The sequence below is a fragment of the Idiotropiscis lumnitzeri genome, chromosome 4, assembly GCF_059441095.1.
Source record: "Idiotropiscis lumnitzeri isolate Australia: NSW breed Sydney's pygmy pipehorse chromosome 4, RoL_Ilum_1.0, whole genome shotgun sequence".
NCBI lineage: Eukaryota > Metazoa > Chordata > Actinopteri > Syngnathiformes > Syngnathidae > Idiotropiscis > Idiotropiscis lumnitzeri.
Window position 1 is genome coordinate 1,755,169 of NC_142394.1, and position 106,698 is coordinate 1,861,866.

Sequence of the window (106,698 nt, forward strand, 5' to 3'; positions counted from 1 at the left end):
TCCATGTCCCGGCGGAGCACGTCTTGCGTCCATCCCAAGTCCCCTTTCCAGCGGATCACGTCTTGCGCCCGTCTCAAGTCCACGTTCAGGCGGAGCAAGTCCCGCGTCCGTCCCAAGTCCACGTTCCGGCGGAGCAAGTCCTGCGTCCGTCCCCAGTCCACGTTCAGGCGGAGCACATCCTGCGTCCGTCCAAAGCTCACGTTCAGGCGGAGCCCGTCCGGCGTCCGTCCCAAGTTCTCGTTCAGGCGGAGCACGTTGTGCGTCCGTCCCAAGTGCACGTTCAGGCGGAGCACGTCCTGCGTCCGTCCCCAGTTCACGTTCAGGCGGAGCACGTCGTGTGTCCGTCCCCAGCCCACGTTCAGACGGAGCACGCCTTGCTCCCGACCCAAGCTCACGTTTCGGCAGAACCCGGCCCGCAGCCGTCTCTCCCGGTTCCTGCTCCCGAGGTGGACGACGATCCGCCGCCGCCCCCGGTTCCGGCTACGGAGGTGGTCAATGACATGCCGCCGCCTCTCGCCGATGCCCTGGGGGTGTCAGAGGAGCCACCGCCATGTCTCGCCCCGGTCTCGGCGACATCCGACGACCCGTCGCCACTGCTCGTCTTGGCCCCGGCAGCGCTCGACGACCCACGGCCGCTCCTCGCTCCTGCTTCGGCGGTGGACGACGGCCCGTCGCCGCTCCAGGGTCCTGCCTCGGCTGCGCCCGGCGATCCACCGTGTCTCGTCTCCGTCTCGGCAGGGTTCGTCGACCAGCCGCCGCTCCACGTTCCTGTCTCGGCGGGGTTCGTCGACCAGCCGCCGCTCCACGTCCCTGTCTCGGCGGGGTTCGTCGACCAGCCGCAGCTCCACGTCCCTGTCTCGGCGACGCTCGACGACCAGCCGCCGCTCCACGTCCCTGTCTCGGCGACGCTCGACGACTCGTCGCCGCTCCAAGTTCATGCCTCGGCTGCACCCGCCTCGCCACTGCTCCAAGTTCCTGTCTCGGCGGGGTTCGACGACCGGCCGCCGCTCCACATTCCTGTGTCGGCGACGCTCGACAACTCGTTGCCGCTCCAAGTTCATGCCTCGGCTGCACCTGCTTCGCCACTGCTCCAAGTTCCTGTCTCGACGGGGTTCGACGACCAGCCGCCTCTTCAGGTTCCTGTCTCGGGTGTGCCCGGACGTCCGCCCGAATGGCCACGACGGGACTCGCTGGTCTGGCCTCCCGGACACCCGCCAGATCGGCCTCGAACGCGGGTCAGGGTCCCACCTCCCGACCCCTTCCGTCCACCCTCGTTCTTGGACTGTATATTTGTGTTTTTTGGGACGTCTGGAATCCGTCCCTTGAGGGGGGGGTACTGTCATGACCCGTGTCGGTCACGTCAGGGTTTTTATTGTTTTCGTCACCTTCCTGCCATGTGCTCTTTGTTTATTTTTGTCAGCTGAGTAGGGCGTTTCCCCTCAGCACTCATTCCCCACCAGCCATGCACCTGTTCCCCGTTTACCGTCACACACCTGATTCCCATCTGCTCCCCCTAATTACCGGACTATTTATCCACCCCTTGCCGACAGCTCAGCGTCGGAACATTGCTCCTGCTACGCCCGCGATACGCGATTGCCCCACTCACGGACATTACCACCCTCTCCTTGCTGCTCCGTTACGGACTGACACGACCGCTCTTTGATCTTGTTCTCGTTCTCGCTCATGTTCTCGCTCTTGCTCCCGTTCCCGCTCCCGCTCTTGTCCCTAGTTTTTTGTCACTGTCTTTGTTCCTCGGTTTTTAGTTCTGTTAGTCACGTTTTGGTTGCCCTTGTTACTTTGCACCCTGCCACGTTGTTTGTCCTTGTTAGATTCATTTAATAAATTCCCGTTAAGTTACCCTTATCCCTGCTTCCTCGCATTTTGGGTCCACCCCCCTCCTCGCCGTACAGCGATCACGGCTCCACCTCCTCTTCGCCGTACGGCGATCCTGACACTACTTCCACTCTCTGTTTTTCAGATTTTTGCCGAGTTTAATCACATGGATGCTAACAACTATTGTGTTTTTTTTCCATATTTTGTGTAATTCAAATTCCAGCATAATTGGTGTTATGGTCTAATATAGTGAGTCAGGAAAGACAGAAAGCATTATTTTAAATTCTCAAATTCTACAGTTGTTGACTTGTGTTGGTTCTCTTTCTAATTTCAGTCACCTGATGTGACAGCACTTGGGACAGTTATATTGAAAGGCCTGCGACTTCTCCTCACTTACCTCGTAAGTAAAAGAAACATTGATATCAATTTATTGAGAAATACTGTTTATCTATTTTATAGCATTGTAAAATATTTAAATTATCACTATTTTCCCGAACAGAGTTAAAAAATCCCCTTGGATAAACTAAAAAAGTCATGAACCAACAGTATAAAAAATATTTAAAATAAGCTCTCCTTTAAAACCTTAAGTAATTTCCCTCTCTTCCTGCTCCAAAAGACTACATTCAATAACTAGTCCTGCGTTGTTGTTTTTTTGTTTGTTTTTTGCAGGACACAGTGAAAGAAGCACTCGCCTCGGTCACAGTTGAGGTGCAGAACGTGATTCCAGATGTTCAGCAGTAGGGTCCAAATGCAGTGCATCTCCGCTACTATCACACTTGAGGGAGGCACCATTATAGACAATATCACTGACTTTCCCCAGGCAGTCTGCCTTCATGTTTGCCCTTCACTTGGACTAGCCCAAGTCCATGGAAAACACATTGAAATTCATTCAGGCAGTCATGCTTGGCTGGGAAACCAACCCACCCTCCAAAACTGATCACACTGCAGAACAGGAATAAAAATAAAAAACAAGGTTACTGTTCCAAGTAAAGGTGCAATATTCAAGCGTAACTTGACTATTACCGTTTTTGTTTTATGATGAGTGATATATTGATTGACATTTGATAGTGTTGTCTGACACAGTGATGTATCTCATGTTAATTCCATCACTGCTGTGCATTTACCAACATAAAAAAATGCACTGATTTGCATTTAAAAATAAATATTAATGGCACCAAGCTAATACGCTAAGTGTTCTTCATTCATTTTTGGGGGGGCTCATTGCAGTTGTAACAATATTTTTTTTCCTTTAATTAAATCAGCTTGTTGTAATTTCTATTGTAGAATTCATGTAGGTAAAAAGAAAAATGTTAAAATTACCTGTATATCCATCAATTTTAAGTTAGTTACTAAAATAAATGAATAGATAAATGAAATGTTGATTTGAGTCGAGCAAAGAATATGTTGATATCTAATTTACTTGAGTACTGCACACTCAAAATATATAAGTTCATTAATATCATTCATGTAAGTTCTGCACACTCACAATGAATACGTTTGTGAAATCTAATTTATCCAAATTCAAAATAATTACTTTTTCTGAGGCAACGCCTGCATATTTTTTTGAGTAAAGTCAAGTATTATATTTTACAGCGTACCAGACTTCACTATTCACCTCTAGTGTCTGTTCTGGTCATGAAGGTGACTAAATATGGCACGCAGATTCATGAAAAAGTTAGAATAATATTTGGAGGTTATTATACATTTGCCATGACGCAACTTTATTTCAATACATGGTGCACATATCATGTTGCAAATTAGTGGAGTGGACTATGCTTGAGTGTTTACAGTCAGAGTGGAGGTGCAGGAGGACATCTCTACTGCAGAGAGGTGCCTGCAATTGGCAGGGCGGTGGCACTTCTTCAGAAGTGAGGATGAAGTAAACAACGTCGTGATGAGTCCTGATAAAGAAGTTGGCCTCAAAGTCTGAAGCAAGCAACATCGTGCTAGGTCCTGATAAGAGATGCTGACGTCAAAGTCAGCTGCGACCCATGGCGGCACGCCAATGATAAACCGGACTAAACCAGCTTTTGAGAAGACGAACTGTACCACCCTTGAATGTAATCTGATTTCTTGAAGTGTAATCTGATTCCTCGATGTTATAAAAGGGAATGTATGAAAAACATCGAGGAACAGAAGGGAGATGAAGTTGCCAAATAAACTTTGTTAACCTTTCTGTCTCCACTTGGGCTGCGTGTCTCTCCTTTCAGCTATGAACCCTATATGTCAAATTGGCGAACCTGACAGTCAGCATGTGCAGTGTGTGATAAAACATGTTTATTGGTGATAGAAAGGCAGCAAAGTGTCTAGCGTGAACGCACAATTGGACTCCCTGGTTTGGCAGCCCTTTGTGTAATCCCAAGGCCCGTGGGGAGCCGACTCGACTCCCCCGTACTCTGGATCAGTGGGCTGTCAGCTGTGGGCAAGGTGCAAGGAAGCCGCGTCATTCCCACAGCCCGTGTCGCGGCGAGCCGCCACTCACCGCTGTTAAAATGTTTTAGTCTGTGTGCAAGCTCTCCCTCTGACCCGCTAGCCAAACTGCGGGAAAAGTGTGTGTATTCTTATCTGGTGTTGAAGGTGGCTTTGGCTGGATGGAACTGCTTCTCTTTTGCATTGCGAAAGAAACGTCGCACCGTCACGCTATGGCTGTGCCAGGAGACATATGATACTTGAATGTTCACTTCATGTGGCAGTTCTGGTCGTAGGGTGACTAAATGGTAATGATGGGAAAATGAAGCTTCAAATTTGCTTCATGAACCAGTTGTTGTATTTTTGAGTCCTGTAGATGGCATTGTTGGATTAAATAAAGGGTTTGAAAAATGGCAAGTCAGTGTGCTTTCAGCCCAGAGTGTGCCATCTACTGGAGTCCAAAACAACTACAACTGGTTCATGAAGCTGATTTGAAGCTTCATTTACGCATCACTATTAAATGGCACGCACGGTCCACAAAAATCCACAAACTATTGAACGTCAGCATGTACAGAATAAGCCATGTGTCTGCAGGGAATGCTCCCAGTCAGTCAAGGGGCGCGCTCAAGAAAGTCACAACGTTTAAAGCACAAACAAGGTGCCCCATCCACTTTGAAGAAAAGACTTTTAAGTGTGCCTTAAGGTTGTGAAAATACAGTAGTCTATAGCTTGCTACAACATGTCTTTTGCCTGTAAACATTAAAAACATTCAACTTTGGTGTCGTTTATTGCCGTAGGGCCAACAGGACTCCAAATAAAGCCATCCAGTAGGTCCACTGGGTTGTGGGCACATGCAAACTATCAGAACTGTTCAGGAGATTCTGAACACGAGACCAGGAACCATTATTTGGCAAAGGTTCCACTTGCAGTGTCCGACATAATATGTTATAGACGTCCACAGCTTGGATAGGAGCAGCGCGGAAATTCTGCTTGAAGTCTACAAGAACAAACGAAGACAATATTATATTTTAAGAGCATTAAATCATTTTTACACTTGTATGACAAAGAATGTTAAATTGTTACTTTTAAGACTCTCTGTAAAGTTAAGGCTGTCTAGTACATTTACTGTCTTTTTTAAGCAGTCTGGAACAGATAAGGAGCCTACTTTTGAGCCATTATGAGCCTTCTTCAGTCATCAATTCACATTTCTGTTTCTTAAAACATTGCCTGCCCATACAAGTTTTCTTGAAACAGATCAATTAAATTATAATTATTTCCTGTGCTGTCTATTTTTATTTTTGTTACAACTAATTGAAGGCACAGTGTCCCAGAAGGGATTATGTTCCAATTTAGAGGTTCAATTTAAAATGGAAATGTCAAGTCACTACTTTTGTCACGTCGTACTATGCTGGAGAAATATGAAGCAAAACGAGGCTTCAACAGTTTAAATACAACTTATTGTTAGTACCAGGTCCTGCTGCCAAGAAAAAGCCGCCCATGTCTCGGAAATCGTTGTCGTAACCATGCCAGCCATTTTGCCATGCTGAGGGTTGTCCACTGGAGTCATTTTTCCAATATGGAAGATTAGCCTTATTCTGGACAGACACATCCACAAGAATATACAAACGTAAAACAGTATGAGAAAGAAACAGACAAACAATAAGATGAAATTGTCAACGATACAGTATACAGTAGATAATATTTTAGCGGATTTATGTTTATCTAGTTTGAGTACAATAAAACAAGACTTCATGATGATGTACCTGGGCAATGAACCAGCCAGGCTCAGCCACCAGTGTCAGAGGGGCAACAAACTTTCCTCCTTTATATTGGAAGCGTTCGGGGATCTCCGCTCTGGCATAAGCATGCATGTTTGCGACCTTGGACAAAGCTGCATGAACCTGCAAAAAAACATGTGGAGTAAACAATGGCACACATCTACATGTATCAAATTCTGGTCTCACCTGTTGGAACTTCGCTTCTTTGACCCACAAACTGACGACCGGTCCTCTGTCCATCATCTTGATGACATCTGACATGTTGATATACTTGTCCAGTTCAATCACCTTGTCCATCCATTCAATTTTTGTCATGCCATGGTCAGAAAAAAACACAATGTTGACCTGATTCAACATGTTCTTCTCCTGCAAAAAATTCAGTGACAGATGATGCAAATGACAACTAATTATAGGAAAAAGAAAGGTAAACCTACATTTGTAACAATATCTACCGCGTACTAACTTTAATTTTGTAGTTCAGCATCTGCATTGCAGTGTCCAGTTGATGAACTGCAGTTTTGAGCTGAGGGGAGTCTGGACCAAAGTGGTGTCCCTCTACGTCTATTTTCTCATAATATATTGCTGCCATGTTTGCATCGCCTGACCTACACATTCACGCAGACACCACACACACAAGGGAAAAAAATGCTGCGTCAGTGGCAACGATACATTGAATGAATCAATGCCATCAGCCACACAAACCGAGGCTTCATTTGTGTTAAGGGGAAACGATACGTTGAATGTACCAATTAAATCTTTCACACAAACCGAGGCCTTGTCATCGGTCACATGATTTTTTTTTTTTTGCTCTGAATCGGAGCCTTATTTGGCATGCCAACTTTTGCTCAAGACATGATCGGAAGCCCCGCTTCATTTTGCCCATCACTAAGAAACCAGCCCCCGAGCAATCAACTCAAAAGGACAGCCGGTAAGCCTGAGCCAAAAAAAAAAAAGTAAGCCTGAGCCAATTAGCTTATGCTTATCATCATTTGATTATGTGAACTATCTGCCAATTGTTTGCTAATGTCAAATCCAAAGGGTTCAAATTCATTCCTGTTTGTTGAAATAGGTTTGTATCAGAAGACTAAAACGTTCAAGATTTATAGAGTATAAAGTTAATTGGTAATAGTTAATTGTTATCTGAATGCTTTATATAAAATGTAAAACAAAACTGATTTATTTAAACACAGAAATGCTTCAACCTTTTAATTTCCATATTTAATTTTAAAATTTTATCAACAAAGATTTTTAGTAAAACCCAATTACGACCATTCATCAGTAACAGATGGTCATTGGCGTGAAATCCAGTTCAACTTTTAAGAGGGTCATCATTTCAAGTGGGATTCTGCGCACTTACACTTGGGCACCTTGGCGTGGGGAAGTACTTGGCAATGTCGTTCTTACCTGAGTATGTTGAGAGAATGTTCAATTGAATCGGTTAGGTTTACGAATGATGGATTGTAGATGTACTCTTCACAGAAGGTTGGGCGAACTCCCAGAATCTCCACCTCACAGCCTACAGACACACATGGGCAAATGTGAAATTGATGTTGACTTTCTGCATTTATTGTTAGACATGGCAAATGTTGCTGCCCTGAGCCACACTATGAATTTGTATCTGAATCTGATTTTAAGGTGGAAAAAATATTGAAGATTTAAAAAAAAAAACAGCATTGCACAGGGTGGCTTTAACAATGATAGTCTCACCCGCTTGTCTATTCAACAGATTAAGACATTGTCGTAATCCCACATTGTTGTGTCAAAAGGCATTGATGTTATCCACTCACTAGTCCTGATAATTTCAGATAATTTACAGCACATACAGGTTGACAAACAACTGTTCATATTCACACCTATGGACAAATATGAATCTTTAATTACGGTACATGGATGTTTATGGAATGTGGCAGAAAGATGGAGTATGCAGAAAAAATCCACACAGCACTGTTGGTTTAAATAAAGGGTTTAAAAAATGTCAAGTCGGTATGCTTTCAGCCCAATGTTGAACAGAGAGTGCCATCTGCTGGAGTCCAAAACAACTACAACTGGTTCATGAAGCTTTAATGACCCATCACTAGCAAACATGCCTTTTACTACCCAATGTATCCGTGAATAAATTACTTCTCTCTTATTTTAATTTAAAATGCGCAGAACATGAGTACATTATTACGAATGAAATTGTGTGTAACCACCTGGCCAGTAGTACATGAAAACCTTTTTTCCAAGCTTCTGCAAAGTGATCCATAATGGCTCTGATCCATTCCACCAAAGAGGTAATCTGCTGTCGGGATTGATCCCAATCAGAAACTCCTTTCCAGAGGATTCCTCCCACATGTAGTTTCCAGTCATCTGATGGACATCACAGTGACGACCTGAAAAACAAAATAGTATTCATTATCCAACATCAGCCATTTTCTATAACATGTGTCCTCTTTAGGGTTGCAGAAGAGCTAGAGCCTATCCTAGCTGACCATCCGAGACGATGGGTAGATCGACTGCAACTCAATTGTAGGACAAGTATACTCAACTCAACTTTATTGATTGAGCACTTTAAAATAACAATTGCTGCATACAAAGTGCTGAACATGGTAACAACAAATAACAATAACATAATCGAAGTTAAAAAGATGACAGAAAAAAATAGTTAGCACCATGAAACAAAAACGAGTCAAATGCTGAATCAAAAGTAAAGTAAAAATGTGTTTGAAGACTAGTTTTAATGGACAGCGTGAGGGCTTGCCTAACATTTAACTGGAGTTTCCATCATTGGAAAAGCAATTTATCAATAGTCAATTAATAATTAAATTATCAAAATTCCTTATTGTCTCCATTGTGTGTATAAAAAATGTTAAGAATTTACTCTTTTACACTTTTTTTTTACTGCCGCAAATAGTATACGTAGTTGAAATATCCCCTTAAATTTTTAGTAAGCCAAAAGTCACTAAGAGCAACTGCTCTATATGTGCCGGTGTGTGAATTCTTTCAGTTGGTTGTTTGAACAGAAAAAAAACACATACATCAGCAGATCAACAATGGAAAAGGCTTCACAGCTTGTATGCTTTTGGCCTGGACAGATTGTTGTTTTAGAGCTCACTAATGTGGGGAACTGCTACACGCACACTTTTTCCACTGGGGGACGGCTGCAGCATTTTGACCAGCGGAAGCATGCCACCTCCTAGTTTACAAAAAACATCCAATCTTCTATTTTCTATATCGCTTCTCCTAACAAGGGCTGCGGGTGAGCTAATGACTGCCTCATCAGCATTCTGCATGATGGCTTACAAGGAGGAGCGTTATCCAACAAATAATGTCATTTCTTGTCAGAGTCTAACGGGAACAAATACAAGCTGCTTTTCATACAGCAGCAGGTCTCACAGTTGGTATTGATCAGAAACAACTTGGAATTCATTTCAAATTTTCCAATTGTATCCCGTGTTAAATTTGGATACATGTCCTTTAAGAAGGCCAACAAATACCTTAACAACGAATCCCATTTGGGCCGTATAATCTTAACTGGACAAATTTTCAATAACATTGAGATTATTGAGATATTTCATCTTAAACATAAAATATGTGATTTTTCGTGTCATAGCTAATGTAGGCAGGTTGTGGCATTTAAACAAAGGCAAACTGAAATTGTAGCTGACAAATCAGTCAAACCATTCTGCTCTACCCTGAAGAAGATATTTTCCCCCCTCATTGATTATTCTCTCTTTTCCCGACCATTCTGGGTAAATATTTGTGCACGTTAATGTGTAAAATGCAATTAGTCCAGCAGTTCTTGAAATACTGTTGGTGCCAAATTACCTGATTCAAAGTCACCATGTGATATTCTTTTGAACAACGTCTACTTGCATAAATGCTGCTGCAACTTTGTGTTTGGCATTTGAATTGGTGTAACTAATTAAGTTAGCTGTAGGTATTCTACTTTATTTTTTTTTGGAGATTCCAACAAAATTTACTTTGATTTCTCACAGTGTCCGTGGTGCAAGGAGCTGATGAGCACCAGAGATGAAGATGCTAAAAATTCCCAATGATTTACACAATCTGTTTCAACAGAAGTTCTGACCAAGTTGTGATTCCTGGAGTAGGTTAAATGACTATATTGATGTAATAAACAATTTTGATTTGAATAGCTACAATAGCTCATACTGTACATTTAAAGGGCCTCATTTTTCCATGAATCAAACCTGTCTCATAAATGCCATCACAAGTGATACTGGTCCTTGGACATGGAACAACAATCTTCTTCTGTTTTACAATTGCAAGGGAGAAGAGGTCAAACTTCAAATGAGTATATGGTACTTGCCTTTTTAATGATCAATAGACGTTTTTTTCCCGACAGATCTTCAAAGGACTAAGTGAGGATTTTTTTATGTGAAATGTTAATTTGATGGGCTATGCGATCCATGAAGGTCACATGGGTATTTTATTTTATTTTTTTTACTTAATGCATGATGGATGCAGCCCCACATTCATACCTACTGTTTGTATTATCATTCTGGGCAATCAAGAAGTCTGGCTCAATGAGGATAAAGAGCAATCGTAAAATGTCTATAAATGTTAACTGTAAATCATTATGTACGTCAATCATTATACTCCTGCACGACATATAACAATCAAAACTGTCATCTACAATAGAACTTTATTTATATAGCGCATTTCAGAACAGCTAAAGCTGTAACAAAGCGCTTGCCATATGTTGTAATTATATTGGTCAACACATTTTTAGAATATTTTAAGATGAGTGATGTGATTAAACTATATATATATATATATATATATATATATATATATATATATATATATATATATATATATATATATATATATATATATTAGGGCTGGGCGATAAACCGAAAATTTACCTGTTACCGAAATTTATTACTATGACCGAAATCATTTTGCCCATGTCGGAAAATTCTGTGTTTTAAAAAAAAGAAAAGCCTTTTCTGTCTGTCTCATATATAAAAGGTATTACAATCCAATAAAATATTGAATTACATACACATATACATATACATAATATACAAAAGAATGGGAGGGATTTGTTTTACAATGAATAAAATGTGCGATTAACTCTGAGTTAACTATGAAAAAATGTGATTAATCATGATTAAATATTGTAATCGCTTGACAGCACTAATATATATATAATATATATATATATATATATATATATATATATATATATATATATATCAGAATCAGAAATCCCTTTATTGTCATTGTACTCAAGTGTGCAACGAGATTAGAGAGCTCCCCTCTCCAATGCAATACAACAATAATTCAGATAAATATATAAATTAGATAAATAAGAGAATAGTTCGTGCAATGGAAAATAATACTGAATAGGATATATAAAAACACATCACGTTGCTGTTCTGCAAGGTAAGGGTGGTCGTGTGTGTGTGTGTGAGAGTTTAGAATGGAGATGGCTCTTGGAAAGAAACTGTTTCTCAGTCTATTGGTCCTTGATTTGATGCACCTGTAGCGCCTGCCAGAGGGCATCAGGTCGAACATATATATATATATATATATATATATATATATATATATATATACATATATATATATATACATACACACACACGCACACACATATGAACTGTTGGCATTGAGAAATAACATTGTTTTAGTAATTAACATGACAAACTAACATATGGAGAAAGCAAATTACAATGCTGTATAACACTGATCCCTGACCTGGTCGCTGATAACGGATCTACAGGGTTGCCGAGGGAAAATATCTGATTAGACTGAATTTGTACGAAAAGTATTTCGTAATGACAAACATATCATTGTTCGCCTATTTATGCAAGGGACATACAGTGGTGGGCAGAACAATTAAATGCTTTTGGATTATATGGAATAAGGTACAATGAACGTCGGGATCCAACCGTTGCCATTCATGCAACAGAACAAGCCTTGTGCGAGTATATCAGGATTGTCTTTAATTAATTTAATTTGAATTAGATAACTTTCTGTGATGTTTTTGTTTCGTGGTGTGCCGGGAGCTTTTTGGCTCAGCAAAGGTTGAAACACTTGCCCTCTCAATTTTCAGAAATAGGAAAATGCTACTTAGCGTTCTGTTTGATTTTATTGATGTAATAGTAATAATATGGCCAAAGTTAACTACCCAAAAATGAGTTTCTAACTTACAGCCTCTCTGATCGTTTTCCTGCTTGGCATTGAGCAAGACATGTCAATAAATAAGAGTGAGGTCATAAAAATCCAAGAGATGGCAACAAGGAGGGTGCACCTGCTCCTTTCAATCTGTTTCTAAATAGAGTACTGGAGTTGTGATTTGTAGAATATGTCGGTTGCAAGGGTGGCACGGTGGCCGACTGGTTAGCACAATGGCCTCACAGTGCAGAAGTGCAGGGTTCAGTTCCAACCTTCCTGTGTGGAGTTTGCGTGTTCTCCCCGTGCCTGCCTGGATTTCCTCCGGGTACTCCGGTTTCCTCCCACAGTCCAAAAACATGCATTATTGGTTATTTGAACACTCTGAATTGCCCATAGGTGTGTTTGTGAGCGCGGATGGTTGTTCGTCTTTGTGTGCCCTGTGATTGGCTGGCAACCAGTTCAGGGTGTACCTCACCTACTGCCCGAAGACAGATTGGATCGGATCCAGCACCCCCCGCGACCCTCGTGAGGAGAAGCGGATAGCGGTTGCTTATACAATACAATACAATACAACTTGATTTATATAGAGCATTTCACAACAGCTGGCGCTGTAACAAAGCGATGTCCATATGGTGTAATTACATTGGTCAACACATTATCACAATATTTTAAGGTGAGTGATGTGATTAAACTTTTCTAGATTCATTTTTTTACATTTATTCAGCAATGTGGTCTTGTTTTTTTCCCTAGAACATCATGTTTTCATAATAACAATGATATAATACAGTAATATTTATTAATTAAGGGGTAAGTTAAGCGACAGGATTTTGTTCTCGAATGTCATAGACATGCAGAGTAAAATCTGTTTTACACAATCTTTCAAACTCAAAATAAAACACATGAAACTATGTCAAAAAGCAAAAGTAAGAAGCAATCTATAAAATTTTCTATTTACCACTGATTAATATTTATATTTATTTTACATTTTGACTTGTGTTTATTCAATTTAATCATTTGTCTTACTCCATTTGATTGGACTGTGTTGATTGTGTAAACCCAAAACAAACACAATGTAAATGTATTTTACATTTCCCCCAAAATTTTGAAAAATAATTTTGGGGTAAATGTATCCTATATTTTCCCCAAAATGTTCACATTTGGTGCCATTTCTTATTTGAGCATCTACCCCAAAACAACAAAGTTTCATGTGACCTCTCATTCGCAACACATTCACTCGGAAATTGAGACGATTTACCCGTCATTAATGAGTAGTAGTTCGGGTAGGACAAACTCGGGAAGTCCGGCGTCATGTAGTCCACTTTCACCCCTCTGGACACAAGCTCCTTAAAGCCAGGTAGTGCGTTCAGGTCGTCCATGTAGTCATAGCGGAAACCATCGATCAGGAATACGAGTAAAGGATGGACGGCGAAGCACAGCTGCCCCGCTGCCACCAGCAGCAGCAGAGACACCAAAGCGAAGGCGGAGGAGGAGGAGGCCATTTCATTTATGTTTCGTCTCGGAGCTCTTCTTCCGCTACAACACGCGCAGCGAGTGAGTGAGTTACTGAGTGGCAATACACCACTCCGCACTCGAGTGTGCAGCCAATTGACGGTGGGACACATCCCACAGCTGCGTGCGCGGGGAGATGGCCCGGAAGTTAGGTTACTCCAAAATAAAACTTGGAAAGAGCTTTGATTGATACCCCGTGGCATTATGAGGGAATAAAAACCTCGAACTGAAATCGTGCAGTGCAGTCAATAAAACCGTAAAATTACAAATGAACCTTATTTACTGACTTGATTTTCGAACATATTTGGTATAATGTAGGCCAAATGTCAAAGTGATCAAATATATACAAAGCTGCCATTTTTTGGGCAATGTAAAGGACAATGGGGGCATCAGTAGCCCATGTTTGCTTCGTACGCAGTCCACTAAAGTAACATGGAAGTTTAAAATACAACTTGGCATTCCCTTGCAGTTGATTGCCAGTCGATGTACGATCTGTTCATTAAAAATGGAAGTATGATTTCTCTTGCATAAATGAATAGGCATTTCTTGTAACTCTTGCAGGCTGACATGACATTTAAAACATTGTGGAAGGGTTAGAATGGAAGCCACTTGCAACAACATTTTCGTTGGTGGTTTCTATTCTTTTTCTCATTCGCACGGGAACAGCAATAATTTCAACGAGGCAGTACGCTTCACTGAAACTAAAAGTTGGTGAATAAATGATCCTATATAATGTTTTTCGTCTGGAATGTATCATATGGTGTTTGCATATTAGAGGTGCAGCGCAACATCAACAGTGCAAGGTCTGGGACTTCTGGAGTGAATGCGTTTCCTGAGGAGCCCCCACATCTCCCGATCCCGGGGGAGGTCGATCCTTAAAGCTACGGTGTCAAGAATTGTTATGCCATCTAGTGGTGAACTAATAGAACGTCCTAAATTTGAAGCGCGTTCATTTTGAAGCACGCGCACTACGCTAACTCAGAGAGAGCACACATCGCAAGCCTAACACAACCTATGTTTCATAAGCAGAGGTGCAAGCGAAATGTCATCACTAACGACTTTAGTATTCCTTCAACTCACAAAGTGAGACACATCCTGTAGTCATTGACTATGTTTACATTTAGTCAGTCATATAAGCGCGCACAATATTCGGGTTTCAAACCCGAATTTAGATCATTTCTAAAAAGCACAATGACTCAATGGTTTGTTCCCGTTTGTATTATAAGGGTATGTGCAAGGTTGGTATCTGTGTGCTTTTTATTGCATGACACAATGAAAAATAAACATAAGTCATGATAAACAATGACTTCTAATATTGTTTGCTATGGTGTGAAATGTTCACTTAAGATATGTTAGAATTTGCATTCAGATCAATTGTGTAATTATCCTTTAAATAGAAAGCTAATATAAAATAACTTGTGGCAGACTATCAATGGGTCTAAGAATACTACATCCACGAGAAAATGGCAGAAAAATCACACATATTACAATGTTCCCCTGTGATGGAGTCATTGCGACCCCTGGCCACCACTTAGCTCTGCCCCAGAATAGAGATGGCGACCGGCATTCGGTGGGTGTCCTAAACACTGTAAAACATTCTGACCACAGGTGACTTGTACTGCCTCAGTAATGTAGTGACTTTGTATTTTTTTTTCCAACTGCTGTCTCACCCTTAAATCCTCAGGATTAAAACACCAGTCCAGTGTAACCAAACATTATTTTATTATCTTAAAAAGTAACACAATCCCCATAGGGTATCACATACACTACAACAATGGTAACACCAGTACTAACATCAAAGGGACTTCCAGATATTATAGACATTTTTTTAAAAAAAATCCCTCTTTTTTATTGTTTAAATTAGTTGACTAGGCATGACAGATAAACATCATTTACAGTTATGTCACCATTTGAAGCAATGTTATTGTTTTCGAACCCACTGCTGATGTTAAGGGAAGACATTTCATGGACTGTCAGTGTAGAAAAGGGATGGACGGTTACATATGACCTGTGGCTGGTTGATGGGCAATCGAGTAGATGGAGGGCCAGTCAGTGCTGGGGAGAATTGGGGCGTGGCCAGTGCAAATATCAAACATGAGGTACAGAACCTCTTCAGCGCCACCATACAAGAGACTACAACCCTATTTGACAGGTGGAACTAAACGTTAGACCTCCTGAACTACGTTTATGGATATAGATCAAATGTCTCGTTGCAGTCTTGAACTCAGTGGTTAATCCAAGATTAGTGGTACAATAGTGGCTGACTGTAATTTTACGGAACAGTTGGGTCCACTAAATTGTAATAGTAGAATAGAAACTGGACCATGACTATGTCTAATTGAAAGAACGGGGAACCAAGCAATAGTAGGTACTGATGATACACATTCCCTCAGGAGAGGTCGACACTGGCACTAGAGTCCAATTATGTAGGAAGGGCTGAAGGCCGAGTGGACGGGGCTGTAGAGGAGACCGCTTTAGGGGATTTCAGATCGAATAACTACTGTACATTATATTCTTGGAATATTAAAGACACTGGTTTAGAACGATATTGTATTCAGTGCTCCTATGAGTGGAAATGACAAATTTCAATAAACGAGTCTTAAGACTACATTTTAACCAAGCAGCACATCTCAGTTTACAGATCAATAACCCTGATAAAGCTTGAGTTTGTGTGTAGGTTTGATGTTCCAAACTGACACGGACGGTTTGGTGGAGGATTCATTACTAGCTTGTAAAGCAGAATTGAAACCTCTTTCGGAGGAGTATCTAATCGAAAGCAAAGGAGATTAGTAGAACACAAACGTCAGTACTCTGGTACAGAGAAGATAATAAAGCTGTAGTACACCATTAGGTCATTTAAGATATACATTGTTGTTTGGCATTTAAGAGAGTTGTTACAATGTGCATATCCCCAATCTGAGATGAGATTTTTTTTCCCCGTGCGTCTTTGCACTTGGCTCACTCGCTTATTAGCAGCTATGCTATGACAGTTGGCGACCAAAGGGGAAATCTAAGAAAAAAAAAAAAAAAGGAGGGCCAGGGAGTCCAGCACTTGGATGTGTAGTGTGTTCTGTATGTATGTGCAGACATTCACAGGCCAGAGGCTGATGACAGTGTGATCATGGAAAGAACGGGCTGTGTTTTTGCTGTTGTGGAGGTAGTTGAAGAGGAGCTTGTAGGACGACAACAACAGGATGGCTGACAAACTTCCTGAGCCTGCAGAAGGATGGATTTCAGATGAGGACCACGACTGGACCAATCGTACGACAGGATTCCCCATGGTTGATCAGTCCAACTCGTTTCAGCTCAGGCTTAAAAACCTATCGAGCACACTACATGAGTCACTGTGTCCGCCTGCTCGGCCTTGTGTGAAACCAATACAATTCATCAATGGGATATATTGTATAACCATTTCCATTAGTATGTAGGTGAAATTATCACGAGTAAGCAGCCATTTAATACTATATTCCAACTATATCATCACTCCTTATTATTGGTTACCATTGTGATCATCACTGAGCATAATGCATTTTTAGCACCATGAGTGAGCATGGCTCGGGAATTTCAAATTTTAAAACTCAGTCAACATGAACTAGATATTTATGAATGTTTCATTCTGTATTAATAAATTCGGAAAGAAAAAAAGTGAACTCACAACCTTGCTCTCTGTGAGCAACACTTAAATGGATTCACGTTCATTTTCAAAACCATACGATCCCATAATCCTAATGGACATTCAAATACCAGTACAGCTGCTCATTTGCCATTCAAACTTCAAGTTCTGAATGTGTTCATACTCTCATTGCAAGTAATCAACTTGATGTAGTAACTTTTAGCAGGTTACATGTTAACTTTGAAACAGAATTATTCTTGTCCACTGAATGCTTCTGCAACCATTTTAAGTCTGTTTTCAACCATCATATTTATTCACGCCATAATACAATATATGCAACACAACAACCATTCATTAGATGTGTTCTATCAACTTTGAATTAAAATGAAACTATTCAGAGTCTGCGATATGATAGCAAAGGTTTTTTTACTTAACAGCTTCAATTTCCATATTTGTGATTTATACTATGTTCAATGTTCTCGAGAGTAGTTACAATCCATGGTTAGTATTAAGAAATTTTCATTCATTATTTTTTTTCAATATATAATATAAACTTCTAAAATTTACTCTGTTAAATATTGGTGTATTTTCTAAATTGTGCAAGGGTGACACCTGCAGGACATAAGACAAATAGCTTGGAGTTTGAGGAAAATCACCTAATTCAAAATCAAGTCTGAATAGTCTTGCCAACTATTAGTAATTGAGAGAGAGAGCGAGAGAGAGCGAGAGCGAGCGAGAGAGTGAGAGAGAGAGAAGTGAGAGAGAGAGAGAGAGCAGTATCATCCAGTGGACCTAATTAATAACAGAGAAGGACGGTCTATGGTTTGAATCCATAAATGAAGTAAAAGTGTTACACCTGACTAAGAGATTGCAATGAACAAAAAAAATAGAAGCGAGAAATCGTTGATGCATTTGTTGCGGGTTGGCTCCGCAACTCCTAGCGTATTGCAACCACATTGTTATTCAATTTGTAGTTCTGAATTTTTTTAGAAGTGCCCTTGCATTGGCCATTCGGGAATCTACTGTAACTGACTGTGAAAGTCTTCCGCGATAAGAACATACCATAGACTTGTGCGTGTGTGACTAGCACGGCTCAGTTCTATCTTTGAACTCTGGCGTCATGGTTGATCAAGCTGAAAACATTTGAAACTGTGCACCTCAACTAAAATGAATATGTTGGTTACATCATACCATCTGTATGGCTCACATTTCTGAGAACAGATGAGAATATTCAAGCAAACTGAGGAGACAAAGTGCACTAAAACTGGATCAGTGGCTGTGTGTAGCGTCAGTAACAATAGTTAGCAGAGCCTCAGACCTCATCGGACGACGATGCACTGATATGGAGCAGCTGGAATGGGACTGGAATTATATGACCTGAGATTCCAGATTACTGGTACACAACCATAGCCCACACGTCACGCACCCACCAACTCGCACACACACGCACGCGCACACACGCAAAATAAAACCCACAAAAGTGAAAGAACACAACAGCGGTGTGTAAACACAAATCTATGAAATGACATGGTTAGTCTGCCCAGTGGCATGGTGTGTATGTGTGTGTATTTATGAGAGAAGAGAAGCAGTCTCACGGTGGTCTAAATTCCTTTGTAAGAATGTGTTGATGTGTGTATTAACAGCTATAGTTCCACAGTGGTCTTGTGGCAGCTCCACTGATTCAGTCAATGTGACAGTCTGCATGTTTAACAGTCCTTGGGGCAGGACTTCCTCTTGTCCTTGGTCACGGCCTCTAGACGCTGGTGATTGATGCAAGGCAGGCGTTGGGCTTTTGGAGTTTTTCCGGTTGGCTGCCAGCTGGTTCAGGGATGGCGCGGAATGAGAAAGGGGGGCCGTTGCTGTTTGTAATACCGAGGTGGCCGGGACTCAGAGCCAAATTCTGCCGACGATTACTCTCCACTATGGACGAGGTGTTTGAAGCAAGACTCTCCCTCGTTCTGCAACAGAAACAATGCGAGAATGTAAGCAAGCATAAGAGTTAAGTTGAAAAAGCTTGGACATAAACAGCAAACAGGCAAAAATGTAAACAAAACACATCCTTGCGCTGTGGATCAGACAACTCAAAAGATTTGCTTAAATACGGGAGTAACAATAATTACAATTGGAAACAATAAGGCTAACGTCGAATGAACCCAGATGTGATCACGCATACGCAGAAACACAGTGGAACGTCAAGTTACAAACTTAATTGGTTCAGTGAGACTGTTTGTAACTTGAAACACTCATAAATTGAGGTCATGTTTCCCACTGAAATGAATGGAATTGCAACTAATCCAGTCCAGCCCCAAGATTAAGTTATACTGTATGATATACTATAGTGGTTAAGAATAAACAAAAAGCAATACAGAAGTGAAAATTCAATTCTGAAAAAATAAAACGCTTTAAAAAAACTATTTATTACTCATTAACTTGCGCACACACACACACACGCACACACCCATATAAATATACACAAAAAAAAATTTTAATCTATATGTGTATATATATATATGTGTATATATGTGTATATATATATATATATATATATATATATATATACACACACACACATATATGTTTATGTGTGTGCGCGTGTAAAATTATTTTTGGATGTCTATTAGTGAACCACCTCAATCATTTGTGTTGGATGATCAAGGATGCGAAAGCGAAACTTCCGTCTACATATGCAACATATTTCTGCCTCAAACCATGTACGGACAAAACTTTTCAGTTTGAATTTTGCACGTTGCCAATGATGTTTGTGCAGCGCGAGAAGAAGCACAACATAGATCCATTTGCTCATCCAAGCTATGACGTTTGTATATCAAAAATAGCATGTAAATTAAAATATGGTCATTTTTTTCAAGAATTTTATTTTTGCACAACTCAAATTTTTCATTAACAGGGACGGTCATAACCCGAGGTTCTATTGTATCAATTTGTTGCTTCCAATAAAATATTCTAATAACAAAATAATGTGTATTGGAACATGTGCCAACATTTACCTTGGCGAGTTGAATCCACTGTCAACAGTTACTGAGCTTGAGTCCATACTGTCCAGTCTAGCAGAGTGCGCTGACTGCCGATTCTGACTGGATTCTGGAAGGTTCTCTTTAGCACCAGGGAAAGTGAGGGTTCTTTCAAACCTTCTCTGTAGGTCCCTCTCCTTCTCTCTCTCTAACAGCCACTGCATGGTGCCAGCTCCCCCACCTCCCATTCCAACAACACCTCCTCCAGTTTTACCGTCCTCTCCTCTACTTTTAGTTCCGCCCTCCTCAATGTCGTCATCATCTGAAACATTGTAATAGTCAAAGGAGGCCTCTGCAGCACTGGTTGGGGGTTCACTCCCCTGTATGGGAGCAGACGGAGTCGCAACCAGAGGTTTGGGAGCATCAAAGGCCTCCTGAGAATCAAGTGCATTGCAGGATGAAGACAGAGTGGAGGAGGCAAGGACAGGCGTTTTCCTCAAGGAGCTGTATCCTGGTAAAGGAAGGCTAGGAGGTGGTTTGAAGAGTGTATCTTTACTAAAAATCTCCTTACGTTTTTCTTGTCCACAGGAGGCACTGTGGGGAGGTCGCACATTTGAAACAGGGGTATCTGGCATTGAGAGAGGTATTGGAGGCAGGCTGCCTCCTTTAGGTCCCACTTTTGAAAAGTCTTCCTTCATTTCTGGAGGATGTGGTGTTTGTCTTTCTGTTTGCCTGTCAGTGAAGCCCAATTTCAAGCCATCTTGGCTACTTTTGCCAAGAGTTCCCAGTGGGCTGGGGGCTGTGAGTACAGCCTCAGACGAACCGGAGCACTGGAAGTAGCCATCAGGAGGGACAGAGTTGTGCTGTGGTTTAGGAGAGTACGCTGGGAGACTGTCCCGACTCTTACATTTTTCTAAACTCCTGCCACCATCTAACACTAGTGATTCCCCAGGCATCTTAGCCAAGGGGGGAGTGGCATGAGGGTAGTGGCAAGAGCTCTGGTTGGCCCGTAAGGTTCCGTCATCAGTATAGTAGCGGCTTCGATCATCGTAGTAACCAGGTGGTCCAATTAAGCCAGCTCCAAGAGGTCCTTTTGAATTTTCCATGGATCTGGAGCGTTCCTTGGCTTTATCGCTGCGTTCATTCCTTGACTTCCTCTCCTGCGTGTGTGAGTGTGAGCGGTGGACTTTCGAGTGGTGCGCTGATGGGCCGTGGCTCGGCTCAGGGAAAGGCATTTCTGTCCGCCGTTTAGCAAGCTCTCCAGACACGTCCCATTCGGGCGTGACAGGTAGGTGGGAGGAGTCGAGGATGTTGGGGTTGCTATGGGCTAGATGTAGACGCGTCCGCTGCCGCTCCATGGCTAGCGCATGTTCCCTTGGTGACCGAGCCAGTGATGATGAGTAAGCTCTATAGTCCCTGTCCGTTAGTTCCAAATGGGAAGTCTCGCTCTGCTCTCCCCGAGACACCCTTGTCTTACTATGCGAGCGGCTAAGTTTGGTCTGAGACTGCTTCCTATGTCTTCCCCCACTTCTTCTGCTCCTTGAACTGTGATTGGCTGACGATGCTTTGCTCCGCTGTGCACGCTCCTCTTCAAGGCGCTTCATGACTGCCGTGTGCCGGGCAAGGTTCTCCACGGTGAGATCAGGGTTAATTCTGCGGATAATCTCCATCTCTATGTGACGCGGGAGCTGACTGGGAGCCTCTTCATCACGGAGGGGCCACTCCTCAGGGGGGAACTGTGCAGAGAAGGTGGCCAGCTGCTTGGTCTTGTCCTTTTTAAAGCTGAGACGGAAGAGCTTCAAACCAAATTTACGACTCGCTGTACCACTTCCTGTCTGCTTCTCGAGCTCACCAGTTCCTCCTCCACCTCCGCCTCCTCCTCCACGATGCTTAGTGAGCGTGTCCGTCTTGAAGGGGAACCCGAGGGTGCTGCGGCTCTTTTCTGTGTTGCCTCCTGGTGGTTGAGGAGGCGACTGTGGAGAGTGTGGAGACGAATATGCCTCTCGGTGGTCTTTGGGGGATCTGAGCTGCAGAGTGGTGTGGTGACTAGGCGGGTCGTCTCCACGATAGGTATTATTAAAAAAGGAATCCACGACTCCACCACCCCCACTGTGGTTTTGGTTGGATTTTGGGTGACTTCGATCTCGCACACCGCCAGAAGTGGATGGGGTGATGGTGCCAGAGAGAGGGGAGGTGCACTGAGTCTGCTGATTCTGCTGCTGATTCTGATGTTGCTGCTGTTGGTGCCGGTCAGCAGATCGCTCATCTAAGTGGTACCACTTGGAGCTGGTTCGGATTAGGCTTGGAGTGATGAAGTAAGTTTGAGGAGTTACAATAAAATATCCATCAGGTGTTGGGTAGATCTTGCGTTCACGAACCAACATGTTAAGTGTGTGGTGCAGGACCTCCTCCGTTGGTGTGGGAACACCTGAGAAAAGATGGAAACAAGAATTAGTCACACAAACCCAATTAATATAGTCTTTTTATCGTATTCAATCTATTTCCTATAAAGCTTGCACAATTTCGCACTGTTCTCACTCACACTTGCGCATGACAAAAAAAATGTAAACCTCAGCTGTATGCATTCTCATATTAGCTGATTTAGCACATATGGTTGCCGAAGCAGGAAATAAAAATGAATAAAAAAAGAAAGAAAGTTAACATGTGGGAGCTTTTCAGACAGGCACCAGAGTCGTGTAATCATTGTCTCACAGACCTTGCTTTACCTTACTATTATAACCCTTGCAGAGGGCTTGGCCTCTCTAACTTATATGACTAGTGTCCAGTTGTGGCCTGTTTATTTCCATGGTGACTGTTACACCAGGAACACTCAGGATTTAGTAAAAAAAACAATGTCTGAGATTGCACTTCCAAAACTACCATAAGCAGTTGCAATGTGCTTGACAACACATAAATTGGAGACCACTCATCATCTCACCAGAGATCTGCACTTTACTCTATTTTGCCGGTCCGACCGCGACCTGGGCACCCTTCCGTCATTGTCCCTCCATGCTTATTCCTAAAATAATTGTCCTACGTCCAAGTCTTGTCTTCATCCTTTTAAAGCACTTCCGTCCTTACTTTTCACATGTGCGTTGTAAATCTAAGTTTACTATTCTGTAAAGGCATAAACTCAAGAGCAGATTACAACAATAATGTAAACAAATCAGTAACTTTGCCACTTCCTATATATAACTTTGTTTCATGAAACATGATCGTGGACTGCACTTCTCATTCACTCAATTTATATAGACGGATAAACAACAATCCCGTGGCTCTACCACTCCCTACATGTCACTTCATGAACTTTCATGAAACAAGATAGGCCTTTGTAAATGTGAACTGCATCATTCACTCAACTTACCGTACAGATGACTAAATGAATAAAACATAAATTTAATACAATTAAAGCTTACCTCCACTTACTAACCTTACACACTGGTAGGAATAGTAAGATAATGCCTACTTGTGATGTAATATTAAGCGCCAGCGGGTGTTACCACCTGGCAGCATCTCATTATTCTTTTTTGTTCGAAACAGACAGTCATCCTCTTAATATTTGACCGTTTGACAACTTTGGACAAACACATTTTTATTTGCCGTGGCCGTCGCACACTATTGTTTGTGTGTGTGCTCAAATTTAGAAGATACATAAATCGAAGTTAACGCAGCGGTACACATCTGACAGCCATGACTGACATTTCCTCACACACATAAGATGGCAGCCAAAACACAAGATACACAAAACACATACATAGTGAGTTTTTTTTCCCACACGCAGGAAGCTTTAACCATGTGAAGAGAAAAAGATCAAGCATATTAGTAGGCTGAAAGCTAGCACAGATGAAAGCTAGCACAGATGAAAGTTAGCGCCGCAGCGTTAGCTTAGCATTCTGTTAATCCCCGCTGTCTACAAAGCAATGACCATTTAAGCAGCCTTTACGATTACAAAATTATGTTCTCTCAAATCGCTGTTATATTGCAAATGCAATTTATCATTCACCCCTATTATGAACAGAGTTGGGAATTGTCAGTCCATCACTAAGTTCCTGTCAGTATTTCAGGCCGACCCACGTGGGCCCAGTCCGTCCCTCGTCAGCGACACAGCCAAGCGGCGTTGAGAACATAATTTCCGCATCACACGCAGGCGACACACAAGCAGAAACGCATCCAAATAAATAAAAAAAAATCCTAATATAAAGAGCAGACACACGCACACACACGCACCCACCCCCGCACGCACGCACGCGCACCCACACACACACGCATGCACCCCCACACACAGTGTGGTGATGGGTGAAATAAAAACAATAAATGACACGTCAATGAGGTCTGTGGGACTGATAGGTAGCCAACACTATATTATTTTAAATGTTACTTTTTTTGCTTGTGTGTCAGGTGCGCAACACCGGCGTGTAATGTGGTACTGGTAAGTCAAATTTTGGCGTCGTTTGGCCGACTCGGACCAAAAGGGAGGGCCTGAAATACTGACAAGCGTTCACAGACGGACTAAAGCACTGACAAATGCCCACCTCAGCTTATGGACAGTTCCAAATACAAGTCATGGTTACCAGAGGTTAGAGTGACAGAAGGTCATTCTTGCTGTCAATAGACGATAGATGGGAAGTTAAACACCTAATAAAAAAAAATAAATAAATACAAAAAAAACCTGTTGGAAGTGGGTTTTCATTCATCATTGTAATCGTCACTAACTGGATCGAGTACCAAAAGACCTCTCAGTCCGTCACTGAAGGATGCCCATTTTGCTGACGACTAACAGACTCACGCTTGTCTTGTGTGCTTCTTAGAAAAGGACTGCATTAATTAAATGAGTGTGAGAGTGACTGCTGTTTTCGATAGGATTGCAATTGGCTAAGGAGACGGAACCAGAAGACATTCCATCACTTTGCTGTGAGGACACAAACTGCAATGTTTTTTTTCCAACAGGGGGTGCTAACATGCACTGTGAAGTGCCCTGAGTTGGTCAGGCATGTTGCTCATGAAAGTCACACGCACAGATCTATAGATCTCGGTCTGTACACAAGGTGCTCCGCATTATAGGGCGCCCTGTCAATTTTGGAGAAGATTTGGGACTTAAGGTGCGCCTTTTGGTTGTTAAAATATGGTAAGGCGTTTTTAGGAGTTAAAACCGCTGCAGGCAGCCACCTGTTCAATAGATGTGTGAAACGAGCAACTGATAGACTAACTGACAAACTACCTGATGGACGGACTGACCTACTGACGATTACAGATCGGTTTGGCTTGAAAAAAAATGACAGACGGCCAACCGGCAAAATTTAGTAAAATGCCCACCTCTGCTAAAGTCACATATCAAATCTTCTATTTTGGGGGAAAAAAAAAAAATCACCATAAGGGCTGTGATTCACAGTTTTATGACGCAAATCAATCTTTCTGTCTGGATTTTGACCAAAACACATCACTGAGACTGCACTGATTAAAGTCTTGAATGTCAGAAACACCATCTTGGTATTGCTACATCTCAGTGGTGCCTTTGATCATAATATACTGCTTGGCAGACTAGAACAGTGGGTGGGACTTACTGAAGTATGTTAAATTGGTTCAAATCTTATTTGCAACAACTACTTAACAGCCATTATTAAATCTGCCCATTACAACCGTAAACCCAATTTGAATTTAGGGCTTTCGGGCTCCACCCGACACAGAAAAACTTGTTCATGCTTTAATTTTCAGGAGGCTCGATTTTTGTGATGTTGTCTTTTCAAGTCTTAAAAATAATCAATGAGGCAGCTGCAACTGATCCAAAAGCCGCAAGAGTCTTGACAAACACCAGGAAACGGGACCATAATACACTTGGCCTCAAATCACTACATTTGCTTCCAGTGAGTCAAAGAATAGATTTTATATTCTTGCTGCTCGTCTGTAAATCTCTAGGACCAAAATACATGCACGATGTACTAATACCCTACAATGCATCTAGACCCCTCAGGTTGTCTGGGGAAGGCCTGCTGTGTGTTCCCAGAACCAGACCAAACCAAGCATTCAGTTACTATGCTCCTGTCTTGAATTTAATCAGATTTGAAAACATTATGTTTTACTGCAATATTTGCATTGAATCTATCCCTTATTTTCTTTGTATAATTCCCATTCGCACATTATCTTTTAATTGATCTAGACTAATTTTAGTTATTATAGTTTATTTTGTGATTTTGTCTTAATATTTAGTGTCTCTTTCTGTAATGCTTTTAAAGTTTTATATAAAGCATTTTGAAAAGTCTTATACATCTATGCCTTGCCTTGCAACTGATGTCCTTGTAAGCGTTTGAGGAAAAATCTTAAAATACCATACAATCATGTGCTTGTCAGAACATATGGCATTATTATTTGTAGGCCATACTGCTCCTACGCCAAAAGGTCAAGCCCAAATACGTTCCTCCCCTCCCTCTAACTCCTATCTCTCTCAGTATCTCCGCTCTCTCTCCCTTTATCAGGTCTGACTCTAGCGGTATTACTGACACTTACATCACTGCAGCCTCTTGGCCCAGGCAGTATGATGCAACTTGATGCACACAGACAAGCTGCTGCTACTTCAGTACGTATGCATGCATGGAACTAGGCACACACACACACACACACACCCACACACGCACACACCCCCCCCCCCCACACACACGCACACGCACCCCAGCACACCCGCGCACACACGCATACACCCCCCCCCACACACACACACACACCCGCACCCGCAACTACTGGTGCTTTTCAATATATTGTACCTAAAGACTTAACTATAAACTGTTAAAGTGACACTTGATTGAGCTGAACATTGGCACTTATATAATACGTATCCATGTAAAAATTACATCAGTACTAAAATTCACCCCACTAAAAGACTCTGTAGTGATTTAAGAGCTTTTTTTTGTGATGAGATTTATGACAAATCGGCACATCTACCTTTAGAGTTCTTGTTATTTTTTTTCCGGTCTTCGCCGTCAACGTCACAGCAGGGAGGCAAGCATTGGAATATTGTTTGGGTTGTTAGTAGTGATAGGTAAATAAAGCTTCAAATCTGCTTCATGAGTTGTATTTTTGGACTCCAGTAGATGGCACTCTCTGTTCAATATTGGGCTGAAAGCACACTGACTTGCCATTTTTTAAACTCTTTATTTAAAACAACAGTGCCATCTACCGGACTAAAAAATACAACAAATAGTTCATGAAGCAAATTTGAAGCTCCATTTTCCCATCACGAGTTGATGGTTCTGTTGTCTAAAACGCCGACCAATTGCCACCAAAATTCAAATCCAAATTACTATTCTTGTCCACTTTAACCTGTGTAAGTCTAAGAGCGTTCTGTACAATATATTGGCATCAAACGTGATCTCATATGATCATAACCCTATAAAATAAAAAATATCGTGTCAATCGATTCTCCACTTACACTGGCTGACGTGGACAAGAGCAAGAATGTGCACACGATCATCGCCTGGTTATATTTCGGACATTTAGCTAAGCTAAAGTTTTGTTAAGTCTCTGGAGGCAACCAGTGGCCGGCAGCTGCTGGCAGGCAGGCATGGGTGTTTTCTCCAACACGGCTAACGAGTAGCAACGTTAACAACACTGCTCAAGGCACCAATTAGCTTTTGGTCGCTAAACAGACGAGGTTTGGAGAACAGTTGGGAGCGGCGTGGCTCAGTGGGAGAGTGGTTGTGGGTTCGATCCCTGGCCATTGTGGCCATGTTGAAGTATCCTTGAGCAAGATACTGAACCCCAAGTTGGTTTATACCTACGGTACTCAAAGCGCAAAGTGACAGTCCATTTACCATTTAAGAACTTCTTACAATCCAGACATGTGGCTTTGTACTATACAGTACGTTTGTGTCCATCAACGCTTGATGTTGTCAGTGTTGCGGTGTGAGTGGGCAAGTGAGGCCATTTCGGATAGGCACCTCATTGACAAACCCTGGAGTTGGTCTTTTTGAACATTCCGCGAGGTGCTTTTAGCAGGGGCTGCTTCAGGAGCGTCGATGTCGAATAACGAGCTTCACGTCAACACCAGAGCCTTGGTGAAAAGTTGGACTTTGAAAACATCCAGCAAGCACGCACACGGCCGTAGTGAGACTATGCAGACAGAAAATGGATGGCTGGACGGACAGACTGAAATATTCAGAGCACATACTTTCCAATAAGAAGGCCGACTCCACAGCTGACTGTGGCCGCACTGGATGTGTCATTTTCGGATGAGTGATGTAGGCGTAGCCTCGAGGGGCCTTGGTGAAAAAAAAATTCAAGCTAAGACTTAAGAATGAAATTGTAATACGTAACGACCAATGAACAATTAACTTTCCGAAAACCTAATTGGAACGCATTGCGTTTGCGCATCTTGGTGATTTATGAAAGAAAACAGATAAGACATGTCAGAAACTGCATGTGAGCTTTTCATTTCCTGATTCTCTTTTAAGTTAGCCATGGGAAGGACAATTGTTCTGTGATGAGGTTGAAGTGACCAGAAAGGCCTCGCCACACAAATAATAATAATAATAATAATATTCCCTTTATTAGTCCCACAATGGGGAAATTCGAGATTCGAACCCAGGTCTCCTGGGGAGACTGGGTCCTGAACACGGCGCCTTAGACCACTCGGCCATCCTGGCATCCAACATCCACCGTTGTGGCCAACGGTCGAGTCGGCCTTAAAGTTGGCACGTCGTACTGGAAAATGACGGAAGCACACACCACAAAAGCCGACAGAGACGTCAACTACTTTGACGTACTTCGACCTTCTGCGCATGCATAAGAAGTAGTACCTCACCTTGCCATCTACGGCAATAGTCAATGCGTAGTCAATAACGGCGGTCTTTTGTGAATGAGAGCGATTAGTTCGCCTCCTCGCTCTTCTGTGGAGCCAGCCATTATGTCCAGAGTCAGAGAGGAGATGCGGAAATGAGCAGTCTATTTAGCGCTTGATACACAGCTTCAATTTTCACCGTTTTGTCACTTTCCGTTGTTGTCCAGCGCACAGATTCACTAGCGAACAGCCAATCACAGTGTTCATGCAACCCGGTAGCCCCACCCGATTGCACATGTTGAATCGGCCCAACACCCCCCACCAGATGCCCCAACAACGGCTCCGACATCAAACAAACCGACTTTGCGACAGCTGGCATGGAATTGGTGTGTTGAGGCCTTAAGTAAAGATGTCCACATGAAATTTGGGGCTGGTTGGTCCCGTTATTTTGACATTATCAACATATTTACTATGACTATACAAGACATGGAGGGAGGAGAGGGGGCGTGGCCATATCACTTATTTTTAGGGTGCTTTTACATAAATTGAGCTTGTTATTGAAAAATGGATCATCCTGGATGGCTGACCCTTTTAGCTTCCTACATAAAAATGTCTTCGGACACAATCAAACATTCCCTCATTGTAATTAGCACGATCACAACATAATTGTGAAATCAGTCTGAGGAACAGCGCTTATCTCACTAATGCCAATGTGTGTGTGCGTGTGTTTAGCTTTTTTACGTTGCCTTTCATTACATCATGCAAATGCAGTTGCTGTAGTAACATGATGCAAATTCAGTAAAGAGGGAAACTCAGCACTGACTGACACACATGTGAACAGACGCAGATTGTGTGTGAGGTGTGCGTATATAAAAAAACAAAAATAAGAATCTTGTGTCATACTGTACATGTTAAAGATTTCTGTATAACTTGAAATACTCTAATTAATTAGATATAGCTGGGGCATTTTTTATGACATTTACGAAACTTACATGAGTTTTTTAAGGTCATTGAACTGAAACATAAATGGAAGGAGGGCTGCTCATATCGTGCTGCCTAGTATATTTATGTTGAACGAGCTAATAGGCGAACATACTCAACACCTGTGGACCTCGGAGGTGGCTGATGTAAAATACACAAAGTTCAGCACCAAACAATGCCTGTACAAAACGCAGCAAAAAAAGGTCATTTACATTACATATCGTTGCTGTCGGGCTAGAACCCCCAATATCCCCATCCATCCATTATCTGTAGCGCTTCTTCTCACAAGAGTTGTGGGGGGTGCTAGAGCCTATCCCAAATGTCAACGGGGAGTAGGCGGGGGACACCCTGAACTGGTTGCCAGCCAATTGCAGGGCACACATTGACGAACCACCATCCGCGCTCACACTCATTCCTAGGGGCAATTTAGAGTGTCCAATCAACCTGGCATGCATGTTTTTGGAATGTGGGCGGAAACCGGAGTACCCAAAAGAAACCCACACAGGCACGGGGAGAACATGCAAACTCCATACAGGAAGGCCGGAGCCGGAATCAAACCCACGACCTCTGCCCCCCAATATCACAATTTGCGAAATGAAATTTTTTTTTTTCACAAATCCATACTACTGGTCCGATTTCTCCACATATGAGGGTGTCAGAAGATTGTTGTACGCATATATCTTTTTTGTTTAGTTTTTTAAATTTGCGTTTGTATTTTACCGTTTCGCCCTCATGGCTATGAACAAGTCAGCGTAAATGATAAACATTTCTCAAATGTTTTACCTTCTTAAATAAACAATAATAATAATAATAATAATAATAATAATAATAATAATAATAATACCAGGACTTTGAAAACTTGTCACACCTTGACAAGAATAGACAATCAAAGATTGGTTTGGCACAAGAGGTAACATGTAAAAACATGTGTCATTCATTCATTGTCAAGCACGCACCCGCACACTCATATCACACAGCATAGCTTGAGCCTTGTGCTTATAATTGTCCTGCAAAAAGAAGTCCAAAAGAAAATTGCACAGACTGCCCACATTGCATTAACAGTTTAGCCGCTATACTAACAGGCCGTGTAATTGCAATCATTTGTGTAGTTTTATTATTTTGTGCATTTGCAAGTAGCAATGATGCTCGCACCACTAGTTGGATCATGGGACTTAAAAACTACAATGTTTATATTTTGAATCATATTCATTATTCCTGTGGGATCATTTTTAGTAATTAAATTTGTGTTGTTTTATGTTATGTATTTGTTGTAATGCTGAGTAAAAAATGTTAATACATTTAGCTGTTCATCACCTTTTTTATTTAGTTTTTAAAAAAAACTTAATACATTAATAAAATGTTGAAATACTCTTTAAAGAAGTTTAAAGTCTAAAAATAAATAAATAAAAACAAACACATCCCCACTTCCATTATAGGCGAACGGTTGCCTAAAATTTTCCCAACAATGGGAGTGAAATGAAATGGGGCAACACGATGGCCTCACAGTGCAGAGGTCAAATGAAAGCCAGATCAGATTTAGCATTCCTAACCATATTGAAACAACCCATTCTGAACAGTGCCATTTGGTGGAATTCTGTCTTTAGTACAGTAAATACTCTCTAGTACGGAATCATATTTACATTGTCCAATCTTTCCGTATCACAGAATTTCCTTATGTGGGAAACGACTAGGCTACCATTATGACGTGTGCTGCCACTGCACTCTTCCTCACGCATGCGCACACACACAAGCTTGTCACAATGCTCGCAACTCCTGAATGAACGTGCATGTTAACAAAATACAGCTTTTTTTAAGCTTTTTCTTCTACTCACTCACTTTCTATGCCCATTGATCTAGCCTTCTCTCTAATTAGCGGTCCAGTTAGCGGGAAGTTTTTAGCACAACAGTTAAATTATTTCAGGACATGTTCATTTATGCCGCTGTGCTTCATCCGTCAAGCTGCAAGCAATTTCCTCTGAGCAGGTAAATTGCCGAATCAGAATTTACTTTGTATCCCACTTTGCTTAATCGGATGCATTTCACTCTCCTCCACAGTTGTTACCGTTCTTCTTCGTTTCGATGCCATGAGGTACAGACGTAAATGTTAATGAATAGATTTTAAATCTTTCGCAACCTCATTCCAAAGAAGTCATACATGTCGCCGTTTTGGATCTGATCATGGGGGAGCTGTCAAAGTTTTTCTGTTGTATGGAGCGGGAACTGCTTGAGTTTGCGTTACTGCGGGCTTCGATATGGCTTCCGGGTACCGGATATCGGGATTTCCGCTGTAAGGAATCGATCGTCAATGTAATATAGTAGTAGAAGATTTAATGCATACGTTTTTTTCCCGGGTGAGGGAATTTCCGTTTGACAGAGGTCCGTTGGTGGGAATACTTACTGTATACAGTATGCAGGCAATAAATGGTAATGGTAAACGAGCTGTCACTTGTATAGCGCTTTTCTACCTACGGTATTCAAAGCACTTCACAGTACTACATTGCATTACTAACGTAAAGTTTTGATGTCAGTGGGAATAACTTGGGTTTTACCTTAAGTAAAATGTTGTTACCTGGAAAACATGTCTGCAGGTGCTCCGTTAGGGCCTCCTGGGTGACAGGCTTATGCGCAGAGTTCATAGCCGAGATCGCCAGTACCAGTACTTCTCCCAGAGGGATGAACTGGGATTGGCTGATAGGGGACATACTGATGGGTGACACATCACCTGTGAAGAGACAAGTCATAATAATTATCAGCTTTTACATCACCATTTATGCTTACTGCACTGTGAATACAAATTATTGAGGAATTATTGCATTTCTTCAACCCTTATTTAGAAATGGATACGGGGAAGACTTGTTGTACCAGAGGTTTCAATCCAAATGAACAATTTATGTGACTTATTCAGTGTATATGAATACCCAACTTAATTTACCGAACCATGAGGCGCACTTGTATACGAGCCGCAGCAACTCATTTTGGGGGGGAAAAACAAACAAACAAAAACGATACACAAGCCGCACCAGGCTATAAGCCGCAGTTTTCTATGTTGAAAAAAATGTGTTATTTACTGCATGTACAGAACGATTTTGTGCTGTGAATGCACATAAAGATACATAAACAGATTTTTAATACGGTGCCTTTTAACACGGCAACTACTTTGCTGATTAGAACAAAACAGACTCAATAGAAGAAAAAAAAACACCTCGAGATTTATTTAGCATATTTTCTGAACTATAGAGCGCCCCTACTGGTGAAAGAAAGATCCACACAAAAGCCGCACCCTTGTTGGTTCAAAATCTAGGAAAAAGGTGGCGGCTTACAGTCCGCCTTCCTGTGAGGAGTTTGCATGTTCTCCCTGTACCACATTCCAAATACATGCATGGTAGGTTGGTTAAACACGCTAAATTGTTTGTGTGCCCAGCAATTGGCTGCCAAAATTGCCCCTAGGTATGAGTGTGAGCGCGGATGGTTGTTCATCTCTGTGTGCCCTGCAATTGGCTGGCAACCAGTTCAGGGTTTACCCCACCTACTTCCCGAAGATCGCTGGGATAGGCTCCAGCACGCCCTGCAACCCTTGTGAGGTGAAGCGGTACAGATAATGGATGGGTGGATGGATGGATGGATGGAGTAAAACATATGGAAATACCATAATTAGATATAATGTAAAGAACATTTGTTCTGCAACATTCTTTGAGTTAATTCACTCGACATTGTGGTATACCTTCTGCCCACTAGGAACACTGTGTTACATGCATATAACATATGTTGATGTGAAGAAGACCATTGCAACCAAGCCGCAGTAATCTTACTGTTCTTTGCATGTCGTTAAAAAATATATACTGGTACTGGTGAGAAAGGCTTGGAAACAATGTCAGATAAGTCGACTACAAAAATATGTGGACAAAAAAGTTTTGCCTCAAGGCTTCGCTAGCATAATTTTCCAGCATCCAGACTAATCAAACTACTCATGACCATTCCACAGCCTATTAACATTCTCTTTTGGTGCAACGACTGCAGGCAAGCAATGAGTTTCTCCCTGTTGGGGTGTGCCCTAAACTTGCTCAAAGCCTGCTGGGATAGGCATTGGCCAACCTTCAAACCTAGACGGTAGTTAGTTGGGAATTGGCATATAGCATAAAGGGTCCTGCCCTAGGACGACCCACTTGGATGTTACTGTGATTTAATCATTGGTTCTCTGTCCCAAAGGCAGCAGTTCTTATCCATACATCACATCGCTGGGCCACATTTTATAGTACTGTTACCCTAACATGGTTAGTTGGACTGTACTGTATGGTGTAAGTAGATAAGTTTTAAATGGAAACTAATTTATGTTAAAATGCATTTAAGTTAAGATTACCCACAAACAAAGGGATAAATAAACATGTTATGAACACATTGCTAAACAAAGATTAAGTGTGAGCGTAAGTGACGGACGGGATTATTGTGGTAAAATGTCTACAAAAATAAATAAATAAATAAATAGTAGGCAAGGTGCAACACAAATTCCTGGTTCCTGCGAGCCGTCGGATTACTCAATGCCGCCCAGTAGGGCTGAACGATGTATCGTTATGGGACCGAAATCGCAATCTCAGACAACGCGATTTCGAGATGGTCAAAGATGTTTTTTGTTTTTTTTTAATTACTCTGTCGTGCGTAGTCCTGGTAGTAATTTATTTAACCACTACTTTAATTCTCATCGCCAAGCCATCTTGCGCTGCAGCAGTACAGACTTTATTTGTACTATATGCAAGTCCGTGCACAGCAGCAGCAACGAGCTACGTGATGCGGATCATCTCCTCCTTGGTGACAAATAAACTAACCCACTAACAAGTAGTGTTTAAATCGAGGAGTTGCTAAGCGTGCTAATCGCTAAAGTGAAATACCGAGTCCGTAAAGACCAAAATATGTACTTGGGTGTAGAATCGACTTAACAGAAGTCTGGTTTGAACTGCGTTAGGGCGTAGAGCCAAAAGTATGAACAGAAATGTTGTATTGCAATCAATACGCATTTAGACATAAAATAAGATGACAGCTACATTAGCAATTTAGCAGACGCTCTCAGACTGAAACACGTAAAAGGGCTGACGTCATCATGACCAATAGGTTCGATGTCAAACGTATAGTAATTATTTATAATGTCATCAGTATTTGCCCCTTTTTTGCACCACAGACCACAGAGTAGTGAGTTTTGAGATGTACGCAATAACAGATCTCAAAATGATATAGTTCAATCAATTCAGCTTTGTGAGGGACAATGATTTTATTGACATATAATCTGATTGTAAATTAGTACAAAATATAAAACATTTTGGGATCTTAAAAAAATGCATTTTCAAATACACATTTCATATGCACATTGATACAAAATTATACTTGACAGCAAGTAGTTTTTGAAAATTTGAGAAAGAAACCACACAACCTCTTTAGTGTCCTTGCATTATTACAGTAATAGCTTTTGTTTATAATGGTTTAATGACATTTTCTGTCATGTTTGCAAAATGTTACTGTACACGGACAAGAAAATCGCAAATCAAATCGAAATTGCAACATCGGTCAGAAAAATTTCAATACTAGTTTTTGCTAAAATCGTTCAGCCGCCGGAGACGCGCCTCTTAATGGGCAGGCCAGCGGTCAATATGCCCACGTTCCACCAGGAGGCCATCGGGGTCGACCAACATCTCATGGTGGGCCGCTGACATCTCATGCTTGTCTACATCTCATATTGGTTTGGCATCGCTGACATGCTGGTCCACCAGTAACACCAGCATCAGACCAGTACAAAGAGGCATAAATCAGGTTATAGCAGCAAAGACTCCAAAGTGGTTGATGGTGGGTTTCTTTAGCAGGTTGCGATCAGGCGGAATGCAAGTCGAGCTATTCTCATAACGAGACTGCATTTGAAGTCTTTTGAGATAAGTGCGACACTTTGTCAGATGGCACGATTGACGCATTTGAGCTACTGCAAGCTCACACACAGCTCCCAATATTGGGCAGGACTGAGCAAAAAAGGCGCAGACTTGGAGAATAGCAAGCAAGAAAGTTGGCTTATATGGTGAGTGTATTACTTGTTTACTGCTGTTTGGATAGGGAAGAACCCCACTTCTTCCCTGATGTGGCGTGGTGTGAATAAAGCAGCATCCTGCAATCAAACTCATGCGAGGCACGCAGTGCAAAGCAACATTTCGTCTACGGTCTGTACTGTACGTGTTCTAGGGCAAGTCTGAGTCCTTTGGACGAAAATGTGTCACATTTGAGTCACCTCTAATTATTAGTATTTGGATTTATACCCGTTGAACTTCTTCAGTTTGTCACCTTACAATCACAAACAGAAAAGTTATTTATTGAGAATTTGAGAATCCATATGATGGACCAACACAACCTAGCTACCTATCCTATTCATGCCCCCTGGCACATAAGGACTCCTCACTACTTTTCCACTTGATACTTTCTTTGGCACAAATCCTTGCTTGAGTCAATTTTCCCCATCCATGCACCATCCCTTCTTTGTAACTCAAAAAACTTGTGGCAAGTTGAGCACTTAAGTGGGGGTGAAACAAGTCCTTGAGTAATTCGAATACCTTGGGGTCCCCAAAAATTCGAGGCAATTTTTCTGCCTCAAGTACCAACTTATTTACGTGTACACTGTCAGGAAGAAGTCAAGCTCACCACAGCAACAATTGTTGAAGCAGTGCATGACCGTAACACACCGGCTTGGCAGTAAATATCTGAACATCAATGCCTTGGTACGCTTTTATTTAGATTTTTTTTCCCGGCAGCGTGTTGTGGCATAATGTCTGACTTGACTTGACTTGGCCGTTTATTACTAAGTGGAAATTTCTTTATTTGTCTTTTGTATCTTTAACCGAGCAAAGAAAAAAAATATTGGAATTTTGTATTGCATTTATGATAGCTGCAGCCCTACACTTAGGCACCCTAATAATCTGCAAAGGACAGAATGGCTTGGCAATACAGAGTTTTGGGGGAAGAGATTTTCATATGGTATGCCCATAAGAATCAAATAAGCTGAAGAAAGCGTGACATTATAATTATGTAGTACTTGAACAGATCTAATTCATTTGTCCCCAAATATCTTTAACGTTTAGAAAAGGCTTATTATATTATGATAATTTCATGTTTGGGATATAATACAGTATAGAAATGTTGATTCTTTTTTTCCTTTCACATATATTGAAGCCGCAAAGAACTGCTTCCAAAACATTTGGCCACAGCAGTAGATTTAAAGAGTATACTGTAAGTAGCGGGATTTAGGCTATGTGATGCATGCATCTGATTTTAAGACAGCTGCAGAGGGTCTGCCACTGAACACCACCTCGCAGCTGTCATATCGTGACAGCTGCCATGGGCCAACATAAAATGTCCCATTAGTAGAATGAATCATTACCTACATACTGTACTTAAATTGTGCATATTGCCTCCCTTTTCTTAAAAAAAATGCAGAGCAAATGGTAATGCTGTTTCTTTATATACAATCATTTTTGGGTGGTCTTATTTATTAATCTAATTGGATACTGAGATATTTTCCCTCCAGTGTAGAAGGGTAACTATGAGCTGATATTTGTGCCACTAGAAACTGTTTCTGAATATTTTTTTATTTGAATGTGAATTGCTTACCTTGAGTATTTGAATTGAAAACTGAATTATTGAATTGAAAAACTGAATTTCAGCTGACATCCTCAGATATGTTACTTTGATTTTGCTTCTGCAGGACTGAAAGAAACCTCTGGAGGGCGCCAAGCGTCGGACATTAGCAAGGCTGGTCTTATATTTTATATATATCTTATATTCCATGCAATGGCAGCTGGCAATACTAATGATGCGGTTTACGGCCTTCAAAACAAAGGTGCTGTTTGGCCGAAGAGGAGATCTATGTACCTGGAATCGAATGCTCATCCTAGTGGCAGCCTAAAGTTCCCGTATGTCTGTCACTGAGGTTTGAATTTTTACTCAGCGAACGGAATGCGAGCATATGCAGTTTTGAATTTTTAATGAGGTGCACTTTTTTTTGGAGGAATTAAAAACGCATTTTACTGTCTTACATTCATTTTCCTTCCGAAATGAAAAAAGATAAAGATAAAAAGATTCTGATTCAAATGAAACAAATATTCAATTTATGTAATTCAAATTCAGTTTTTCAATTCAAAAGTTCAGTTTTCAATTAGTCAAGTTAAGAAATTTACATTCAAATCAACAATATTAAGATTGAGTTAGTGGCACAAATATCAGCCCATAGGAAAACCAAGACGCAAACGCATCAAGTGTCTTGGGTAAAATATTCACAACAGCAAAGAGCAAGTATCTAATGAACTTTCCAGTTTTCACTTCACAGCAGATCGTTATCCTTATATTTGCGGCTCGTAATGAAGAAAAATAATTAATTTCCAGCACATTTCACTTGCAGAAGGCAGAAAAGCAAATAAAATATCCATTGGTCGATGTTTCAGCGAAAACAATTCTCCCAGAAAATATACAGTCAGACATATCTGGAGATCAAACTAAATACAACTTCAGATAAACACCAATCAGTGGAAATTATGTGAATGAAATTATGGCCCCAATCCATTGTATATTTAATAATAATTAAGATGATGTCTGGGTGGAAAATTTATAATACATGCTATACATTTGTCAGTTTTAATGTATCCATTAAATTAAAATTAATTAAAAGCTAAGTAAGCAATCTACTGTTGGTCAAATGAACTCGAGTCACTTTCTAAAAGTACAAGTCTGACATTTAACAAATCTTCAATGTATGACAAAGAAGGACTTGCTCTGATCACTTAATATCAAGTATTTATTTTCTTTTTCATGTGCAGTGGGTAATAAGATTATCCTTTGACTGTAAATTTCAGGCAGACATGATGCTCTCATGACATTAAGTCCTCCACGTGTTCGCACTCTTATTTACAATGAAGTATTTCAAAATGTTGTGATAGCTCACTTCTGGGGAAAAAAAGGCCTTCATTTGACCAGTTGAATTTTGAAAGTTTATCCAAGGAGTAATCTTTCCCTCCAACCAACTTCACTTTTTTGACATACACTTGAAACCAACTAATAGGGACCTTTTTCATGAACCAATAACCGATAATCCTAACAAATGGACAGGGCGCTATATAAATCAAGTTGCATTGTATTATTGTATTGTATAAGGCTTCTCATCGTGTCCGTTTGTGACGCAAGGGGAAACTTAAGTTACGTGCAGCCGACGAGTAACAAGTTCCGCGGCATGATTCAGACAGCTCGCATTGTTCTTTATAACTGTTATTTGCGATAAATCGGTCCTTCAATATCTACATTCTAAGCAGTGAATAGCAGTTACCATTTCTTAATTTCCCTGTCCCCCCCCCCCCCCCAAACTGGTCATGCGTGTGTGAGCAGGACACGGCATAGTTTACACCGGTCTCAGTAAGACCTTGCAAGTGGAGTTAATGCGGCCAAGTGAGCTGGACACGTGACAATTTAACCACTCTTTAAACCACTTAAACAAAACAGATTACGGCCTTTTTGCATTAAAATTGTAATTCTGCTGGTTTGGTTCAACTGTTTTAGTTCAGTTTGCATGTGTCCTGTCGTTTCAAAGGCACGCGCAACCCTTTTCTCATTTATTAATGAGGTGCAGATGTGTGCAGTAGCACTAATGGTAGCCAAGTAGCTCAAACTCACAGCCCGCACAACGGCTGACAGCTATCCTCTTCATTGCTCTTTTTGTACTATTCCATTGTTTGTTTAGGTATCAGTTCTGTGAACATTCGCTATGACCTCGAGGTGACCGCCACCAGACGGTTGATTTGACAGCCCGCATGGGCAGCGAGACTAAGGTCCTGAGTTTATACCTCCCACACTGAAGATCTCTGGTGCATAGAGATCTTGTGATGGAGGATTACAGCTTGCTTGAAATTGCTACACGTTCACACAAAGATGTCAGTCAATGTGCAGTTGATAATACCTATTTAATAACTTGAGCTTTTATATATTAGAGTGAATATTACAACCTTTGTTGAGCAAAGGTACAAACAAAAATATAAAACTTATGAATACTGAAATAATGCTCTTGTCTCAACTAAGTCACGAATGTACTTAATGTGAAATCTTGGCTTTATTTAATTGATCTAGGGCTACCAAGATTAGTCTTGTCGACTAATCACGTTGACGTCAATGATCATAATTGTTGATAATTAATTTAAATAGTCACCAAGTCATTTATTTCAGCCTAATCTCACGCTTTTCCCTGCTGGCTGTTTGCCAGTCTAGGGTACGCATGCAAAGTAGGGTTAATCCAGGTCATCCGCAATCTAAACGGAAGCATTGTGGGTAAGCAGTGTCATGGGTACTTGATGCTAGCAACAGAGCCCTTAAGTTACAGTACATTTCAACCACAAATACTTAAGATGCAAACCTCCCTTTAATGGCAGCACGACGGGGATTCTTGATAATCGAGAAAGGAAGCAAGTTGTGGTTAATGCCCGATTTATTTTGTGACACAGGGACAGTCGCTAGGTGGAGTTAACAAACACTGGTTACGGTGTTTGATGTAACTTTGTAACACTAACACAAAGTCCTTTTTGGTACACTAACATATTGTAGCATTAGTGCACTCACGTTTATTAACAACCAAAACAATGTGTTTGACAACGATGCAGAAAGATCTCACACTCTCTCTATCACGAACTGAGTGATGCGTACATGAACTGGGAAACACCAGCACTCAAAGCAAGAGAATATGACATATTTGCCACAAGAAACCATTGGTAAAACATAATAAAACACATAATTAAGTTTGGTGAAGTATACAACATTATAGTGCTAACAAAAAATGCCAAAATATGTTACCCCTAATACTTAAAGATGTTTTTTTTTTCCTGTTGCATTTATTGTGTTGACCAATTTACTACTATTAAATGATCCTTACTAGTAAGGAAACAAAATCTTTTGGATGGAGGTTAGATAAAAATAAATAAATAAAAACCAATATGAGTGTTTATTTTACTTTTTGTCGGCATTTTCCTAATTTACTCATTTGATTTCACTACACTAATTTTAAAAAGTGCTTGGTGCCCAAGAAGAGGTAAATTTGAAAAGTATTTATTTTCATATTTCCTCTTTTTGTATATTATATTGACTTCGGGCCATTCGGGCTGCGGTTGCATACGTACTGGGACCAAATATGAAAGTGGCCCAAGTCAGATTTGGGAAAAAAAAATGAATTGAGCCATTCAGACTGTTATAAAAACAAATAAATAAAGACATAAAAGAAATCAGATACAGGTCGAGAACCGCAGAAAAATACGATTTGGGTCATATTTGCTGCATTTTGAACCTAAAATGTTGGGACGCAAGGCCATTGTAAAGTCAAAAAGTCGAAGGTCGAGCATGTCGTACCTCAAAGACTTCCTGTATTAGTGTAACTCTGCATAGTGTAGAATTTTGGTTCCATTTTAAAATGCAGTTGTGTCCAGGCGATAGCTTATAACATAGTCATAGACTTCTTATGATTTACAAGCCTTCACTTTAGCTTTGGTGTAAACACTTGGTTTATCTATTAGGTAGGTGTAAATGTCCAGCCATTTCATGGTGGGCAGTCCTGCGTCCATCCGGTGAGTGAGGGCGTAAGAATCAGTAAATATCGTACCATCAGTCAGAGTCAAATTTTTAAAGTAACATTTACGGTCGTGGACAGTGAGTTTACTTGCACACTGACTCAAATAACCGTTTTTTGCATCCATTCCTACGTCAACAATGGTGTTGAAATATCATAACCGGCATAAGCATGCAAGTTCCTTTTGCCTCCAGCTAAGCTGTCATTGTTTAAAAACTGTGACAGGGTCTTATACAGGATGAGAGATAGCGCACACAGCTTCACTAAGACTCTGAGGCAGCACCGGGCGAGTTGGACCACAACTTGTGAATGGATTGTGGATTCTTGGGCAAATGTGTCTGCTTGCACTGTTGTTTGAGCTTTGGCAAAAGCCGGCATCATTTCTGACAATGTCAAGAGGGAACCAGACATGTTAAATACTTCAGTACTTCAATAGAGTACAGCCAAAGTCAGCTTTGCTCCCATTGCCTTTTTAAAAAACATTCTAGCGTATGTTTAAGCATGCATGCATCCTTCTATGAGTTTTTAACTAGCGTATGTATTACCATGCCGGCGCCCAATAATGCGTTGCGCCGCATGAATGTGTTAAATACAGAAATAGCACCAGCAACTCAGACTGCGCCTTTAATAGGGCGCGCCTTATGGTCATGAAACTACAGTAAATCAAGATAAAGCTTGTGAATAAAATTATAATCTATAATGCCCAACAAACAATTAATCTTACGAAAAGCATCTTGGTGGTATATTAAAGAAAACAGTCAAGAAGTGAAAGGGGCTATAATGAAATTAATTGATATAGTTAATTAAATTATTTTTTATATTGCACTCGAGAGGGGAGCGCTCCAATCTTGTTGCACACTAAATACAATGACAATAAAGGGCATTCTGATTCCTATTCAGATTCTGAGCTGCATGTAAGCAGCTCATTCCCTCATTCGCTTTTACGTCAGTCATGGGAAAGGCTAATCGTTTTGTGTTGTTTTCAGAGTGGAAGTGAAGAAGTGGGCCTAAGTAGAGATGACCACAATCATTTTGGGCGTGGTTGGTCCCGTTATTTTGACATTATTATTATTATTATTATTATTGTTGTTATTATTATTATTGTTATTATTATTATTATTATGTACTTACTATAACATTGAATGGACAAATTGTGATCGGCATATACTGTATATCATATTGCTCGTTACCAGGTGGCGTTTGTAAATGTCTTAGTTTGTATGGATTTCTCTCAAAATTAATTTTAAAAAATTAGCTTATTGAATAATGATTGGATGATCTTTTTAATGTTTTATTTTCCGTCCTCCAATACACTTCCAAATTATCAGGATAGCGAATAGGCTCTTGCAGAGCTTGCTGATGAGCTGATCATTTGAAACAGGTGTGTTGGAGGAGGGAAACATCTAAAACATGCCCGCTCTAAATGTAATGCACAAGGAGTCAAGAGAATATAATTGTTACATTACTAGATTAGAAGGTGCTGAGGTTCCAGGCAACGCAAATGTGGTTGAGAATAAGCAGACAGACAGTGTAGTGACAGAGGATGGGAATATTTTGGCAGGTGGAGGACAGATCAGTGAGATCACGGTAACTAGGAAGGAAGAAATGGACTGGTGTCACAGACCATTCACGTCACTTTTAAGATCCTCCAACTCATAGACAAGAACATCCCATGAGTCCATATGAATATTACAAACAGTATATCCTGTACAACGTAACGATATCTTCAATTTGATAGGTGACAAGACAAAGCGAGCCACACTTTACTAATTGGTCTTCACCTAGCCATGGGAGTGACGAAGATGCCAAGAGTGCCCATGTACTCTGATGGACATTGGTGATTTTAGAACTACCACGCTCTGTGACATATCTTTCGAGTTCAGGTCAAATTTGCATTCGGTTAACAATTTGGAGAAGCCCGATGAGATCAACGACAATCGAGCTATCACGACTGCTTCCAGGCTTCTCAATATATAGGGAAATAAAATTAACGAGAAGCTGACTTTTTCCTCCCACTCTGGTTCCATTAAACATTTAATAATCATGTGAGCATTCTATAGAAAAAAAATATGGTTACGTGTTGGAAGTGCCATAATTTATTGAAGACAACAAAAATCTCCAGCAATCATGTGCATGTTCAGATTGTATCTTCTAATTTTCCATTTTCTTTTTGCAGGTTCTGTGTTTTCCCGGTGATAATCACTGCTGTTCCCTACCCTTGTTGTGATCACATGCCAGGTTTTACTCCAGCAAGTTCATTTACATGATGTTCATGTTAATAATATTAAATACAAGATGGGCAAGTTTATAAGACGTGACAGCCGTATTAACACAGCACCACTGGTATGCACATGAAAAATAACATAAAAAAAAACATGACATTGCCCCAATGTTTCCCCATTTTTTCCTTATGTGGGAGTGGAGTCAAAAAGAAAAAAGTTCAAATGTTTTTGTACAGCAGAAAAAATGTGGGTCTGAAGGGGTTACTTTGTGAAATAAATCCTTCATGGCCAAGGCAGCTGTGAACAAGTGGTTAAGATTGCTGCCTGACACCGTGGGGAGCCTGGTCCAAGACCATCTACCACCAATAACTCCCAGACAAACATCTGTGGTGCTCTTGAGCAAGACACCGATACCCTGAATTGCTCGTTTTACATTTTGTTTAATGTCCATGTTCTTTGTACGTTGTCTGATTGTCAATAAAATCATTGTCCCTTGGCAAAGTAAATTCATTAAAAAATATAATTTTGAGATCTCAAAACTCAGTACTCTGTGGTGCAAATATTATTGAAGAGATGAGAAATATTTCATATACTTTGACATCAAACCTCTTGGTCATGATGACGTCAGCCGTTTATGTGTTCTGGTCTGAGAGCATCTGCTAAATTGCTAATGTAGCTGTCATCTTATTTTAAGTCTAGATACGTATTGATTGAAATACAATATTTATGTTCATAGCTGTTGGCTCTCCACCCAAACGTGGTTCTAACCAGACATCTGTGAAAAGTTGACTGTAGACTTCACCATTTATTTTGGGTCCTTCACAACCCTGTAATGCACTTTAGCGATTAGCACGCTTAGCAAGCCCTCATTCGCCTCCTCGTTTAAAACGCTACTTGTTAGTGGGGTCGTTTATTTGCCATCACGCAGCTCATTGCGGCAGCTGTGCACGGCCTTGCATATAGTTCAAATAAAGTTGGCACTGCTGCGATGCAAGATAGCTTGTTGCCTAGCACTCCAGCAGCGGCGAAATAAATTACTACCAGGATCACGCACGACAGCGTAACTTTTTTTTTTTTTTTTTTTAATCAGTACGCTGCAAGTTTGTGTGACCTGCTTCGTGAACATGGGGCACAAACTGCCGCTTTGAAGATCTTGAAATCGCATTGTCTGAGATCGCAATTTCGGTCCCAAAACGATACATCGTTCAGCCCTCGTGTACGATACAATTCCTGGATTTCTTCTACATGTAATACTGTACGTCAAGCAATAGTAACTGGCCGGCCCCGGACTCATGCGACCACCACCCTCATTTAGGGCAGCCCACAAGCTCGATCCCATGTATGGTCCACCACCAAGTGTGAGGGTTAAAAATAAGGACAAGCTTTAGCATCCACCATCCATAGTGGAAATAAAAGAACAGGAGCAGGAGTGTGATTACCCAAAGCACATGCAGAACTTGATCTGCCAACAAGCTGGATACGTTTTGCGTGACCACAGGGAGTCGTCTACTTTGTCGGCATGAATGTGATGGCTAAGCCAGCCATTTTTATGAATCTCCACAACTACAGTGCCCGTCACATTCATTTGCAAAATATCTTAATAGACTGGGGGGCTTTGCAATGAAGGTCCACTGCACTGTTGCCTTATGATTGGAGACATATTTTGGGTTTGGTATGTCTGGTATCAAAATTACCAAGCATTTTTTTATTTGAATTATTTGAGTTACTGTAGTACAATGCAAAAAGACAACTTTGTCTAATACCCAAGAGCTGACAAAGACTTTAATAAAACTATGAAACAGTATTGTGTATGATTAAGGGAAACTGGTCTCACATTTTAGATTAAAAACGTATTTGCTCATTAATCAACTGAAACATTATTGATTGATGTAAGCATGCTAATATAAGACTGCAATTCACAGATGATGAATGTAATTTAGGACAGTTTTATTCAATACCTATAAAATGAGTGATAAGTGATCTTTCTTACAGCAGTATAGGTGCATGTTTACAGTCTAGCCCAGAGGTATTCAATTAAAAGTCACAGAGGTCCACGACTAAAATTTATTCCAATTAAAAGGTCAGAACCAAAGTCCAACTTCCCTTAATGTCTAGCCTATGTTCATATTTTTATATAGTGTCAATATTTAGTCATTTTCAACAGAGCGCACTTATATACTAAATACTTAGCAATGTTCACAAACACCTTTGCCAGTCAAACAAATATAAGGCATTTATTTCACGTTCAAGAAAATGTGGCTCCAGGAACTTAAGGGTGCCACTTCCTGAAAAAAAAACAGTAAAATATCTCCTGCAGAAATATATCAAGTGCTAAGCATTGAGTTAACATCTTTTACCTTTTTTTTCTTAAATCAAAGAGTTATCAGCCTAAAAAAAACTGAAAACCTAATTATCCAAGTAAAACAGGTCAACATGTTCAGTACACAATCAATAAAAATGGCTGTCCTCATGAAAAACTAATTCAAAATGAGCTTTGACACCACCTTTTCTTTTGAATATTTTTTTCAACTTCTCTTAATGAGAAATATTAGTTTGTGACTGCCCTGCCAGTGACTTAAATCTGGGTTGGAACGGAGTCAGGGGCATTGGGATTTGGTGGATTATTTCACACATCTGGCCTTTGTGTTTTCCTTTAAATGTTTGTGCAACCGCATTTAAGCACTCCTTCACAACTTCCCCATCACGGAATGTTTTTTTATGTTTCCCCAAAATCCATGATACTTTTGGTGAACATTCTTTGCATGCCACTGGGCTGTAAACAAAAATGTAAAAATCTGTCATACTGCACTCAAAGTTCGATCTTTTTGCGTGCGCTCACCTCAAACTTCAGCGGATAACTTTGCACAAAAGGGCGGCACTTTGTTTCGTAGTGGCGCTTCGCAATGTTGCGACGGTTTCGGAGCATATGATGCACACTGGTTTTGAATCGGCTGCAGCCAGAACGAAACTAAATTTCTCCGTCCATTCATTTAAAACAACACGCATCGACCTTGCTAACTTTTTAGCAAGGCATACAGTCAGCAGCACTCTCTTCCGGACTGCTGCGCATTTGGCAGTGGATCGTAAACAAAGGATTTGATTGGCTCAAATCAGTGACGCCTTTTCTGTATTAACTAGAATTGCAGCGCCAACGTTTGCGAATGCGCCCTGAAAAAAAATCATCATAGATTGGACATGGGTCCGGTCCGAACCATCGCGCGGTCCGGATCCGGACCGTGGTCCGCCATTTGGTGATGCCTGGTCCAGCCCATGAGGGGTATGATAAAACATTTTTGTTTCCCTCAACATCATCAATGCTGCCCAACAATGCTGTATCTGGCAATGGAATTAACTTCCCATGAAAAGCTTCTTCAACTGATACCTGGTTTTCCATTGCTGCAGTTTCCCATCACATCTTTGCAGCGCTCTTTGCAGATGTCCCATTAAAATGGACAAACCATTTTATGGCGGGCAGAGTGCGCACATGATCACAAAATGCTACCAAACATCGCAACTGCAGTCAACCAACTGTTGTTTAACAAGTGTGCATATTTGTATTTCCTGGTGTTCACTGTCTCATCCCGTCATGTCATTAAAAGCACCGAGCTGCAGATAAAGAAGAGCCATTTTGGCGTAGTAGCTGTTAGCTTGCAGCCCTGCGTTCTCCAGTTTTACTACGGTTACCACCCCCCCTCCTAAAAATAATATAAAATAAAAAACAGTTCCGAGAACGAGGCGAGAGAAGGGGTGTCGGAAAATGAGGAATACGATATAAAATAACATGCGGAGCCCAGGTCAGAAGAGGAAAACTGAACAGTGAAAACGAGGGCAATTCGGTGAGACAAAGCAGCGAGAATAAAGAACGATAAAAGCAGGATGGGGGAGCATTGATCGTCCATGTCTCTCTCACTGCAGTGGTAGTAAACAATCAGCCGGCCTCCTTTGTCCACACCACTAAACCACACCCCCCCCTTTTGTCATGCTGTTCCTCCCTCCCTCCACCTCTCTCCCCATTCATTTACATCATTACCCATCTTGCAACCCCCCCCTCCTTCCTCAACATGTAATACATATACGTGTGCACATGATCTATCCTTCTGTCACTCATATTCTTTCTCCATCACACTCGCTCTGCACAGCTCTGATGCTACGCGCTGCTCACAATGCTAAGTAGCAGCTGATGCTAACATGCTAACTGATAACGAAGACCAGCACATCCAGACAAGCGCAGCAGGCAGATTCATACCTTGGTTAATCGTGTTCCGCTCTACGTCAAAAATAAATTCCAATATAAAAGCCGTAGCTTCTTCTGATGGTAGCACAGCTCTCTCTCTCTCTCTCACACACAATCACACATCGTGCCTCTCTCTGTCACACACGCACATACACACTCAGCTCCTCCCCCGCCCCTAGCAAACACACCCACACACACACACACCCCAGCTTTTTACGTCCGCCACAGTTCTCACAAGCGCACACACACTCGCTCTCTTGGTCCCCTCCCCTCTTTTCCCACACACACACACGAGCATTCAGTCTAGGGCTACCCACAATCCTCTGCGCCGCACAAAGACAAGGGGGTGTGACCAATCACATACTACCTCATTCTGCATCTGCGTCGCCCTCCCCTGCGCCCCCCCCCTCACTGTGTAATGCTCACTGACATACAAGCTTGTGGGCGGGCTGCTGAGAAGGTTGCCATGACAATGCATCCCAAGTTGCTCCTCTTTCTTGCCATCACTCATATGTTCACACATGCAGTCACACACGCACATTCAGGATTTTCCCTTTTTAGAACTCTGAAGCATGTGCTCTGATGTAGTGTGAGAAAAAAAAGCTCCGTAGGAGCTGGCGTTGCGGTACTGCAGCTGGGTTCTGGTGTGACCCAGTTTGAGCAGTATGACGACTGGATGTAGGACACGCACACAAAGACACACATTTTGGATGGGGCTTTGAAACAGTTGCATAATAAATTGTTCATTTATAAATATTAACAACTTTACTCTTCTCTGTGGAGGCTAGTCCATTAAGTGGCATAAATGGTGCAAAAAGACACCTAAAAAACAAAATCCACTTGCAAATCTGATCTTCTGTTTGCTAACTCCTGGTACAAAAGGTACACTTTCAAACTTAAGGTTGTTCAAATGCTAAATTGTATTCTGACACATTAGACTGAAAGGTTCCATATCAGCCTGGGCAATGAGGGGGGGAAAAAAAGAAGAATCGCCATATTTACAATTCATATTGAAATCAGGATTAATAAAAACGATTATTCATCATTATCTGAGCTGCTTCTCACAAAGATCATGGACAGCAGGAGCCTATCGTAGCTGTCTTCGGGCAGTAGGCGGGGTCCACCTTGAACTGGTCACCAGCCAATCGCAGGGCGCGCAAAGAATAACAACCATTCACACTCACAAATACACTTAGGCACAATACAGAGTGTTAAGCTAACCTACCAAGCATGTCTTTGGAACGTGGGGGAAACCGGAGCACCCAGAGAAAACCTACGCAGGCACGGGTAGAACATGCAAACTCCACACAGGAAGGCCGGAGCCCGTATTCAAACCCTTGACCACTGTACGGTGAGGCGAAGGTGCTAACCAGTCATCCATTGTACCGCCACAATTATTCATTGATTTCAATTTTTTTTATTAATTTAAGTACCAAAAAGAAACCAAATATAGGTTGTTACAGCTTCATCCTTTTCACTATTTTTTTCACATATTAGTAAGAGTATATACATTTGTGTATTCTTATATTACCTGTCTTACGACAGAATCTGAATGTGAATATTTGTAATTTTCTATTAGCATGTATATGGGATTCTACATTGACATCTAGCGTTAGTGCGAGGGATGTTTCGAAAAAACAAAGTAGGTCTTGTATTTAAATAAATGTTTGTAATTCTTTTTGTTGTTTGTTTGGTTTTAAGGTAAACTCCAACTGGGGTGTCATAAACAGCTTAAAGCATGCTCAGGAAAGGAAGAGTAACACATCACACGCTTGCTGTACAAGCAACACAGTAAATCGCAATCAGGGTGCTTTCACAACATGGAAACAACATTGTTCTATTATGTTTTTATGGTTGTGAGAAGCTAAAATTTGGGTAGTCGTTTGTATCAAAATCGTGAATAAATTTTGATTAATTGACCAGCCCTAGTTTGACAGTACCAACTTAAGATGATTTACACTGTTTTTCAATACAATTGCATACAGGCCATGATATACACAGAACACCCCCCTCCTGACCCTTCTCCAACCGTCTCCTCTCCTGCGCCTCACGGTGTACAGCCCGCCATTGTGTTTGCTTTTGCCCACCAGCACAGTTTACATATTTGTCCTATATATTTGGTAGTGCATTTTGTTTTATGCAGAACTTTATTTTTTTCACTTTTTTGGGGGGGTGAAATAGACTTTACATTTATTACAACAAGACTCTGTTACTGCTTAATGATTGGCCCCATCGCAAACCTTAAAAGAATGATCTGGCCGAAGAAATGGACGCCACGGAAGTTGAGTGGTTCGCACAAGCTGTCACTCAGAATTATAAACTGCACTTTGGAGCCTCTCATCTACTATAGCGTGGACACATGTGGTAGTGGACTTTTTTGTTCCTGGCCACAATCGCACTATCTCCGATTCCCAATCTGCTCCAGTGGCGTAAATTCCATTGCGCTTTCCAACCCCTCAGCAGCAGCCGCTTCCCGACCCTTTCCTGGCAGTGCATGTCCTGCAACTGCCTTCCAACCCTTCATTGGCGTCGCAACTCCTGCAGCTGCCTTCCGAGCATGCGTTGGCAACACATGTCTTGCAGCCGCCTTCTGATGTGTGCTTTCAGTGCTTCTGTCGGGTCTCCAAGAACTTTTGCCGTCGTACCCGCCTCCAGTCAAACTTGTGCCTATCCTGTTTTGGATCATTTTAGTATTATTGTCATGCTCTGACTGACTGTTTTCTTTTGTTTTATTAGCTCTTTCTTGTGTATTTTACTTGTTTCCTTCGGGTGGCATGATGAGCTAGCTGGAGTGAACAAGGAGGCTCTGCTCCCACACCATGAAAACGCCAGAATAATCATTTTGTTTTCCTTTGTGTGAGCCGATCGCAATTTGCATTCAGTCACACTTTTGGTTAAAATTTACTCCTTATTGGACATTTTTTTTCCATTCTTCTCTTTTTTGCGTGAGGTTTCAGCCAATCTTTCTGGCAACCTTTTTACTCCTGGTTTCCATCTTTATAAGGCACACGCTATCCTTGTCTTTTGTTACGATGCATTTGATGTTGTTTTTTTCTTTTTAGATAGCACATTTTGTTCCCCTGTTTTTGCACTTTTGTATTTAACTGTTTTCATTTGTAATATTTGAATATAGACTTTTGATTCATTCCAAAAGAAACGCTCTGCAATTGCTTTGAGGGCAGACCTGTTCCAAATCATAACAGAATGCAGAATACAAAACATAGTAAATCCGAACAAATCTAACAATCAATGAATTAAAGGTAAGGAAAGTAAGCGCAACAATGTAAATTTCAAACTAGGGATGGGTGAGTGACGATACCTGCTATCGGTATTGGAACGATATGTGGCCTTATTTCAAGGTATCGGTAGTTACAACAGTGGTAGATCAGGCAGTGTCAGCTGACATTTTACGATCAGGAACTGAACAGGTATTTTATTTTCCAAACTTCCAAAAAAACAAACATCTATCTTCCACTTTGGGCATATTACTTTTCAAGTCGGTTCAATGCGCGCATCACAAAAACATAAATTAGCCATACCTTCAATGGCGATACGAAAAATCAGTGAAATGCAACAAAACAGAAAATTATACGGGCTGAAAAACCGATGTGGACTCCTTAAAATGACTGAGTGTGTTTCAAACTGCGTAACCTGCTGAAAAAACTTGACTGATCATTATTAACGAGAAGAGCAACGTGGGTGGTGGAATAGGCCATGTACTTTAGTCATTTTTTTTCCACAAATAATTTTTAGAAAATTCCATCAAGATGGCGGCCACATGTCATGTTGCTGCTATTAGCAATGTTATTTTTTATGTGTATCACTGATAGTGGAGTGGAAAATTGACCGTATTTTTACGGCTGCATCAAAGCTGCAGTTGAGGGTGCTATTTAATGCATATACGAGGCGCGCCGCCCGACAAGGCGCTAGCTCCACTAGCTCGCTCTAGCTCGGCTGGCTCGCGCTAGCTCGGCTGCTCGCGCTAGCCCGGGAGCTCGCGCTAGCCCGGCTCGCGCTAGCGGAAGGCAGCTCACCAGGACTCAATCCCCTCAGGGCTCATTGCCAGCGGTATCACCCCGTTTCAATGACAGATATCATGAAACTATTCGGAATCACTGCCAATAACAATGACTCTAACCAATTGGAAGTGTCTTGGCAATAGCCTACTAGCCAATGTCAGGGGAGGCACTTCACTGGTCAACACACTCCTTAGAGTCACGGTTTCAAATCAAAACCCAAAGAAAACTCAGCATACAAGCAAACAATGAAACAAAGAAATGAGATTAACACAAAACATGCATCTCTCATGCCATCTATATACCCAAAAGAAATAAAAATAACAAAAAGATTATAGCAATGGTTTCTTGGGAGCCACTCAGCCTTAGCCAATTACAGCAATGGCTTCTTGGGAGCCACTCAGCCTTAGCCAATTACAGCAATGGCTTCTTGGGAGCCACTCAGACTCAGCCAATCACATGGCTGTTTAGAGAGATGTGCATGGCTGTTTAGAGAGATGTGCACGGCTGTTTAGAGAGATGTGCTGTTGTGCTTTGGGCTTTTTGCAGTCTGTTGTCTAAACCTGGGACGTTTCTTGCTTGCAATAACATAAATGATAAGACAGACTACAACATTGTGGACAGCTGCCCTTTTGTCCAGCTTTCTCCCACACCATCACCCAAACACCATAGTCACATAATGTATAAGTCACGGTCAATTAGAAGCATAGATTACTCAAACTTTGACCAGCAGGGTGTGCTAACATGCACTCTGAACAGCCCAATGAGTAAAAGGGTTGATGGTCATGAGTGATGCTTAGTCCATTTAATGGGCACGTCGCTTTACAAGGCGCTTTGTTTGTTTTGGGCAAGATTAGGGACTTTAAAGAGCGCCCTATAGCCCGGAAAATACGGTATATAAATTTACAATAAAAAATAACTTTATTCACAATGTTGCACAAAACTAAACAAGAAAGCTGCAGGTGATTGAAGGAAAAAAACACGCCCAATAAAAAGTGATGAGTGTTGAAAAGGATAATTAAGGAGATAAACGTTGATTTCTTAATCTCATCAAAGAGATTATGCATCTGTGTGCGTCTACGTGTGTACAGCCCAATTTGTTGCCATCCTTGAGCTGGCTGTTCTAAACCAGGCCAGGGCTCAGACATGTGTGTACGTGTGGATGTTCGTTTACGTGTATGCGCGTGCACGTGCATCTGTTATTGAGAGAGAAATTCAGGCAGGGTGAACAGGAGTCATGTGTGCCACTCTGAAGAGTGGATTTCCATTACTGTTATATAAAGTCTATCTGATATTCATCACCCTGCCAATGACCGCATTTCTCGTAAGTCTATTGTGAAAAATCACCAATCCAAAAATGTAGAAGACATGCCAGGCCAGTGGCTGATGATTCTTTGTAGAATACGAATACAGCAACAAAAGCAACCTGTTGTTTTCCTGTTAACATCTAAATCTGTGTGTATGTATGTGCAACAATATTTGTGCTCATATTTGTCTTGTAAAACATGTTTACTGAGCTACAGGAAAACAATAGTCATACTGCGTGCATTTGAGCATTTTTTTTGGAGATGAAGCACTGAGTTATGTTAGCTTCTCACGCCAAACGCTAGCTTGCGAGTCATCAACTGCCGGCCATATGCTTGTCGCTTATGATCAAGAGGGAGTAGTCTTATTTTCATATTATTTGAAAAGAGCTCCAGACTAACATTTTTTAGTAGGAGCTCGGTAGCTGCCAACCTCAAATTCTTGGGGCACTGGGAGAAACTTTCGGGTCTCCTTTGGCATACTGTGTTGATTGGGGAGAAAGTAAATGATCCTTTTGGTTATTGTTCTGATTGTTTTTTTTTTTTTTTATTAGTATTCTTAAAGTTATTCTTTGCGCTACCTGAACAGTAGGTGGCTGTATGTCTTTTCAATGTCATAATTTCATGTAGATTATTAAAGATGACGTCACGTCATTTATGTGCGTCACAAATGCACAATCTGTGTGTCAGATTTATTACTTTTACCGCAAATGTCCACTTCATGCTTATGTTTCAGGTGGGATTAAATTATAGACAAATATTCACACTATTACACATCACAACAAAATGCAAATATGAGTGTTTGGTCTGAACGTATCAAAAGCAAGGGAATATAGTAAATACATTCTAATGTGGTGGAAGTAAGGGGGATGTGCTGCTGTCATCATGAAATTGGGGGGGGGGGACGTGTGCCGGTTGATTGGACACTCTAAATTGCACCTAGGTATGAGTGTGAGCGTTGATGGTTGTTCGTCTCTGTGGGTTAATACTCTCTAACAACTGTGTCTCAACATCTTTTGCTATCCACCTTAAGGCCTCTTTATACTAGCGCGGTCATAAATCCGCACAGATGTCACTGAGGTAATGCCGTAAACTAAAAGCGGAAATGATACCTAAAACAAAGCAAATCCTAAATTACTGGAAGTTTTATTTTGGTTGATAATATTGCTGTTTTGAATGAAAAGGACATTTTGATTTTAACTTTATAGGATTATTGTATGTAGCCTGACTAAATAAGTGCACCTTTGACCTTTCAGACACACTCTCAAATCATAGTTCTGGAATGATTTTTCTCCAAACATCAACAACAAAGCATAAATAAACGTGACCACATTTTTTTTCATCAAACTATATATTATTCTGGATAGAACACGCATATATTGTGGTTGGACATAAGCAATGTTGTGCAACAATGATGTGACCTCAGTTCCAACAAAGCTTCAATGTTGGATATTTGTGAACAGAATAGACTTGTTTTTGGATTTTGGACATTTGTGTGTAGAAGCTGGGGAAAAGTCAGAGCACAGTATAGAGCTTATCTGCCTCCGTACAATACACGCTATTGTTACACCCTTAAGACCATGCCATACATGCACAAGTCAGCTGTTTAATACTCATGATCCAGAAAATACCTCAACAGCCTATGATAAAACTACAACACGCTGCCCGTCAATTAAGTTGGTTATAATTAAGTCAATATTTAGTTGCCATTTATGAGGAACAGACAAGCACATGTAAACGTACTGACAGCAAAAGTAAATTTTAGATTGTTAATATCAAGCAGTGACCAAATGTTCAAATATAAGTTTACAATGAAAAGCCAAAGAATGAACAAGCTATTGTCAAGTCATAAAATAGGACATGTCACAGGACGCGCAACGCATATCCAGCACAGTTGGGCACTGTACAAATATCAGATAAGATCCTATGAAAGTGAGTAAGTTTGGAGGAATAAGCGCCAACAGCGTCAGGATGCATAGAGTTTCCCCTTCAGCGGGCTGTTGGTCATCACAGTTCATCATAAAACAGCCATTCAGCTGTTATTATGAGACCAGTGGAAGCTCTGTGAGCATGCTGATGTGTTCATCAAAATATTAAAAGGGATATAGTACATTCACAAATCAGGACTCATTTGCCTGACCAAAATAAATAAATGGTTTAATAAATATTCTTCCATATTTATAAGACATCCATCCATTCATTATCTAAGCTGCTTATCTTGACAAGGGTTGCGGGCATGCTAGAGCCTATCCCAGCTGTCTTCGGGCAGTTTGGGGCGGACACCATGGACTGGTTGCCATTCAATCACATGAAGATGAACAATCATCCACGCCCACAAACACACCTAGGGGTAATTCAGGGTGTCCAATTAACCTACCATGCAAGTCTTTGGAATGTGGGAGGAAACCGGAGTACTGGGAAAATATGCAAACTCCACAGAGGAAGGCTGGAGCCAGAATTGAACCCGGCCCCTCTGCACAGTGAGGCCACCACGCATCCTGCCAAACTAATCAAATTAAGATAAATATCTTCCCTTGTTTTCATTATGGCAAAATAATTAAATGACTGATGTGCTTGAGCACATCACAGTTGTGGTGTCACAACTAGGGCTGCTAAGATTAGTTGACTAATCACTACGATATCTACGATCAAAATCATCGACAATTGATTTTAATAGTCGGTGCGTTGTTTATTTAGATATTTATCTATTTGGCGCTGTGTTTTTCTCTTTCAAATGCCTCGGCTTCCTCTTCTCACGTTGGCTGTATGCCTGTCCGTAACTCACATGCGGAGTAGTGGTAATCCGGGTCGTCCGTGATGTAAAACAGAATCATTGTGGGTACCGTAATTGAGTTAGGCCCATGTTAGCATTAGCAACAGTTGGAAAGTTCGGGCTTATTTCACAAAATGACTCAAGACGATGAAAACCACCCTTTTGCGGCGCCTGATTTCATTTCTGACACAGGAACAGTTTATGGAAGCTAGCTGAAGCTAGCACTTACGGGCTAACGTTTAACTCTGATGAACCGTCACACGCATGTCCTGTTGTGGTTTGTTAACATACTGTAGCGTCTACTGTAGATTATGACGGCATTAGTCAGCGAAGTCACATTTATTAAAAACAAAATGTGCTACCTCCAGGTCACTCGCAAGTTGTGACCACCCATTGAGTGTTGCATTTATGGACTCGGAAATCTCAGCACTTAATGGAAAAAATGGGAAAACATAACAATAAAAGACCTCCTACCTAGGTCGTTCGAGTATACTAAGTTACAGTGCTAAAAATTTAAGTTCCTCCTAATCTTTACAAGGTTGTTTTTTTTTTTAATTATGCATATTAGAGGAGAAAAATAAAACGTTTTGGATGATGGTTAATTAAAAACAAAATTAAAAACCAATAACCAAGTGTTAATTTTAGTTTATTTTAGCACAGTGCATTTCCCCAATTTTACTCATATGATTTCACTCCCTTCTAAATAAAAAAAGGATTGGTGCCAAAGAAGAGTAAAATATGTTATTTATTATTGTATTTATTAACAGATAGTTTCATCGTATTGGTGCAACTCAGCATAGTGTATAGTTGCATGCACTAAACATTTACAGCTAAGAATGTTAAGGCCACAGTACCGTTTTCAATTTCAGTTGCGTTCATTTACCGTATAAACAAATCAGGAACGCTGGTACAAGCTCTGAAGTTGAGTACAAATTGAACGTATTATCACCTTAATTGTCATTATTCTTGTGTCCATAGCTTAAATAATTCTAGGTGTAAGATACAGATGGCCGTGTAAGAGCAGCTGCTAGCTGGTGCAATTATTGGGCGATGTACACATAATCCGATTAGTCAACATATCGCGACTACTGTTGGTGATTAGTTGACGAGTAAATTATTGTTTGTGGCCCTAGGCACAACTAATCACAATGCCAAATGATGCACCCAGATCCTAATGATGTTCCTTTTCTGGAAAGGTAGAGAACAGAAACGGACAACGGAGTAGTGTGACTACAATACTGTGTTCCCTCCCCACGCCGCGCTTCACTTTTTGCGGCTACAGTGCTTTGGGATTTTTTTCCAAAAAATTCATCCAAAAAATGTTTATAAATAGAGCCATATTGTGGAATGACGCCTAGTTTCAAAGAAATGAGTTGACTTGGAGGCTTTGTACATATCCATGGGCACTCATAAAAGACGTGTGATTGATTCCTGGCGCGAGATCAACCAATGAAAGCACACGTGGATTTATCCTGTGAATTGATTATACGTTAATAAATGAACGGCACTTTTGAACAACATTCTGTTTGGAATCTCTTAGTCATTCAAATGTGCCGTTCAGTTAGTCAGAGTCGAGCTGGATAAGCGGATAGTAAACAGCTGTGTTGAGAAGTTGTGAGCGGGGCGCGCTCAACATCAGCAAATAAAATGAAAAATGTTTGTTAGTTTTTCTTGAAGCAGTCTACCTTAACTAAAATGCCATGTTGCATTTTATCAAAAGATGCTTGTTGATGTTATTGTGAAAAGTGAAAGTTAAGGCATGATTACTTCCGGTGACAATAGTCCTCTGTCCTCTTTAAAGAAGTGGCAAGAGATAAGAAGAAGGGGAAGACGAAGCAACAAGAGCAGAAGCAGATGACAATAACTTTCGCTTTGTACAACAACAAGAAAGTTTTGCGTTAATCCACCAGGATTGTACCTCTGGTTAAAATTCACCGCAGGATTCTAGTTGATGTAAGCCAATTGTCAGATAAACATTAAAACTTTAACGTAGTTATTAGCCAATGTTCGCTTGACGATCACTTTCCTCTCACAGACTGAAGCTTGCTATTTTTTCTTCATTTTGTATTTTTAAAATAAATTACTTGTGTAACAAGTATTTAGAAGGTTGGAAACCATGTCAGGGAGGTCGCAACGGTGTGATGGAGGTGTAAAAAATAATAATTGAAAAAAGTCAACCTCTACCTCTTTTCACTTTTCAAGTGGGGTTCTCGTCCTCATTAACAGCAAAAAAAGAGGAATTACTGAAATCAAAACCAGCTGTCACACATGGAAATGGTGGCATTGTGGTTTTCCGCTGAAGGGGTGGAACCTTAAAACGAGTACCTTACAATAGTGTTTAAATCTCAACCTAAGACAACTTGTATTTAGTGAAACCACATTTGGTTTTACGACTGCTTCTCTCTCCTGCCCCATACTTGGAGAGACGGCTAGGTGACAATGACTGAATCTGCTGCTTCGGTAGCAACCGACCAGGACAAGATCTGAGTTGGGCTACGTTCCCGGAGGCGTTGCTATTGAGAATTCTGCATCGACCGACCAGGCCAGGTCCAGAGGTGAACCCACTTTTCCAAAAGCGTCTTCCTGTGTTGCTTCATCTTGTTACTTTATAAATGGAGTCGCAAGCTGTTCTAGTTAAAGGGGAAGTCAAACCTAAACATTTCTTAAGAAGAATATGTTCTATGCAACCACACTAGTCAAATTAATGCTTCCAGATGCATACTCCATTCGTCAGTGGTTGCAAATGTTGGCCAAACAAAAAACAAAACTGTTGGTGAACGTCTGGAGAACATTTGGCAAATATTTGCGACATTGAACAAATCCTGACGTTGGTTGAGAAATCTCTGACACGAGGCAGATCTGATACATATCTAGATATACAAATTGCGATTTGATTCTAAAACTATATCGTTAAGGGTGGATTGGTTTGATACAATTTGGTTCAGTGAGGGAGTGATATGATTCAGTTTGATACATTGCGAAAACAATGCGATAGTTCACATTCGTTAGGCACATAAATAGACTTGTTGAAACAAGCGGGAGGATGCGTTTGGAAGAGTGCACCTGCCCTAAGACCTGCGGCTGTGGACTTATTTTTGCCCAGAAGCATTCGATAGCTTTCATGGCCCTCCATGCATGAGATGGCTCACTAGTGTGTCTGGCTGAGAACTACGGCTAAAACCAAATGCTGGACACCAAATTCGCAACGGAGAAAAAAGAACAACACGAAATGCAGCCTATAAGTGTACAATGATCACCAAGAATGACAGGTGCGTCTACTCAGACAGAGACATGCATGTCAGAAAATGACCAACTCACATCCACGGGCTTCTTCCTCACACTCTGATTCAAATTAAAAAGGCTGAACAGAGGAGCTCATCGCTGCTAACAAATTGTTGCAAATAAAATTTCTACAAAATGTATTCTTTTTTTCAAAAACATAGTTATGTTTCTCCCAACTTAATAAATCATACAGTATAACAAACTGTTGTTGTAATGACATTACACTCCGAGTTACTTTTAAAGGGGTCAGCACACACCTGTCACCATTTAAAGTTCCTCTGATTAACCCCAAACAAATGATGGTGTGGACAATATAGGTGGAAATGATGAGAAAGAGACAAATAGAGGGGAAGTCAAATCAATAATGTTTTTTTACAATAATGTGTTCAATGCAGTCTAAACACGGTATTGTGATTAATATTGCATTTGTGGTGTATGAGCAAAATCCACATATTTTTCTCCATCTCAGGAGCAGCAATTTCTTCCACTTTTTGTCAACTGAAAATGACATCACAGTTGCTCACGGCTCAGCTTGTAAATGTCACATGAGCAAACCCAGAAAATAGGTGAGCAGTGACAGTTGTTAGCTGAGCCCTGAGACACTGTGATGTCATTTTCAGTCGACAGCTAAAATGGCAAAATGGCTGCCCGCTGAGATGGATAAAAACGGGTGGATTTTGCAGCTATATTCATATTCCACAAATGCAATATAAATCGGAATGTTGTGTTTAGACTAAAGGGTGCACATGTAACATATTGTATTAAAGAACATTTTTGACTTGACTTCCCCTTTAAGGAAAAAAAGGGGGCTTCAGCAAAAAGAGCACTTTTTTTTTCATCCAAGGGAAAAGGGCACCCCTTGGAGTCCATGTGTACTCGTGTCGTTGATGGAGATGTTAATAATACAGAACCCAATTCTATAAAATTACTTTTTTACAGTATTTCAAACTTGTAAAAGATCAATTATCCCCAAGCTTTGTTGCTTTATGGCACTGTAAAAAAAATAAACAACAAAATAGCTTCATACTAAAACAGATCACAACAATTTATTTTTGTTGCAAAAATAATTGGCACCAACAATATTTCAGAGTCAAAGAGGGTCTATCTGATGGGGTGCCATTCAAGCTTGGGCCTCAATTGAACACACAAAAACTGCTTGCTGAGTGTTGACTGAGTGAGTTGAAAAGACGAGTTTCGCTGGCAATTGTGTTAGCTTCCGGACATACTTTGTGTGTCCTTTTAATGAATGGCTTGGTTGTTCATGGGAGTTTCTTTTCGGGGTTGCACAGTGCCAAGATGGGAAGGTTGACTTGATAGCGCATGGAAATTGCCAACATTGCCAAAGAAAAATACCTGCATCTCACATGTACAGTACGTGTTATTGAGATGATCATGCAAAACCTATTTTATCCCATAACATGAATAAAGGATGGGACAAATGATAGAATATTTGAATCTCAAAATATTTGATGACATGCATGTAGGTTCTCATTTTCCTCAAAGTTGCAATTACATAGTACATAGACCAAATGGAACCAATCAGACTCACAAGAACGTGTCAAAAGTGCTGGACTGTATCCATGGCAACAACCATCATCAGCTAACTATGGAGCTGTAGATACTCAGTTCTCCTCAGGTTCCCTATTTTTACAATGATTAACATGCTTAACTAAAAAGGTAGTCATTTTGTAAAAAGCAAATTAAATCCAAATGAGAGTCAGTGCCTTTTAAGAAGGTCTGTTAACTCAAAAACAATCTCTCTGGTGATGTGTGCACAGTACCTGTGTGAAAGTAAGCAGGTGGATTCTGACACACGTACTGTGTAGGATAGTGGTTCTTCTTTCTGTGTTTGTGGATTCTGTAGTCCTTTTCGCTGTGACAACGTCGGCTCCTGGGAGTTTCTGCAGTGACTGCTGGTGACAGTAGCCGCTCTGACAGTTCAGTGCTGGGCCATGCCCGCCTTAGTGTACTGCCGTGTGTCTTCTTCATCCTCACCACATTGGGTGGCAGACAAGAAACAGGTGGCAATTTAAAAAAAAAAAAAAAAAAAGCACGCCGACTGTTGCAGCCCGGCAAAAGACTCAGGGGAAATGCTTATCACGTGAATTCCATTCTGCAGAACCAGTTAGTAAAATCAATGCATGAAAATCAAACCACCACCATTTTGTGAAAAAAATAAGAGAATTACATTCATGGTCATGTTGCTGGTGACGTGACCAAAATAATCCTCAGTTTTGATTCAGAAAGGCACGAAGCAGTGAGTACGTCCACAGTCTCTGTGCTTCTTCTCAGGTCACATAAAATGTATGAGCGCACAGCAAGTCATTGGAGAGCAAATACATCGACTGACACAAAGGCATGAAAATAAGACTTAGCAGTGCAGAGAAGCAAAGTCTGTTTTACATTTGAGTGATCAATGGCCACGAAGCTGTTGGAATGGATCAAAGGGGGGTCTCTGGGAAAGAGAGCCGTTGTATCACAAAAAAAGCCTGTGCATCCAAGCGAAGGAAAAAAGGAAGGAGGGAGGGTGCGCTAATACAAAAGAAAGCAAGTGGAGGGAGAAGCGCAAACAAAAAAATATCCATGAAAAAAAACAGATACTGGATGTTACTCTCTTCAACATCTTTCCATCCACATTGCTCCAGGAGTCTGTTGACAAATGTTGTTTTTACTCACTGGGCATAAAACGTCATCATGTGGCACAACAACAGCAGCTTAACCAAGGGATGATGGATGTATTATAGACACAAAAAAAAAAAAAGCAGAAAAAAATAAATCTGCAAATCTGGTAAATCCTGAATAGAGCGATAATTATCTCCGCTTCTCTTTGTCTTCTCTTTCGTCCCTTCACCTCGCTCTCCAGCACTCTCTCGACTGCTCTCTCTGCCTATGTTCAGTGTCGTGGGAGAGGAGGGCGGAGAGGAGGGGCAGGCGTGGGGCAAGGAGAAAGGGGCAGGATTCTTGTGAGCCCACCCCCTTATTTCCCCTTGTTGCAAAAACTGGAGGATGCTGTCCATTCATAGAAAACACACACATCCAAAAGCTGAATTGTCCATGCACAAGGAGGTATATGTGTGTGCGTGCGTGCGTGCGTGCGTGCACGCGTGTCTAATGTCTTATTGGGTAGAATCCAGAATTCCATGAGCCAGCCAATCAGCACAAGTCTCATGTGTGACTTTTTAGTAAGCTGCATATTGACCAAATGCTGCAACCTACACAGCAACACAGGCAATAGGCGTTTTTGTTCTGTTGTCATACTGGCGCATGAGATTTGCATCAATACAACATTGTACTGCCAATCACTCAAGGTTAACTGATTATATCAGATAAAAGAGTAATTTGGAAATTAGGGGTAAATTATACCTGCACTAACAGTAAACAAGTGTTACCAAATAAAAACGGGTCAAATTGATGTCAAAGCCACGTCAGCCAATGAGAACGCGTGTGAGCGTAAATCGACTTCTTCAAGGCTGCAGTCGACTCCCTGCTTGCAGAGTGCTGTACTAAAGGTCGGATAAGTTTACACTTTTACATACTGCTTTATCTAATGCACGAATAGAAAATTGGAGTCGTGTGCAACGTTAAGTCTGTGTCCTCTGACCATTCTCAACGTTTGTTTTGGCGACACACAGTGGTGTTCAAATGAGCAACAACGTAGAAAGTTAACATTAGCAATACATAGGTAAACATGATTGAACTATGAATGATTGCACGATGAAAGTTAATATTCGTTGGCGCATCTCGCAAACATCACTTAAAGTTTTGAGCCAAATCGCTCATTTTGGTACTGCCTAGCTGTGACAATAATTGGAATTTGTACAAAGTAGTATGTTCACAATGCACCTCAATTCCGATTTTTTTGCCAATATGCCACACGTATCTGATTTTTTTCTTGCAGGGTGAATAGTACAATTCCGAATTTTCCAATACGACCGCTCCAAAACCATCAAAATCGATAGTAATGCCACAATTTGCTGATCAATCAATGGCATAACTGATTGTGTCCACAAAATAAGACATTATAGAAAGAACAACTTTGTCCACACCAGGGTTGTTCTTTAGTGCCATACTTAATAAAGTCCATCTATTGATTGTTTATCAGCGTGAATGACAGAATGTTTAATTGTTATTTTCTTCCCCCCAATGTAATTCAATCTGAATCAATAATGGACACATTTTGGCTATTCATGGACCAGGCCATTTTTTATGAATAAGGCTGGAGAGTCAAGGCCGGAACTTAACCAAGATCGCGGCCGGAGGGCGGGGGTCTGAACGGCAAAAAAAGCGTCAAGGCTGCAAAAAGACCAGTCATCCATAGCCCAAAATATGGTATTCCAGCCTATAGTACTCGCCATAATATCCACCAAAGGATGATCAGCGATAGATTGACTTCAGAAAATTCGATTTGACGTTCTAACCAAATAGTCGGCGAAACATTAATGAAATCCTGATCCCTTTGGTGTTGGTGAAAAAGGACGAATGGTTGCGAAAATTTGAACTAGCTATGGACAAATTAGGGGAAAAAAATATGCTACCATCGACAAAAGATCTTTGTTAAAATACGAATTCCTTTAGGATACACTGTATGACGTGGTCGCCACAACGTATAATTCGATGTAACTCCGAAAGATCGCACGGCCTTGTACGAGCAGCCAGTCACAGCAACCTCGAAAAGCAGGTAGTAAAGCCGAGCGTTGGCTAAATGCTAGCACTGTCGCGAACACCGTCGATGGATAGAAGAAGGGGAAAGAAAACGACCTCCGCGCCGAGGATTAAGAAGCCAATACAGTTACGCTTCGATCGATAATGTTGTTCTATCCGAACATTTCAGTCCTTAGAATCTAGCAGGCTAACTCAAGGGTCGCAACCATTTGTCCACCGCGTAACCCACTCAATCCGCCATCTTGTCTTCTCTAGCCTTTCTCTCTGGTTTCCGTTGGAGAAGATTTGCTTGGGTTTGATAGCCCATGGCGCATTCAGGTGCTATCGGAAATAATGGTGTCTTGTCCCATAGTGCATTTCTATGAGCTACACATGAGAGTAAACGCCATTTCGGAATATTTATAATCCACACTGTTTTTGGGTAACAAATGAATAGTCGGTTCTGATTAAAATATGTCATAAAAATATGTAATACGTAAACTATCGTTTTAAATCTTATTTTCACTCTGGTATACTAAAATATAATATGTAAACTATTATTTTAAATATTTTTCACGACTTAATTTGACATAGATATTGAAAATTGTTTATTAATCTTGTTTGGTTCTAAATGTAGGTAGTTCAAAAAGTAAAACGAGTTGTTTCAACCGATAATCAAAACGTACGGATGACTGTACTACAAAAAAATGAATTGGTGTATCAAACACCAGAATTCTTATGTCAATGTTTTGTAATCAAAATGACATAAATAAGAAGTTTCAATTTAAAAACTACAAAAACAACAGGGACATCGCACTCGGAAAGTTAATACAACTTCATGGCTTGGAAAGCATTAACCACTTCAATGGCTCCATCTACCGGTATTGTTGATTTACTCCATAATCCCAGACGGCAATTTTTCTAAAAAGAAAAGGTCTATTCTAAAGTACTGTATTGTACTATAAAAACAGAACAGATGGATCTGAGCAGTGTCTGCAGGCCAGTTTTGACTCAAGTAACCGGGATTTGTTGATTTTGGCATGTGTTACATAGGTTAGCTGATGGCTATAACATCTACTTCATGATACATTCTACTTTTTGAACACATGATCATTATACGTAAAAGGGTGAAACAAGCTTGTAATTGGCTTGATAGATTAGGCTATGAAATATAATAAGTATTACAATTTATTTATACCATAAAATTATGTAACTTTCTTTTAATTACCTCAAAAGTATCGCACAACATGGACGTCATTTGGCAATGTATTACAAATGTCTCCTTACATTTTAATTACAATCTCCCAAATGATTTGCAAAAATGTCCCCTTTTAGGTCAATATTTGTTTCTTTTTTTTTTCAATGAGTGTGCAGCCAAGCCTTGAAAATCTAACCAATCAGAGACATCTCCAAACTACATAAATGGGAAATCACCCAGCTGTCACCCATCAGACGCGACCAGCCAACAACATCCGTGAAGAAATGAAGTTCGTTACGATGCTCTGTTTTATCCTGCTGCTTTCTGGTAAGTTAATTCATGGCTTTGAAAATACATTTTAAGTGCTAATGTTTTTGTTAAAGTAATGTAGAAGCATTTGCCATTTGATTGATTGTAGTCATTATTTTTGAGAATTTTCTGTGAGGGGAATCTAAACTGTTTTAACATGTTTGTCTGAATATGTGCAGTCCAAATCCTGCAAGTGGTGGCTCAGTCTGCAGAAAGTAATCAACAAGGTCGAGATAAACCCATGAAGGTGAGGAAAAGGCTCTCCTCCTTTAAATTAAATTGACACCACAATATTATAACTACTTGCATAATTTAGCAGATAATGACAAAAATGAAAAAGAAAACGGTCTTTTCTCAATAGCCACTCCCTTCAAACTAAAACGTAACTCTTAATGATATGCTGTGTGACTGATTCAGATAGTTCCTTGGTGTTCAGTGTTCCAAATATTGTTCATAATGTGACCAGTAATCAAAAGACCGGTTGAAAAACTGTCCGATCAAAGAAAAATAAGACAACTGAGCATGGAGCAGTTAAGCAAGTTGAGATGAAGAAGGACCAAGCTGGCTGATGCGCACCACACGCAATGGGCGATGACCAAATCTGACAATGACTGTTCCAAACAAACATGGCGAACTTGGGGCTGTCTGCTGGACTTCCTTATCACACTCATTCTCCAAACTGTATTTTGTGTCATCAAATGACCATCTGGCGCTGCACCTTTCATATACAAAGTCGAATCTCACTCGGCACACTCCTTTCATAGTATTGGCTGGAAACGATAATGCTTCATTCCTTTAGAATTAATGCTGTAGCTGCGAATGTATATCATTGTGCAGTGTAGTTCAAAGTTGATAAATGTAAAAAAAAATAAAATGATAGACAAATAATTTTACTCCTGCAAAAGGCATACATATGTCAAGTATCCCACTAGGGCTGGGCAATATGACCTCAAATCAATATCGTGAGAAATTGAGCAATTTTACCTCTAACGATAAATGCACGATAAATTTCCCCCGTGGACTAAAATCAAAATAAATGCAGGAAATGCATATTGACTTTTTTTTTTATTGACCAACTGGTACACATTACTTTCAATGAAAAATAAAAGTACAAAAATCATTTGAATAAACATTCCAAATAGCTTGCTTTGGATGACTTGAACAATGTCACAAAGAAAAAGGGTACCTCTTGCAAAATCTTTTTCTGCAAATAGATTGCGCCAAGATGCTGGCATGATGTAAATAAAGCCAAATAAAAAAAATGCTAAATAAAATGAAAGAAAATGTCAATGCAAGCCAAATAAACAAGTGTGCATCATCGGGGAAACTGTGCTGTCTCGAGTACTCCGGTGCGCAGTCGCCACTTGTCTATGTAATGCACAGTCAGGCTCAATCAGGGATCCATGTTGCGACCCGACCACAAGTCGGTAGATGCAAAATGCTTGACATGTCTAAGCTCCCCGCCCGGTGTAGTCCATATCGGGAAATACGGCTTTCATTAAGCATTTAAATCCTGTGCGCGCCACTGTAACTAGAGGAGCTAAATCTTTAGCTATGTGCTAGGCTATCGCGTCCACCTCTGAGACGTTCTCTCGTATGGTGTCGCTTCCGTTATGGGCTGTTGTTACTTGTCGAACCTTGCTTCTCACTTTGAACTTTTAGCACAGCATGGTTGTGTTGTGGGTGGTGAAAAAGCTTCCGGATTTGAATCGCCAGCTACGACCGCGACGTCTGTTTACTCTCTCGATCAGACGGGTGGAGTCACGTGACTAGAGGCGCTGTCGTCGTCTTAAAGGGGCATGAACATTGTCGCAGACAGAAAAGGCTTTTCTTTTTTTTTTTTTAAACACCGAATTTACCGACATGGGCAAAATGATTTCGGTCATTGGAATAAATTTCGGTAACGGTAAATTTTCGGTTTATCGCCCAGCCCTATATCCCACTAAAATCTTCGTGTGGGATCTGTCAGGGAAATAATCTTTAGATTTGAACATTCCTGATGCATGTACCAGACTCAACAAACTCATACAGGTCAAGCTCATATTGAGTAAACCGTGAGTCAAAAAAAGAAACTTCCATCCTGTTCCTGGAGGGCCGTGTCCTGAATGTTTTACATCTCTCCCTGCTGCAACACACCTGATTCAAATGATCAGAATTGTTATCAAGCTTTTGCAGGCCTTGCCGATTATCGTATTTTATTTTTTCACAAAATTGAACTCACTCAAAATTTAAATATTCAGGTACTATGTTTGTCCTGCGCGCAGTATGGTGGACGACTGGTTAACACGATGGCGTCACAGTGCAGAGGTCATGGGTTCGATTACGGCTTCGACTTTCCTGTGTGGAGTGTGCATGTTCTCCGCGTGCCTGCGTGGGTTTCCTTTGGGTACTCTTGTTTCCTTCCACATTTTTAAAACATGCATAGCAGATTGATTGGACACTCTAAATTGCCCCTAGGTATGAGTGTGAGCGCGGCTGGTTGTTCGTCTCTGTGTGCCATGAGATTGGCTGGCGAGCAGTTCAGGGTGTATCCCGCCTACTGCCCGAAGATAGCTGGGACAGGCTCCAGCACCCCCCGCAACCCTTGTGAGGAGAAGCGGTATGGATAATGGGTGGATGGATGTTTGTCCTACATGTCAGTCCAAATATGTAAAATAAATATAATATTATCTTATATTGAAAAAGTTTAACTCTGAAATTCTTTCACAACGATTGTTTACATTATTTATTCACAAAAATGTAAAAAGGTAAAATTGCACTGTTTCAAAGATATCTTGATGAGCATCACTATTAAAAATGATAAATAAAAAAAAGTTCAATAACAAGGTGATTTTTTTGTTGTTGTTGTTTGTTATGAAAAATTGTTATCAAGTTTTGAGGGGTGGGTGTTTGTATTACAGAATTGGGGTTAAAAATTTGGTATAGTGACAACAGGAACTATTATTACTTCAAGATAGCATGTGTAAGCATATACAGTAATACCCCGCTACTTCGCGGTTCACCTTTCGCGGGTTCAGTGCTTCGAGGGTCTAAAAAATATTCGGGGGCATTGTAGTTTCGCCGAGGGGGCGCTGGAGCGGTTAGACGGCCGGCGTGCGCCAAAGAGGAGAGTGGACGATGAAGAGAGTGGACGAAGAAGAGCACGTTCCCCCGGACACGATTGGTGGCGACGTTTCGCGCGGTTCGGACCGTACCAGAGCTCCGGCCGGCGTGCGTGGCAGTTAAGCCGTAGAGGAGCACCTTCCCCGGGCACGGGCGGTTCCAAGCGGCCCCTAAGTTTAACCGAATGGAAGCTCCGGAGGAGGAGGGCATGCTCGCGTCACAGTTAAGCCGAATAGGAGCACCTCTTCCGCCCGGGTACGAGCGGAGCGTGAGGCTGTCAGTTATGAATGAATAAATAAATAAATGAAGAATGCCACCTTTCATTTCACTGTCATGATCCGTGCCTGTCATGCCGCGTGTGTTTTTGTTTTTTCAGCTGTGTGGGCGTTCCTCCAGCGATCGTCTCGCGCCATGCCGTCAGCTGCTGCGAGACGCGCTGATTACACTGACTATATTGTGATTATAATAAATATCTTTGTATCACCACCTTTTTTCCCGTGTCTGCGTTTGGAGAGTCCTGCTCAATCCTCCAGTTCTGCTGGAGGATCATAACATTCACAGGGCACACCGGACGGCGTACCAGCAGGTAAAAGTCGAAGTAATTAAATAAATACAAAAATAAGTAATTGAATAAATACGAAAATAATGGCTGGGGAATAAAAAAATAAGTTTTAATAATAATTTGGGTTTTTTTTGTTATAACATGAATTTCACACTCTCTCTACCCATATATATATATATATTTTTTTTTTTTTTGATTATTTATTTATTTTTATTTTTTTAAGCATTTTTGAAGGTGCGCCGCTACTTCGCGGATTTTCAGTTTTCGCGGGTGGTCTCGGTCCCCATTAACCGCGATAACCGGGGGTTTACTGTAGTTGCATTAGCGCATTTGCAACCTGCAGAGGGCAGTAAAACGAATTACGCTGTGAAAGAAGCTGACACAAAATAAATAAAAATAGGACATACAATGCAAGCTCATATGACTGTCAATGGGGAAACCAATGCAAGCACAGAGAGAACATGCAAGCAAACTCCACAGGCCAAAAAGGATGGCGGGAGGTGAGATTTAAACTAAGAACCTCAGAACTGAAGCAGACATGTAAACCACAAGGATTCTTCAAATTACTGCTATCATATTTCCTTGACTAATGCTATTGTGACCATCATAACGCTGCCCTCACAACACAACCAGAACACAGTGAGCAATTTGCACTTGAAGGGAAACTGGGAATAGTCTTTTATTTGGCCTAAATGGTATAATTAAAATAAAACATTTTGTAATGAGATGTCAGATAACGTAAGAAAAAAAATAAACAGCAATTACAAAGGCCTTAAGTGTCAGATGCATGAATGTAAAAGTGCTGTTCTTTTAATTCAGTATACTAAAATAAAATTTAAAAATTGTGTCCTATTTTCCATACACAAAGTATTTGCAAATGGCCATTTGAAATATTATTCTACGCAGGAAAATCTGATGCATGATTTCTTAACCATTCACACAAAGAGGTTAATAATCCAGCCAGAAACAGGTCATTTAAAATAAAGAAAATATTCCGAATGGTTTCAGCAGAGACTTTTTTTCCACAACAAAAGTAAAAGGAGCAATAAACTGCGACTGAAAACACTTACAAGCAAATTAAAAGAGAAAAAGTCACGATAATGCCGGTCAACAGCAAATTTTAATAAACAATTGCTTTGTGTGTCCCTAAATGAATTCTTGATGCTGATTTCAAAAATGTCTTTTCTTTTTTCTACCACATCAGGATTTTAAAATCTTTTCAGTTTTGCTATTAGATTAGACCTATAAAAGTTTGCGCAATACGAATTTTCCTTTGTAATTTATACCTATGACATTTCAGAAAAAAAAAACACCCGTTGCACGAGATTTGAAGTCTGCGGGGAAAAAAAATCACCTGTAAAAGAGAACTTAATATAAATATATGCTATGCAATATCCCCTAATGTTTGTTCTTTGTTATTGTTTGTTTGTTTATTTATACACTAAATGCAAGACGACTAGCCTCGACAAGGATGGTTTGAGCTTCTTTCACATTGCATCCTGTACAAAAAAACTAATTTTACTCAATGGGAAGAAAACCCATGGCGGCAGACATAAATCTAAGAGACTAACACAAACATAGCACCCCACCAAACACTATTTTAATTCACCAACTCATTAATAAAGTGAGTTAGTTACTTTTGCTTGCTGCACTGTCCTCTACTGTATATGTACCTGGCTAATGTTAACTCAACTACGTACTAATATAGGAATGAATCCAAATAACATGCACAGCAAGATTATGTTCAGTCATTTTGCATGCTGTAACTAGCTCCGTGCGTGTGCATCTGTGTGTGTGTGAGATGGAAACAGAGTGAGGTGTATGGTAACTGCATAGCGTTTGTAACCTGACCTTGCTGGCGTCTCACATTCCAGTCACATTGATAATAGCAGTGTGTAGCTTTCTTTAAGTGCCCCCAAGCCTGACACAAGCCTTCGAAGACGGAGAGGATGGCAGGAGAGACGATGAGCATTGGGAAGGTGGAAAAATTACTGACTAAGACATGTTATAGTTGTTGTCTTGATGTCAGTAAGGTGTGCAGTACGGTTAACTATCACCCAAGAATGGCAAAGAATCTAACATTAGACTACAACAGCAATTCCAAAGTGAACTGTGATGAGCCCAGGTCTAAATCTCATTGAACATAGCCAATACTTGGACACAGTTTAATCATGACACCAACATCTTACATACTGCTGCAACAGCACCTAAGGAGTGGACAAAAATACCTGTCGACAAGGTCTAATTGTTTGATTACAGTACAAATACATAGCAAAAAGTACCATGATATTTGTCAGACAAAATAATGTGGTGATGCTCAAATGGATGTTGTTATCTGATTACCCATTTATGCTGAGAGGATTTTTAATTGGAATTAATCAGGTACATGGAAAGCTTACCCAGATATTTGATGGTGAAGCCCCTGGGCGGGTTGAGGGACCTCCGCATCCAACCTTCCCTCAGTACCTCCAGGTGGTCCTCCTTTCCCTGTATAAGCAGCACATGCTCGTCTATCCATCCCAGGAAGAAGGTCTCGGACACAGCCTCGGTAATCCGTTGATTCCACGCGTGGCGCTGAGTGTTTTCCGCTTTGAAATCGGCAAATATCTCGTAGCCGGTGTGATGTCTTGGCAGCGCGTCGCTCTCCGACACTCCGGCCGCCCCCACCGCCTCCACAGCCCCGACCCTGGACAGCACGATGGCCAGGGAGTGGGGAGCAATCTGCAGGAAAGACTCCATGGTCGCCTAACTGGCTGCCGAATTCGCGGTTATCATTGTTTTTTACCTCTCTCCAACTGCATCGAGCTCGATGGGCAACAACAAGTCCATGTTAGCTAGCGGCATCTATGCTGTGCAGTAGCCGCATATCCTTCCTACAAGTCAATCGCCATCAAACTAGCAGCCTAGCTGCCGTTGCCTCCCTGCAGCCTCACGCCAAAACCATCCCTACTATTCCAGGTCCGCCTTCGTCTTTTGACGGCTTTTCCCCAACCATTCAGTGGATCGACTGTTTCGCAAAGACTCACATGGAACGAATTCCACCAAAACCACGAGATGTCATTGGAGATTTTCCCTATATCCTATACCTATTCCGTCGTTACCTTTGCATCCAGCTAGCCGGATGCTAGCACATAATGAATTCACCCAGGCAACAGATGCGGCGACCGACCCCTCCTTTTCTCGTCGCCGGGCAGCATCAAGTCCGCTGGGACGCCGGTTCCGTTTTAGTCACCGTTATCAATGCGCGTGACAAAGATTCTCTGAGTGAAGGTTTAATATCCGTGAAGTCGTGCCTGGTACGAGCAGTGGGTGGGCGAGGACACAGCTGAGGTGCGGATCCGCCTCATCCAGGTACGGACAGGAATTGGTACGGTTTGCGTCATGGGGATGTTGACCACAAAAAGCACTGTATTCCCGGATACGTTTTCAAATTAAGACCGTAAAGCAAATACAGTAAAGGGCACCAAGGTGACATATTTTGGCGTTTTTAATTATTCTTACTTCCAGAAAAAAAAAAAAAAGATTTGTTTATTTTGTTTCACAAATACACGTCGTCAAATCATTTGATCATGACGTCATAGCGATGCGGAGGATGGTCAACTCAATATGGTCCAGCTGCAGCCACAAAGGGCGTTTCCGTTTTTTAACAGGAACACCCCGTTCTGAGAACGGGAAGGCCCCCTCACACCAAGGGCCACGTCCAGTGTCGCCTGCCTCAATGGCGTTTTTATGCAATAAGTGTCATGTGTCATTATCCACACCGCTTATCCTGTACAGGGTCGCGGGAGCCTATCCCAGCTGACTACGGGCGAAAGGCGCACTTCACCCTGAACTGGCCGCCAGCCAGTCACAGGGCAGACATAGACACCGTCACTGAGTGTGAACTGAACCCACACTGCCCGCACACAACTCGGGGGAGTGTACCACTACACCATCAGTGACTATGCAATAAGTCAAATACCTCAAACGCAAACAGTCGAGAGAAGGGATTTCTGCATTCTGACGCTGTTCTTAATGTTTTAGTAATAATTCAAAAATTGTTTTTTTCAAATATCTTTGATTGGCTTAACGTTATTGTCATGTTAGTTCTATGTGCTTCTCCAAATGTTTTTTCTGTTTGTTTTATTTATTTTTTTTATAATCAAAAATCACCTCTCGGAGTTGTGCATTTGCGTCTTCATCATTAGATGATGTGATGGTAGTTGTTTGTCAATTGTGCCGTGCCATTCTATTCTAATTTATTTCACACCAAATGGGAAGCGCTTTGTTACAGATCCAGCTGTTGTGAAATGCACTATATAAATAACGTATTGTATTTTTTTACCCACCTTTGCGTTACGATTGGACTGTAACAGCCAATCAGAAACAGCCCCAGTGTCCGACTCCTTATTGGCTAAGAATTGTGGCAGGCGTGAATCAGCGTTTTGTATCAGTAGAGGAGAGAGAAACTGTAAGCGTAAATTCTATTTTGTGCGTACGCATTTTGTACACATAAAACACATTCTCGTATGCGTTATTTGACATCATGCTTACGTAGTTGTGGCATAAATCTAACGCCATAAAATAGGTCGATCATATCACCAAGGCCCACTGCGCAACACTGTCATATTGGGGAACACCCCGGTCATAACTGGATCCTTCTCATTGGTCGACTAAACGCTGACAGTAACGCCCCAGCTACAGCAGGACCCTTCTCGGTCAACAGGTGGCCCAGAGGCCGCAGATGGATTTTTTTTTTACCCCCCAATGCAATTTCAATGGACTTGAATTAAAGCATATTTTCGCTCTTCACAGGCCAGCCTATCCACCGCGAATAACGGGGGTTCACGGTATAGTTTTAAGTTACGTATATCACCCTTCACTACCAGATGGCAAAGATGACTTAGCTGCACTTGCCTCCGGGTCCGAATACTCCAACCTGAGTAGGCCTGAAATTTCTTTTGAGGATTTGGACCGATATGCAGGACAAACATTAAAATTTTGAGTGAGTTAATTTTTGTGAATTAAAAAAATGCATAAAATGCCCTTGCACTTAATGTTGATTTGCTGTTCAATTTTATGCCATCCTTAAATTGTAATTTTTATGCACAGAAGCCCTTTGCACTCTTGAGGTTGGGTCAGAGAGTGTGGCTATTTTTTGTTAAAGAACTGTTATTTTAAGGCTCATAACACTTCTCAAAGCATCTATAAGATGCATTGAGAAGTGCATTATGAACAATGTATCAAAATGGTGATAGGTTGAATGAATAAAATACATGGCATTTCTTTGTCAAATCAGGTTCAGAAGCCTGTGGTTGTCTGTGGCCCCGCAGAACCAGTAGCGTTGAGGGAAAAAAAAGATTTGCCCTCCTCCATCATTTCAGTTGCTCATCCCTGCCTAATATTGTTTAGACATATAGGCAATGATACATTTTAAGTAAATTACCTATTTGTGGTCGGGTTCGTTTTCAATGTAACCAAATTGATAATTCAGATAAATAGCATTTCAATACCGAGTACACATTTTATGTCAATACATTTTGATTTAGGCAACAAATGTTGCAAAATCGTACTAAAAATAATCACATCTAGTGATACCTTAAGGATGCCATTTGACATTTGTAATGAACCCAGTTTCCTTGACTCCTACAACTTTCTAGCATGTAGAACTTTAAAGGGGAAAATACACATTTCATTCTGTTTGACTGATTGTAGTCATTTTTCATTTGATAACTTTAGGTTCATCCTTGGCAGACAAAGTTAAGTTTAACTAGGAGGAAGTGACGTGACAGTCGTACTACGTTGATGAATTCTGCTCAACTTGATTTGCCTGCTTTGGGCTCCAAGATTCAGCATCTATGCCTATCCACTCAAAGCTTCATTAGGATACCTCTCAGGTTCTTGAAAGTGTTGCTGTCAGGGGATGATGGTGCCACACCATGACTTTCATATAGAAGTTACACAGCTTCAATTACATTTCATGCATGCATGTAAATCCTACTGTACAATTCATGGTTTAAACTGCAATGTGATTGTCAGCCACTTTGTTGAGGGTGCATAACAAATATTTCAAAGAACAGCGTAAATGTTCATAGTTTTATTGAGAAGGCAGATTTTTGGTAATAGAATCAGTCGATTACATAGCTACGTGCAACACATTCAGTTACGTTTGCAGCGTCCCTGCCTTGCCACCTTCACATTCTTCATATGCTTTCTGTTGGTGACAAAAAACAAAGGTTTCAGTGCATGGTATCAGGATGTGTGTGTGCACGTGCGTATGAGGGAGACGATACGTGCCTATTTTCCTGGCAGAGAACACACTCATTGGAGTAGGTACGTCCATCAGTGCCGCATACCGGATTCAACTCCTTGGTACAAAACCTGGCTGAATACTTCTCACAGGCAGGCTTGACAAAGAGATGTACACGACTGACTTGTTAGATCAGGAGTCCTCAATCCTGTATTTGGAGGGCCGGTGTTCTGCCCGTTTTCCCATTTGACTGCAGCGCAGCTGAGTCAAATGATGAGATAATAGGCAAGGCCTGCAAAAGCTTGAGAACAATTCTGATCATTTGAATCAGGGGTGTTGCAGCAGGGAGAGATGGAAAACATGCAGGACACTGGCCCACCAGGAACAGGGTTGAAGTTTCTTTTTTGGACTCACGGTTTACTCAATATGAGCTTGACCTGTATGAGTTTGTTGAGTCTGGTACATGCATCAGGAATGTTCAAATCGAAAGATTATTTCCCTGACAGATCCCCCATAAAGATTTTAGAGGGATACTTTTGCAGGAGTAAAAATATTTGGTCTATCATTATTTTATTTTTTTTTTTTTACATTTATCAACTTTGAACTACACTGCACAATGATGCACATTCACAGCTACAGCATTAATTCTAAAAGAACGAAGCATTATTGTTTCCAGCAAATACTATGAAAGGAGTCTGCCGAGAGAGATTCGACTTTGCATGTGAAAGGTGCAGCGCCAGATGGTCATTTGATGACACAAAATACAGTTTGGAGAATGAGTGTGATAAGGAAGTCCAGCAGACAGCCCCAAGTTCGCCATGTTTGTTTGGAACAGTCATTGTCAGATTTGGTCATAGCCCATTGCGTTTGGTGCGCATCAGCCAGCTTGGTCCTTCTTCATCTCAACTTGCTTAACTTCTCCATGCTCAGTTGTCTTATTTTTCTTTGATAGAACAGTTATTTTTTTTAATTGGTCTTTTGATTTCTGGTCAGATTATGAACAATATTTGGAACACTGAACACCAAGGAACTATCTGAATCAGTCACACAGCATATCATTAAGAGTTACATTTTAGTTTGAAGGGAGTGGCTATTGAGAAAAGACCGTTTTCTTTTTCATTGTTGTCATTATCTGCTAAATTATGCAAGTAGTTATAATATTGTGGTGTCAATTTAATTTAAAGGAGGAGAGCCTTTTCCTCACCTTCATGGGTTTATCTCGACCTTGTTGATTACTTTCTGCAGACTGAGCCACCACTTGCAGGATTTGGACTGCACATATTCAGACAACATGTTAAAACAGTTTAGATTCCCCTCACAAAAAATTCTCAAAAGTAATGACTACAATCAATCAAATGGCAAATGCTTCTACATTACTTTAACAAAAACATTAGCACTTAAAATGTATTTTCAAAGCCATGAATTAACTTACCAGAAAGCAGCAGGATAAAACAGAGCATCGTAACGAACTTCATTTCTTCACGAATGTTGTTGGCTGGTCGCGTCTGATGGGGGACAGCTGGGTGATTTCCCACTTATGTAGTTTGGAGATGTCTCTGATTGGTTAGATTTTCAAGGCTTGGCTGCACACTCATTGAAAAAAAAAGAAACAAATATTGACCTAAAAGGGGACATTTTTGCAAATTCTTTGGGAGATTGTAATTAAAATGTAAGGAGACATTTGTAATACATTGCCCAATGACGTCCATGTTGTGCGATACTTTTGAGGTAATTAAAAGAAAGTTACATAATTTTATGGTATCAATAAATTGTAATACTTATTATATTTCATAGCCTAATCTATCAAGCCAATTACAAGCTTGTTTCACCCTTTTACGTATAATGATCATTTGTTGAAAAAGTAGAATGTATCATGAAGTAGATGTTATAGCCATCAGCTAACCTATGTAACACATGCCAAAATCAACAAATTCCGGTTACTCGAGTCAAAACTGGCCTGCAGACACTGCTCAGATCCATCTGTTCAGTTTTTATAGTACAATACAGTACTTTAGAATAGACCTTTTCTTTTTAGAAAAATTGCCGTCTGGGATTATGGAGTAAATCAACAATACCGGTAGATGGAGCCATTGAAGTGGTTAATGCTTTCCAAGCCATGAAGTATTAACGCTCCGAGTGCGATGTCCCTGTTGTTTTTGTAGTTTTTAAATAGAAACTTCTTATTTATGTCATTTTGATTAAAAAACATTGACATAAGAATTCTGGTGTTTGATACACCGATTAATTTTTTTGTAGTACAGTCATCCGTACGTTTTGATTATCGATTGAAACAACTCGTTTTACTTTTTGAACTACCTACATTTAGAACCAAACAAGATTAATAAACAATTTTCAATATCTATGTAAAATTAATTCGGGAAAAATATTTAAAATAATAGTTTACATATTATATTTTAGTATACCAGAGTGAAAATAAGATTTAAAACGATAGTTTACGTATTACATATTTTTATCAGAACCGACTATTCATTTGTTACCCAAAAACAGTGTGGATTACAAATATTCCGAAATGGCGTTTACTCTCATGTGTAGCTCATAGAAATGCACTATGGGACAAGACATCATTATTTCCGATAGCACCTGAATGCGCCATGGGCTATCAAACCCAAGCAAATCTTCTCCAACGGAAACCAGAGAGAAAGGCTAGAGAAGACAAGATGGCGGATTGAGTGGGTTACGCGGTGGACAAATGGTTGCGACCCTTGAGTTAGCCCGCTAGATTCTAAGGACTGAAATGTTCGGATAGAACAACATTATCGATCGAAGCGTAACTGTATTGGCTTCTTAATCCTCGGCGCGGAGGTCGTTTTCTTTCCCCTTCTTCTATCCATCGACGGTGTTCGCGACAGTGCTAGCATTTAGCCAACGCTCGGCTTTACTACCTGCTTTTCGAGGTTGCTGTGACTGGCTGCTCGTACAAGGCCGTGCGATCTTTCGGAGTTACATCGAATTATACGTTGTGGCGACCACGTCATACAGTGTATCCTAAAGGAATTCGTATTTTAACGAAGATCTTTTGTGGATGGTAGCATATTTTTTTCCCTAATTTGTCCATAGCTAGTTCAAATTTTAGCTACCATTCGTCCTTTTTCACCAACACCAAAGGGATCAGGATTTCATTTATGTTTCGCCGACTATTTGGTTAGAACGTCAAACCGAATTTTCTGAAGTCAATCTATCGCTGATCATCATTTGGTGGATATTATGGCGAGCAGCAGTGGCTCTAAAGCCGAATTTATCGTCGGTGGGAAATACAAGCTTGTCCGGAAAATCGGATCGGGGTCATTCGGCGACATATATTTGGCCATCAACGTCACAAATGGAGAGGTAATAGTCGTAATTTTTGAGAACGTACATTGTTTGTCGACGTAACGTTGAAGGTTGAGAACGTCAGTTGAATTTAAACATGGTTTGCTCCGTTATACTGAGCAGAAACCTCGCTACACAGCCAAACTCATTTGCATTTGTTTGAAGTATGGAAAATGACTGTCATCAAAGTTAACTTTTATTTTAAGCTTGGAAATGTAACTGCCACCTGATCCGTGTCATTTGTAGGAGGTTGCGGTGAAATTGGAGTCACAGAAAGCCAGGCATCCACAGTTGTTATACGAAAGTAAGCTGTACAAGATCCTTCAAGGTGGTGTCGGGATTCCACACATACGGTAAGCAAATTCTTGTTACCTTCTGTTTTCCTGGTAAATTATGTAGTAGTCGCTCGTGTAAATATGTAGTTTGTATACGTCAGAGTAGTTAAATATTCGTCGTATTTTTTTGTAAAGGCCTGGCCGTATGCCTAACATAATGGCTCGTGTACTCCTCTAAAGACGATTTCACAATCATCGCTTGGAAATGACCGTCATTGTTTTCCGCAATCACGGGTCGGTTGTTTCTCGCAGTTGTAACAGTGGTCGTGTCATGAAAGTGGACGCGGAGATTTTGTTGTTTTGTTGCGAATAACAGCTGTTAGCGGCGAGTGAAGGCTGCTCTGTGTGGAAATGGCCGCTCCTCTTTTGTTGTGCCGCTCTCAACATGTCTCCCTCCTCGGTTAGAAAATGGCGGCGGAACACAGCAGGGACAACAACAACCTCAACATATAGTTCTGTGTTTGGGTTGCGTCAGTAATGACCGATTACATATTACACTATACTGTGTTTTTAAATATTTGACTGTTTTTTTGTTTTTGTAATTGTCGCCAAGAGTGGCATAAACTGTCACATTGACACTAGGCTGTTGATCGTCTTGAGGGCATTCACAGTAGTTGTACTTCCCTGGAAGAGTCATCCGTTTTCTGCCTCTTTGCTGGATGAGCTGGAGCTATAATATATGATAAATATACGTGGATGCAATATTCCCGAGTTGGTGAAACTGGATAGGACTTTACTTTGTAGAACGTAAGCAAGCTACCAATGCATTGGGATATAATGTAGAAACTATATATATCTAGATAGATAGCTTTACTGCATGTTGTTTGTAGTCTAGATATCATGTTAAGATGTGTAACAGTGGGAAATTGAAACTCATTCATGTTAAACGGCGGTGTCTTACTGTCATGCACACCATAAACAATTGTTGCTGTGATTAGCTAGACTTCCTCTTGATGTGTATATGTAAATAAGTGGGTATCCGAGGCAGAAAAAAAGGTACCCGAATTACTCAAGGATTAATTTCTGCCTTTGACATTTGCGAAACAAACTGAATGGGTTTCAGAAGCCGCTTCACCATAGTGGGTGAGAGTGTGTGTGCACGCGCCAAATGCACACGTCGAGCTGGCTGACTGGCCGAATAGGCAACGAAACAGCGCCAAGTGAATGTTGTAGTATGTAAACAAACACTCATGCAAATGACTGTTCATCAAGTCCGAAACATCTATCGTGTCCTTTTTTTTTTTTTAAATCATCGCGCAATAAGTCAATATAGTAAGTAGGGCTGCACGATAAATCAAAATCTAATTGACATCGTGGTTTGATGTAGTCCGATTATCTAATCGCAAGACAGTGAGGTTTTGTATTGTTTTTCGTCTCTCCCCCGACCATTGCCATTTGAGTGCCAGATGAATTAGCCAACCAGAATTGTCGATGCCCGGGTCTTAATGGCGCTGGCCAGTGTTGTTGGCTAACACGTGTTAGTCTGCGCTCCGGTGCCTACAGTCACAACCCCACCAGTATGAAGCCTATCAAACAGATTCTAAATAAACAGATGAAGGGGAGGCAACAACAAGCGGTCATTCACATGCTAAGCTAAGATCGCTAAGAGTAGCGTTTGCGTTATGAAAAGAATTGGCAGCGGAAAACTTATCTCGTAAGTATTTGTGCGTACCGGCGACATGCTCCCTCTCGGCATCTTTTCAGCACTGATGGCAACATAGTAACTAGTGATCGTGCATATCTGATACAAGCAAAGTTGAATATGCTGCTTTTTCTAGCCCCCCAAAAACTTGGGTGTGTGTGCGCAATCCTGTTCCTCGAGGGCCCGCGTCCTGCCCGTTTTGCACCTCTCCGTGAATCAGCTGTGTTGCAGCAGGGAGAGATGGAAAACCTGTAGGACACCGGCCCTCGAGGAACAGGATTGAGGACCCCTGATATAGAGCGTTCAAGAATGAAGTATTCAATGTGCAGGGATGAATGGGCATGAGACTATGATGATAGTTTTGAGTGCATTTTAGGAGTTGAGTCAATACTAAGTTTTAAAATCAATGAATAATTGTTTTAAAATCATGATTTCAATCTCTATCATAATAATTGATAATCATTCCCACCCCCTTAATTGTTTAGCCCTATCAGGCCATTTTCTTTTTCCCTTCACTCACTTTAGCTGGCTCTCCTCCACCACCAGCATCCACCTCAATCTTCTTTGATTTAAAAAAAAAAAAAAAAATGAAAACAATGAACTTGTCATTCCGGTCTGTGACTCGTATAAGTGGTGCACATGTACACACCTGCATGTGGCCCTACGCGGAAGCAGCAGCCAGCCAATCATTGCAGCGGGTGACGTTAACTCGAGTACAAAGGATGCGTTCGGAGACCAAGACGCGCTCCCCTCTTATTTACAAATGCGTCTTGTGTTATAACCAATCAGTAGTTCTACTTAAACTGTTTGCATTTGTACTGCCTGTCTAGGACTGGGGGAGAAAACAATTTATTTTTTGGGCCCCAGAATCTTTCTGGTCTTCATTGTACTCCATTTACGGAGTTATAAGATACATAAGTCCATCATGTGCATTGCAGATTAGATGTCAAGTTAAGATGTTCAACAGTTGGAAAAGGATTCATTTGTGTTGAACTTCAAAAATGATAAACTTAGCATCACTTCAATCTGGCTAGCAGAGAACAAGTGTGAGTGTGATATAAGTTCTTGTAGGTAAATGTTTTAGAAATCAACAAAAAGATATCGTAGGTCAATGTAATGCGTGTATAGGCTTCCAGCAGGTCGTGGGCTCACTTGCGACCGCCGAGATGCCCTCTTAACCGGCATGCTATTGCAGTTAAAATATTCTTGGTATGGGGCGGGATCAGGCGAGTGTGACAGTCATTCTAGATGCTTTATTGTATTTAATTATATTGTGGGTCTTCTATTATATTTAAAACCAAATAATAATCAAATAGAAATCCTCAGATCCACGACAGGTTATAAGAACAGTCGCGAGAAGCGGCGTACACGACAAGTGCGGGAACCGCAATCTTGCCAGTTGTAATATGAAAATTTGTTTACTTTTGATTGAGAATAGTGTTAATATACATCGACCTTGCCAAACTAAATTCTTATTTGTAGATGCATGTCTATTGCTGTGAGAGAGTTTATCCTCCCCCACAAAAACAAAATCAACTGGGCATTGTGTATGTGCTATATACAAGTGAAAAGAAATCCTAGCTCCTCCAGTGCTCTTCATGTCTAAAGGCACGATTCTGGGTTCTAAGATGGCGATCGTGATGCAACTAGCTTTCGTGTTGCTACCAACTAAGCCGCATAATAGTATATAAATACTGTGATTTAAAACAATATTTAATATTTAAAATTTCACATGAGCCTACCTGTGGATGAAATAGTGCAAGCATATTGTCTCAGCAGCCAAAATGCATGCAAGTACCTGGTGCGTAGCACATCAGTGAATAGGGGCGGTTGAGGCAGCTGCTAAAAATATATTGTCCACACTCTACAAAAAAAAACATGGCAAAGTACAGAATATTTTTTTCTGGGCTTTCGATATCATTGACGACATTCATTATGGAAGTATTTAACATGGCACAGCCCAAAAAAATATTGATAAATTTAAATGGATACAACTCAATATTGAGGATTAAGAAAGCAGGTATGTGGTGAATTCAACACACTCATTACATTTATGGCGAGTAACCAAGCAATATTTTATCTTCCTCTTCAGTATGAAATTATTTTGTGTAAAAGGCTGTTGATTTATTGGGTAGAGTTTCTCTGCAACTTAAGTGTCACATTGTTAAATGTTGTCCAAACGTACAGTAGGACAAGAAGGTTGGGGTGCACAAGATTGGAGAGTGATTATTGCATTATGCACGTAAAGAAATAACATTATCTAATGGAAGAAGTAATTTTTTTTCTGGGGGCAGAATGGGCAAGTTTAATGTGTTCTAATTGATTGTTATTCCACTAGATAATGTCCAATTATTGGGTGGCAAAGGACATTAAAGTTTGCATGACTGGTAATACAATTCCATAAGGGAATTATTGCATGTCTTTGTGATATGAATATTGCATAGGCCATTATCGCGACCTTGTGCATCCCTACAGGAAAGCAATAAAAAAAATACCATATAAGTAATAGCTTATGTTTCTTGACAGTTTAGAAGTTCACATGTAGCAATTAACAATGACAGTTTTGTGTAGTAACCCCCTCACTGTCCACTTTTAAAACCTGTTTGAAGTCATTTTTATTGTTTAGCTTTCAACTCAACATGAGACTGGTCACTGTTCTGCTCTTCTTCTGGTACCTATTGTTTGTGTTTTTATTTGTGTTGTAATTACCCGTTAATTTATATTACACCATATGGAAAGTGCTTTGTTACTGGTCCAGCTGTTGTGAGATGCGCTATATTTAATAAAGTTGCATTGCATTGTAACTAAAGTAAGTTGGAAATGATTTCCAGTATTTGGAGTAAACAATGAAGGCTATTAATATCAGTCTCAGATGAGGAGCTTTTTGTTAAAATTCATAGTTGTTAATAGGCAAAATTTGAATCATGAACAAAAACCTATCCTGATGAATTTGATCTCATTTAGGTGGTATGGCCAAGAGAAGGACTACAATGTCCTAGTCATGGACCTGCTTGGGCCCAGCCTCGAGGACTTGTTCAACTTCTGCTCTCGACGCTTCACCATGAAGACGGTCCTTATGCTTGCAGACCAGGTAGCCAATGCTTGCAAAAAAACATTCACTGCTCACAATAAGTTGGTGGTAGTCGGCTTTTTAATGAAATTTCAGATTGACGCTTAAATGCAATGTAGGTATTAATCAAACCTCTGAAATTTGGAATGCCGTGTTTTTTGGAACCTAAAGTGCACTTAAAATCCTGTTTTCTCGATCTAATCAACAGTCCAGCTTGTATGAGGTGCGCCCTATGAATGGATAAATGTCGGCTTTTGCTTTGATTCTTTAATTCAAATTGCTTTCTTCCATTCACATAATTTTCACCAACATTTTCACCAACATCTAATCGTTAACAGGAGTCTGTTTTCATCATAGCAGAACTAATAATACCTCCTGCTTTCACGTCACCGGTTAGATCCAACATGAGTTTTGCTTTTTAGGCAGCATATTTCCAATGTTATCCAGACTCAAATTAAGCAATTTTGCCTTGCTGTTTGCAACTAAAATGTGAATCTTGCATATCTAAGGAGAACCCACTGAAACCTGTGAATGGGCCGACGTTTTGTGGTAAAACACAGAGCTGCAAAATGTCACGGAATTACGGAGTGTACGCTAACTTATTGCGCAGATCACCAAGCGAAATCTTTCCCAATGTTTAAAAAAAAAAAAAAAAAGTCAGCATGACCGCTACCAAGGGCTTATTTTGCCTCTGCTGCCGCCCTTTTTTATTTGTTTAAATAATTTTAAAAAATTAATTTGTTTTAATAAAAAAAAAATTTTTTTTTTTAGCTGCGCTTCCTGGCACTTGAGAGAAGATGGGTGCGGTCACCCCTTTTTTATGTCCCTCCTATTCAATCAGGGAAGCAAGCCCTTTTGTCTTTTGTGGGGATGGGTTATGTTTTTATTGATACTAGTACTACTAATAACAATTCTGCTTATCGATCGGGTGCCTTAACAGGATTCATATTGGTTATTTTAATGAAATTAAATATAAAATAAATGACTAAAAACTATTTACAGTAAAATAAATTTGAGCAAATACAATTAAACTGTTATATCTTACATAATCCATTATTTTCTTAAAAAGAACGAGCAACATGGCTAGAACATGCTGTTGGGCTGCAAAAAGCACATCTGTGAAGTTCTATATGTTTGTGAAGCTTGCTTGTTTCCCCCTGGCATATAAAGAGACCTTAATAGTCCTACTGTTCAATGTTTTGATACTTTTTGCTCAACTTGTTATTTAACAAGAAGCTGAACATACAAATTCACAGCAAGTAGTACAGTAAAACCCGAATGTTTTGTAAGTGCAACAGTGCAAGTGAAGTCAATGACAATTTTTTTTAAATGCGTAATTTTGACAAAGCCACCATCAGATTTTGCCTTTGTTGAGTGCAGGGTTGTTCAGCTGTGCTAATGAGGATACGTGTCTGAATGTATAAACCATGGTAACCAAAAATCTGCCATTATTGCGGAAATGTAATGATTCAGTACCCTCCTTTTTGTTTTAGATGATCAGCAGAATTGAATATGTACACACAAAGAACTTCATTCACAGAGATATCAAACCAGACAACTTTCTCATGGGCATCGGGCGGCATTGTAACAAGGTAAGACTTTAATTTTGTTTTATTGTAGAGATCTACATTGTCGATGGCATGTCAACCTGGCAGTAAAAGTGTGAAGATATTTAAACGTGTCTTTTGACTCGAGTACCCTGATGGGAAAGTACTTTTGTTGGCTTAACAGTGGTCCCAAATAATTTTTTTCTTGTTTGCGTTCAACACCATGACCATAGTAACAGTTTAATAATTGTAATCTGTAAAGGAAAATCTAAAAAAAGACTATACATAAAAACAGAAGACATTTTGTTTTTTCATTCATCTACAGAAGTTTATGGTCTGTTGTGCAAAAGGCCATCTTTTCATATCCACATTGTTGCAATAAGTGATTTGCTTAGTCCTCTTTCGTTCGTCAAATATTTGGTTCTTTTACATCCTTAAGTAAAGAAGAGAAAAGTAAAATGAACCTTTTATTTTTAATGCGCACTATTGTAATAGTAACAAATAGAAAACCGCATATTCACATTTGAACTCTTTAAATGCCAGAAAGATGCAACATGGCTGTGGAGCCGTTTTCTGATAGAATTGCAGAAGTTCTAACCCGTCAAATGGTTCCCATTTTTTTGAATACCCTCTTGACTGCCCACCCAAAAGGGGTGTGACCGCCTAACCCATGGGATTCTGTTATCTTCACTAGTCCCAAGTAGATATGTGTGCCAGACAGCAGATAGATAGGACAATTCTGAGCCAGGTGGAAAGGTCGCAGCGACACAACTACCGATCTTAAGTCACCTATCGAATTATGTGCCAAAGAGGTCTAACAATCCCCGTTTGCCTTACCTTAAGGATGCTCAGCTAAACTTGAGCTTTTTAGTGGATCTGATTCTTTTTGTGAGCAATTGTTTCAAGTCGACTGCTCAAATCAAGTCTGTCAGTGAGATTGGTGTTGTGAGTGTATTGTGTACCTCCTGATGCTGCTTCGTCAGTAGGTGATTGATGTGACAGGGTCAACGCACGTACAGAACCTCAAAGGTAGGAAAGCACTATACAAGTGGAAAGCACATTTACAATTGCAATGGTAGCCACACAATACTTTAATAGTGCTCCTGATTCTGCTGTGTCTCTGAGCAATTCTTGCTTGCCCATTTCACTTATGCTACAAGGGGTGTAAGATACACATGCTGTACATAAATGAGGAAGAGGATGAGCCATGATCTAGAGACTGCTAGCTAGCAGGCTCAAAGTGGAATGTGTCGTAGTATGAGAGTTTTAACCACATATGTGAGAGTTTGATTCCTTTCACTGTCCTGGAGCTTCCTTTATTTGTGTTATAGCATGGCTTCGGTGTCTTAACGTTTCCCCCCACAAGCGCATTCCTTTTATTGCATTTTAGCATCTTTCACTGCATTGACATTTACTAGGGCTGCCAAGATTAGTCGACTAATCACGACGTCAACGATCAATTTAAGTAATCATTGAGTCGTTTACTTATATATTTTGTGCATTGCTTTTCTCTTGAAACATTTATTTAAAAATGTGCGTGTGTTTGCAGGTATGTGTAAAAGTCACGTAAATAACTCACTGATATGGTTAGAAGCATTAAGCAGTTTACAAACGGTACAAAAACTGGCTTGGCTTTATTTTGCTTTTATTTTAAGTGCAGAGCATTTGCATTTTGAGGTTGAATTATTGTAACCCAACTATTTGGAATAATAATTTTTTTCCCTCATACTTACTGTTGCTGACTATTGTTATTCGGTTTAACAGTATAACTTGGTCAAGTCTCTTCTAGCAATTCATACCAAAAAAATAAATGCAAGTATGCATCACTCCTACTAATATTGTATCAGACGATATCGGTAGCGGACATTACTTTAGGCCGCAATATCGTTATCATAACGGTAGTGATAAAGTTGTATCCCCTAATGTGTCATATCTGTGTACATGTGGGTCTCATGCGCTTAACTGGAGACTGCTTTGCAACTTAAGTCACAATAAGTTTTATTTTTTTGTATTGTGGCCACATCTGAGGTTTGAAACAAAACAACCCGCGAGAAAATCACTTAAACCCATTTTCAACATCGTTCTGCAAGTAGAAGTTATTTCCGCTTCGAAAGTTTCTACCATCAATAAAACACCTTCATTTCACTAATCACTCAACAAAGTAGTCAGTTTCCTCGTGCCTCTAAACGTGTCCTATTGAGCGGCGTCGCTGAGCTTCTCCATAAACGTTTACCTCTGCTTGTGTATTTTTGGCGAGTTGCACGCCAGACGTACAGGCTTGTACACACGTATACATATTCTGTAATTTTCGCTGTCCAGACAAAAAACAAAATTTACGTTGGGGTCGGCGAGGATGACCCACTTAAAAGTACTCAGTGTACTGCAAAATTCTTTATGAATGAGCAAGAGCATGCTCAGAACACAAACTATCGCCTCGTAACCTGATTTGCTGTTTACATAATCCAAATTTCAGGTTAGAGAAGGGATAATTGAGATGTTTTATTCAAAGCTTTAAAAAACAAATTGGAGCATATCTGGGTTTTTGTGTGCCTAAAAAAAACAGAATACTGCCATTATTTGAGTTTTAAAAGGGACATTGACCAGATGTAAAGCAGGTACTTGAGATGGAAAAGAATGGCCTCAAACAGTTTTTCTGAATTGAGGTACCCAAATTACTCGATTAATTTCAGCCCAGAATGTGACTTAGAACCTGTACAACTCAATAGAAAAAGAAGTTCATAATCCTTTCAGAGGAAACGCCAAAATATGGTCAAATAACCTTGTTCGCACACACTCAATGTAATTCTTAGTTGCAGCACCCCTTTTCTTTTATTGCAAGTCTTTTTGGGTGGAAATATCAATGTGCCAATGTTTGCCAATTCCTCTTTGCAAAATGTTAGATTGTGAGGGAATCTTTTGTGCACAGAAAGCTATCTTCAGCTCAACCTTAATAGTCTCGTGGTGGAGCCATTGTTAAGTTGATTTTCATCTTTGCTCCTCATGCTGAAAGATTAACTTTGTACTGACTGGTGTACATTTTTAAGCTAATAATTTTCCCAATGAGCTTTTTGTATATTTTAATAGTTTTATTTTTGCAAACTGTAGCTAGGCTTGTACCTTTTTATTTCACCCTGCCCCACATTCTAGACACATGAAGATAGGTAATCGTTGTCGCACGTACCTGCCCCAAATTTCTGACGCTCATTCAACGCTGCTGTCGACTTCTTCCACTTCTCTTCTCATCGTCATGATTTTAGAGGGGCCTTCAGTTCTTTGTGATTTCACTGTTGTCCCACGTTTTCTTCACTTTGATTCTTACTGTTTTCACTTGTTCCAAAGTTTATTTAATCCCTTTACGATTGTTTTGTACCCATCTTCTGACTCGTACCTTTAAGCAGTTGGATTACTCTGCTGTGGACGCTCTCTGCCAGCCATGTTGTAAGATGTGGCAAGAAAAATTTCAGGAATAGCTTATTCGAACAGCTGAACTTTCCGAAATTTATTTACTTTAGTGGCACACGTGTTTGACTGTATGTAACAAGTTTGAATCTAATGGGTTAATGTTGAATATTGCCACGTGCCTGTTCAGAAGGCGTGCACACTTGTGTAACCACACTATCCCAGTTTTGTTTCTTTCTTTTCTTCGCCTTTGTGAAAGATTTAAGGGTATTTTTCGGTCAGCTTGAAAAAGTGCATTATCTTGGTCTCATTTATTTATGTTACAAAAACCTTGCATTTCGAGGTGTGGTGAGACTTTTTTTCATATCCATTGTCGTATAACTCTTGACTTCAAACCTATAGACGGCTACAATTTGCATTGGCTGAAATTGTGTGGTATGCGATTGTCTGACATCACATTTGGACTCGCTCTCCAACCAATCTCTGTAAACTTTGTCATCAGAATCGTAAGCTCAAAAACAAGTCGATGGCCACAGCAAAATGAGCCCTTGGGCATCAGAGGTGAAGGCTCGATACATTTTATATGGGCGTAAGACACATCGTCCCACAAATGCATGTTCCTTAAAAATGGGGTTGTATTTAAAGGGGAACTAAATAAGCTTTCTAACCGTAAACAATGAAGGAAATAATCCAACCAAAACTTTTTTTATGTATAAATCATTCCATTTAGACTGACTGATAATGCTCCAAGTATGTGATTGCTTTGTCATTTGTCATAGTTTGCCTTTTTTTTGTCTCTACTGATTAACATGGTTTTGAGCCATTATTGTTGCTCGCAGTCCAGGTACATTTGCCATGTTGTTGAAGTCTGTCTTGACCTTTTTTTTTTTAAAGCCTTCATCCGGGAAGATACTGAAGTTTTGTTTTTGTTACACCCCACCCCCACCCCCCTGGAGATTTCTCGTTCTTGTACAGGATTGATCTTTCCATGGTTGTCCTGACAGAAGAAAATCACAGCCGTGTTTCTTCTTGACCGATGACCAGATTGATTTTTTTTTTTACATATGGAAACTATACCCAAAAAAGGAACTTCTATTTGTAGGTCCAACCTTAATTATACAAGAGGTGCCTGCTCAGTTGTAAAGAAACAGCTGGTATCGAACTAAGTGGGTACAACCAGAAGTGCCTGTTGTACTCTTGCTAACTATGACTAAAGGTGGATAGCGGCTTTGTGATTTTTGACCCCTGCCCCTCTACTGTCTGCCCTAGTGTTTAGACTCATCAGTGGGGAAGAGGAAAAGAAGCTTGGCGGTTAGCTCTTCTCAGGACCCATCTTTCTCAGGATTAAACCAGGTGTGACCTTTACCGCAACACCAGCTTCTTCACAACAGCAGTTGTCGCTTCGCAATTCTAATTAACTATACAAGCATAGTAGACCGCTAGTGTTCATCTTGCACCTATTACACCTGACCACCCAACGTGCACTTCATTCCATTGGATGAGGGTAAACGTTTCCGTGTAATCATCTTGGCAAAGGGTGTCTTGTCCCAGTCCTGCCATGGTAGAGGCCAGTAACTGTGATTGAAAGGCAAAGTTATCTCCTGTCTCTTTGTTTGGCCTGTGAGCCAATCAAATGTTATTAAACCAATTTCAAGCCTTATATGGTTGAATCCTTATGTAAAACAAAAGCACTGTTTTTTAAGAAAGTGAGGTAATTTAATGACCAGGTTTTGGCCCATGAGGAGTTCTTTAGCAAGCTGTGTTCTAAGTAAACTGTTGTCGTTGTGGAGACGTTTGTTGTTGAATCATAGCCAAGACCTTGGTTGTACAGTGAATATCTCAGAATTTTACAAGTACTTGAATTCCACACTATGTATCCCTTGGAGGCATTGCAGTAAGGGTTTTAATCTTCAGGTCATGTGAAACCCGTTTTGTTGATTAATTGAAGACTAAAACATTTGCCTGATTAATTTTGCACAGAGAATACACAATATTCTCAAAGTGCAGTTGGTAGAGGATGAGTGCCTTGCTCACTTTTCGTGGGACTGTGGCTGCCTCTGGCACCAAAATTGTTTTGTCCCCCCCCCCCCTGCCCCTCATTGTTTTTTTTTTTCTGTTGTGCTCACAAAGATAGGTTTATTGTATGAATCAAAGGCAAAAAAAAAGCTTGGTAATTTAAAACGAAAAGTTCTAAATTCCACTCAGTACTTGACTCTGTACAATCAGGGCTTCAGATTGCCCCTACTGTCAATGATCTAAAAGTTGAGACTACATTTTTTTAATCTACTTGCTCATGTGCAACCAGTGAATTATCAGTTTATCGTTTTATTTTTTTTGTTGCTGACATCTTTCTGTTCCTCACTTCAGCCTTTTTATCAACAATATAGTGGAAATGTGAGTATTTAATAAGTTGATTTACAGGGTTTGTCTCGGGGTGGCTACTACTATCTCCTCTACTCTAAAGCCTCACTCAGCAGACATGCATATGACGGTCTCAGCCATCAGCCAATGGTCGCAGTCTAGATATCCTTGTACTCTTTTTTTTTTTTTCCTCAACTGTATTAAACACTAAACTAGGGCTGCTAAGACGATTAAAACCTTCAACTATTATTTAGTCGAGTTGTTTGTTTATATATCTGGGCCATTGCTTTTCTTTTGAAACCGGCTCGTCTCGTGCTTCTCCCAATGGCATTCCAGCTCATCCATGATGTAAACGGAAGCATTGTGGATAATTAAGTGTCATGGCTACCAGGGTTTAGCAACAGAGGCATACTTGATACAATGCAAACCTGCCTTTCATGGCAGCACGATTTTAGCGCTTACTATGGCTTAAGGAGGCATTGAGGCTTCTTCATACTCCCGCGTACGTGCAAGCAACAACGATTGCAGTGCATTACTTGGCCGACGCATTCTGCTGTGCAGCACGCTCGCAACACAGGCCGCGCACGCGTCAGAAATTATCGTTGCTCGTAATTTGCTGCACGCATTGTCTCTCGTGATCGGTCCAATATGTCACATTCTACAATTACGTAATCAGGTTTCCTGGTGGGGTTCCACAATACCGTCTTGTTCAAAAACAGAAAACGTGGAACAAGTTGGTCTGGTCATCTAGGTCCATCTGTTCCAGTAGGCGATGACCCACGGTCTTATTTGTCGCTTTGTTCCTTGTTTTGCAAAGTAAAAAAAGCCCTAACATATAGGGCAAACTACATCCTGTGGTGTCCTAGCCAGTATCAGCCGTAGCGACACCAACTGACTTGGAGTGAAATTGCAGCTCATTTTCAAAACAATGCGTGTGGGTATATGAGCGTGTGAAGGCAAAGTGCGTGTCATTGACGCAGTAACGTGCACGCGGACCCTGTAGTCAGTGAACATGTATTAACAACCAAAGCGGTGTGTGTACACCCTGGACATCGAAGCAAGATCTCACTCGCCACAATACTTTGTGACTCTGATTCTGACAATTCATGAGATCAAACATCTTGTCCCGCAGAGTTTCTTTCTTGACAGCATCTTCCAACCTTCCAACATTTTGGGGCTCGCATTTTCAGTGAAATGTTGCTTTGCGGAAGTTGTTCGGCAAACAAACATTGCATTACACACTATTTATTGGTCAAAGATGAGCCTTTTAATTTGGTGTTTTGTTGAGCATAGCTTTGAAGTCTTTGTACACTTGTTGGTATGCTTGATTACCTTGTAATTTACATGCTACCGGAACTTTTCAAGTATATGGTTTTCTAAAATCACGTGCTAAAACCACTATGCATAACCTCTCATTTAAACATCATGAGTATGGCATTAAGATTTGATTTATTTTTGATTGAATGAAGAACACATGCATTGAACACCACCAGCACTTGTACAAGGCGACAGTGAAGCAGTGGTAAGCTTTGTATGACCCAGAGATGGCTTGACATGTCCTCCTGTGGTCAAGGTATTTAAGTCGGGGGGAGCCTTTTTTGGTCAGAAGCAACATTTGTATAGGGGAGGAGACTCCTTCTTTGGTGATCATGTCACTATGTGCCCATTAGAAACTGTTCTGCCCACATTGCATAGTGTCTGTGCTTGCAATATACTGATCCTGTCCCATTATAACAAGCACTTAATGTCCTCCAACTTGCATTGCATCTAGCAGTTATTGTGCTATATATTGCGTGAGTGGTTCATGGTTAACCCAACTGCATGTGCAAGGAGGGCTCGGACGATAATTCTTTGATAAAATGGTTGATAGAAAAAAAATAAAACATGCCACAACCGAGGCATTGAGTGTATTGTAGTCACCACTCAGCGGCCTCAAAACATGAGTCCTTTTAACCAACGAAGTAGCTGCTAAACCAACGAAGAAGCATTCAAACCAACTAAGACGACGCAGCGAAACCAACAGTGCGGGTGTGCGTCATCCACAAGTTGCGTAACTTCGTTGAAACGAATGACTAGTTGACTCTGGTACAATGCGATATGCCCATTAACCCGATTATACACCTCAGAATGGAGACGTGGTGTACAAGTAAAAGAGTTCCCTGTTTCTGATATGCTAGCGCCAGTGTTAGCCATGACCGACGCTCGGCACCCCACTCATAAGTCAAACTAAGGCAGTAAAATATGAATGGACCATATGGCAACAATGAGTCCGCTAAAAAAACAAAGTAGTCCTAAGGTGGTTAATCAACGCTAATGCCTGCACCACAAGTGACCCTTAGTTCACTACACACTATGGACATTGAATTAAGGCTAAAGTGTATGAACAATATTATTTTGGAGTCTCATCTAATGCAAATAAGCATTATGCAGCGGTGGACATTGCCCGTAACTCTACGGTACAATGTACACAAACATATTGTAAAATAAAATTACCTAATTTCAACCTTTTTTTTCCCCATGGGTTCAAAAGTATATATAGTTATAGATGTCAACCAATTTGAAATACTTGTATCGTGATATACTTGACAGCCGTATCGTCCAGCCCTATGTGCAAGTCTAATTTTCAGGGGACTTCAATACATTAACAGAGAGAAATGCGTTTCCAAGTTAAAATGTGCCTGGGCTTGATGCTTTGCATGTTCATTTCTGATGATTCCTCATGTTTCAGTAGAAATAACTACTGTGTTGCTTTTCTTCTGCACAGTTGTTCCTTATTGACTTTGGATTGGCGAAGAAGTACAGAGACAACCGAACACGACAGCACATCCCCTACAGAGAAGACAAGAACCTGACCGGCACAGCACGTTATGCCTCCATCAATGCACACCTGGGCATTGAACAAAGGTCTGTTCACGCACCAGCTCAGTGAGATTCCGTTGTAAGATAGGAGCATATTGCAATAACAGCTTTTTACATAGCATTTCATTCTCCTTGAAAAGGATACTTGTATCTCGTTGTGAGTGTTGTTTTAGGCGGCCAGTTTTAGTCTAGTCTTTGTCAAGCTGTCATTTCACTTTTTATTAATTCTAATTATGTTTAGACTTTTCATAGGTTTTAGTCAAAACACTGAGCATTTTAGTCCGAACTGTTCATGACTAATTTAGACTAGTTTCAGTTGATGAAAAATTATGACATTTTAGTCGAGGACAACTTGAAGACGTCTTGTTTTAATCAATGAAAATTGAGTCATTTTATCACGGTTTTTATTTGGTAAATTACATTTTTTATTTCTCAACAATGTGGCATTCCAGATTTAATTGTCATGGTCTCGTGACCAGCATTTTCATTCTCTCGTCTCCCTCGTGTGATAAAGGCTCGTTGACGAAGACATTTCAACCTCATTTTCGTTGAAGAAAGCAACAATATTCGGTATATTTTTAACTTGGATGCAAAAGCATTATTTACCTATCCATTATCTGTTGTGCTTTTCCTCACGAGGGTTGCGGGGGTGCTTGAGCCTATCCCAGCTGTCTTCGGGCAGTAGCCCGCGTACACCCTGAACTGGTTGCCAGCCGATCACGGGGCACACAAAGAAAACAATCAAAGCTTTTTCTTATGCAAACGTAACATTGTTGTTTACAGTCGCCGTGATGACATGGAGTCACTAGGCTATGTGCTGATGTACTTCAACAGAACCAGTCTACCATGGCAAGGACTGAAGGTATGTAAACATTGCTGCTGCTTCTTCGACATAAAGCGCTCAAAAAGAATTTTAATATTAGGCTTTCGACGGAATTCACCTGAAACGTATTGTAACGTTAACAAGTGAACTTAATTGATCTCTGAACGTTGAACTCGACGTTTCCAACGATTTTAGTGCAATTTTCTGTTCTCCAACAAGCAGCTGTTTGCCAAAATCGCAAGGTGTTTAATCCATTACTTGCCCAATATATTTCCAACTATAATACATTTACATCCACTTCTTATTCTTTCTGTGACCCTTCCGGTCTCTCAATTGCGTTTAGAATTTGGTAATGACACTTTAAGCACAGTGACCACTTCCACTGAGAACATCCTGTTTGAAACAGCACAAAGGTGAGGTTGTGCTGATCAATAAAAGCGTTCTCTTGGTCTAATGATCTGAAAATGTAAACAGGAAGATGAAGAGAACCAGGAAATATCTTGGTTTGTTTGTGACTCAAAACAGCTGTTGCAGTTTGTCGTTTAGCACCCTAAAAAAGCAAGTTGCGCAAAGAATACTCATACCGGACATGTGAAAGTTCATGGAAGGAAAAATAATGTCACCTGTTAAGCTTAAATGCATTTTAGATTTATCCTGAAAGCCACACATCCCGAGTTTTTTTATGGGTAGTATATCTTCTTGTGTTGATTGCTCAATGGTAAGAAAATAAGAAAAGCAAAATATAATTATGCAGCATGAATACACAAAGGCAATTATTTGGAATAGATTGTACTTTTACAGTATGAGAGAAGTGCTTTTAGCCTCATTGAACATTGTTTGTCAGGCTGCCACAAAGAAGCAGAAGTATGAGAAAATCTCAGAGAAGAAGATGTCTACCCCAGTGGAGATCCTCTGTAAGGTAAGAGAATGATAGTCGCAACTGCTGAGCATTATCGTCAGCGTTTCTCCGTCAGGATCACTAATTGTGGGTGTATATGCTTCCAGGGTTTTCCAGCAGAATTTTCCATGTATCTGAACTATTGCCGTGGCCTACGCTTTGAGGAGGCTCCAGACTACATGTATCTGCGCCAACTCTTCCGCATCCTCTTCAGGTATTTGCATTATATTGAAAGGAAAAAGGGATCTGAATGCAAACATGCATTAATTTTCAGTACTACCCAATAACTGAGTTTGTGGTTGTAAGTAAGCCAGTCTGTTGGTTGTTTTTGATTATTGCCCGTATTCCTACATTCTTTTGATTGTGAGCGTGCTACTATGTTGTTTAAAATGTAAGCTGTGTCTAACATTGAAGAGCATCTTTCATTGTATGCTTCAGGACATTGAACCACCAGTATGACTACACATTCGACTGGACCATGCTGAAACAAAAAGCAGCACAGCAGGGGGCCTCCTCCGGGGGCCAATGCCAACAGGCGCAAACCCCCACAGGCAAGCAAACTGACAAACCCAAGCCTAACATGAAAGGTTAGTAGCAAACAGCCAAGCGACGTTTTTATAGACACCAATTGCTCCTTGTCTCAGTATTGTATCTACGAGGCCTTACATATTGTTACTCTACAACACGCACTTTAGTGCCGCTTAAATCACCAAAATAACCAAATTGGAAAAATGGCAAAGTTTAAGCAAATGCCATAGACAACTTAGAGGAGGCACCCTTTTTATTTTATTTATTTTATTTTATTTTTTTGTTTATATTTTAAATTTTTTTTTAAGAGCCAAAAATCCAAGGAATGAGAGAGTGATACAATTGGTCTGTCTTGCCATAGCAAAGACGTCCTTGGGGAATTTGACTACTAACTATGTCAATGATATTATGTTCCTTTGTTGGGGCTGGACAATGGGCTCGTGCTCTCACTCCCTCTCTCTCTCGCTCACTCTTGAGCTCTCTCACACTATCACTCTCACGCTCTGTTACTGTTGGATAACTCATTCTGATGACTTAACTCTTGACTACTCTTATCTCATTTTCTGAATTCTTTTTCAATGGTTTCCGTTTAGTCATATATCAAAGCCTGAAAAATGTGGACAAGTGTCTCATTAGCCATTACAGCGCAATGCAGGCACCATGTGTAGATTTGAGGCCCAAATAGAAGTTTTGTTACACACACTCACTGTCCGCATCCCTGAGTCATCTACAAAGACAAGCCATCAATCCCGTGTTGCCTTTTTCAAAAAGTTGAGACGAACAACAACAAGTTAAGTCTCCATTTAGAATTAGAAATTAGAAATCCCTTTATTGTCATTGTACTCAAGTGTGCAACGAGATTAGAGAGCTCCCCTCTCCAGTGCAATACAACAATAATACAGACAAATATATAAATTAGATAAATAAATAAGAGAGTGCAACGGAATTTAGTACTGAATAGTGTATGTAAAAACACATCACAATGCTGTTCTGCAAGGTAAGGGTGTTCTCGTTTGTGTGTGAGAGTTCAGAATGGAGATGGCTCTCGGAAAGAAACTGTTTCTCAGTCTATTGGTCCTTGATTTGATGCATCTGTAGCGCCTGCCAGAGGGCAACAGGTCGAACAGGTGTGAATTTGGGTGGGTATTGTCATTGACGATGTTGAGAGCCCTTCTGAGGCACCGGGCGGTGTAGATGTCCGACAGTGGGGGTAGAGGGCAGCCAATAATCCTTTGCGCTGTTTTGACTGTCCTCTGGAGCCTCACTCTGTCCGCCTCAGTGCAGCCGCTGTACCAGGTGGAGACACAGTACGTCAGCAGGCTCTCGATGGACGAGTGGTAGAAGGCCAGCAGCAGCTTCCTGTCCAGGTTGAATATCCTGAGGACTCTCAGGAAGTGCAGACGTTGGCGGACCTTCTTTACCACTGCTGTGGTGTTGTGACTCCAAGAAAGGTCATCGGAGATCTGTACTCCCAGGAACTTGAACGTGTGGACCCTCTCCACACACACGCCTTCGATGCACAGGGGGGGCGGCAGCGTCTTGTTCCTCCTGAAGTCGACGACAATCTCCCTTGTTTTAGCAGTGTTAAGGTGCAGTCTGTTGTCCTTGCACCAAGTTGTCAGTCTCTTTACCTCCTCTCTGTAGGCTGTCTCGTCACCTTCCGAGATCAGACCGACCACTGTCGTGTCGTCAGCAAACTTGACGATGGTGTTGTTGCCGTGGGCCGGGCTGCAGTCGTAGGTGTAGAGGGCGTACAGGAGAGGGCTCAGCACGCATCCTTGAGGGGAACCGGTGCTCAGCATGCGGGTGGAGGACGTGTAGGGGCCGAGCAACACAGTCTGGGGTCTGTTGGTCAGAAAGTCCTTAATCCAGATGCGTGTGAGGGCAGGGAGGCCGAGAATGTCCAGTTTGGCGACGAGGATGTCTGGGATGATCGTGTTGAATGCCGAGCTGTAGTCCACAAAGAGCATCCTTGCATAGCTCTGCTGTTGTTCCAGGTGGCCCAGCACAACATGCAGAGCAGTGTCGATGGCGTCCTCAGTGGATCTGTTAGCCCGGTATGCAAACTGGTAGGGGTCCAGAGTGGGAGGAAGGCAGTCCCTGATGTGCTGGAGAACCAGCCTCTCGAAGCACTTCATGATGACTTTCTATGAAAGCCTAAACGTGTATAATGCTTTACTACTTACTTTGATTCTTTGATGGCACCAACCAGAAATGCTCCTGTAGTACAAAGTATCAAATATGCTTCGTCTTTCAGTGCCAAGTTTCGGTACTCGGAGGATAATGACGTAATCAAGGGCTGATAATGCTGGCAGTGAATGGTTGTAATGTTACACATGATTGTAGCATGCATGAAAACTATATACTGCGTAAGATTCCAGACTGGTTTGGCATTTTGTGAATTCTATCTTAGCTGTAGTTGTGTTTTGTCTAATCAGTTAAAAGAAAAAGAAATGTAGTTAAATAATCGTTGCTCCACTTTTGGGAAATTGATGCTTGTTTGTGCAGTGGAATATAAACATAAAAATAAAACCTTTGTTGCTAAATCTGTCAACGCAGCTACTGCTCTAAATGCAACATCTGAGCAGAATCAATTTAAGAGCGGTTAACTTGCTCCATGTTTGACTAAATCTCCACCATCAGAATGACGCCATCTCCGGGATTTCGGCAGGTAAGTGTTTACGTTCAGTGAAATCTTAAAATGGACTCAACTTAATATGCACATTTTTCAATAAGTTAAACAGGGATTTGTGTGATGCTTACATAAGATGTGAGCTTCATTTTAACAAAAGCTCACCGAAGATTGACAGTAACACATACAACTTGGCTTGTGAAAATGTGCTCATCCTTTCAGTCTGCTGGAGTAACGGCTCACCTACTTTCCTGTTGTTCATTTTCTCTGTTACCTATGAACCTGTCGTGACTAAATCTGGCCAAACTGACAGGAAAATAAAAATGAGTGCCACAGGGCAGTCACAAACTTAGAAAGTCTGCTGCCCTTTTTACAGTGTAGTCTCCATGGTGGAGTTTTAATAAGCTGAAAATAATATTGACAAGTTAATACTTAATGTTTTCTTTGCAACAGTAATGACACAACTCTAATAAAATTAGGGAGTTAGGAGCCTCTCAGTCCTTCGTCCGAGACACACTGTCAGAGCTACTTATCCCTCGATCGTATGCAATTGATAAGGGACATGTCAAGAGAAAATTGTAAGACATCAAATGTGTGGCTGTGAGCATACATCGGTGGGCTGGTGTGGCACAGCATCAGTACTGGACTGTTTTCAGTTCTCTTCGCCAGAGAGGGTATGACTGAACACAAACAGTGCATGTAATAGATTAGGAGTGTGATTAATTCAATATGAAGGGGGAAAGTGTTGCAATAACTGGAGACAATCTAGATGATGAGGGTGGGTATAGTAGTAAAAATAAACCTTTTGATTTTGGCTGCTTTGCTTAGCCTCAACATTGCTGTACAATATGACAATAATATCATCTTCCTTGATTTTTGTTTTGATTTTTTTTTTCTCTCTTCTTCCCATAAGCCAAAGCACTGCACTTGCTGATGGGGACATAGCTTTTGAAATAAGGCAAAAGTATAACAGTAGTGCAAGAGAGTAGGTTTTAATGAGATACAGTGGAGAGGTCCGCCAATAACCTGTACATCAGCGAAACCAGTGACCTGCTACTGGGATTGTGACTCTGTCAAAGCTGTCAAACTAACTTGCAGATTCGGTAGATGTGTACAAAAGCATCAGATGCACATTTTCAATTACTAGGGACACCAACAGCCACGAGCGGGCTTTTCTTTGTCCTGAGAGCAGACATCTATTTATTTTTTTAAAGAACTTCTAATTGAGAATGTACCCAGATTGTATGCACAAAAACTGCTCATGATGGAAAAATACCAAAGCCGGGAAATAAACTATAAGCTTTGTACCATAATGTTTCATGTAGTTTTCTTTTTGTTACAATTAATACTACAAAACTGGGAAAATACTATAGTTCAGGACCCGATATTGAATTTCTGTTTATTTTAAACGGCAACATCTAGATGGTGCCAAGCATCAATTGAGCTTTTGGGCGCAATCAATTTGTGAAGTGACATTTTGTTTTTGTTTTTTTTATAAATTAAGTATACAATACAATACAACGTAATCATGAATGATTATTAGTTTTGGAGGGGGGCACATGTTTTCCAGTGTATATAAATCACATATATTAATCTTAATCTCTGTATTTGGTTGTAAAGTGGATGTCACGGATAGGAACCGGGCTAGCCTGTTGAATAGCAAATATCTGAATTATTGACTGGCGCTATAATTGCATTCGGGGGAAGAACTGTAATTGTTGGCAGGTGGAGGCAAAAATGGCTTGTCATAGTGCTCATTCTCCTTGACATATGTGTGGCCTTCGATACCATCTGTCACACAGTGGTCCGTAACAGACTTTTTTTCACCGGCATCACCCACACTCGGATTTCATCTTCCGCCCTTTGGCCCTTCTTCATCATCCACCTCCTCCCCCTCTGAAATATTTTCTGTGAATTAAAGGGAGCTTATACATTGGCACTTATAATAGGTTTGCAAGTAAAATTTAAATCAGTACTAAAATGCCCCCACTAAAAGACTCTTGTGACTTTACTTTTTTTTTGTGTGTGTGATGAAATTGACTAAAAATTGGCACTTTCCTCTCTTTTGGAGCTCAGCTTGTTATTGGTCTATGTCCCAGCCGGGAGGCGAGTGAGGTAATATTGTTCGCTTTGTTAGTTCTGTTGTCTAAAACGGCAACAGCTTGCCACCAAAATGCTAATGCACATTTCTATTCTTGTCCACTTCAACCTGTGAAAGTATAAAAGCATTCTGCACAATAGTTTGGATTTATTAACGGCAAACGTGAGCTCATGTCATCAACTCCACAAAATCAAAAATACAATGTGGATCTCTCCTCCATTTAAACAGGCCGAAGCGGATAAGAGCATGAAAGAGCACATGAACCCCGATGGTTATATTTCGTGTCAACTCTCAGGAGGCGCCTGGCAGTAGGCACCCTGCAAGCGGACATGGATCTTTTCCCCCCTCCGGCTAACAGTAGGATAATGGCATGACTAATAGCAACAATTAGCTCCAGGCCGTTAAAATAAAATGCATCAGCGCAACAAAGTTATCACCTTACTGTCCAGCTTGCATCTTCATGTCGCAGGGTTTCCTCCCCAGCAGTCGCTTGCCTTGTCTGACACCGCTTGATCGATTTCAGATAAAGTCCTCATCGAACACCGGGGCTCTTTTGAACATGGGTCGAGTGTGGCTGCATTGGAACTTATCATTTTGGCTGTTATGTTTCAAATTGGATGGCGTGGTGCAGGTCGGAAAACTCTGTAAATATCCTGCCTGGTGCGTTCTGCCCCGCACGTCATAACCGTGATCAGCAAAGAAGCAGTGTGCTAGTGTGCGTGTTCTCACAGGCTCATTCATGTAGCTCAGTGGGTGCATCTGCTCACTTCCACAGTTCCTCATTCTCATATAAATCAGCTCCCGAGAGGTTAATCCTATTGATATGTTGAAGTGGTCATAGGTAGGGATGTCCACATGAATTTTGGTGCCAATTGATCTCCGTTTTTGGACATTATAAGCAATGAAAGTATAATACTTTCGAATGAGTTTGGAATCGCGGGCAAAACCTGGAGAGAGCGGAGGGGGCCTGGCCCTATTCCTCAGCAAAAGTAGTTTTTTTAGTCATCACCTCATTTCTCCAAAATCTATGGACAAATAAAAATAACAAATTTCAGTTTCTTGATAAAAAAATATCTAAACTGAGCTTGTTAATGAAAAATGGGCCATCATGGCTGGCCAGATACTTTAACAGTCAATTCCACGAGACACCCAGCTATCCCTCATCACAAAAACCTTTTCCACTTAACCGCCCAAATTAAACGGTGACAAAACTCAGTTATTCCATATCGGCACCAAGTCCACTATTTCCAAAACATCCAGCTTTTCCCTCCCCTTTGACAACTCCCTTTCCCCCTGACATGTTTCGTCTCGGAGTCATCCTTTACACCGGGTCCCCCTACGTCCTTCTACGTAACATCAACCGAGGCCACCCCTCACACTGCTACTATCCTTGTGCTGTCTCATTTCATTGCCCTGTCATCCAACAGCTCCCCCATTGGCTCCTGGTTCCATTTCGCATCCAATTTAAGATCCCTCTGTTTTGCATTTAAGACCAACCACAATCCAGTTTTAATTTTTTTTCATTCCATTTTTATTTGACAATATAACTTTGTAACAGTGTCCTTATCTGCAAAGAATGGCCCATTTAAATAAAAATAAACAAACGTGCATTAGTCATATTAATCACGGATATGGGGCAGAACAGATGCATGTTTTTTTCATGAAGGTTAACCGATAACCATTTTAGAGATGATTTTGTCCTGAAACATTTTTGACAAAGATTTCATAATTGTCTTTTAAAAATTTGACACAGATTGATTTTTATAGCGATCATGTTCCTGAAAGAAATTCCACCTGTTGCTTAACCATAGCCCTAATTAATGAATATTACTATATTAAAACCTGATGGAGAAAAACCAAGCGCAGATTCATAGTCTGGTGGCGCAACTTTGGTACGCTTCCCATAATAGTCTTTTTGTAGAGAAATGCAAAACTCAGAATATCCAGACTGTACGTAGGCTTTGCCCATCGTGGAGAGGTATTTCCAAGTAAAAATAGACACCCAAACCAAAACAGCAGAACGGTTCCAGTAGGAAGCCATTATGCTTGCTTGGCGTGGCATGGAGATGAATACAGTGTGAGCTGAAGATGCCTTTGATACCACAAAAATCGATTTTAAAACGTAGGATAAGTTTGGTATTTCACTCATTTGAGGTGCTCTATTTGCCTTATTCTACCATGAAGGAAAGCGATGTAGGAGTCAATTAGCAGAGGCACGCAAGGCGCTAAGCAAAATTAATACAATGCAATAGTTACACATTGACAGGAAGTGATTGAAGGTTGTTTCACTTAGTGACTTCCCTCAGTTTTTAGGCACCTTTTTTAAGTAAAAGTTTAAGTCCTATTACTTTTAGCCAGGGCTGAACAATTGATCATTTCTTTTAATAGAAATTGCAATTCCATACAAGACGTTCATGTGATGGTCAGAGCTTCCTTTATTTTTTTAATTTTTCTTTTATTTATTTATTTTGCAGCGCGCCAGCCTGATTGACCTCAGAATCTATTTTGTCAACTCTCACATACACAAACACCCCTCCTCTCTCACTAGGCTTACCATTCAGAAAGAACATGCCAGTGGTGACAGGTCACGCGGCTCTGATCTGCTGCCCATGAATGCGGGGAAATAATAAACTTTCTTAGAGGATTGAAATAATATACTTTCTAAGATGCCGCATTGATTCCCGTTTATGGGCACAAGCTATGACCCGTGCTTTCTAGCTGCCGCCGCTAAACATTGTCCTGGTGTGCTGATCCTCTCCTCCAAGTAACTAATCCGTGCTTCTGTGGTAGCAAATAACATACTCCTAGCACAGATATCAAACTCGGGGCCGGAGCCCAACTTGTGGCACAATTTTACGTGGCTCGCAAAGGCAAATCGTACGCGTCGACTGACTTCATGTTTCTTTTGCACAATGTCACTTTAAATAACAAGTAAACTTGACCCACCGTATTTTGAGTAATGAATATATACTAAGAATACTCACATTCGTTTTTTTTTTTTTAACCCAAACGTCCCAGATTCATAGCAACGCCCTAACAACAAAAATGTTTTTGTTCCGCCATCACTGATGCCGTTCAGGAATGACATAGTTTACAGAGCGACGAGTCGCCAGTCGCCATTGTACTGCATTGTTGATTGACCAATGAGCTGCTCAACTGCCGCTGTTGTTGTTATTCTGCAAAATGCCTCGCCGCGGTGTGGCGATGCATTGTTCGCATTCTGGGAAGCATCTGTTTGTGTGGTTGAAACAAAAAAAAATAGGGCACGTAAACGGACCAATTTCATTCTGGCAAAGAGAGGGAATTTCAAGCCAGTGTCGATGAGTGTTCTTTTCCACAAGCACTTCAAAGATCTTTGCTTTCTCAGCCGATTTGCCAAGGGACTATTTGTTAAATTTATTTCATGACATAGAAGAGGTGACATGTTTACATGAAAATGTAAAGAGAGAATAATTAGATTCTTACTGCCTCTTTGAAAAGAAAATGCTTACTTTACACATTTAAATAAGGTGCTTGGTCTATTATAAATTGTTATCGTTGCTTATGTAATGATAGGTAGCATTTACTGTGAAGGGATTCAGTTTATTTACATTGAACATTAGGGTTATAGTCAATAGTCAAAACATCCATCCATTAATTATCTAAGCCACCTCTCCTCACAAAGGCCGTGGGCGTGCTGGAGCCTATCCCAGCTGTCTTAGGGCAAGTAGACGCGGTGGTTGCCAGCCAGGGCACACAAAGACAAACAACCATACACACTCACAATTACACCTAGGGGCAATTTGGAGTGTTAAGTTAACCTACCATGCATGTTTTTGGAATGTGGGAGTAAACTAGAATACCCGAAGAAAACGCGCCCAGAGAAGATACAAACTCCACACAGGAAGTCCGTAGCCAGAATCGAGCCCTGCACCTCCGAATTGAGGCAGAAGTCCTCACCAGTCGTCCACCGTGCCGCTAGTCAAAGCATTTATTTTAAACATACAGTATTGTGTAATAAAATAAAAATGTCTAAGTAGTGTTTCTTGTTTTATTGAAAAACCTGAAAAAAAAACTCAAAGGGTATAAATCACCTCAAATTAAAGTTCAGTTAAAGCACATCTCGTTGGTGTCATTGTGGTTGTGTTGAGAGCCCAAAAGACAAGACCGGTCAATGTCCCCCTTTTTATGCACCTGACTGAAGTGCGTTCAGCTTTTTGAATGTTTTATATGCCATCTGTCCTGTTTAACCCTAATTCATTCACAGCTGCTCATGATGGTTACTTTGCCAATGAGTTCTACAAAAAGAGCTTGTATCAGACTTGCAGCCGTGACAATCTTGGGCTTGCCAGTGTTGTGCTAACGATGGGACTTGCTTTTGTGTGTCCACAGGTTTCTGAGTAGTCTCCTCCCAGAGATGTGCAGCAGAAGCGCTGGCGAGCAGGACAAACGAGGCTCGCTGTCCCGGACAAGCGACAAAGAAAGTCTGTGTCCCCCTTCCATCTGTCTATGTAATGGAAAATATATAGATTTACACACGTGTCTGCTGTGTTATCTATATATTTATGTGTATATAATTAAGCTCTCCACTCTGAAAGAAAAGAAACGATGGAATGGAAGGTGCTTTGGATGTGGAGGCTGTAGTTCCTTGCCCTAACCTTGACACCTGACATACATTCTCATCTATCCCTGTCCGTCTTCCTTTTCTCTGTTGACTTTTTGTAAGGTTTCGTTGGAAACGCCATTTAAAACATTAGTCAGCTCTTGTTTTTCCTCACTGTGGGAACATCTCAAAGCATCTCTTCCCCTCTTCACTACCTAATTATTTCTCCCACGGCATTTACCAAGCAAATGTTTAAACATGTAAACCCGAGAACTCTTCTCCTTTTTGTTTCTGAAGAGCTGAATGAGAAAACCCTTGGACCCTTATTTACGGAAAGGTGAACTTATTTTTGTTTTTTGCTTTTTTCCTCCCATGGTGGTTAGGAGATTTCCTGTTGATGTTCTAAGCAGCTGATGGCAACAGTCTGTTGTAGATTGATTCTCTGGCTCGCTCCCTCTCTTTAGAGCTAAGACTTATTAAATCTGTTGTAAAACCCATGGTCTTCTCCAGAACTACCAATAAAAACGTTACACAAATCAGACTTCTATTGACGATTTTCTATGCACTGTGTATTACATTGGTATCATGGCACTAAACACAATGACTATTACTTTGTTTTTGAAATTGTTGAAACATTAGTTTGTGTCGAACATCGCAGGTAAGATTATTGAAGCCGTATTTGGGTTTGTATTTGTAGGAGAGGGTGTGGCATCTATCTTTCCCTGGCATGTTCTTTCATGACTGAGAACATTCAGTGTTGTGTTGAGCAGACATTAGCCTTTCAAAATCTCTGGAATGAACAGTGCTGTGAGAAAAATCACCATTGGTTTTGCTGTTTTAGCAAAACCACAATGACCACACTCTTCCAGTTGTGCTCCGAAATATGCCTGATCATGCCATAAACTCTTATTTAGGGAAAGTGTTTGCGTGAACCTATTTGTAATCATGTAATTGTCATTTTTAAAACCTAATGGTAACTGAGGTTGTCTCTATCTGATAATATACAACCATGTCAATGTACAAAGGTTTAAACGGGTTTCCGCAGCTGTGACCAGTTTGTTTGAAATTGGTGTATTAATAGTCACTGGCTTTCGACGCTTGTGAGACCCCTGCACATTTC

At 40.8% G+C, this 106,698-nt stretch overlaps 4 protein-coding genes and 1 long non-coding RNA gene across 9 annotated transcripts; 2 read left to right on the forward strand and 3 right to left on the reverse strand.

Moving 5' to 3' along the window:
* The first annotated feature begins 1,460 nt into the window (after positions 1-1,460).
* Positions 1,461-2,596, forward strand: LOC148337802 (uncharacterized). The gene is made up of 3 exons (XR_015842913.1): positions 1,461-2,082; positions 2,168-2,233; positions 2,503-2,596. It is a non-coding gene; the product is annotated as an uncharacterized LOC148337802 (long non-coding RNA).
* A 2,414-nt stretch (positions 2,597-5,010) lies between these two features.
* Positions 5,011-13,781, reverse strand: enpp6 (ectonucleotide pyrophosphatase/phosphodiesterase 6). Its single transcript, XM_088294321.1, has 8 exons — positions 13,402-13,781; positions 8,213-8,392; positions 7,425-7,536; positions 6,484-6,625; positions 6,207-6,386; positions 6,006-6,143; positions 5,711-5,837; positions 5,011-5,239 (listed from the first exon to the last, which is right to left on the reverse strand). The coding sequence occupies exons 1-8, from the start codon at positions 13,766-13,768 to the stop codon at positions 5,028-5,030; spliced, it is 1,458 nt and encodes a 485-aa protein (XP_088150447.1). The 5' UTR covers positions 13,769-13,781; the 3' UTR covers positions 5,011-5,027.
* Positions 13,782-16,990: 3,209 nt separating this feature from the next.
* On the reverse strand, positions 16,991-72,612 carry LOC148337804 (storkhead-box protein 2-like). 3 transcript variants are annotated; one of them, XM_088294665.1, is made up of 4 exons: positions 71,642-72,612; positions 32,555-32,707; positions 20,274-22,665; positions 16,991-19,226 (listed from the first exon to the last, which is right to left on the reverse strand). In XM_088294665.1, exons 1-4 carry the CDS (start codon positions 71,979-71,981, stop codon positions 19,022-19,024), a joined length of 3,090 nt encoding a protein of 1,029 aa, XP_088150791.1. In that variant the 5' UTR covers positions 71,982-72,612; the 3' UTR covers positions 16,991-19,021. The 3 variants fall into 3 exon arrangements, with proteins under 3 accessions (XP_088150791.1, XP_088150792.1, XP_088150793.1); XM_088294666.1 differs by lacking the exon at positions 71,642-72,612 and adding an exon at positions 61,212-62,292; XM_088294667.1 differs by lacking the exon at positions 71,642-72,612 and adding an exon at positions 48,068-48,229.
* A 2,691-nt stretch (positions 72,613-75,303) lies between these two features.
* LOC148337805 (trypsin inhibitor ClTI-1-like) lies at positions 75,304-77,054 on the reverse strand. Its single transcript, XM_088294671.1, has 4 exons — positions 76,904-77,054; positions 76,676-76,743; positions 75,519-75,628; positions 75,304-75,435 (listed from the first exon to the last, which is right to left on the reverse strand). Exons 1-4 carry the CDS (start codon positions 76,944-76,946, stop codon positions 75,381-75,383), a joined length of 276 nt encoding a protein of 91 aa, XP_088150797.1. The 5' UTR covers positions 76,947-77,054; the 3' UTR covers positions 75,304-75,380.
* Positions 77,055-78,099: 1,045 nt separating this feature from the next.
* Positions 78,100-106,119, forward strand: csnk1a1 (casein kinase 1, alpha 1). 3 transcript variants are annotated; one of them, XM_088294669.1, is made up of 11 exons: positions 78,100-78,819; positions 79,048-79,154; positions 83,743-83,869; positions 85,342-85,440; positions 90,064-90,147; positions 93,920-94,059; positions 94,798-94,876; positions 95,682-95,756; positions 95,843-95,949; positions 96,174-96,286; positions 105,368-106,119. In XM_088294669.1, exons 1-11 carry the CDS (start codon positions 78,697-78,699, stop codon positions 105,373-105,375), a joined length of 1,062 nt encoding a protein of 353 aa, XP_088150795.1. In that variant the 5' UTR covers positions 78,100-78,696; the 3' UTR covers positions 105,376-106,119. The 3 variants fall into 3 exon arrangements, with proteins under 3 accessions (XP_088150795.1, XP_088150794.1, XP_088150796.1); XM_088294668.1 differs by having other exon boundaries at positions 78,101-78,819; positions 96,174-96,322; XM_088294670.1 differs by lacking the exon at positions 90,064-90,147 and having other exon boundaries at positions 78,104-78,819; positions 96,174-96,322.
* Positions 106,120-106,698: the final 579 nt, after the last annotated feature.

Coding starts and splice junctions, on each gene's coding strand:
- LOC148337804 (XM_088294665.1), bottom strand. CDS start 71,981: ATGGAGTCTTTCCTGCAGATTGCTCCCCACTCCCTGGCCATCGTGCTG. Junction 22,666..32,554: donor CCTGCAGACATGTTTTCCAG/GTAACAACATTT, acceptor ATCTTTTCTCAG/GTGTTCCCACACCAACGGAG. Junction 19,227..20,273: donor AGTGGATTCAACTCGCCAAG/GTAAATGTTGGC, acceptor TTTCTGTTGCAG/AACGAGGGAGAGTCTTGCTT.
- enpp6 (XM_088294321.1), bottom strand. CDS start 13,768: ATGTGTCCCACCGTCAATTGGCTGCACACTCGAGTGCGGAGTGGTGTA. Junction 7,537..8,212: donor TTTCATGTACTACTGGCCAG/GTGGTTACACAC, acceptor GTGTGTCTGTAG/GCTGTGAGGTGGAGATTCTG. Junction 6,144..6,206: donor AAGAAGCGAAGTTCCAACAG/GTGAGACCAGAA, acceptor GTTTTTTTGCAG/GTTCATGCAGCTTTGTCCAA.
- LOC148337805 (XM_088294671.1), bottom strand. CDS start 76,946: ATGAAGTTCGTTACGATGCTCTGTTTTATCCTGCTGCTTTCTG. Junction 76,744..76,903: donor TTTTATCCTGCTGCTTTCTG/GTAAGTTAATTC, acceptor GAATATGTGCAG/TCCAAATCCTGCAAGTGGTG. Junction 75,629..76,675: donor GTCGAGATAAACCCATGAAG/GTGAGGAAAAGG, acceptor CTCTTTGTCAAG/CCTGCCTGTGAGAAGTATTC.
- csnk1a1 (XM_088294668.1), top strand. CDS start 78,697: ATGGCGAGCAGCAGTGGCTCTAAAGCCGAATTTATCGTCGGTGGGAAA. Junction 90,148..93,919: donor CTTTCTCAGGATTAAACCAG/GTGTGACCTTTA, acceptor TCTTCTGCACAG/TTGTTCCTTATTGACTTTGG. Junction 94,877..95,681: donor TACCATGGCAAGGACTGAAG/GTATGTAAACAT, acceptor ATTGTTTGTCAG/GCTGCCACAAAGAAGCAGAA.